At 41.2% G+C, this 121,896-nt stretch overlaps 3 protein-coding genes across 5 annotated transcripts; 2 read left to right on the top strand and 1 right to left on the bottom strand.

The window, feature by feature from the left end:
• The first annotated feature begins 923 nt into the window (after positions 1-923).
• Positions 924-62,573, top strand: slc6a8 (solute carrier family 6 member 8). Its single transcript, XM_085144527.1, has 13 exons — positions 924-2,564; positions 18,683-18,814; positions 21,697-21,967; positions 22,675-22,807; positions 31,552-31,686; positions 32,784-32,887; positions 33,038-33,162; positions 52,338-52,450; positions 52,771-52,908; positions 53,086-53,188; positions 53,503-53,603; positions 53,967-54,137; positions 55,409-62,573. The coding sequence occupies exons 1-13, from the start codon at positions 2,207-2,209 to the stop codon at positions 55,541-55,543; spliced, it is 2,019 nt and encodes a 672-aa protein (XP_085000653.1). The 5' UTR covers positions 924-2,206; the 3' UTR covers positions 55,544-62,573.
• Positions 33,302-51,277, top strand: LOC146494104 (uncharacterized). Of its 3 annotated transcripts, none has more exons than XM_085144531.1 (9): positions 33,302-34,310; positions 34,343-40,816; positions 42,758-42,806; positions 43,257-43,300; positions 44,207-44,350; positions 45,993-46,106; positions 47,418-48,453; positions 48,971-49,138; positions 49,883-51,277. In XM_085144531.1, the coding sequence occupies exons 2-9, from the start codon at positions 40,751-40,753 to the stop codon at positions 50,107-50,109; spliced, it is 1,848 nt and encodes a 615-aa protein (XP_085000657.1). In that variant the 5' UTR covers positions 33,302-34,310; positions 34,343-40,750; the 3' UTR covers positions 50,110-51,277. The 3 variants fall into 3 exon arrangements, with proteins under 3 accessions (XP_085000657.1, XP_085000656.1, XP_085000654.1); XM_085144530.1 differs by having other exon boundaries at positions 33,302-37,878; positions 37,913-40,816; XM_085144528.1 differs by having other exon boundaries at positions 33,302-40,816.
• A 6,749-nt stretch (positions 62,574-69,322) lies between the features above and the next one.
• bcap31 (B cell receptor associated protein 31) lies at positions 69,323-93,072 on the bottom strand. Its single transcript, XM_085146061.1, has 8 exons — positions 92,919-93,072; positions 89,200-89,299; positions 86,570-86,670; positions 85,541-85,685; positions 79,166-79,301; positions 71,294-71,420; positions 71,064-71,164; positions 69,323-70,164 (listed from the first exon to the last, which is right to left on the bottom strand). Exons 2-8 carry the CDS (start codon positions 89,289-89,291, stop codon positions 70,138-70,140), a joined length of 729 nt encoding a protein of 242 aa, XP_085002187.1. The 5' UTR covers positions 89,292-89,299; positions 92,919-93,072; the 3' UTR covers positions 69,323-70,137.
• Positions 93,073-121,896: the final 28,824 nt, after the last annotated feature.

Genomic DNA, 121,896 nt, shown 5'->3' with positions numbered 1-121,896 from the left:
ATGAATCTGAGAGACTCCTCCAGGAACACGGTTAAAATGATGCAAGACACAGAGGGTAAATAGTTACTTTTAATATTTAAAAGTAGAATGGGAGGCAGAGCCTTCAGTTTTCAGGCCCCTCTTCTGTGGAACCAGCTTCCAGTTTGGATTCAGGAGACAGACACTATCTCTACTTTTAAGATTAGGCTTCAAACTTTCCTTTTTGCTAAAGCATATAGTTAGGGCTGGACCAGGTGACCCTGAATCCTCCATTAGTTATGCTGCAATAGATGTAGGCTGCCGGGGGATTCCCATGATGCACTGAGTTTTTCCTTTCCAGTCACCTTTCTCACTCACTATGTATTAATAGACCTCTCTGCACTGAATCATATCTGTTATTAATCTCTGTCTCTCTTCCACAGCATGTCTTTATCCTGTTTTCTTCTCTCGCCCCAACCGGTCGCAGCAGATGGCCCCGCCCCTCCCTGAGCCTGGTTCTGCCGGAAGTTTCTTCCTGTTAAAAGGGAGTTTTTCCTTCCCACTGTCGCCAAAGTGCTGCTCATAGGGGGTCATATGATTGTTGGGTTTTTCTCTGTATCTATGAAGCGCCTTGAGGCGACTTTTGTTGTGATTTGGCGCTATATAAATAAAATTGAATTGAAAAAATAGAAGAGGGAGAAAATGCGAGGGGGAAGGAGAGAAGAGGTGAGAAAGATATGAAGGGAAGAAAGGAGTTAAAAAGAAGGAGAAGTGAAAGAGAAGGGGAGGATAAGAGGAAAGGAAGGAAGGAGGAAAGGAGAGAGGCCACAGGGGGAGAAGAGCGAGGGGACAAGGAGGAAAGTCAGAGAGAGAGGGAGGTAGAGATGGAGAGGGGAGGAATGGGGGCGTGGTGTTTGTCGTGACGTCACCCAGAGCGGCAGCTTCTCCTTTTAAAGCCGCTGGTCCCTGACGGACTGACAGACTTTAAATACCGACTCCGCCGGGATCTCTGACAGCTCTGCGCAGCGGGACGCACTCTCCTCGGTCCGGACGCGCTCTTCCTCCTCCTCGGATGGAGCTGCTGCTGCAATTCCTCCACAGTCTGCATCGCCGCCGGGACTGAAGTCGTGAGCAGCTCCGGTTCCTTTTTCTTTTTTGATTATTTTTTAGGGGAATAATAGGACTGTTCTCGGTTCCGCCGTCCTCTCTGTCTTCCAGCAGGCCGCCGTCTCCTCCGTGACTCTCTGTTCCCATGCGATTCTTCAGACTCACATTCAAGTGTTTCGTGGATTGTTTTTGAGGTCGCTGTCCGATCGTCGGTGTAATTCCCTTTCTTTTATTTCTATTTCTATTTTATTTTTCAAATTAAACCTCTGTAATTCGAGAAAAAAAATCCCCCCCCCCTTTTTTTTTAAATAATAGACTTTCTGGATTTGTGACCTCTTTTTAAAAAAATTAATAAAAATAAAAACATTATTAAATAATCTGAAAAAGAGCTGGCGTCATAAATAAAAGACCACAGTCTGGATCCTCGGCTGCACAGAGGAAGACTCACGTTTCTTCTGGTTGTGAGTGAGGAAGAGTGAGAGAGGGGCCGAGGATAAAGGTCCTGACCCGCTATCTCTGAGTGACTGTTGGTCTGTAACTGGCAGCTGGCTGGTTTAGTGGGAGTCTGAGAGGAGGTGAACACGAGGTGTGGAAAACTGGGACTGTGAGACTAAAAGGAGAAAAATAACTCAGTCTTTAAAGAGAAAAAACCTTCAAAATAAAAGCACGCTGAGGTGGACTGGTGTTTTACTGGTTTATGTGGTACCTGACTGGTTGCTTGGACTTGAGTTTTGGGGACTTCTAAAAATACAAAAAGCCAAATTAAATTGAAAACACCACCCAGCCTTTGTTGACTGATATCTGACTGCTTTTTTGGACTGAGAAACTGACTTTAAGGATTAGAATCTGCAGGAATTAAAACACGCTAAAGTGGGAATCACAGCTGATTATTCCTTCTGGTATCTAACTGGTGTCTGGGTTTAGGAGTGAATTAAAAAGATTGAAATCTGAAGAAAATAAGGGGATTCTAAGTGGGAACCATTGCTGACTCTTCCTACTGGTCTGACTGCTAACCTGAGTGGGAACTGTGGGGAAACACCTGAACAGAAATAAGAGATATTGCAGACATAACCTGCAGGAATTAAAGGGGATACAGAGGCTGAATATTTGGTGCACTTCCTGACTGGTTCCCATTCTGTGAATGATGGAGAAGCAGGCTCTTCCAGCCTCCTCCTGCTCTCTGGTTCTCCTGGAGGAGACCAAAAAGAGCCCCATAACTCTCTCTAATGGGGGCGGTGGCAGTGGCTATGCCCCTGCGGCCGCTAATGGCAGCCTCGTCCCGCTGACAGTGGCGGGGACAGGCGTCGCTGGTGGAGTGGTGGGCACTGCTTGTGTTGGACAGGACAAAAAAGGTGGTGTGGTCAACGGAGCGGGGCCTGGTTACCAGGAGCGGGAAACCTGGACGCGACAGATGGACTTCATCATGTCCTGCGTGGGCTTTGCTGTAGGACTCGGGAACGTGTGGAGGTTCCCCTACCTGTGCTACAAGAACGGAGGAGGTGAGATGCACCACACACACACATCCTCACTTTACCTAATGGTTTCTGCAAGATTGCTGTGAGACAACCAGTGAGACAGACACTTTTTTACTGGTATCCACGACCACAGATTCTTAGATTTGTGCTTGTGGATACAAACTGTCCAGTTTTTGTGCTCTTGGATGTGAACGGGAACGCTTATTTTAATTTTATAAGCAGATCTTTTCCACAACTTCACGTTTGTGTACATGGGTGTGAAGATTTTCCACTTTTAAAAGTTCACATTCGAAGGCTGGACACCACCAGACACATTTTTAGGGATTAAAACACACATGCTGCATGTTTGAAGCTGTAGATAAATAATAGCTTAGGAGAAAAATGAAAGCTTTAAAGTCTTTCCACTTTAGAAATGAGGTGGGCCAGCATTATCCAACTCCCCAAAATGACTCATGTCAGAGAACATCCAGAACTTTATCCCGCTCACAGGTCAGTGTAGGTTTCAGTTCACCTTCAGGTGAGTCCAGGACAGAACAGGAAGTTCAGTCTAACTGTGGCGTGGCGCTGGAGCTGAAAAACATCAAAAAATAAAAAAAATAAATCAGAACTTTTCCTTATGTCAGTCAAACCAGCTGTTTGAATCTCAGATTATTTTACTGAATAATTACATTTGTAGCTGATGGGGGAGGAGCTAAAATGCCAGGGGGCGTGGTTTGCTGTAGAGAGGCTTGGACTCAGTTTCTCAGTGACATAATTGGCTGCATGTGTGTGGATGGTGGCAGCGACATGTGTGTTATTGATCAGAGTGACAGCAGCAGGTTCAGCCGATCGGCTTCCAGCGCAGTAACGTGTGTGTGTGTGTGTGTGTGTGTGTGTGTGTGTGTGTGTGGCAGAGAAAAGAACCACAGCAGGCATAGAGAGGGAGATACTGTTACTACACTTGATGCCTTTTACCATATATAATACAACTGTGTGTGTGTGTGTGTGTGTGTGTGAGTGCCTCGAGTTAACTGACTTTTATTGAGCCTGATGCTCCTGCACGCTGCTGCAGGGTACATTGTAAACGTGAGGCTGGGCACGGACGCCTGCGTGCACGTTGTCACCTTCTCTCCAGTTTGAAGGGGCTCAGTGAAATGTAGGAAAGCAAGACTTATATTCAAAGGAACTTTATTTCAAAAGAAAGGAATTAACATCACAGGAAAAATGATTCAATTCAATTTTATTTATATAGCGCCAAATCACAACAAAAGTCGCCTCAAGACGCTTCATAGATACAGAGAAAAACCCAACAATCATATGACCCCCTATGAGCAGCACTTTGGCGACAGTGGGAAGGAAAAACTCCCTTTTAACAGGAAGAAACCTCCAGCAGAACCAGACTCAGGGAGGGGCGGGGCCATCTGCTGCGACCGGTTGGGGTGAGAGAAGGAAGACAGGATAAAGACATGCTGTGGAAGAGAGACAGAGGTTAATAACAGATATGATTCAACACAGAGAGGTCTGTTAATACATAGTGAGTGAGAAAGGTGACTGGAAAGGAAAAACTCAATGCATCATGGGAATCCCCGGCAGCCTACATCTATTGCAGCATAACTAAGGGAGGATTCAGGGTCACCTGGTCCAGCCCTAACTATATGCTTTAGCAAAAAGGAAAGTTTGAAGCCTAATCTTAAAAGTAGAGATAGTGTCTGTCTCCTGAATCCAAACTGGAAGCTGGTTCCACAGAAGAGGGGCCTGAAAACTGAAGGCTCTGCCTCCCATTCTACTTTTAAATACTCTAGGAACAACAAGTAGGCGGCAAAAACATGGATAAACCCAGGAATCTCCAAGCCTCACATCCAGTGGTGGTTACAGTTACACATCTGCACTGGTATTTAAATACCAGGACTGTCTGTCGATAATCTTAAAATAAATCTAGTTGCTTTGAGCTCAGGCGCTTTAAAATTCAGCAAATCCTCAAATTTTAGACGCATTAATCAATAATCTAAACGTATATCAATAAAGTCACAAAAACGTTTGTAAAGCTTCGCGTTCTGTTTTGTTTGATCATAGATTTATAAATGGATTACAATTGATTACTTTATTTTTAAGTCACTCCAAACTGAATTCTTTTGGGCTCGTTGGACACTTACAGACGTGGTTTTAGGCGTTTTTCTCCCAGTTTAATTAAAAACTATTTAATTCAAATTAAGTTTTTTGGGAGTAGAGGAGGTGTCAGCAGGTGGATTCATCACCTCTGTTTGTTCTGTCAAAGCTGAACTTTAGCAGCAGAGAAAGAAAGGAGAAAAAAGTTGGATCCTTTCACCTGCAAAGGTCTCGTTCACACAGTCGACCAGTCTGAGCTGGACGGAGAGGAGGAGAGACGGGAAAGGTCTGAATGTTCGCAGAGAGGAGGAGGAAGAGGAGGGGGTCAGACTTAAATCACAGAGAGCGAAGAGAAGAAGTTCAGCTCTCACATTGCAGACCGTCGTCTTGTGACTCTGTAAAGGTCACCTGCTTCACATCTGAAACCAAAGTTAAAGGATCATTCTGGCGCTTTTTCAGCCTTGTCAGCAGCCTCAGTTATTGCCTTCGTCTTTGAGAGACGACTGTGTGTTAACAACTGTTTAATGGAAGCCACAGGGCTCAACAGAAGACTGTAAAAGCTGTGTAATGATTAAAAAAACACCAGGTAGAACATCTCAGAGCTGATTAGGTTAATTAGTAACATGATCGTTAATGAAAAAAAGCATTCCAGAGACACTTTAAGCATTTTAAAATTTTAACTGCTAGAGTAGCTTTGTGTAACTCACTGCTCAAAATCATCCTTCTTTGCCTTATACTGGTCCTTGTCACACTGCCTGGTTTAGCTTCTCTCCCTTTTAGGCTAACTTTCTTTCTTCTGACTTTTGCAATCAGGAAACGGGAGGAAATGGCAAACTAGAGCTTAAAAAGGGAATGTGTGAGTCTAAGAAGACCATCAAAAAGACCACGAAACCAAATGTTGCTCAGCGAGTCAGCAGAGAAAGCTAAATTACATTCATTTGTCCTAAGAAAACACAAAAAGCCAAACCTGTCACCTCCATAAATGGTTTATTTTAAAATTTCAGATGACGTCTCCACATTTAGTTCGTTTCACTCTGTGTGTAAACCTGGTGACTTTGTGCACCTTCAGCTGATTGATGCAAATCACGGTGTAGCATTTCATATCAGTACACGAGGTAAACGCGCTGCACACACGCTCCATCGCGTTTGGTCTGAACAGGTCGTTCCTGTGTTTAGTCGCTGACTCTGCTTTAAGATGTGAAATCAGCACTTTATGCACATGTTGCACCTCTGAGACGTTCCCATCAGGCGGACACGTGATCAGTGTTGAAGCCAAATCTTGAAAACTGTAAAGACCTGATTTTCCTAAAGGTTGTTTTCTCCACAAGAAGGGAGGGGCCATGCAATCGCTTCTGTCTGTCTGCTCGTTTGTTCGTTCACAGTTTAACATCCACAGTTTTCAAGATATCACGGTCAAATTTTGTATGATGCTAGATATCAATAACAGCTCGAGCAGATTTAATTTAGGTGTAAATCTTGTCAAGGCCAACATAAAACTTTATATTACCCATAATGTTTTATGGATCATCTTCAAACTTCACAACAAGACCTCGGGAGGCGATTTCGCAAACATCCCACACTGCACGAACAGATAATAAAATCTCAAGTTTTTACAGTTTATAGAAGGATTTTACCCAATTCTGCTTCAATCATATAGGTAATAATAATAAAATAAAGTTTCATGGTTCACATGAATTATGAAACAGCTTTAGTTTCTATTGGATCATCTCGAAACTTTAAATCAATACATCAGCCATTGATCGGCATAAACGCTTTCTTTGATCGGATTATTTTTTAACCCTTGTAATGTCCTCGGGATTCCCATACACTTGTTTGCCATACACCCGGAGGACACACAAGGGTATACACCATTATAAGACACAAAAAGATTATCGTGCTACACTAGATTTCCATTTTACCAATGCTGGCATCGGCCCTCGCCATTCACGCTCTCTTGGTGCTCTTGTGTTGTTTCTGTAAACTGGACGGTCTTGTTATTGCATATTTACGATCAATCAGCCGAATCGCTTGTAACTTGTCTGTGGGGAAATGCGCACATGCAGTATTTTGTGTTAGTGCGTGACACTCCCTGCAAACATGTGCAGCTCTCCTTTTGTTTAAAATATTTGTTGCTGTTTATTCCTCCTGTTAATCTTTAACAGTATCTGGTTAAATTATTCATTCAGCTTTACAGTCTGGTCTGTAGTTGTTTTATCAATTTTTCCGCTTTATTCTTTCAAAGCTGTTCTGAGGAAGAAGGTTAAATATTCATAACTGATCTCGTCTCGATTTACTGTTGCATAGACTAAGCTGTAGACTAAGGCCAGGTCTTTCTAGCTACAGTATCCGGACGACCCATAAACGTGTCACATGCAGACAAACGCAAAGTTCCTGTTTCAAAAAGAGGTCGGCTAAAAAGACACTCGCTGATGTGCAGAACCTGCAGAATCGCTCATCCAGGAAGCTAACACGCACGTTATGAATTAAATATTCTCAAATATCTTTGTGAGATATGTGTTTGAGTTTTACATCAGACAGACAACATTTTATAAAACAATTGTTCGGCCAGCCTTTGGTTTTTTTAAACACTGCTTCAAGGTCTTGTTGTTGAGGGTTGAGGTCAGCTAGGGTTAGGTCAGTTTAAGACGACTGAAGGTAAAATGAGGTGAATCTTGGGTGTTAAGATGCTTGGCAAAGAATTAAATAGAATTTCTAGTACAGATAACAGTCACATGAGAAACTTTTAGCAAAAATGAGAAAACTCCTCATCCGAACGACCTCAAATATGGTAGTGAGCTCACTCTCGTCCCCAGAGATAAACCTGCCAAGTTTAAGGTGGATCAGATGAACGGTCATCGAGTTAGACAAAAAAGGACAAATGGCAGTTTCCTCCGTTATCAGTAAGGCAAAGTTTCTTTATGTTAAATAAAAATGTTTTGCAGGCTACTTTCTACTTTTATCTGAGTAAATGTTGACACAGATGTGTTTTACATCCTTCCTTTCACTCCTCCTTTGTTTCCTTCCCTCTGTCCTCTATCCTTTTCTGTCCTTTCTGTCTTCGTTGTCCAATAACTCCGAGTCACTTAGATTTATTATCCTGCAGAGTGTGTTCATGCTGCAGTCACCCTACCAAGGACACACACACACACACACACACACACACACACACACACACACACACTATCATTCTCTGCTTCAGTGATTATAAAATGACCTGCAGCTCAGTTTCATCTTCACAGATCAGTTCTGTCCTTCAGATCGCTCGTCCGTCTGTGTGCGCCTCTTCTGTCTTTGAGAGGACCGGCTGTAGTTTTAAATATTCCCAGCGAGGACATTTTGTCCAGTCCGTTGTTTGTGAACGTTTGTGTGCATGAGAAGTGGTTCATTTCAAGGTTCAGTTTGGTGATGAATATTATGAATTCCCTTTCTCTAATTCTTTCTGTAGAATTGAAAGGGTTAAGAAGAGGGTACCGGGATCCTTGAGGGCATTCTCCGAGTGCCTAAAGACTTACCAAAGGTCAGTGAAAATGTGCCAAGGGTCCTTGAAGGTGTTCCAGGGTAGCATTGGGATCTTTCAAAGGATGACTTCTAGCTTCCACAGATCATTGAGGAGGATGCTGCGGATGTTATACGAGACATTTCAGTGTTTTAATTTTAGAAGGACATTGAGTTGAAGGTAGAAGACTTGGAAAGGTCAGTGAAAATGTTGCAGGAGTTCTTGATGGTTTTCTAAGGGTGCTATTGATTTGAGACTCCATAAGTCCCAGAAATTTCCCCAGGGTTCAACCAAAGGCCTCCAATGGTGCTGCTGTGGTTTTTGGTGGTCCTGGGAGCATTTGCAAGGTTGGTTGAGATTATACTAGAACCTAAGAAAGATTCTTCTGGAACATTTAGGTTTTCCAAGGGTCCTGCAAAATGCTATTATTTGCTAATCATTTAAACTCTGTATATCTGATAAATAAATAAATAAATAAACAACATATCAAATGCTGGAAAAGACCCTGGAATAATAAACAAACTGCATAATTAAGCTTGTTTGGAAACAGGGAGGTCAGCTGTTTATTTGACCATTCTCCAGTTACTGCAGTATTGATCTGCTCTGTAATAATAATAATAATAATAATAATAATAAATTTTATTTATGAGCGCCTTTCAAGTCACCCAAGGACACTTTACAATAGGATAAAACACTTAGTAAAACAATGGCAGAATAAGAACAATAAAATAAAAGCACAAGATAAAATTAACAAACAGTGGATTCACAGTCAATATGCAGATTTGAACAGAAGAGTTTTGAGTTGGGATTTAAACTGTGGGAGAGAACCAATGTTTCTTATTTCTGGGGGCAAAAAGTTCCACAGCCTGGGAGCAGAGCAGCTGAAAGCTCTGCTTCCCATGGTGGTGAGGCGGAAGGAAGGTACAGCAAGCTGGATAGAAGAAGAAGAACGAAGTGAACGGGCAGAACAGGTGGTGGTTAACAGGTCAGAAAGGTAAGGAGGAGCGAGGTTATGAATGGCCTTGAAGGTGAGCAGAAGAAGTTTGAAAATTATCCGGAATTTCACAGGGAGCCAGTGAAGTTCTTGAAGAACAGGTGATGTGCTGGTAGGAGGGGTTCTGGTGATAATGCGAGCAGCAGAGTTCTGAACCAGTTGAAGCTTATGGAGGGATTTTTGGGGGAGACCATGCAAAAGAGAATTGCAGTAGTCAATACGGGAGGTAACACGACTGTGGACAAGAATGGACGTAGACTGGGTGGAAAGAGAAGGAAGCAATCTGTTAATGTTACGTAGATGGAAGTAGGCAGAACGGGTGAGATTATTGATGTGAGAGTAGTCAAGCAGTCTGATTGATCTGATCAGAAGTGATTGTTCCTGCTCTGCTTCATGTCTCCATGGGAACGTTTTTTGGTGAGGGGTCAGGGTCGGAAGTCAACGTTGGATACAGATTTTGTGTGCGGGTGTGTTTCCCTGCCAAATGTGACATCATCATCCCTCTCACCACGTGGACCTGAGATTAACAGGAGTGGCCTGTAATCTTTTAATCCTGTTGACAGAGCTCGCTCCTCCTCTCCTCGCCTCGCCTCTCCTCTCCTCTCCTCTCCTCTCCTGGATTCAGGAGACAGACACTATCTCTACTTTTAAGATTAGACTTCAAACTTTCCTTTTTGCTAAAGCATATAGTTAGGGCTGGACCAGGTGACCCTGAATCCTCCCTTAGTTATGCTGCTATAGGTGTAGGCAGCTGGGGGATTCCCATGATGCACTGGGTGTTTCTTCTTCAGTCTCTGTGTGTTTATACATTTATACACCTCTCTGCATTTAATCAATAGTTATTATGAATAATCTCTGGCTCTCTTCCACAATGTGTCCTTTGTCTCACCCCCACGGCAGATGACCGCCCCTCCCTCGTTCTGCCGGAGGTTTCTTCCTGTTAAAAGGGAGTTCTTCCTTCCTACTGTCACTAAGTGCTTGCTCATAGGGTGTCATATGATTGTTGATGATTTCTCCGTGCTATTGTAGGGTCTTTACAACTAAGCTTGATTAAGCTTTATAAACAAAACTGTATTGAATAGAATAGTTAAAATGTTCATGTTCACTTTTGAAGTGGTTGCAGATGGAGGGACTTTTAGGATGATGTTCTTTGAAGTCCTGAAACGTGCTTCGGCAAGTCAGAGTTTCCTGAAAGAAGTAGTAATCCTGAACATCCTGAACATTTCTTCAGGATGTTCCAAAGGCTCAACGTGGTCTTGATGGTCCAGTACAGAAATTACTTCCATCAGTGATGAGGACTTTTTATAATTTTTTTATGAAACTCATATAAACCTCGATTTAGACACAGAATTGTTTGGTATTTGATTTCTACAATGTTTTTCTTATTTTTTTTACGGCCTTCAGCTGTTCGTTGAGTCATGTTATGGATCTTTCTCTCTGCTCGGGTAATGTGGGCTAGCAGATCTGCAGCCAGACGAGTCTAATTTCAGCCGAGCTGAGGTTAGAATTTGGCAGCTAGTGTTTGTGTGATGTCACTGAGGCTCCTGGCAAGTAGACAGAAATCTGTTATCTCACTGTGTGTGTAGTTTTATGCAATCAAAGTGACTGATGAGTCAATTAGCTGGAGGTTTGTATGTTTGATATCAGCTATAGAGAATTCTGAGCTAATTAATGATACTTGGGACCAGGTACTGCAAGGATAAAATCTATATTCCTATTTTAATGAACTGTTTCCATGTGAGCATACTTTCACTAAGTCATGTGCAATTATTTAATAATAATCTATCTTTCCCTCTTTTTGTTTTAACTAGTTTAACCTCCAAACAAAATCTATAATAATAAGAAATGTCACAGTTGTGAAAGAGACCCAAAACATTTTTACCAGACGTTTTCAGAATGTTTCTGAAAACTTCTGGTAAATATTTGATCAGTTGGTGTTTGCAGTTTGGAAAATCAGTTGAATTTAGGCTTATCTGCTATAGTCACTCCCACCTCTCGTGTTACTGAGCCTTATTTAAGTAGCAAACATAATATCTGCACTCACACAATAATTGACCTTTTATCGGTGAGTTGGCAGATTGAATAACAGTTCATAAACCTGTAATGAGGCTGATTTGGATGATACGTAAACTGCTTTCACACAGTTGCCCTTTCTCATACATGGCAGATAAGAGGAGATTGTCCACATCACTAATGGAAATGTTACAGTGAGCTGCTTGAGCAGACCAAGCTGAAGACGAGGCTGCCTCCTGGGCGCCTCCTGGGTGAGGTTTTCTGGGCATATCCCACTGAGAGGAGGCCCCCGGGTAGACCCAGGACACACCGGAGTGATTATATCTCTCAGCTGTCCTGGGAAACCCTGGACAAGCTGGATGGATGGAAGTTTAAATGTTTGTCTAAAAGGTCAACATAGCAGCAGACAACCACAGATTAAAAGTGTTAGAGTGTTTTTCGTCAGGTGTGTTAGTGAACAGTAGAGACACCTGCACAATTCATTCAGATACGAATTGGAAGTTATCAGGGCAATGACGAATCTCCTGCTCTGTCATCAGCCCTGTTATCAGTCTGTCAGTCCCTCAGCACGTCAGTGCTTAGCCCACTGACTTACCTTGGATAAAATTGAATTGAATTGAATTGGATTAACCAGCTTAGCTAGCTAACTGTAGCGCTGCAGCTTAGCGAGGTAACTGCAGCTGTGGCTCTATTTGTTTCTGACTTACTTTCAACTCTGAACTGACCACGTGTGGGACACGTTAGGTGACGCTACCACAGCACAGGGTGATATTCTGCCCTTTTTCACGTCGGACCTTTTAACTGTCAGTCCTGGGATTACTCTTGTAATCATCCCGTCGTTTTCCCAACGACATAACTTAATGTCTGCCTCTAACATTTTGGTAATGTGTTTCCATGTGTAGCTACAGTTTTGTGCATGTGTGTGTCTGCTGTGGGTTATCATCAGTTTGGCTAAATGTCAAGGTAAAATAAGATTCTAGAATTATATTCTAGATACAGAAAGGTCAAAGGCAAGATTGTAGAATCTAATCAGTAGTCAAAAGCTGGACTCTTGAATTTTGTCATTAGCCAAAGATTAGACGACAGAATCTCATCAGTGGTAAAAGGCTGGACTGAAGAATCTCGTCAGATTGATTAGTTTATGCACTGCTGGCGACTTCCACCATCTCTGATGCTATCAGTCTGAAAAATCGACTCTCGCTGACTGGTGGTTCATTGTCAGCTAACTAAATGACCTGACAGACAAACTCGGCCCAGCTTACTTTGATCAGGATTTATCTGCGGCAGCTCTAACTCAATTTGAAAATCAGAATAGAAGATGATTTAAAATCGAACTCTTGTTTTAGAATAACTTCACTTTCGCTAGCTGGATCTACTAAACTGACCGAGCTGCTCAATGCTGATAATTGTTCAAATATTACATTTAATTTTCTTCTAATGGTATTTTGTCAAAAAGCTTTTTCGCTTTGATCTGACTGCACATCTCCTGCAAACTGTATTCAGTCTTCCTTCAAAATTATTTTTTTAATGCGTAATCTGAGTTTTGGCCAATAGAGTACAAACAATCTGTAAAAATGTTTTGGAGCCGTCAAACGCCTGGAACTTTAAAATTTAAATGAAGCATCTTATTATCACATTGCTTACTGCAGAGTTAACAGTTGGTGTGTTTCAGTTCAGCTGACTGTGATGAGGCTATAGTACTCTGTAATCCCATTAACACTGAGTTACTGATGAGCTAACAGCATTACACCACTTAGCTCTGACCGTGTGTGTGTGTGTGTGTGTGTGTGTGTGTGTGTGAGGGGAATTTTTATCGAGCTGCTGGCATAGCCGACCCTCCCCCTTCCTCTCTCTCTCTCTCTCTCTGCAGTCGTGACTCACTAGCAGCTTGTGTGTTTTCATGTTAAGCTAACCTTGGCTAACACAACAGAACAGTTATTGACTATGAGCGGCAGCAGGCCGTCGCTAACCCACATTGATTCACTCGGGCTTACGTCATTCATCAGGCTGGCGTCATTCGACCTGTCGTGCGTCTCATACGTCATCAGCGGTGATGTGAGCGGCATGTGAAGCAGCCTCACTCTGAGAGCTGGTGGTGTGCACCTGTTTGTGTGTCATTGTGAGGACCAGTGGAGGTTTTAGTTATTATGAGGACATTTGTGAAAAATGTGGACCGTTTTGGATAATGAAGATATTTGTCAGCACAGTGGACAGTTTTAGAAAGTGAGGGCATCTTTGGGAAAGGCCTTACATCAAAGGCCTTGTTGATATTTTTTAATAGTGGGGATCAAGTTTAAGCTATTGTGAGCATTTTTTTTTCCAATTATTGTGAGGACATATGTGAATATTAAAGGGCTGGACATGATGGACAGTGAGGACATTGGTGAAAATTGGACACATCTTGTAGACATGCAGTTTTAGATACTGCGATGACATTTGTCAACATTGTGAACAGCTTTTAAAAGTACAGACATTTTTAGGGAATGATGGATACTGTGACTTTTTTTTCCATTTGTGTGGACATCTGTGGATATACAGTTTTAAATATGTAAGCTCAACATTTAGTTGAGCTGTTTGAGGGTTCAAACCTATTTTTAGGTTATAGATTAGAATACTAGCAATGCATGGTGTAAGCCAGGGTCCTCACAGTGATAGAATAACACATATGTGTGTGTACGAAGAATACAGGCATTATTCTTTGAATGGACACAATGATTACATCTAGAGCATTATTATTATTTAAAGATGACCTCAACTTAAATATTTGTTGTTTTAATGAGCAGGTATTCAATCAGGCTAAATCCACAATTGCATTTTTATGATTTTTTTTTATAATGAAGGTTTTAATGTTGAAATATAATGACCTGAGGTGTGTTTATTCAGGCAGGGTTTTCTCATGTTTGCCTCACAGCTGTACAGGCAGGTTACATTTTAAGTGACATGACCTGGAATGATGTAACTGTAGCAGCACGGTGCAGTCAGCCCAGGTTAATTCCTCACTACCTCACATTACCTGCTCCTCTTCTGGCTTATAGCAAGCTCTACTGTAAAAACCGAATCAGTGGCCGTGCTTTGCTTTAAAAGATGGCTGGTCTGGTTAAAAGACCTGCACACCCTGGACAGAACAGTTGATCAAGGTCGTACAGTCAGGTGTCACTTCAGATCTCTTCATAGAGAGGCAAACTGAAAGAGTTTACTCTGAACTTGAATGTTCAATATTTCCTAATATTTTTTGTTTTATGAAGACGATTGAAGGATTGATGGGTGGAGAATCTGAAATCAATATGTTTTTGTGCAAAGCAGCTAGACAATGCGACATGTTTATTTAACTTGAACAACAAAACTGTTAAAATCCAAGATTAAGGATTAAAATTTAATCTTCATGAAATGAAAGTCCAGTCATTTTCTTTCCAAGCTCCTTAGACAACCATGACCCGGATGACTGAGAACCTTCACACATCCAAGATTAATATTTATATACTATCTAATTTCATTTTGTGTCTGTCTGAAAACTCGATATTGGACTTTTTTAAAGTACCTTTTTGTGATTGCACAATCATTGGAAGCATGGCAAACCAACGAGAGGGAGCAGAAGGAGAGGTTCTGTGGTAGGGTCAGTGGAGGTGTTAGCTGCTGGAATGAAGCAATATTGGTGAAATACTTGAAAATCATCAAGTCTGCTTGCAAAGCCTACATAAGGTACACTGCTGTAGGTCTATGGAAGGAGGAGGAGGAGGATTAGGGCCACTGGAAAAAAAAAGTAGGCGCGTTTTTGTTTTTTCTTTTCCAGAATTCTAAAATTAAAGTCAGAATTCCGGGGAAAAAAAACAAGAATTCTGGAAAAAAAGACATGTCCACCTTTCCCTTTCCAATGAGGATCAATGATCTGAGGAAAATCTCGTGGACAGTCAGTGGTGCTGACAGTTTAAATGTCATTAAGTCAAATATTTGCAAAGGTTTGAGGGACAACATAAAACCTCATTATGTCTCGAAAAGAACCAGAGGCCAAAAACTGAAGGGTAGCATTAAGTTTTGGTCCCGTTGCTCTTGCACGACCTCTTTCTAGTTGGAAGTTTTGTGTTTTCTTTATTTTATTAAACAAATTAAGAACAACATTCAGTCTGCTCTGATAAGGCTTCCCTCTAACGTTCCTGTAAATGAACACAACCCAGTGTTTTCTCCACACACTCTGTTCTCTTCTTAGCAGAAACGACTGCAGGCACATCAAGCCCAAACTTTGCTTTCATCATGAATAATGGTCCAGTCAGCAGTAAACAGACTACTGAAAGATGTAGTAAATCACATTAGGCTTATTCATTTAATGACTTTCACCAAGTGATTTCTCTGAAGGGAAAACTGCTATAAATAAATGATCAATAGTCATAGCTTTCCCTCACTGCTCTTTACTGTGTATTTTTATTAGGGATGGGTATCGTTTAGGTTTTATCCGATACCGGTGCCAAACCGGTACTTTTGAAACGGTGCCGGTGCTTAAACGGTGCTCAAACCGGTGCTTAAAGAATGGAGAACACAAAATTGGTCCAAAAACCTCTCATGTTCAGCTGTTGTTTTGTAAAAAGATAACAATGTTAGCCTTTTCTGCAGCTATAGGGCATATATGGCATCACTTTTGACTGGAAGCAGCTTAAACAATGGAAAAAACACAAACTTTGTCCAAAAACCTCTCATGTTTAACTGTTTTCCACTTTTTCTTTGGTCATTTTAGCCTTTTTGTCCAGGGTGAAGGGAGTATCTGCCATCAAACAAGAAGACAGCCGCATGTAGCTATGATGATGTTTGCTAGTTCACCTTACATGCATTAATGTAATAATGTGGTTAGCCTACTCAACGTAAATTACACACAAACAACATTAAGCTACTCACGCAGAGAAGAACGGCTGCTGCTGCATCATCATCATCATCATTTCTGCTACACTGGCAGGGCTAGGGGCCAGGACTCTCCTCTTCGGGTTTTTGGGGGATGTTGCTAACTCCGGGTCGATAACAGGCACCACACCCGCAGTAGATGTGCTCGGTGTGAGGTCTCGCAGCAAGCTATCAAATACGGCGCATTTCTCGGCTTTTAAAAAAAACGCTATGCGTCGCCAGGTGTTTCATCAGATTTGAGGTGTTACTTCCTTTGACAGTATCACAGTATCAGCTTAAAGCACTTGTTGCAGCTGCTGAGTTTGCTTATTTTGCTGTGAAGTACAGCCAGACTTTTGACCGCTTCGCCTTGGGCATTTTTAATCTGTAGCTCTGCTCTAAAAGAACGTACGTACCTGGACCCGCCTACTATCCTCGGAAACGTAAAACGATTGGCTAGAATTCAAAGTGTATGACAGCTCAGGAAAAAAAAGCACCGAAATGTGCGCTGCTTTTTCGGTCTGGTTACTACCGTTTATGTCAGAACCGGTGCCATCATGGCCATCCCTAATCTTTATTATTTCAGTCTGCAAGTAAAGTCAAAGCAAGATCAATATTTAAATCTCCCACACTTCCATGCACATTGATTACATAAGATGCAACATAACAGGCGTAGCTGGGGTGAAAGTGGGTTGCAAAGAAGCTTGCAGCTGTGCCTGATCTAGCTAAATCAGCTTAAGGTGCACGTGCTACTCGAGCTACTTTTGCACAGTACTAAAAACTCCACATAAAACTGATCTTGTGACTCACAGGGAGTTTATTTTACCCTCCTCTTTGTTTAAAACTCTAACCACATGAATATTGAACCCTGTTATGACAGGAAAAACAGAGAATCTGAATAACGTTTAATGTTGTGGGTTCAATTTCATGTGAAAAATAAAGAAAAAACTTAATGTTGTGGCTGCCATCAGAGTGCTGCTGTGGGAGAAACCATCTACACTGGCTGTAAACATAATAAAGTACCACTGAGCTGGTCCCCTAACATTGCAGTTATGATATGATGATAGTGGCCACCCCTCTTTCTCCTTGTGTAAGAGCTGAGAGCGTAATGGCAGCCGCTGTTATGTAACTGCTGGCACACAGCACCCCCTGCTCTCTCTCTCACCCCTCCAGTGTCATGCCAGTTTGATTCCATTCATACCAGTTCCTGGTGGCAGTGTGACCCAGTTACCCCTTGCTGTTTGTGTATGTATATATATTTGTGTGTGTGTGTGTGTGTGGATCCGCCATCACGCCAATTAAAATACCAAAGTCGGAGCGAGAGAGTGAAGAGGAAGCATAATTGTTCATTCATGTCTCTCGCTGCAGTTCAGAGTGAAGGAGAGGAAACTCATTCATTCACTGTTTCTTTAGATCCATTAATAATTCATCACAGCCAAAGCATTAAAATGCAATTCTAACATGTACGGTTCATGTTACACTTCATTCAGTCACGTTAAAACATCATACAGGAGACGATTTCTGCTCAAAAGAAAACAAATGAAAGATTTATTCGTTAAAATGTTTGAGAAGCAAAATAATTCATAAAATGTTTGATTTTATGATTATAGACATCATGCAGCTGAGGCTACGTCCACACGTACCCGGGTATTTTTGAAATCGCAGATTTTTCTATGCGTTTGCACCTTTCGTCCACACGTAAACGGCATTTTTGGTCACTGAAAACGGAGATTTTTAAAAAGTCCGGCCAGGGTGGATATTTTTGAAAACTCTGTTTTTGCATTTACGTGTCCCTCCACACATACGACTCGGTTCTGCTTCTATGCCCCAACTTTGTTTACTATTTCCCACCGAGGCTTCTAGACTTCTGATTGGCCAACATTTCTACACGGTTAGGAATATAGCGCCACCTGTTGCTTTGGCATGTTCCTAGCATTTTCTTTCATTTCTGCGTTTACGTGTGGACGAGATTATTTTTTAAAACGAAAATGGAAAATCTCCGTTTTCAAAAATACCCGTGTACGTGTGGACGTAGCCTGAGTCTAACATTCAGAAATGAAGATTTATTGATTGATTTAAAATAACTTTAAAGAAGATTATTGCCTTTTTTGTTAAAACATTAACATTTGGAGAATCTCAAGTAGAAACTAATTATTTATGACAGAATAGTTCTTTATTTTAGGTCAGAAACTTGTGAAATAATCAAACAAGATAGTTTATTTATCTCAACAGCTCTAAACACAAGTTATAACAAACTAAAACAAATTAGAATATCTCAGTTAAATAAAATCCAATCCAAAAATATAAATATAGAAGGGAAAAAGGTGATTATGACAAAACCGAATGGCTCAATAAAGCAAACATCACAAAAGGCTTTGAGCTATTAAAAAAATCATCCACTGTGCAAATGTAACGCAGGCTGTAAACATGTTTCCACTGTGAGGGTTTTAACAAGACTCGTACCGACTCGTTCTTGGAGCCCCAGGTGGCCGTTAGAAGAACTGCAGGTTTTTGCTAAAATTTCATGAACAGGAAAACTGAAACTATATAATAAGCAGCGCATCTACATGCTGTGAGAAAACTCTTGATTTTGAAGATTTTCTTGTGCAACAGTAACAGAACGGTTAGAGTTTTCAGATGTCTGAACGTCCCTGAACACGTCATCACCGATGACTCTGTCTCCCACAGGTGTGTTTCTCATCCCCTACCTGCTGATCGTGTTCGTTGGAGGAATCCCCATCTTCTTCCTAGAGATCTCTCTCGGTCAGTTCATGAAAGCGGGAAGCATCAACGTCTGGAACATCGCGCCGCTGTTTAAAGGTGCAGTACGTCACAAAGTGGGACTTTACATTTACCAAAACAAAACACTTTAGTAGGACTTTAACTACTTTTACATTATTTTTTAAGTGAAATTTTATAATTCCACCTCTGCAGCACAGCCTTTGGAATATTTGGCCCATTAATCTGATCATGGGAAGTTTTCTTGCTGGTTTTTTTTATTACCATTATAAGATTTGATCAGATTATAAATTCAGATATGCAGCTGCAGAAGCCTCGGGGCAGATGTTTAAAATCCAAACGAAGGAGATGAGTTTGAAATGTTTGAAAACCAGAATGTCTGTCATAGATCAAAGAGCATAAATACAGTCATGGCCAAAGGTTTTGTTCGATTGTTCACAATCACAAGCATCTCATAAGTTTTCCTTCCCTGTTTTTAATTTCTGAAGATTTCGTTATTCCTAAAATCATCTCACTGGAAAAACAAAAGTCCTGGGTGTGCCGCTGCAGACAGCGACCATCTGACTCAACGAGCTGTTGGCTTCAAGTGCAAACCTGTTGTCAGGCTTTACAAACAGACCAAAGATATTTAATAATTTTACATTCAAAGACTGAATAAAGGCGCCATGTCGTCAGATTTCGGTCAGTAGAAGTGTTGTTGGCCGATCCTTATGAGCGGGTGAGTCTGACACGTCGGTCTGTGAGCGCACGTTCAGCTTTCTGTGGAGGTTTATCTGCAGGTGCTAATCTGAGATCTGCTGTATGTGACTCCACACTCGTCTGGAAAACTGCACGTACGCACACACCCTCAAACACACACACAGACTGTGCATTTGTGAATGTGCTCAAACTAAACTTGACCTTCAACTTAACCATAAACATCTCTTTACCATAAAATTTAATCATTTACATCATGATGTCCTCAAAATGTGACTATTTAACTATATTTATGGCCCCACAACACGAGTATTACCTACACACACACACACACACACACAGACTAATAATGCACATCTTGTACCTCTTAATAACGCTTGCACACTGCACTTATCAGAGGGCTGATCTTTAGAGCGGACCACATGACTCTTCGGCTCTATCAGTAGCTAACTTTACTACACCGGCCTCCCTTTGACCTTTAGTGCAGTATTGACAAAGCTCCGCCTTCACATTCATTCAGTCTGATACAGTTACAGGGAGCAACACCAACAGTCAACAGCAACTGCTCATTCATCTGTTCTGAGAGTCTCAGCAGGAATGGAGCTAAATATGGAGCAGCAGGAGGAGCACGAGGATGCATGTAGCAGAGCAAAGAATGAGCCAATCACAGCAGATTTAGTTTTATATATTAGAAAATACAGGGATGGACCTAAAATAAAATAAATGCATGCAAATAGTAGCAGACAGATGTCCAAACATACATGGAAACACATGAAAAGTCAATATTTGGTATAAACATGTTTATTCTGCAGATCTGCCTGAAGCCCTTTTCTTCTAATTTCTTTATGTAGTCTTTAAATGAAAAGATGTGCACCGTCTGATCTGCCTAAAGGTTTAGTACTTCAGCCTTTTATGTCTTTGTGAGTTCATTTGGAAACATTTCTCTACTTTCAAACCTGTCATTTTATACATTAGCATTTGTTTTTCAATGTCCTCTATAACAAATTTTCTGTAGATTAAATTTCTTTACCGTTAACCCAGGGGCGAGGGAACTCCAGGCCTCAAGTTCTGATGTCCTGCAGGGTTTAGATGTGTCCTTGATCCAACACAGCTGATTTAAATGGCTAAACTACCTCCTCAACATGTCTTGAAGTTCTCCAGAGGCCTGTAATGAACTAATCATTTGAATGAGGTGTGTTAAACCTGCAGGACACCAGCCCTTGAGACCTGGAGTTCCCCACCTCTGGGTTAAGAGGCTATCATGGGATTAATTTTTGTATTTTTCCTCATATTTTCCTAAAAACTGACTAATGTCATGCTGTAAATTCGATTTCCCAAAATCCTTCACCACAGTTTGGCAGTAATTTTAGCAAAAATGGCAAAAACGTTGCTGTTGTTTGTCTGTAGTCACTGAAAAATCCCGTGTGATCAGCTTTTGTCCTCACACAGAAACTGTGGGTTTTTCAGGTTAGACCGTTACGTGTGTGTTGCATGTGGTTTAGTTTATTGTTGGTCGTCAGAAAGAAAACACGTGGTGCTGGGATGTGGGCCACCTTCAGCTTGTGTTCAGTTTAATTCACAGTGCAGTCTGGATTTTACTGACACGCATAAACTCAAATGTTTGTACAAACAGAAGCTCGAGTCTCTATGAAATAATTATTTATTGTGCAATGAAAGTCATCAAATGTACAAGAATAGAAACAAAAATGTTCTATTGTGTGCTTCAGTCTTTGTAGCAGCAGTCGGATGGTTTATACAGGCTGATGACCAACAGTGTTTAACAGTGTGTCAGAATAGTCACACAAAAACTACAAAGTATAAAAGATAAAAGGATTTAATAAGCCAGGCCTGCGTCAGATTGGCGACCTGCCCCTCAGTCTGTAGCTGGGCTAGCCTCCCACATGACCCTCATGAGGATAAGCAAAAGAGGATGGATGGATAGTTCAACATCATAGCACACGTTTCAGTGAAGTGCATGCATGCAGTTGCAGGCTAGCTCTCAGTGCCCCGCAGTGTCAGAGAAGATTAGGAAAATAACTTTGATGCATTTACAGAAGAAACAACAAAACAGTTTTGGGAGGATCTGTTGCTAAATGACACATTTTCTTTGATTAACCAGGAGAAAGTATGAGTGAGCATCTTTATGCATCATATACCAGCAAAAAAACAACAAAGAGCTTTAATGATCTTCTGCTTTCATCTCTTTCTGTTAATAAACGTGTTGTTTTCCACCTGCTAAACTCTCCCCGTGCTCTCGTCCTCTGCAGGTCTGGGTTATGCCTCCATGGTGATTGTGTTTTTCTGTAACACCTACTACATCATGGTGCTGGCCTGGGGCTTCTACTACCTGATCAAGTCCTTCACCGCCACGCTCCCGTGGTCCTCCTGCAACAACGAGTGGAACACGCCCAGCTGCATCGAGATCTTCCATCACCAAGACTGCAAAAACGCCAGCTTTGCCAACATCACCATCGGCAGCAGCAACATGACCTGCGCCGACCTGGCCGACGCGCGATCGCCCATCATCGAGTTCTGGGAGTGAGTTTTAAATCTGAATATCTCCAACTATTTCCTGTTACTGAGGTTTGTTTTATAGAATATTCACAGAAGTATTTGTGACGTGTTATAATGGCTGAATGCAGCTGAGAGCCGCAGACTAAGCAGGGAGGTAAGAATTAGAGATGGACTAACACAGTGTTGGTGTGAATGTGATGACAGAGAAAATAACAGCAGACGTGTCCTGTAGTTATAGGTGAGAATGAGGCGCTCACAGACGTGATGTGCAGCTTGTGAAGCTTGCAGCTCCTTTAATGGCCACTGGAGCTATTTTCAGCTCTTCGATCATGATGAAGGCTCACATGTGCTCCTGTTTGTGGTGAGGCTGTGTCGTCCTGGCACCTTATTAACACAACAGCGCAGCTAATGAGGTGAAGCGATGTTTGTCTGGTGACTGAGCTCGTTAGATTTTCAGTTTCGAGTCAGTCAGCAGCGCGCCGTCTCTGAGGAACGAGGTGGCGATGATGTTAAAAGACTGAATGTTGGAGGAAGCGCTGCTGTCTCAGCCAAATATGAGTGCTGTGTGTGTGTGTGTGTGTGTGAGGGAGAGAAAATAGGCCCCCTTTAGTCTTTTTTAACATCTGCACAGTGTTTCCAAAGTTTTCCGCCAGCTGTTTTTTGCTCCTGTGGAAAGCACCGATCTGCTCTGTGACTCTGACGCTGGGCTCTTTGTGATCTTCTCTGCGCAGAAACAAAGTGTTGAACATCTCGCCTGGTCTGGACGAACCGGGGAAGATGAACTGGGAGCTCATTTTGTGTCTGATGGCTGTCTGGGTTCTGGTTTACTTCTGCGTCTGGAAGGGAGTCAAATCCACCGGGAAGGTAAAACGTTGTTTTTTAAATGGAGTCCCAACCTGTGTCTAGCACTTAGTGTCACCTTCCCTGTTATATAACTTATTAATATTATTAACTGAGGATCAGATCAGAACATCTGCATGTGAATGAGTCTGTGTCCAGATTATTATAACGAACCAAAACCAATTAAAAATCACAACTAGATGTGAAAAAAAAAAACACACACATCCAGCCTGAAGAGGCTTTGGTGCATCTTTGGGATGTCTCACATCGATTGTTGCACCCATGAAACACACCCTACAATACTTTTCTATACTACCCAAAGAGACTAACACTAAACAAACTAAACGAGCAAACCCACTCTGGAAACTAACAGAACTGACAATCAATCAAAGTCAAAACGTCAGAATAAATTCACAATAGCAAATTTAAAAAACCCACAAAACTTAAACAACTCCGGTCGGTGTCCCAGGAAAAGTTTATACAGTTAAGAATAAACAGAAAAGTCCCACGAAGGACACACAAACTGAAACGTGTCGAACGAGTAAACGTTAAAAATGTGTTCCAGTTTAACCTTCGAGTGACTGAGTCAGCTGGTTGGGACATTTTTAATCATCAGAACGTTTCCTGCCACCAAGCTGGGAAGTTGGATTTGACTGAAAATGATGATTATTGATATTAGACGATGAAATGAAACAGTTATGATAAACATAAAGTAGAAAGTGCTGGAGGAAGAAAGGGAACATGTTTAATGTCATTTATTCAATTCAATTCAATTTTATTTATATAGCGCCAAATCACAACAAATGTCGCCTCAAGGCGCTTCATAGATACAGAGAAAAACCCAACAATCATATGACCCCCTATGAGCAGCACTTTGGCGACAGTGGGAAGGAAAAACTCCCTTTTAACAGGAAGAAACCTCCAGCAGAATCAGGCTCAGGGAGGGGCGGGGCCATCTGCTGTGATTGGTTGGGGTGAGAGAAGGAAGACAGGATAAAGACATGCTGTGGAAGAGAGACAGAGGTTAATAACAGATATGATTCAATGCAGAGAGGTCTGTTAACACATAGTGAGTGAGAAAGGTGACTGGAAAGGAAAAACTCAATGCATCATGGGAATCCCCCGGCAGCCTACGTCTATTGCAGCATAACTAAGGGAGGATTCAGGGTCACCTGGTCCAGCCCTAACTATATGCTTTAGCAAAAAGGAAAGTTTTAAGCCTAATCTTAAAAGTAGAGATAGTGTCTGTCTCCCGAATCCAAACTGGAAGCTGGTTCCACAGAAGAGGGGCCTGAAAACTGAAGGCTCTCCCTCCCATTCTACTTTTAAATACTCTAGGAACAACAAGTAGGCCTGCAGAGCGAGAGCAAAGTGCTCTAATAGGGTGATATGGTACTACAAGGTCATTAAGATAAGATGGGGCCTGATTATTTAAGACCTTGTATGTGAGGAGCAGGATTTTGAATTCTGGATTTAACAGGAAGCCAAAACAGGAGAAATCTGCTCTCTCTTTCTAGTCCCTGTCAGGACTCTTGCTGCAGCATTTATGAACCCTTTCAGTCATTTTAGTCGCTATGGTGATTTGTTTGCTTCACGATCAGGAAATAGACTCGATCTTGAGTGCTTGAAGAGAAAGTAGCTGGACTCTTTGGCTCGTGATGTTTGACTAACAGCTGATGGAGACTCCCAGTATTTATCCCTGTCACCGGGGAACAGTGCTCAGACTCGCTGTAGACGGCTAAAGGTTTGTTTAATAAGCCGCCATCTTTGCTCATCACTTGGCCTTCACAGTGGACATAGACGCAACTCTTTACTCCTCTCAAACCATCTTCCCAGTTTTAAATTAAAAAAATTTAGCATCTTCAAACGAGTGTCCTCTCTCCTTAAAGGTCAGATTGAGTCATTCTCTTAGATTATTTTTTAAAATTTGCAATAAAACTGAAGATACAGAGATCTTGTCTGACTTTAAAAAGCCACTGTTTGAATAATTCTTTACAAAAAGAAGTTGAACAGAGAAGACTTCCTGCTGTCATCCATGTCCCATAACTAAGAAAATATGTGTGAAACTTTGTTCCCTGAAACTAACTGAGTTAAAATGTCATTCCCACATCACACTGTGATGATCAGGAAGGTGGAAAAAATACGGGACTGTTCCTTTAAAACTACAGGCTTCAAACGGCGTGTGTGTGTCATCGGATTGTGATGACGAGACTGTACACAGTGCCGTCAGATGGCAGGCTAAGAGTTGCTATGACTACCCTAGAGGTAGTGGTGGTGGGGAGGAGAGTGTGGGGGTGTGTGAGGTGGCGGCATGTGATTGGTTGTCTGGTAGGAGGGCAGCTGACTGCAGTGGGACGTGACTGAGAGCCACTCGGAGAGCCAATGCCCCCCTTTCCTGTACTGTAGGAAAACTCCACTCGGGGACAAACGGGGACATAAAAAATCTGTCCTGGATTCGACCCAGATCTGCAGCGCAGGAGCACCAAGCTCTCTCTGCATCACTGATGATCATACAGATGATTTAGCTGTGAAATCACACAAACTTCATTTAAAAATTTTAAATGGTTCAAAAAACATTCGCACTAAAGTTCAACATACAGAACTCAGATAGTCAAAATGATCTAAACAATTAAATATTTCATTTTCTTGTTTTATTTTCCCTCAAAAGCAGAGTGTACTTTATGTAAACAAGGTCTGGTGGCCCTAAAATGTATAATGTAGGCTAAATTTTGTGTTAATGTGTTGGTCTTAAGTAAAACTCAGGTGTAACACTGAATTGATTGACAATTTATACTTTAAAAAACACTCAAATGAAGTGGGGACATTTTTGACCCCTGAGGACCACAGGTGTATGGAAATCGGGAGGACATGAGGGTTAAACAGCACCTTTAAAAACAGAGTAAGGTGGGGCCTTAGCCTTTAAGGTCTGGACAAAAATAAAGATGAGACAGGAACAGAAAGAGAGAAGGACAAACAAACTGTGCTGGAGTTGGTGAAGCCCCCAACCACGTATAAAGTTTTCTACATGAGGGAAAACTACTAAACGTGCATAAACACCTGACAGTAACACAGCTCACTGTTACCAGTTAGAGGCCCAGAGGATGCTTATTAGCCACGGCTGTGGTGGAACGCCCTTCAGAGTGGCCACGCCCCTAATCCAATTATCCAGGTTGATAAGTTAATGCAAATAAATGAACCTTTGAAAGAGCAGGCTGTAAACATGTTTATTTTTACTGTAAGGTTAGATATTTCAGCACTGCTGGAGTCTGCCTCAAGTGGCCATGAGAGGAACTGCATTTTTGGTGGCTTTGATTTTCTTTTGACCCTGGATCTGGTTGTTTGGTGAGCAGAGGGAAATGTTACCCAGCCTTCTGGTTTGCACTGAGATTCATGACTGTGGTTTCCTAAAGATCCATCCATTCGCTTCCGCTTATCCTTTTCAGGGTTGCGGGGGGCGCTGGAGCCTATCCCAGCTGTCATAGGGCGAGAGGCGGGGTACACCCTGGACAGGTCGCCAGTCTGTCGCAGGGCTAATTTCCTAAATATTACAGAGGTTATTCTATGACTGTGCACAATGTTTTGAACATGAGCAGAAATCCTTGTGAAAGACCTCTGGTGTATAAAAGTGCATTTCTCATCAAATAAAACTAAATGTAACGTTGAGGCAAACAGCTGCCAAACAGAAGCAGCCTGACATCAGAGCCTCTGACGCTGGACGCAGACAAACACAAATGAGCACAGAGGAGTGAGTCGCGCCTGTTCGTGTGCTGACTTGGCAGGAATAATATTAAATGAGAATAGATGAGAATAAATATTTGAAAGCCTGAGTGCATGACTGCCATTTATCCCAAAACACCAAAACACAGTATGTATCAAACAACTTTATGATACATACTCATAAAGTTTAGAAACAGAGCAGCCCTTTGAATGGCTGTTATCATTCCTGCATCACCAGCAGGCGGTCTCTTTCATAAACAAGGAGGCTAATGAGTTTTAATGACTTTAATTCATGCTGGACCTGATGGTAAACTAAACGGGAATAATGGGAATGAGAAATGAGTGTTTCTCCTTTGAAAGATGAACAAACGTCTCTCCAGGTAGGCAGGTGACATAGATTCGGTGACTTTTACCCAGGTGGCATCTTTGGCTGCCTGGTTACTGCATTTGGTTTGGGTTAAATTGGGCCCTTTTACAGCAATGACAACGTATTCCCAAGCACCAGCTTCAAGGTCATGATAGTGACGACTTCAAGTAGATGTTATATGCACTTGAGTACATCTCACCATTATCTGGACTGCTCTCCATTTATCATTAATTGGAAAGGATGATAAGACACTTTTTGAAGTACAAGCACAGGTACACCAAGTGTCTTCTCTTTATGGGACGGCAGATAAGAGGTATTCAAGGAGCTGATAACTTAGAGTACATAACAAACCATCCAAAATTTATTTTGAGCACCAAGGATCTGATTTTTAATGCACATAAGTTGAAGGAAGAACTTAAAGTCTTACAGAAGATATGCAAATGCTGTTTTTTGTTCGTCTCTTACAGTAAAATTGTGAATCTCTTGATGTCTGATGTTAACAGGAGAGATAACAGAAAAACCATCAGGATACAGGATGGATTTAACTGGAACCCACAAATAGAACTTTTTCACCTTAAAAGGTTTTTAATATTTTCTTTGTATGTTTTAAAATAAAACTTCATGGTGTTAAAAAGTCTGAGATCAACACTGAAAATTCTGCTGTTTTCTATTCGTTTCGCTTTAATCCCAAAATATTTACTTCCTGCTGAAAACGCCAGCTGACCATTAAGTCTTTGACAGATCTGGAAGAATTTCAGGATATCCCGCTGTTTGCTCCACCCCCTTTTTCCTTTAATGTCAGCAGTATTAGAGCTGCACGAACAGTACCAGCTCTAATCATGTTGTCCTTGCACGATCTGACAACAAAATAAAACGATTTCTGCAAGCGCAGAAAACCACAGGCGATATTCTACAGCTGACTCATTTGGTCTGTGTTGTGATTTAGAGGTAAAGTGTGTCTGATGTGCTAAAAACAGGAAGCTGGCTCCTGATATGATCCATCTCCACCTCCTGGCTTCTCCGATGTGTTTGTGCTGTTGGAGCCTTTTGAAGCATTTTTAATGGCATCATCTCTTGGCTGGCTGTGCAGCAAAAACACCTGTGCTTGCAGTTCAAATGCAGAATCCAGAACCAATGGGTGGTGTCACAGTGGCTATGCCCCCCCTTATATACAGTATCTGGCTCCAAGGAGCTTCTTGTGATGTCAGGAGTGTTTTTAGAGTTCAGGTGTGCAGGAAAGCCCAAACGAGCCAGCACGCTTTGGTTTTTCCGCAGTTCTCCGAAGCTTTTAGTTGTTACAGCTCTGCTTTGGATCCAGGGTTTGAGAACTTTGTGCACCACACTTTCACTAACTTTCAGTCCAACAAGAAAAGTTCCTCTTTTCTCTGAATAACAGTCAGACTTGTGACACTTTCTCTGAGTTCTGCTTTAAACGCAGGGCTCGGGTGTTATCTGAGCGCTGCGTCAGTGGAAGGGCTCAGACTTATTTCATTGATTACCTGGAAACAGAGATCAGGACTTCTTTTGTTTCTGGATATTTTCATTTATTTCTGTGTTTACCTAAAAATGTGACAGACCTTTTATCTGCTCGCAGACCTTTTGACCCAGAGAACAAAGGGAAGTGAATCGTGCTCTTTGAAAACTAACCAGCTGCTGTTAGGTGGTGTTAAAAGCGTGATTAATGTGAGGAACATCTAACAGTGTAGGAGTGTTTCTGAAAAGCTGGAAAACCATTGCTGTTAAAGGTCGTCATAACAAGCAAACACACATCAGTTTTGTTATTACTCCATTTTGAAAAGCAAGTCGCACTAAGCTGCTGCAAAACTAGAGCACGTAAACCGCATTAACCTCTGACACACATCTGTAAACACACACTCGCACACCCTCGACACACACGTTCCCAGGATCAGATAAATGGCTTTTTCTTCTCTTTTTTTTTCTTGTTTTCACTGCTTCGGTTTAGGGTGTTGCCAAAATGACCCAATCAAAAACAGCTTCACTTATCAGACTGAGCATGTGCAGTAGAAACCTCTGCGCTCACCTGAATAGAGACGAATCCAGCGGCTTGTTTCTGTGTTGCATTCATGAACACGGGTCCTCATATTATCTGGGTCAGCTGTGTCTTTACAGCAGTTTGATGAAGTGAATGTAGAAGATGTTCAGTGAAAGGGCTTTTAAGTCCGCAGGCTGGACTCTGCAGGAACTTCCTGTTGGTTTTTATTTAATTATAGATAGAAATGCTCTGCCGTGATCCGGGTCAGGTTGCAGCGATGCTCAGACCTCCTCCAACTCTTTAGGGTGGGGTTTCCAAACTAGCAGCGGCTCTGCTTTGAGCAAAGATCATCCACACAGGATGAGAGAAGTAGTGACGTAGCAACCGTGGGCCATGTGATGTGAGTAAAAATCTGAGGAAAGAAGAGCAGGCGGGTCCAAAGTTAACGTTTTCTCTATGTTGAGGTAGGCAGCTGCCAGCGAGACATGGTGATAGTGCTGATTCAGTTATGATGGGGGGTAAATACACTAAAGAGCTGCCTGCAGAACTAGAGCCTGGGACGTCTGCCAGCAAGGAGATACATGAAGAAGTAAGAGCGCCGATGCTTTTAGAGGAAGCTGTTTTCACGCTTGTACTCTGAGTCTTATTGTTCGGTCACGCTGCAACCAGGCTGTGACGGTTCATTTCTTACACGTGAAGAGAGGAAAGTTTGTTTTGGTCCCTTAAATGTGAAAAACACTCAAAACCAAATCCTGACTTGTTAGTTTTGGGACACAGGTTCACACGGTGCGACCTAAACGTCAGAGCTCCATTCATGGGGTAGTTTACACACATACGGTATCTCTTATGTAGGAGTCTGTGTGTGTTTGTGTTTTTAGTCTCATGGCAAGTCAAGCCGCGTTCGCAGGGCTCTCAGTACCACCAGACACATGATCTGCTGTTTGTCTTCAGCAGGAGGCTGAAAGCTGAGCATCAGGTCAGAGCAGGACAGCCTGAGACTCACAGAGGGAAAAGAGAGAGAGACAGACAGCCAGTCCAGTCACAAAGGAAAGATGTCTGCTCTCAAAGGAAACATTAGTTTGAATTATTTTTAAAAACCCACGTTTAATAATGTTCGACTTTTTCATTGTAGATATTAATCTTGTTTACAGTAAAGTAAACAGGCAGAGCAGACAGTCGAGACGAGTTCTGACAGGATTATGTACTTGACTGAAGTGTGACCTCGGAGTATTTGATGGTGAGAAATGCCCACAGTCGCCTTCGGCCCCAGAAAATAAGATCGCAGTGGGATTAAAGCTGAAGTGGAGACTTGGATATGTGGAGCCGCAAACAGACCCCTGGGTGATGGCGCGGTGGCTACATGCATGTTTTGTCTTTGTTACTATGAACATGTTTCTGTTACACCCTTGTCCTTACGCGGACACAAGCGGCAGAAATGAGTTTCCTCCAAAGGGTGGCTGGCCTCTCCCTTAGAGATAGGGTGAGAAGTTCGGCCATCCAGAAGGGGCTCGGAGTAGAGCCGCTGCTGCTCCACATCGAAAGGAGCATCTGACAAGGATGCCTCCTGGGTGAGGTTTTCCAGGCATGTCCCACCGGATGGAAGCCCCGGGGCAGACCCAGGATACGCTGGAGAGATTATATCTCTCGGCTGGCCTGGGAACGCCTTGGGGGTTCCCCCGGATAAGCTGGAGGAGGTGGCTGGGGAGAGGGAGGTCTGGGCTTCTCTGCTTAGGCTGCTGCCCCCGCGACCCGGCCTCAGATAAAGCGGATGAAGATGGATGGATGACCTTGTCCTTACATCCAGAGATTTCTCTCTTTAGTGTCACGTGACTGTCGGATGAACAGGCTTCTTTAAAAGACCCAAAGTGAGACGACTCGTCAGCAAACCGTCTACAAATTAATTAATCATGCTGCATATACAGAGATCTGTCGATTTATCAGTGAGATCAAATTTATATCAGTTTACATAAAAGTATCAGGATTAAAAGAACTCCCCGTGATGAACGAATGCAATGAAAATGAGAATAATATGCCAGAAATGGCTGAATAAGCAGAAGATCAAAAGGTCATGTGCAAGCTTTAAAAATATGAATCACTTTGAGAAACGTTTCAAACAGACGACTGAAATGTTTTTTCTGATTCCTTAACACACTGAACCGAACGACCCGAGCGTCACACTGTGAGCGTGCGTTAACCTGAGAAGGTGCTCCGCTGTGATTGCACCGACACTCGACCCTGACTGGGGCCCGACGCTCTCCGTGGTGCTGAAATGCCACATTCCTCCGTGTGTGTGTTCTGTCTCAGCAGGTCTCAGATCAGGTTCATTTTGCTTTCCTCTCATTTGTTTTCGTTACCTGATTCTCACGGATTTTTTTTTTTAATGGCAGAAACCCCCTGGAGATTTTTAGGTCAGGAAACAAAACCCCTTCTTCTTCATTCCCCTTGTGTAACACAAATTCACTCACCTGATTTTGATTAGGCAAATGAATTTGTGTTACTCCAATTCCGTCAAACACACAAACGTTCACTGTGCATTTACCTGCAGGTGAACAATGAGACAGTCTAATCTGCTTGTTTCACAGGCAGCTGATTAAAAACAAAGAGTTGGAGTTTCTAGTTGAAGCTTTGACAGACTGATGGATTCAGTGAAAGAAGTCTTCTGTGTTTTATGATAGTATGGTTGTGTTTCAGATTGTGTACTTCACGGCCACCTTTCCCTACGTGGTCCTCATCATCCTGCTGGTCAGAGGGGTGACCCTGCCCGGCGCCTACGATGGCATCATGTACTACATCAAACCCAACTGGTCCAAACTGGAGGAGGCTCAGGTCAGTTCATCATCCTGAAATCTCACTTACAGGCAGACTTTGTCATTGCATGGGGCAGTTTCTGATATTAAAGGGTCTTCATTATAAAATTATGAATTTTAGTGTTTGTCATGTGCGTTCATGGTGAATACACCAGCAGGATTGTCTTTAGGTTGTTTAGGTGGAAGTTTTAAACCTAATGTAAGGAGTAGAAAGCCGAAATATTTGTGTTAAAACATAAAAGTAACAAAGTGGCGAAAAAAAGAAATACTCAAGTAAAGTACAGACACTAGAGGTGGGAATCACCATACATCCCACGATACGATATTATTGCAATTTTTAAAAATATTTTGCGATATTCAGATTCTGTACATAAAGGTAAACTTTATCAATATTCGTTTTCTCTAATATCAAAGTCTCACACTCAGTCTTTCTCTCATTTCAGTTTGATTGTTGACAAACTGAACGGTTTGTATCACAGTCTAGTCCAACTTAACTGAATCAACCATCTGGTACAATTATAGCTATTCTGAACTATGCAGTTTATGAAAACTATGCAGCCCCTTCAGCAACTGAAGAATTTGAAAGTAAATTAAAACAAAATATAATTTTACATTAAATAAAAAAGTTTTAAACTTAATTAAAATAAAACATGTCTTAAATTAAAATAAGTAAACTGTCATGTTTATTGCTGCCAAAAACAAGTTAAACACATTTGGACAGTGAAGGAATGTCAGGATTCTTGCTCAGAAAAAGGATCAACATGCTCTGAAGTCAGAGCACAAAAACCTTTTTGTAACAAAGTATCGATTTCTGCTGTCCCTGTATCCATACATTATTAGAAACAAAATATCACCATACTACACAGTATCGATTTTTCCCCCCACCCCTAACAGATACCTGCAGTATTTGTACTTCGTTACTTCGCTCCTCTGTTTGGTGGGTGAAGCACCTGAAAGTGCACGAGTGGGAGGTTTAAATCCAGTTTTAGGCTGTCGGGGTGGCTGTTGTTTTTTATGGCTTGAGCATCCAAGATGCTGCAGCGTTTGTCATCAATTATTGATCAGTTATTGTCATTAAATGTTTGCATCAAACATCAAACCCATGTGACTCCACAGGTGTGGATAGATGCTGGCACTCAGATCTTCTTCTCCTACGCCATCGGCCTTGGTGCTCTGACTGCTTTAGGCAGCTACAACCGCTTTAACAACGACTGCTACAAGTACGACATACACACACACACACACACACACACTTCACCAACTCCTTTAACCTCAGTCATCATATCTAAACCCTGTAAATCTTTAAATTTACTCCACCTTAAACCTGATTGTGACCTTAAACGCCTTGTTTCCTCTCCTCTTCCTCACAGAGATGCCTTCATCTTGGCGCTCATAAACAGCGGGACGAGCTTCTTCGCTGGCTTTGTCGTGTTTTCTATTCTTGGCTTCATGGCTGCGGAGCAGGGAGTCGACATATCGCAGGTTGCTGAATCAGGTAAATACTCACACCGGACCTGTTCTGATAATTTCCTGCTATGCACTTTTTATTCTTGGGCTCTATTTTACACGATTTACAGTGTAAATGATTATTTTAATACGCTACCCTTCAGTAGACCTTCAGTTCATCTGCTGTTTTAGCTCCTCCCTATAAACGCTGGGAGGTTTTCCTCCCAAAAAGCTAACATCCATCTGATTGGCAAACTTCCAGAAGCCTACAGAGGGGCAGCACTGAGTACTGGTGTCCCTGCTGCGCAGAAAGAAATAAGATCAGGCTGAAGCCTGAGCTTTGAGCTCATGGGGATTACTTTTACATAAGTGCACAGGGCTATTTGAACCTTGAACCATGTTCAATATAAACAGAGAACATAGTAACATTATACACGAAACATGAGATAAAAAAATCAGATCATCTAAACAAACGGTGTCGTTGGTGGTGCTCTCCTATTTCGACCCCAAAGCCTCTGAGGCTGGTTTAACAAAAAAGCATCATACTGAGCTTTAAATATATTCACTCACATTCACACTCCGATGGAGTGCATCAGAGAGCAACATGGGGTTGGTATCTTGCCCAAGGATATTTGGGCAGACTCCATTAGACTGGAGGAGCCGGGGATCGAACCACCAACCTTCCAGTGAGCAGGTGACCAGCTCTACCACCTGAGCTGCTGCCATCCCGCTGTGCTTCGGTTTTCTAGCATAACGAGGGTAACTGTGACAGCAAGATAGATGAGAAACACAGTGAATCTGAAAGTATTAGAAGTCAGGTTGTTAGTTGTAAAGACGGAGGATGAGCAGCATCTCTGTATCTCTGAGAGTTTCACTGTAAAGATGCATTAAATGCATTAAAATACAAAAAAAACATCCAAATCTTTACTCTCTGTCTCACACTTTTGGATGTGCGATACATGCATATAGAAGCAGCGCTTCCATCCACTGTGGTGCATGTTCCAGCTTTGATAATCCTTGTTTTAAGAGCCAATCAAAATCCAGATTCTAGGAAAAACAGGAAGGGGAAAAAGCGTCAGGTCACATGAGGTCAGCTGATCATTGTGTAGCCTCAACGATTTCAAATGGTGGTTATAAAAATAATGATTACAGAAGGATTCACTTCACTGTAATGAAGACCTGAATGAACCTTTGTGTGTGTTTGTGTGTGTGTGTCAGACTCCAGCCAGCAGTGTGTGTGTGTATTAATAGCCAAGCATCACGTGACGTGACATCACAAACACACCGTTATATTTAGCTTGTCCACAGAAGGCTGCAGCTCTGAGCGGCTGTTCGGATCAAAGCTTTTCATTCAAACTTAATGAAGACTTTATGTAACCACAGAGATAATGTTTACAGCCAGGTGAGAATAGTCACATGACAGTTCTCTGGCTATTTACACCTGGCCTCCTCAGCCCCCAGATAAAGAGCAACAGTCCTGGTGGAGGCGTGGTTGTGATAAATATACAGTTTATGATAAAGGGCCAAATGCAGGTTTCATGCAATTTGATACTAAAGGTGCATCTACTAAAAATCTGACGAATTCGAATCTGTGTGACCTCGACCTCAAGGTCAGAGTAAGAGTTCTGAAAACTGCAAGAACTCGAGAACGAAGCGACGAGGATTTTCAGTTTGATGCTGTTGATGTGTTCAGGAGGCTGAGCTGTGACACTGTTGAACTAAAACTGATCATTTTTCCATCCATCTTCTGATGCCCGGATCTCCAGCTCTTCTGGAGGGATACTGAAGTGTTCCCGAGCCATGATAGACACGCTGTCAGCCTGCCTAACTCCACCCTTTTCTGACAATCCTACTCTGAGACTTGGAGGTGCTCAATCTTTCAGTCCGCTTCATTTCTGTTGTTCAGATTTATGAGCAGTTGAGAATATTTAGGTTCATTTAAGGTTCAATAACATCAGTGTTGCTGACTCATTGATTTATGGTTGTTATCGACCCTCTTATGACTTTGGTCAGGTGAAAGCAGCGTGATCGATATTATTATGGAGATTTTTAAAAATCTGGGCTGGTAATAATCAAAATGAGTTTTATTGTATTTCAATTTCTCATTCATAAATTTTCAAGCCTCAGAGGTTAAACCGACAACACTACAACAAAGCCTCATCCAAGCTGTGGCATTAAAAGCATCTTATTTAATCTAGTTGCTCTAACGGTAAAGTACAAGTTAAGATTATATATACACTTTATCCCAAATTATCCTGCACTGTTTATCAGAAAAACTGGGATACCAAATCAGTCAACACACCCTGTATGAAACTAGCTTCAATAAGCTATAATAGCTCAATAAAAGTAATCTAATAACGTTTAATAAAAAGGCTCAATAAGGTGGAACTTGTAGAACAGAAAGGAGCTCGTTCATACAGAAATAAAACTGCTTTATAAGTAAAAGATTAAATAACGTTCAGTAGAACAACATTCAAACCAGTCAATCGAATAAAGTTATTCTTTAACGTAAAACAAACAAATAAACTAAAACAAAACAGATAATGGATCGCTGTGTTCCTCTCATGTGTGACTATAACGAAATGTGCATTAATGAGTTACTAAAGTCTTCATCACGTTCTCATTTCATCTGCCTAAAAATATTTTGGTGTACTCAGGAATGGTGCGTGTGTGTGTCTGTGTTTGTGTGTGTGTGTGTGTGTGTGCGTCTGTGTGTGTCTGTGTGTGTGTGTGTGTGTGTGTGTGTGCGTCTGTGTGTGCGTCTGTGTGTGTGTGTGTGTGCGTGTGCGTGTGCGTCTGTGTGTGTGTGTGTGTGTGTGTGCGTCTGTGTGTGCGTCTGTGTGTGTGTGCGTCTGTGTGTGTGTGTGCGTGTGTGTGTGTGTGTGTGTGTGTGTGTGTGTGTGTGCGTCTGTGTGTGTGTGTGTGTGCGTCTGTGTGTGTGTGTGTGTGTGTGTGTGCGTCTGTGTGTGCGTCTGTGTGTGTGTGTGTGTGCGTCTGTGTGTGTGTGTGTGTGCGTCTGTGTGTGTGTGTGTGTGTGTGTGTGTGTGTGTGTGCGTCTGTGTGTGTGTGTGTGTGTGTCTGTGTGTGTGTGTGTGTGTGTGTGTGTGTGCGTCTGTGTGTGTGTGTGTGTGTGTGTGTGTGCGTCTGTGTGTGCGTCTGTGTGTGTGTGTGTGTGCGTCTGTGTGTGTGTGTGTGTGCGTCTGTGTGTGTGTGTGTGTGTGTGTGCGTCTGTGTGTGTGTGTGTGTGTGTGTGTGTGTGTGTGCGTTCTTGTTTTTCCTACCGGGTGGGGACTTGACCCTAACTACACACCGACCCGTGGGGACTCATTTCACCGTGGGGACCTCACTTGAGGTCCCCACGGGCACAGGCCTACCAATAGCTCTAAAACAGTATTTAAAGATGGCTGGTGAAGTTTTCTAAGAAGGTCCCCATGTGGTCAATTTCCAGACAAAATGTGTGTGTGTGTGAATTCAAGTGACCCTAATGGTCACACAGCGGTATTGCAGTCCCCATTAGGTTTGGTGTTCTGGAACTGTGCGTAGTCATTTGTTCACTCTATAGCGCCCCCTATTGAACAAGACCAGTATTATACTTTGAAAATGTATTGTAAAAAGTGTTTCTTTTTTTAGCAAAGATAGACATTATTATATAAATATGTATATATAAAGTAATTGCAAACATGCTCTGTTATTAATTAATGTAAATTTTAATATTAAAATATATTTGCAGTTCACTTATATATGAACAGAAATAAATATTTTAAATATTTTCAAGTCAAATTAATTATGGTAAGTAACTCAGTGAATAATTATATTGTTGCAGTGAAACTATTAAAACACAATTTTTGAAAAAGGAAATAAAGTAATGATGATAAATAGGGTATTAAAAAACATTAACAATAAAAATAAAGTAAAATACAGAAGTAGCAGTAAAATACATACAGTATGCAGATGAAGGTATGGGGGTATTTGATACACTGCTCATAAATTAGAGGAACTCTTTGTAAACATCAGATCTCATTTGGAAATAAACATCATGCTGGATATCCATACTGATATGGAACGGGTAATGAGTTAGGAACAAAAGGATTCTACATCAGTTGATGGTAATTAAAATAATCAACCTAATCCAGAGTCACCAAGAAATTAAACTGAAAAGCTGATGCAGCAGGCTAGATCAATTTGCTGAAATTGGTCATTGCAGCAACTCAAAATGGTACTCAGTAGTTTGTATGGCCCCCACATGTTTGTATGCATGCCTGATCATTTTGGGGCATGATCCTTATGACATGACACATGGCATCAAGGATTGTCTCCTCCCAGATCCTGACCAGAGCTTCACTGAACTCCTGAAAATTTTGAGGGGCAACCCTGCTGATGTAAGATGGAGCAAAACATGATGTCTCAGAGGTTTTCTATTGGATTTAGGTCAGGCGGGCGTGGATTCCAGTCAGTGGTATCAATTACTTCATCCTCTAGGAACTGCCTCCATACTCTTGCCAGGAGACATTATCATGCACCACCTAACCACAAATGTCTGCATAAACCTTCATCTCACTGCCAATGTTAAGCTACACTACCAATACAGTTATTCTGTACACATCTTGCTTGCAAGAAGCATGTAAGCATACAGTCGCATTCAAACACTAACAATGCGCTGCTCATTGTGATCACTGTGTACAGTGATTATTCTGCCCTCGCACTTAACCAGGCAGATAGATAACCATCATCTCATGAAGAAAAAACACTCTGTTCTTCCTTTCTGGTTGTTTATTTCCAACTGGATGCAAGGCATCCAGTTGGAAATATTTATACAGTTTAAACATTGATACAATTACAAGATGCTATTGTAACCAATACGTCTACTCACCAAAGAATGAGTGAAGCAATATGGATAACAGCAGAGGAGAAATTTATTTAGGGTCTGATGGCAATTTACCATCTGTGTCCAGCACTTTAAAGGATTGATGGACTGGAGCACATACGTCCGAATGGATGGCAGCCGCCAGTCCTTTAATGGCACCAGCGAGACAGCACAGTATTAAGGCAGCACAGTAGCGAGGCGTCTGGCAGGAGAACGAACAATAGTCTTTTTTTAAGGCTACTGCAGAAGGAGATATTCCCCGCTAGCTCACCCAAGCTTGCTCTCTGGCACAGCTACAAGCCATGTGAGCTCGTAGCCCCTCAGTGACATATGAACTTGGCTACCAACGTCCGCTTAGCATGGCGGCTAATTGTCTAGCTTGCTAGCTTATCCCCAATTAGCAATTAGCACCTTAATAACCATTACTACACATCACATCATAGCAAACACATGATAACACATGGAATAGTATAATATACATACGAAAAAGATTTTTACCTGACAGGAGAACGAACAATAGTCTTTTTTTAAGGCTACTGCAGAAGGAGATATTCCCCGCTAGCTCACCCAAGCTTGCTCTCTGGCACAGCTACAAGCCATGTGAGCTAGAAACGGGGTAACTATGTGAGAATGCTGCTTGTAGACTACAGTTCAGCATTTGACACAATAGTGCCCCATAGACTGTTCACAAAGCTGAGGGATCTTGGACTTAACAACAGTTTGTGTGCATAGGTGCTGGACTTCCTTACTGGTAGATCGCAGGTGGTGAAGGTGGGTAAGTGTGTCTCTGACAGCATCACTACCAACACAGGAGTGCCACAGGAGTGCGTACCCTTTTCCACTACATACTCCCTCTACACCTCTTGATTGTGTGGCCACTCAAGGCTCAAACACCATCGTGACGTTCGCTGATGATGCTGTGGTGTTGGGCCTCATCTCCAACAACGATGAGACAGCCTAATGGACGAGGTGAAGAACCTGGCATCTTGGTGCAGAGAAAACCACCTCCAACTGAACGTCTGCAAGACCAAGGAGCTGGTGGTGGATTTTAGTAGGAGAAAGCAGCAAGACTACAAGCCCCTGGCCATCAACGTGGAGAGGGTGCTGTCCTTCAAGTACCTTGGGGTTGACATCTCCTTAGACCTGACATAGACTGTTCACAGTCCAAAAGGGCTAGGCAGCGCCAGTATCACCTGAGACAACTGAGAAAGTTTGGAGTCTCTCCAGGGATCCTTAGGACTTTTTATTCGGGTGCTGTGGAGAGCATCCTCACACAGAACTTTACATCCTGGTATGGGAACAGCTGTGTTCAGGACGAAAAGCCCTTCAGAGAGTGATCTGTGTGGCAGAACACTGCTACAGGTCTGCTCTCCCTTCCCTACAGGACATCTACAACAGGAGATGTAGGTCCAGAGCAGCTCAGATTTTTAAGGACTTGTCCAGGACTCCTACAAATAATCCAGCACATTACACCATGGTGTAAGATGCTAGCAGGCAGGGTGTACATTTGAATTTTTTTAACCAAGTAACTCATGAGATGCCAACATCAGGCAGAATGAGCATAAGCTTCAGAAATACCAAGGGCTATGAGAAGAGCTAGGAAAAAGTGTGGAGGGAAAAGGCAACGGTGGTCCCTGTGGTAATCAGAACCCAGTGACCCCCAAACTGGGGTAATTGCTCCAGATTTCAGGAACAACATCCAAGACACCTAAGATACCACATAGGACCCTGATTCTCACAGACCTCTGGTAAAGGCCCCAACTTTGAAGGAAAAAAGACTATATATATGTGTATATACAGGCCAGCCGACAGATCTGGGTAGGCCCGGGACAACGCTGTCAGCTCAGTTTCTATTAATCTCTTTGGTTTTTGCAATTGCTGCAGATCACTGAGGTAAGGAGTTGCCTTGTCATATAAGGCTTTAAAAACAATTACAATCACATTTGCATTATCCTCTATTCACCTGTTGTGTCATCCACTATTGTTTTTGGTTTTTACAATAAACTTAGTTTACCATTTATTGAAACCTGCCTGGCATAACTTTTGAGTCCACACAATTCTGTCCTTCACAATAATACCTCTCTAGTGATCACAATGGTTGGTAGTAGTTGATTGGTTTACATTTTTGCATTTTTTCTATTATTTATTCATTCCTGCATTTAATTAATTTTGCTACTGCTTATATTTTGTGTACATTTCAACTCAACAAATATCAGTTAGGAAATTGCATTTCTAATTAAGCAAGTAATGTGTGGATTCATCTCTTCTCAGCAATCATTAATATATTACACAGATCCTGACATTTGAGGTCCCCACTTTGACCATGCCCATACCCCACCCACCTACTGTCTACTGCAGCACGTCAAGATGGCGGAGTGACAGTGCAGTTTGTTTTAAAACATAAACAATAATTTCATACATCTACAGTCTGACATTTTTATTTCAGTTATTTTTTAACGTACATATTAAACCAATTTCAGTTCAGAAATTGTATTTCTCACTTAGCAGGTAATGTGTAGAGTCATTTACTTCGTTCTCAGCAATTTACACACATCTTGACATTTGAGGTCCCCACCTTGACCATGCCCATCCCCCCACATAGATGGCCGAGTGACGTTGTACTTTGTTTTAAGACACCAATGACCCGTCAGTGTCCGGTGCGGTATGTGTAAGAATCAGCGGAGTTAATCTGGTGTGCGCCTCGTCCCAAATCAAGCGCTCCTTTTGTGATCACCACACCTGCTCTCCTTTGGCGCAAAGACAGACGACAGACATGCTTCAGACAGCAAGCACGTGCGATATGCGGAGTACAGCTAGCGGTGCAGCATTAACCAGAATGGTAAGTTTTGACTTATGTCACATTATAATATTGTGCTTTTGGGTTAATTTGAGTCGCGTTTGCACATTATATTAACACACAAAGTGTCGTGTGCAGCTGTAACTTAATGGTATGGCTTGATGGTTAGCTAATGTTAGCTAACAACGATGCTAACTGAGTTGCTGTTAAATCTTGGTCTGCCTATGCTTTTGTCAAGTAAAATAAGTTTTAAAACGGTGTAACAATTGGCTGTAAAAATACTACGGACTGTGGTGATTTTTATTTTAATGCATATATAGTATTTTCAAAATGAATTTCTGTTATTGGTACTTAGTTGCTACGAAATACTTTGCTTCAACACAGTGTTACATTACACAAACTACACCGTTACAGTAAACTGTTCAAACCAAACCATCAAAATATACTGTTTTATTGTCTTGATAGATATTTCAATTTATACTAAAACTGCAGTGGTGTTATGGCTGTAGTTGATCCGCGATCCCTTTATATCACTCTGCACAGATGCGCGTATATGCACGGATTAATTCAAAATTGTAAAGCTTCAGCATCATACATCGTGTTTTAGTGGAACGACTACTATTTAAAGTAGATTTAATGTTTCTCTACCTCGTCTTAGAGCTGCAGTGAAAAGATACCATGTAGAAGGGTTATCACGTGAACGGCGCATAACCGTGACCGTCATGGTCAGCGGAGGAACGTGAGCTGCCTCGCGCATTATTTGATAGTATGTGATCGGTGATCGGTGCACAGGTGATGAGGGACAAACCAGCTTGTATTTAATTAGCACATGAAAAGAGCAGTGAGTGAAATTAGCGGATGTGAGAATATAGTTGAGATTTCTGCTCTGTCCTCTGTCTGTGACCGAGGGCAGGGTTCAGCACGCGCACGCAGAGCGGGCAGCAGGCACAGAGAGAGCGTAGGTGAGCTGAGACTTTAGTTTGTGGGACCTGACGTGTTACTGCACACACGACAAAGGTTAAAAAAATTAAAAAGGTATTTAATAAAACGCTTCTTAAGGAGACATGCTGTCAGAATAATGATAACGCTGCGTCTGCATTCACCTACGTCACCAAGCTCGTTAACCACAACAAGCTTGTTTGTAAATTGTTAGGAACACGCTAAAACGAAAACAGACTGTATGTACATCTGTACTGCATCTATAATTTACTACACACTTTAAAATTGAGCTGGTTCTGGTCACTGTGTCTGACAACAGCTCTTAGACCAGGGGTGGGCAATTCCAGGCCTCGAGGGCCGGTGTCCTGCAGGTTTTAGATCTCACCTTGGGTCAACACACCTGAATCACATGATTAGTTTGTTACCAGGCCTCTGGAGAACTACAGGACATGTTGAGGAGCTAATTAGCCATTTAAATCAGCTGTGTTGGTTCAAGGACACATCTAAAACCTGCAGGGACACCGGCCCTTGAGGCCTGGAGTTGCCCACCCCTGTCTTAGACAATGAGAGCAGTCCCTCCCTCTGCCAGGTGTAGCATCCCTGCTCAGCCATATAAGAATGGTAATATATCACAGGACCACCTGTTCAAAACATCAACCTTGTATGTAAGGGAAAGAAGACGAAGCTATTGCTGTAGTTTTTGATGATCTGTTACATCCCTCAAAATTCTAATAAATCACCATAGAAATTGTAGTGAAATATTTTCTGTCATTGTCCTGCTTTAATCATACATCAGAATTTAAGTTAGTAGCTTTGTCACTTGACTGTATATTGGCAATGACTGTACTTTCATAAAGATTTCACAGACAGGGAAATATTAGGAAATGTTGTGGGTAATGATAACCACCATGACAGGCTATGATGTCACAAAGTAACATACATCAATATACTGCCAAATTGTACAACTGGAGCTCACTGAAATACAGTGAATTTTGATTATGTTGGTCCTTAAAGTTTGACTAACTGTTTCACTTGTGCTGATAGGAGGATGGCCCAAGCTTTGCATCTACCAATGGCAGTGCTGAATGCACAGGTAAGAAAGCTCTGTGTTACCCTACATTTTTCTTCATTGTTGGTAAAACTGTAAATTGGCTTCTGTCATTTTTAAATTGCAAATTGTACAATTGGTTCCAAACCTGAATAGATCAAATAAATGCTGTTAAAATTCTCATTGGGGTAGAACTGCAAATCACCAGAGAAATGAAAAGCTATAATTCAGATGTGTCTTCAGCAGATACTCTGCTGTCACTGTAGGTAAATAACATGAAATAATCATAATTGTTTTTTGTTAGAAATAATTTTATTTGGTGTAAGTAGAGGTTGTGCAACAACTATTCTTTTCCAATAAATTCAGCCTTTCAAGTGTTTAGGCTATTTTAAGGCAAAACTCAATATATTGTAAATTAAACACATTGCTCAAAGACCGTCTCAACTTGCTATTGTTATTTCATCTTGAACCAAGTCAACATTTTTAATTTTGCAGTTGCTGATGGGACAGATGCCTTTAACCCTGCACACAAGAAAGAGGTAGGATATGCCATCTTCTTTTGGTTCTTAAATGGACCAGTAAACCAGCTGTGCACTTAAACAGCTGTGATAGACATTGCACATTGTTAACGCTGACATACTCACTTTACATTATCATTTAAGGAGCAGTTTAGGGTTGTTTGAGTTCTCATCTACACCTTACACATTATATAGCTGTCAAGCCAATATTGCAATTAATAATCCATTAATGTTGAAATTTCCACTATTCATTCAGTGTACATCATGCTAGAATGACTCTAAGAATGATTGCTGAAAATATCACATGCACACATTAGGTTTTTGCCGTTGAAAATAAACATTCTGGGATTGTTTGAGGTGTAATATGTTCAGTTCGTTCAGCTTAAAGTAAAGGTTAGACTGCAGTGTGTTCAGACAGTTAAATTGGTAGAAGGATTTTAAGTAGGCAAACTCCTCCAGTTTGGACCTCAATATAAAAGGTAGTAAATTAGTTTATGCACTGCAGATACATATTCATGATTTCTGATGTGATAAATATTCTTAGTATTTGTTTTAATGATTGTTTCCATATATTTTTTCTTTATGTCAATATATGTACATCTTGTGATGTGAGAGCTAAGTGGAATCAAATCAAATTGTCGCCTTGATTTTTATGTTTTTTCTTAATTTTAATAAAAAAAATTACAAATGTCAGCCACATTAAAATGTTTGAGGACACCGTAAAAACAAATCATTCGTTGTAATACAGTTGTTTATAATTAAATACAAGGTATGATTAGGCCTTGTCTCAGCAGTAAGGCTTCTTTTCGCACCTAGGCTGTTTGCTGTTTGTCATTCCCTCTTTGTTCTGTCTTTTGTCTCTCCACTACTATCTAATAAAGCAAAAAACAATAAAACAAAGGTTTTGATTTATTTCTTTGTTTGCAGGTTAAAAGTCGTGGCTTGCTTCGCCTCGAGAAACTCAGGAGACATCATAGTGTATGTGAGCAACGCTACGAGAGGGCACAAAGTAAAAGGTTAAACGACCAGAGGGAGAGGACCTTGTTTCTACACCGTAGCCTCAATACGAAGGTTACTTCTTCTTTTGGATCCTCCTTTAAGGGGTCGCCACAGCGGATCATCTGCCTCCATCTCACTCTATCCCTAACATCCTGCTGTCACACGCTCTCTTGACTTGTTAGCACATCTCCATTTCTGTCTTTAATCACCCGAACCTGCTGCGCATCCTTTCCAGCTCAATCTCTGTCTAGCCAATCAGTACAAGTCCTTCCTTCAATCCTCACATACAACTCACTATAAGCCTTTTTCTTTGTCTTTGCCACCTCTCTCTTGGCTGTACTCCCAATGCTCATGTCTACTTCCTTAATCTCTCTGACTATCACACTTTTTCTTTGCTAACCTCTTCATTTGGACATTTTCCTGTACTTCACAATACCATCAGGTTTCCTGTCATCTTTTCTCTGTCTAGAGGATACCCCAAGCGCTTTCTTGGCCGTTGCCCTCCCACTTCAGCTGTACTTTCCAAGTCATCTGGTAACTCTTCCATACTGCCCAACGCCTGTCTCAGCTCCGTCATGAACAACCGTCTTCCTTCCTCATTTTCCACCATTTAATTTTTGCCTCTGCCTTCACTTGCTTCTTTGTTGTTACGTCCAACTTCATCCTACAGACTGCCATATGATGCCGCTTAGCTACATTCTCCCCTGACACCACCTTACAGTCTCTCTTTTGGCAAAATCCACCAACATTTGTCTTTCTGTATTTCTATCCTTAACACAATACCTAACCAACAACTCCTCATCACCTCTGTTTTCTTCAACTACATGTCCATTGAAATCTACTCCAATCACCAGTCTCTCATTCCTAGTAAAACTCTCTACCACTTCATCTCACTCACTCCAGAACTCCTCTTTCTCATCTACCTGACTTCCAACCTGTGGGACATACACACTGACAACATTCAGCATAGCCTCTCTCTTCAGCTCTACCACACTATCCGCATACTCTTCCTTCAGGATTATCCCTACTCCATTTCTCTTCCTATGAACACCCTAGTAGAACTGCTTGAATCCACCTTCAATGCTCCTGGCCTTGCTTCTCTTGCACCTGGTCTCCTGCACACACAATTAATCTACCTTCCTTCTTTCCATCATGACTGCCAGCTCTCTGATATGTGTACTTATTGATTTAGGTATATTACATCTTGCAGTAGTATAGCTTAGATGTGCTACACTGAGTCACACAGAAGATGATTTTCATACGCTACAGTATGATTTTATTGCTTCACTTGCTTAGGTTGAGAAAGGTGATCATAGCAGTGTATTGTGGTGACAGCTTGTCAGACTGCTGATAATAAAATCTGCAGTTAAGTGCTTTATGTACAGTGCAGAAGCACAACGAGAAAGTAGTATTATGATAACTCAACATGCTAAACAGTGTAATACTCAGAAAGGTTTTTCACCCTGCCGGAAAGTGTGAGCCTTTCACAATGACAAAAACAAACAAACCCTTGTTTAGAGTTTATATTTTGCTGGCCAAATCAAAACTGTGGCCCATCTTATCTGAAATTGACAACAATTGTGATATTGCTAGAGCAACTGCTGCAAAAATGCATTAAGACACATATTTACAAATCTGTGTTGTAGCAATAATTATTCTGTAATTTATATTAATCTGTAATTGTTATTTGTATCTTTTTCTGTTTACTTTTCAGATGGAACAGCAGTTGTCCAGTGACAGCGACAGTACCATTATCATTAAACCCACTTCAGCTGATTCTGACATGGATACAAGTGTACCTGAGCTCAGAAGGACAGACAGTGTTATTGTAAGTTTATTTGTACAACTCCACTACAGATCTCAGATTTTTGTGCACAGAGCACAAAGTGAATAGACGGTAACAGTCAAATTTAAAACTAACAACTAAGTCTTGTGAAAAAATATAATAATAATAATAACTACCTCCTGTACAATCATGTCACCTTCTTGGATTACGAGCACGCCTTGATAGAACGACTGTAAGCTTGAGACAAGGGGTTTCTCATTTATCAATATTGTCAGGGACACTGATGTTTAATGTCTTTTCTGGTGTCTGAAGTTCAGAGGTTTTAGTGCTTCAAGTTCACAAAGGTTTTCAAGGTGTTACAGTAATAACAGTAGCTTAAATTCAATTAGCATTGCATTTGCATAGGTAGTAATGTATGATTGCATTTAGTTAGCAATAAAAGATTTTAAGGAATAGCTTAAAGTACATAATGACTTTTGTGATCAACTTTATATTCTGTATGTTCTCATAAAAGGTGATACATGTTATTTTTAAGCCTACGTATATTTTATCTGTGACACATTTTAAGTCTCTTTTGTGTAGTGAGGCAACAGGATTCTTCATTGTGATAGGATCATTTGGATCATTATTTCTTGTGAGGTGGTTCCAAAATGCCCATTTTATTGTTTATGCGCTATGACTAAAATTTATTTCTTTGAATTTGACAAAAGGAGCTCAACAAATGACTGTCATGCTTTTGTCGCCTACTAATTAAGCATTTGTCAGTCTCATCCCCTGATAATCCTAAAATGCAATGCACTGCTAAAATCTTCAGTTTACCTGGAACACAGTTGATACTTGAGTAGATACTGTTCTACCTTACAAACATAAAAAATGTTCTTCAAAGGTAATTGATCCAGGTAAAAATTATATCATATATTTAAATAAAGAAAATCAATTTCTATAAACATTAGTGTATTTTTACAAAAAGAAAACGAAGTTCAGCAATTTCCTAGAAACAGTGTTAGCTTAGAGATTACATTGTCCCAGATGTTTAAAACTAACCTAAGTGACTGTTAATGAGTGTGACATCACAGCTGTATTGACAGTCTTTGGGTAATGACAGCATATCCAGACAAAGCCACCCAGGGTTGTTTGGTAAATGTGATGCAGCAGAGGAAAGATTACTTAATATGACTAGTTCAAATTAAGTTGTGACATGTGTGGTACTGTAAATGGTATTAATACAACTGTCAATACCAGTACAGCTGTTATAACTACTACTGTACTACCTCTGGTCTTTAAATGCTTGTGTGAGTGGAAAAATTAAACTATTTTCTTTCTTTCTTTCTTTCTTTCTTTTTTTTTTTTAAGCTTACCAGACAAATGCTTGGATGCCCATCTATATCAAGTACTGACATCAGTGAGGAAGAATATGCTCCTCAAACTGCTGAAGAAAGTGACAGTTCTGCAGAAAGTCTCATACAACACAAAAGAAAGAAGAAAAAAGCACGGAAAACTACTTCAGGTAACTCTCAGGAAGATGTCCGACAACTGAAGAGAAGGTGTACCCGAACTCAATGCAATTCCTCAAATTCAAATGCTAAAGATCTATCTTCAAAGGCTCTCCGAAATCTGAGTGAGGCAAAATGGAATACTCCACAACTTCTTCCCTTTACTGAAGATGTGAAGAAGATGCACCAGTATCTCAACATACAACGGACGGAGTGTCATACAAAGCTCAAGGAAGAACCAAATAAGAAGCACTGGGCAGAACTTGCAAAAATCACATTGTGTGAAGTGATTATCTTCAACCGTAGAAGAGAAGGAGAGGTTTCCAAAATGATTCTTAATGCGTTCACATTGAGAGACACTTCATTGACTCATCCAGATGTTGAATTGGCTTTAACTGACCTGGAAAAGAAGCTTTGTAGGCACTTCCAACGAATAGAGATAAAAGGCAAACGTGGAAGAAAAGTCCCCATACTCCTTACACCTGATATGATGACATCAATGGATTTGCTCGTTAACACTCGCCGAAATTGTGAAGTATTAGATGAAAATCCTTTCATGTTTGCGAGACCGAAAGCACTTACTCACATCAGAGGGTCAGATGTTGTTCGACAGATCGCGCAGAGCTGTGGAGCAAAACAACCAGAAGCGTTGTCCTCTACTAAATTAAGGAAGCACATGGCCACCATGTCCAAGATCCTTAACTTAAAAGACAATGAAATGGATAATCTGGCAGACTTCCTTGGCCATGATATTCGAGTGCATCGCGAATATTACAGACTGCCTGAAGGGACGTTACAGCTGGCCAAGATAAGCAAAGTCCTTATGGCCATGGAACGAGGAGAGCTGTCAGATTTCAAAGGAAGAAATCTTGACGAAATAAACATTGATCCACAAGGTAAAAAATGTGTTAATAAATTGTGTATTTAAAATCGAAGTATTTCAAAAATCATGCAGCATTATGCTGATGTAGTAGTAGCAGTAGCTAAGACTGTGTGTCCGTAAGCACGGTGGATGATAAGTTCTGTTCTTCCACACGGTCTACAAATGTTTTATTACTCATGAAAGCCTCAAATAGGAGACTGAAAAGGGCTCATTTGTAAAAAGCCTGTTCAGGTCATGTGTGAAATGAAACCCACCTGGTGGATACATTTGTGTTCTACCAACTTTCTGCAGACTGAAGAAACTCTCTGGCAGAGTAATAAAACACTTTAACCTAACAAGAAGTCCAATTGATGCAGTTTCTAGAAAACTTTATCTGGATGACTGACAACCTTCAGACAAATACGTATACATGTATACAGAGCTTTAACTACAGCTATCCTCCTCTCCCTATCCCCTATTGTGTGATACTTCTTAACATTGCTTAGGAGCAGTCTTAATGTTTTTTTCCAAATGGTTGCTGTGTTTCCCAGAGAACGTAGCTGTTGACAGTGATGCATCAAGCAGTGAAGATGAGGATAACACAAATGTGACAGATGCTGCGTCATCCGCTGCGTCATCTGCTGAGTCATCTGCTGCGTCATCTGCTGCGTCATCCGCGGAGGCATCCGCTGCTTCACTCTTATCGACAAAATCTTCAGGTATGTTGCTAACTTGTGGATTACTCTGCTGTTGCTAAAGTATTACCATTAACATAAGGGCTATTACAGGTTAAGAACAAGAAAAAGATACCAGATGTAGGTTGCAGTCATATCATGGATTCACGCTATAACTTGTCAGTCTCTGTCACAAATGCAGCTGTGGAGGTAATGTCAGAGTCACATCATCACACCGGTGATGTCGGAACAGAGAACACATTATTGCAGTGTAGAACTGGATGACCAGCCCTTGTCCCATTAGTAATAGAAGATGTTGTGTTTTATCTTTAGTGTTTTCACACAGTCACAACACCCAGAGTGCTTCATTTACAGCAACTATGTTCATAGTTAATCTTCCAGTTGTGTTCTTTAAGTAATTGAGAGGGAAGTTTTATTGACTGTCTCTTCTCACTGATAGTTTTATTTTTTTAAATTTATTTCCCACACTCTGTTCAAAAACGTAAAACATGTTACAACAATGTTTGACAAATTATTTATTTAAACATCAATTAATTCTTTCATAGGTTGTTTACAGTTAAATCGCTGCAATGCATTATGGGCATTTCTTGTACTTATACTTGAGGAATACCAACAAATACAAAGTATAGACCAAATGTACCTATAGCTTTTGATATACTTGTCGACATACTCCAAGTATCACATCTGGTCATAAGGGGAGTCATGTGATTACACACCAACTTGATGCTCTTCTTTTTGAATAACACGGTTACTGTCTACTTTATTCAGGGGCATCACAAACCACAAGAAGGAAGTGGACTGAAGCAGAAATAAAGGCTGTGGAGAAGACTCTAATGGAGTACATCAGCTCTGGAAAGGTTCCTGGGAAGGCAGAGTGTCTCAAATGTATTGAGACTTCACCATTAGCATTGAAAGAGAGACGTTGGGAGGGAGTTAAGTTTTACGTGAAAAACCGAATTGATGCTTTAAAGCGAGAGTCAGTGAAAAGAAGGTAAGAAGCTAATGTCAAACAAATGGAACATAAACGGCTTCAGTTACCGTTTAAAATTTTCTCATGTTTAGAGAAAAAAAAGACAATTGTTACGGTGCTGGGTCGGGGACCCAGTGTTTTTTGTTATTATTGTGGGCTCATGTTTTGGTCCTTTTGCTCCTTGTGTTATGCTGTGACCCCTCTGTTCTGTGTCCTGTCATCCCTGCCTGTGGGCTCCCTCTGTTCCAGTTTAGTCATGTCCCTGTGTTAAGCCCATGTCTCTCAGTCTGTGTCTTCGCATTTGTGTGTTTTTTGTTTTACTTTGAAGTTCTGTGCCTCATGTGGATGTGTATTATGTCGGCGTCTCCCTCAGTTCCGTGTCGCATCGTACCCTCACCCTGCTGTGTTTCCACCCGTGTATCCTGCCTGCTTTTTCCTCAGTTTGTATTCTCAGTTTAAGTTAGTTTGTGTTCAGCAATAAAGCTGCTTTTTCGGCTCACTTTCGTCTCCGTGAGTCTGCATTTTGGGTCCACCATTTCCTGCCCGTCTACACACAGCCATGACAGCAATGGTACATTAGTATTGAAAAGATTGTTTTCTTTGCTGTTCAGGTTAACTTTGAGCAGGGAGAGTTCTTTTTTAATACTGTATATCTAAAAGATGAGTTGGGAAGGTAAGCTCTTTAGTTGAAACATTTTTTTTTTTATTGAAAGCAGAGGCCAGTGCACAAATTTTCCAGTGAACAAATACAAGGGGTAATGACAAAATAACAAAAACAATATAAAACTCAATAAATAAAAATATGTAGCAGAAACCATTCTCTGAAATCCAACCAGCACTTGAAAGCTTTTTCATTATACCAGCTTTGAATACTCTGGTTGTAAATTCCTATAAATAGACCCTCTAACTGTAAACGTGCAATAGTGTCACCTGGTGGTGGTTTGTGAAAAGACATAAAAGCTGTGTCCCCACCAGGTAGAAAAACCTGACAAAAATTGGATTTTGTAAATTTAACAAATTGTGGTACCAAAATAGATGTTTGATCCCTAAAAAAATTAAGAGTTCAAATAATGCCTTAATAATGCCTCTATTACATTTAGAAATGTTGTGTCCCCACGCGTAACCTCCTAGATGGAAGTCCCCACGTGGCTGGAAAAACGTGTATGTCTGTCTGTGTGTGTGTGTGTGTGCGTCTGTGTGTGTGTGTGTGTGCGTGCGTCTGTGTGTGCGTCTGTGTGTGTGTGTGTGTGCGTCTGTGTGTGTGTGTGTGTGCGTCTGTGTGTGTGTGTGTGTGTGTGTGCGTCTGTGTGTGTGTGCGTCTGTGTGTGTGTGTGTGTGTGTGTGTGTGTGTGTGCGTCTGTGTGTGTGTGTGTGTGTGTGCGTCTGTGTGTGTGTGCGTCTGTGTGTGTGTGTGTGTGTGTGTGTGTGTGTGTGCGTCTGTGTGTGTGTGTGTGTGTGTGTGTGTGAGGACAGGAATCTTTTTATTTAATCTTGCTGTAAAAAGAACAAAAGTAAATCCAATTTACTGAATCCAATCTGACACGTCTATACTGGTTTAAAGTATTAGCATCACTGTGTGTGTGTGTGTGTGTGTGTGTGTGTGTGTGTGTGTGCGTGCAGTATTAACTGTCGGATTATTTAAGCGAGGCCTTTCACCTCTCCGGTGCATATTTCTGTGTTTGCGTCACAGCCTGATGAAACAAGCCGTGATTTGTCCTGCTGTAAATATTTGTCCTGCACCTTTAATCTTTCTGCATGTCAGCAAATTTATTTTGTGGAACGTGAAGCTGAGCAGATGAGACTTTTCATAATCAGGACAAACAAGCATTTAAAGTAGAACAACCTGCTTTCAAACCTGGATGTTTTATGATGTTTCTGTTGCAGCATGATGACATCAGCCTGTTATTGCTTCATTGTGACATCACAGTGTTGTGTTGAAAAACTAAAATGGGTGTTGTACAGCTCTCTCCGCGCCCTTTCATGTGATATAGTACTTGATATGGTCAAGTCAACCTTGATCGTGGCATCATGACATCATAGTCAAACGCTTGGCCAACCAATTTCATATTTATGACTCTTTTCTTTTCCTATTTATACGTTAGAGCCAGAAAATGAGCTGGTGGCACTGCAGCTTTAAATTCTGCACACGTTACATCTTCTGGCCACGTTGGAAAAACATATATGCTGTATGAGCCAAACCTTGAGCCGCATGTTAAAATCCTGTGAAGTCTCTGATGTCTGTGTGTGTTGCAGGTCCAGGTCTGGCCTTCATTGCATATCCGAAGGCAGTCAGTCTGATGCCGGTGGCCCCGCTGTGGGCGGCGCTCTTCTTCTTCATGCTGCTGCTGCTCGGACTGGACAGTCAGGTGACCAACACACTCTGTATCATACCTTTAATCAGCTGTGCATTTTCTCAATGAGTTTGCAGGAGTAACATGGAAATATAAATATATAAATATGGGTGTCATGTGGTTATAAACTGAATTTATGATATTTCGCGCAGGTAAATGTTTAATAGATCAGTGGTCCTAATGCAGAGCCTTGGGGGACACCACAGAAGCAAATGATTGGAGAGAAATTTTAACTGGTTTTCAATATTTTACTTGTATTCAGCTTCATTCCTCCACTTCTGTTCAGCAAAGAGACACTGAAGACGCTGTTTCTTTCTCCATGTTTGTCCCTGCAGTTTGTCGGGGTGGAGGGTTTTGTTACCGGGATTCTGGATCTGTTTCCTGGAAAGCATTATCATCGCTACAAAAGGGAGATCGCTGTGGCGATATGCTGTTTACTCTGCTTCATTATTGACCTCTCCATGGTGACACAGGTTGGATGAACAAAGACGTTTCCCTCCAAAATTTAAATTTTTGATGATCTTAGTAGCTCGTAGTAACAAAAATGAAAACGCATAACGTGTGAAGGAGCTTATGAGAGAACGAAACACTTCATCTTGAACTGGTTTACTAAATCGACACTGTTCACTGAGCCGTCTGTTCCTCTGCAGGGAGGGATGTACGTCTTCCAATTGTTTGACTACTACTCGGCCAGTGGGATGACTCTGCTGTGGCAAGCATTCTGGGAATGCATAGTAGTTGCCTGGGTCTACGGTATGTAATAAACACAAACACACACGGGCAGTGTAGTGCTTCATAGCAACGTGATCGTAAATAGAGCCATTGTGAAGTTTGTCAGTGAGATAACGCATCTCAAAATAGGTCAGATGATGTGACATTAGAGGTCACAGGTCAACGTGTTTTTGTCACAAGCTAATATAAAATACAATATCACAGAATAATGTCAACAAAAGCCTATTAAGCTATGTCATAGTGTGAATACAATCATGGAGAATTTCTAGTGTTTTATGACGTGAGTGGGGAAGAATCTGCTTCCTGTCTTTGACTTGCTGATTAATGAACTGCAGGTGCTGACCGCTTCATGGATGATGTGGCTCGTATGATCGGCTACCGGCCCTTCCCCTGGATGAAGTGGTGCTGGTCTTTTATAACTCCATGTGTCTGCATCGTAAGACTGAACAACACTATCCCATCCAGAAATAGAAACCCACAACCACACACACCAGTTTTCCTCCAGGCTATCAGGCGCTAACACCAGTTTATTAAGAGCAGAGCGCATACGTACATTTTTGATTATTGTAGAGGAACAAATTCAGAAAAGATTTCTTTTGATTATACACTTATATTTACCTTTGGCTGTCTCTTGAGCATCCAGCAGAATCGTATTAAAACTAACAGGCATAGACCAACATTATTCATCAGTTCTGCTGTGACAACATAATGAAATCTCACAGTATCAACACCACAAATCATGTAAATGATGCCAAATCTGTGCCAATCTTCCCCTTTAATCTCCCCTTTCTTCTCGTAGGGTATCTTTCTGTTCCACCTGGTGAACTATAAGCCCCTGACCTACAACAATGTGTACGTGTACCCATGGTGGGGCGAGGTGATCGGCTGGTGTCTGGCTCTGTCCTCCATGCTGTGCATTCCTGTCAGCGTTCTCTACAAACTCTTTAGAGCCAAGGGAACCTTCAAAGAGGTAAGCGCCAGCTCACACTGGACGTGCACGCTGAAACAAAGGGTTATGAATGTATTTAAAAAGCATAGTTACAGACTTACCTCACATGCAGAATTTAAATTGACCTAAAACTGATGTAGTTACTATCCAGATAACAAAATTAGCCATTTTTCTCTCACGAGACAACAAAAAGTTTCCATTTAGATTTTATAAGGTAAAAATGTAAAAGGCAAACAGTCTACCTGAAATTTGGTTTAAAATAAGGTTTTATGTAACTGTAATGTATGTCCCAGCGCTCGTAGCTTGGTGTAAAGAGCAGAACATGTGGCTGGACTTAAACTAATGCAAACACTCCTATTGAGTGACAGCAGAGGTCATTTCTAAGATATCACATCACTCTGTCCAACTTTATAGAGTCGTTGTTGTAACATAAGCACACGTGGTGACACATGAATAATAAAACACATGCAACATTACAGATGAATTCATTAAACTTTTCTTCTCTGAACTTTCTGGTTTCTAAGCTTGTTGAACCAACTTTATTTTACAGTTAATCACCTGCTACAGTTTTGCAGAACAATTCACTTTAACGCCGCTGTATTAAATACAAATAAGTCAATAAACATGCACCATGATAAGCTCAAGGATCTGGAAGTGACCGGTTCGATGGAGAGGGGAGAGCGAGTCCGGTTGGACTGGTGCTGTTGTAGAAAGTCTGGAAACATCGAGCTTTCTAGCTAGCACCTACACCTCTGCTGAAATGGGTTAACTTGACTTATGAGTGTAATAGAGTGGGGCACATAGAAGGTTAGGTGGTGGACTGGTTGGAGAAAATCACCAAACTACCGGTTGCTCCCCTGAGGTGCTGGCTGCCACTAGTTCTCCTTGCGATTGCTTTTATTGTCAGCAGATCACTTAGCGAGTAGCTAGTGAGCATTTGCAGATAAGTTGTCATCTTCCATGCTAATTTTAGTTGACCATGGCCATCAGCTAGTTATCAAAGCAATCACAAGGATGTTTTAGGAACAGTATCGTCTTTGCGACCTAGTGACAGACTGCAACCTCTTACCAACCAGTTGGAGGATAGCAAGACATATTTTTGTGACTGAGGCCTTACTAAGGAAATTTTGTTGGGTATACGTCTAGAGACACAAAAAGTATTTGCTTTGAAATGGAGATAATTTAGTTTGCACAGTCCAACTTCTAAACAGGAAAAGCTTTAATCAAACCAAGCGATTCCTCCAGATCACATGACTCATCTGTGTGACCACGCGTTTGTTGATGTCTTGCAGCGTTGGGCCCACCTGACCACTCCGGTGTGGGGAGCCCATCACTTGGAGTACATGGCCCCGGATATCAAGTCCTTGAGCTCCATGTCGCCCGGCACCGATGACAACAAAGTCATCATCTTCGAGAGTGTCATGTAGGCAGGACTCCATCCCTGTCCATCCATCCACCTCCGACCAGACAACCGACAGCACCACACTCGACCTTCAGCTTTACCTCCAACCCATACAGAGGCCTCAGGAAGGACTCAAAGTGATTGATTAGATTTGTGGACTGATTGATTGCCTTTGCCCTTCGATTAATTGATTGATGGGTCTCCTTGGACCTATTGATCAGTTGGTCTCTTCATGTCACCAAAATGACCAATGCTAAAGATTTTTTTAATACCTAGAAAAGAACAAAGCAGAAGAGGAGGGACACAGCTCCTTCAGAAAGCTTCATAATTCCAACAACCTCGAACGACCAGGAAAAAGAAATACTCTCCGTGAATGTGGATAAAATAAGGGTAATCTAAAGTTTTCACTAAAGGCAGAATCATTTTGTGTTCTCTAAAAAAAAACAAGAGTGTCTGCTGTCGAGGTCGAAGTCGGAGGTCAGGTTTCCTCCATCACCGATGATCGGTAGTATCAATGCTCTTCTCTCTGGGTGGGTGGGATGAAACGTTAACTAATAAACTGCCATTACATACAATCATCTCATTATTAAATGTTAAAGGGACTTGTGCTCACTGATTTTTATTTTAAAAAATGGCCGTTTATTCATACAGACAGAGTTGTAGACAGACAGACTGACTGACCCCCAGAACATTAACAGAGGTCATTTGCTTTGGAACAGGATTTAATAAATGACAGGAAATAGTCTGAGACGCAGTCCCGTCGTCAAACATAAAAATGGAAGAAAACTGAGAACCAGAACTATCGGGTTGAACGATCTCCAGGACTGGAGAGTAAAAAGTTCAACCTCCTGTTATCAAGCAAACCAGCGGTCCAGGAAGCCAGACTGTGCTCAGAGTCCTGAAAACACCCTCAGACACCCTTTGAGCACTTTGATTGTTGAGGCCCAAATCCTAAAACTCAAACTGCTGCCCTGATTCCTTTTGAACGTTTCAATATATCGGTGCAGCTCTGCTGAAGCTAAATACTACAAATCACCAGCTTTTTACTACTGATCCCAGAACAGTCCTGGCTCCTGAGCAGTGTCGTGCTTCTCTGACCGCTGACCTCTGATCTGCAACAACAGATCTGATCTCAGAGGGAAATGTCCAGAGAGACTTCAGTCAGTTATAACAAGGGCTTTAAATTGATCAAAAATAGTTAATAAGATCAGTAAAATCTCCTCAGAGCTTTTAACCCCAATCAGATGCAAACACACAGATGCCGTCAGCTGCTGAAACTGATTTGAACCTAGACTGAAATCTCCCTGTATCTGACCTTTAACCCCTCCCTGTCATGTGTCTGACCTCCCTGTGAGGAGGTTCAGGCCTGCGTGTAAATCAGGTCAGAGGTCGGGCTTCGTTCGGTGTCCCCCAGGTCGACTGAAGTGCCAAATGGGGCGCTGCCCGCCCTGCAGGGCTGATCCTAGACCAGGGCTCCAGGCTGCCAAAATCAACCTGTTAGCTCTTCTCTCTGCCTTGTCTCTCAGTCTCATCGACGCTGCAGTCCTCCATCCAAACCTCACTTCTTCCTACTGAACCACTGATGGTGGCACCTTCCATCTCACATTCTCAGTTTCATACACCTAAACTTTTCCTGTGTGAGTTCATATCATTCTAGCCATTTGTTTTAAGGGGCTCCCTTTGGGTGTAGCTCCTCAAACAAGCAGCGCTGCCTCTGTATGTGGTTAACCTCGTCTCCACACAGTAATGGAAATTAGACATTCGCACTCTAGTGACTGCTCTGTACGTAAAACCACCAAGAGGTCCAATATTAGAATCTATCACAAAACATTTAACAGGTTTCAAAGATTCCTCACAGAAAAAGAAAAATAAATATCGATGTGAGATTGGTTTGAATAGAATACTTTCTGAATTGAAATAAGAAAACTAGCATCAATAAAATGGTAATATAAGTACATCGGCGCTCTTCCTTAACACTAACTCACATTTATGAAGTTAGACTGCAATATATGCACAAAAGTATTGTAATTAATTGATACTTAAAACACTTAAACACATTTTTAAATGACAAAAATAAACTAAAACAAGAAATCACACTCACACACTGTCAGTCATAGACAAATTTATGTAACTGGACACAATTAAATATTATTATTTGTATAAAATTAACAGCAGAAAATGACAGGAAGGGGTCATTTGTATTGCTTAACCTGATAAATATGATTTAGCTGGGTGCTTTTTTTTTTTTCTTTGACTGAAAAATAGCACGGGGCTAACTTCTAGTGTTAATGATTTTATAACGTTGGAAATGTGTGAACCCTGTGCAAATCGTCTGCACAAAAAAGCCCCATACAGATGAGCAGACACTAAAGTACTGAAATACACTTCAAAAAGTGTTTAAATTTAAGAAAACTTGCTGAAGTGAAATATGAACCTTTAAAAATTAGCTACAAAAACTATCAACAGGACTTCCACTGATTTGCTTAGTGGACCCAAAATGCACCTTTAGTCTGGAGACCACAAAAAGACCTGATTTGACTTTAAAACCGAGTCCGTGTTCACCTGCCGCCCGGTCAGCTGGTGGAGAGATGAGAGCCGGAGGACTCAGTGTGGTGCCAAGCATTGCCTTATATTGTTGTCTTAACTCTAGAGCCTGAACGGTTGACTAGCCAAACCCAGAGCCCTACAGGACGTCCTGTGTACGGCTCTGGTTTATATCAAACCAATCAGCAGTCTGCGGGGGCGTGTCTATAACTCTGTCTCCTAGCAACCCCTCACCATCCACCCATCATGGGGAACTATAACAATTAGAATGTCAAATATGCGAAAATTACCTACATTTGCACATTACTGTAAAAAACAGAAATAATGTTGCTAGCACTTTTAAAAAAGAATCGTGTTAGAAATCGCGTTTTGTTTTACATATTGTAAGATGAATCAGAGATTTATTTTATGGAGGCTTTTATTTTGCTGATACATACAATATGACAAATATATATATATTGAATATCTTTGTGTGTTATCTATATTTGATGCAGTATATAATTGCGATAATGATGATGATTTCTGGCTGATTGTTCACGTTTAGCTGGCGAGCACAAGCAAAGCGGCGCCTCGAGCTTCAGGCTACCTCACTCCTCATTCAGACTTTCAAAGCAAATTTCTTTTGGCTTTTTATGCAAAGTTTTGTCAGCAGTACCGGCTGGTAGCAGGAGGGGATTGTGGGAACCTTGACAGTTCTCCGACACCAATGAAAACAAAAAGTGATGCTTTAAAACAACTTAAACTGGGGATTTTTATGTTGATTTTTTTTTTTTAATTGAATGTTGCTGATACACACTGATGCTGCGAGGCCTTTGACCAGGTGTCTGACTAGCTAACGTGAACAACCAGCGTAGGGCGGGGCTATTATTCCGGCGGGCTTGCTGCGATGCAGTGATATGAAGACTGTCGAGGTTTCGTGTGGATCTGAGCAAACTTCAAAAGGGAATCTGTTGGGTTCTCTCTTTTACTTTTACTGACTTCTAATGTTCAAAGTGCTCAAGTGTTTGAAGAGTTTTAGCTTTAGATAATTTTTATTCTTTGTGTTTTAATCAATATCAGTGTTCTCTCAACGACCCCCCCACGGCTCTCACGTCATTACTTGAGTTTGATAGAAAAGTATGACAAACAATCCTTTAAAGTAAATGCCATTGTAACTGCCATTTGAGGTAATTAGGAAGCTCCTGCCACTCGCCATCTCAGTAGAGTGAGGTGGTCAGACCTGGAGTGACAATGCCAACATGCGTGCAGCTGAAAATATAATCAAAACAAACACTAAGATACTCCACGGTTAGTTTAAGACCTTAATTACAGCCAGATACCCAAGAACTTAAAGAACAGCATTAGCAGAATCAGCAAAACAGACACAAATGTGGTTTCTGTATTTAATCTCTGGCTTCAAGCCCTGTTCAGTCAGAACGGATGGAGCTTTTTAATCCAGTCAAATAAACGAGTCGGATGAAATGGTTGAGTTCAAAAACCTGCATCCTTTACAACAATGATAACAGTCGCCCTCTATCATGTTTGGTTTATGCAAAGTAAGAAGTCAACATAGCATAATAGACACAAACAAGGCAAACTCAGTCATTTTCAGACCAAATGGAAACCTAATTATGAAGACCAACCAAAAAAACAGTGTTTGGGCTGTAAAGTCAAACATCATCTGCATAAAAAATGCTTCAAAAAACACAATTCTTTGGATTTGCTATGACTTCTACTTTTCAATTATATCAATACCTCTGATGTAAATCTATATTAAAAGTTTGATGTTTTAAGAAAAAGCCCATAGTTAGCCTGAGAATCTTCCCGTTTTCTTCTAAATCAGTGACCTGAAAATAATTGTGCTTCTTGCTGAGAAAAACGTGAACAAATCAAAAATAAGGGAACAAAAAATAATGTATAAGAGAAAAATAAAGAAGGGTTTTAAATTAGAGAAAGAAGAGGAACCCTGCTTATGAGGAGCTTGTTGTGGTTGGAACTTTTACAGTTACTACCCAAATACACAAAAGACTGTCTTACAATTCTCAAAGAGCAAACCACCTTAAATGGGGTTTAAGGGAAAGAGTGCAGAGCTCAGATGAGGCCGTTCCCAGCATGTTTAGGATTCCTCTGTCGATCAAACTTTTCATATTTAAATGAGAAGCGAGGATGCTTTTTGTGCAGCGTTCTGCTGCAGTGTGCTGGGACGTCTTCTAGGAGCCAAAACAAAAGTCGTCAGCTCAAAAATACGTCAATACAAACCCTTCTTTCAGTTATTGTACACAACTAATTCAAGAACGGATCAAAGACAAAGTTTCTAATTTTTAAAATGTACAGATGACTCACTAAGTTATCAGTAACTAATGCCACTGATAACTGCTATTTCATTAATAAAACTAAACTTGCAGCAATAACCAATCAAACTCACAGTTTAATGTTCAATGTTTGATTTTTTTAAAAGTTGTATTGTAGTGTTCTCGTCTTGTTTCCGGACTGGAGCCTGGGTGGGTCAGAGTGTGAAAAAACAAAAAGAATCTACAGCCATTTAAGAAAATGAACATGTATGTTACAAAATCAATGTTGTTTCATGTCAGTTTGTGTGTGTGTGCTCTTCTGCCAAAACACATGTTGTGACAGAGTCATTAATCCAAAACTGTGACTGGAAACAGCCAGGCTGGATGCTGCAAAACACACCTGCACAGGTGCAGGGAGGCAGCTCTTTTTAGTTTTCCTCACTCAGGATGAAGTGAGTGATGTCACAGATGATGGTGTGAACTGAACATGCTATGCAAACGGTTGTGCTTCAGCCTGCGTGTTTCTGGACAAACAATCAGACATTCAGACAACAAAAATGACCCAATGCAGCATCTGGATTCTCACAGTTCTCACATCTGGACTGAAGCCACACTTTACTATTTTTTTAAATAAACAATAACTGATGCAACTGACCTTTTACATATCAAACTTTTTAATGCCCGCATTGCCTGTTATTTTCATTTTCAGACAGGTATTTAAGAGTAAGAACTAAAATAAAGTAAAAATAAGTTCATGTCAAACATCGATGTGTTGTACTCAGAATGTGAAAATCTTTAGCAAATTACTTTTATGCAGCATTTTGAAATGCACATCCAGAATGTATCCATAATTACATTTTTTTGAGATTTTTTTTGTGCCGAAAATTTTAATGCTAATTTGCAGTTGTAAAAATTAAATCAGAAATGTAGCATTAAGGACAACAAAATCACACCTGAAACTTGGTGATGGAACAACTAGCAGAGCAGAAAAGGCTTTTATGTTCAGTTTTTAAGTTTTATATTTTAATTCAATAAAGTTAAAACATTGCTTTTAAAATCTTATGAAAGAGAACAGAACCGATGCTTTTTTTTTTACATTTAAATTTTAAAAATCCCTGAACTTGTCCATGTTGCTCTGACTGTCCGATTGTTCACTTCAGGTTTTTGATAAATGATACTTCGCTCAGCTGGTTTCCTTCAGTGGAGAGCGTTTATTTCCCAGAATCCTCCTGCTGTTCTCAGACCCGTGTAAAGTAGATAACACTCACAGCAGAGATGTTAGCAGAATGTTTAGCGGTTATTTTACAGCCGATAAGTTGCCAAAATATTTAACATCCAAATAAACCAGAACTACGGAAGCCTAAAAGGGAACACGCAAAGAAACGAGATGATGCATTAAGGTTTCGTTTCTTGACAGAACAGGAAGGTTTTCTGGGAAAAGCAAATAACTGGTGCTGTGGAAAAACAACCAAAAATATCACTGTGTGAAATATTTTTTTGGGAAGCTGACCTCAGGTGGGATTTTTGCAGCAGTGGAACCAGCAGGAGGCGCTCTCCTCCCCTGGGAAATGTCATCAAGTTTGGGCTGGAAACAGAGACAGAGACCCCTGACAATTAAAACCTGCTGAAATCAATTAAGGGTTCAATAAAAACACTGACGTGTACACAAGATCAAGCTAAAATTGGAAGTCAAGTGAGTGAAATGACTCTCACAGTAGCTTCCACTGAAGGCAAAGTACAAAACAACCATCCAATCACAGTCAGGCAAAAGTACCGTAGCTAAACATCATCTCATTAATTGAATCCATTCACTGTAACAGATTCTGAGTGAACGTGTACACGCAACAGACAGGAAAGACTTCAGCCAACAGGTCCTGTCTCTGTCCCAGCTCAGACACAGCTACATGGTGCCCTCAGTGTTGTAACTGTGTCTTTGTGATTTGTGTAAACCACAGTCTTCCATACATAACTGTAGAGCAGACTCTTGATTAAGTAGCTTAACGAAGTAACTAGTAGTCTTACTAATGATAATAACGTAACTCGGGGGCTTCAGTTAAAGAGTCACCAGCCAAAAATTTTGCAGAGTCAATGTTAAAGAGTTAACTTTGAGCCCTGTCGGTGTCACCTGTGTTTCATCGACCTTTGACCCCTGCGAGGGTCTCCATGCTGCCAGCTGCTGTGATCACTGTGCTCATTAACCACCCAATAAACTAACAGCAATAAAACTAATGTCACAACAAACAGCTGATCTATCTGTGTCGTTATTGGAGTATATAAGGTCCACTGAAGGACAGTTATTAACTGGTTACATCCCACTGGTTTTACGCTCACATTAATAAAACTTCACTTCTTTTATTCACACTTTTTTATTTTGTCAATTACATTCTCAGATTTTCAGGAACCTAAAGCAAAAAACAGACCGATTCAGTCAATGGACTTCTCTCTGTGACCAAGAGGAGAACATTTCATTTGTTTACATAAAGACAAACAAAAGTTCTATGAAGTATCTATGAAGCGCCTTGAGGCGACATTTGTTGTGATTTGGCGCTATATAAATAAAATTGAATTGAATTGAATTGAATTGAAGTTAATGATGGAGTTCCACAAGGTTCTTTGCTGGGGCCAATACTTTTTCACCATCACACTCCCTCACACAACACTGCTCTACAGCCAGAATGCTTCTGCCACTTATGTAGTCAAACATTGGTGACTGTGGTACTGAAACTGATGCTTTAATCTATTACTTGGCTCCAGTTTTAATGGGATGCTGCTATTTCAGTGCTGAAAGCGAAAGTTCTTAACTTAAAGTGGGAAAATGTCTTCATATTAGGGCTGCCACAAACGATTATTTTGCGATTAGTCGACTAATCAGATCATCATTCATTGGACTTAAAACGTACAGCTTATTGCACCAGCAGCATCTGCTCTTATATAACTATCATTAGCTTACAGCTTTAAGTGTTTAAGGTATGTGCCAACTAAAAATAAAGACAAGATGATAGTTTATTAAATTTTAATGAAATTTGCAGATTGTTTCGGTGAAGTTTAATAAACTCCTTGCTAAAATATAACGGGACACCAGAGTATATTCTCGAGCATCTCACACTTCTGATAATCAGCTGTCTTCTTGAGGTTTATTCAGCTGTGTAAAAACTACAACTTTAATCTCAGCCAAACAGATTTACTCAGGAACAAATAAAATACTAAAAAAAGGCAAACAATAACATTTTGAAGTTATCTAAGTGACTTATGTATCATGTTTAACCTGAGTAGCGAAAGACGGCGGGGGTTTGAAAACAATTTGCCGGGAGTCCGGTGTTCTCACGGCTCTAGTGAGCCTTGCCCCCGGCTAGCTATCGAGCTAGTGGCTAACAGACGTCTCCGAAAACGTTGGAGCGCTTTTGAAAATATGTGGTGTCTTGATAAACTGAGCAGATATTTGAGGTTTACACAGCTACATTCTCGCCTGAAAATATGTTAAACGTTTATTTTGTGACCCAGAAAGAATAATAAGAGTAATATTAAAACTAACTAGCTGCCACCATTGTTGACAACTGAGCTGGGCCACGCTATGAATTCTGGGACACAGCTTCTTCTTCTTCGGGGTTTAACGGCAGCTGGCATCCTTGTACATGCAGTGCTGCCATCTTCTGTTTCAGTCCGTTATTACACTCTTAAATCCTACTACTTATTCCTGCGTCTTTTGGGATCTTACAAAGCTTCAAACGACGTGTCGACTATTAAATCAGTCGTCGACGATTTTGATAGTCGACGTAATCGTGACTAGTCGACTAATCGTGGCAGCTCTACTTCATATACATCATAACGCCTGAATTTTAGAAAAGCTTAGATGCTAATTTTAAATGGCCAGTCCTCTTAAACAACTCATTCAATTTTAATGAAATTATGATTGTATTAATTTTTACTATAACAATTGAAAAATGATAACTTTTCAACCTTCTGACATACATATTATGCATATTATATTATATATATAATTATTATATATATATATTATTATTATTATTATATTATCATATTATACATATTATGTATGTATGAACAAAACAGGAGGCAGGGGGCGGAGCTGGACCAAACCATCTGCTGTCACCACATGGAGGAGGGGAGATGTGGTTTTATGTCAGGGGTGAGGGAACTCCAGGCCTCAAGGGCCAGTACCCTGCAGGTTTTAGATGTGTCCTTGATCCAACACAGCTGATTTAAAGGCTAAATTACCTCCTCAACATGTCTTGAAGTTCTCCAGAGGCCCGCTAATGGACTGGACATTTGATTCAGATGTGTTGACCCAGGGTGAGATCTAAAACCTGCAGGACACCGGCACTTGAGGCCTGGAGTTGGACACCCCTGCTTTATGTACTGAGTTTGGTCATTGGCCCATTTCAGTGCTGAACAGCTCACCTGTAAGTCTCCTTCTTCTCCCATTGTGCTCCATAGTCTCTCACTTTCTGGTAGAGCAATTCATGTTGTGAAATCTTCCATTTTCGACAATTTCCCACATAAAATAGGTTTTATTTATTACACTAGTGGTCTTTAAACTGAGGGTCTGAGAGTAAATATAGAATTAAGAATGAATGAAGTTCAATGAATCCGACTTCTGTGGGAAAATAAACGTTTGCAGAATGACTTGTTTTGGCTGCTCTTCTTCACTACATCCATGCATAATGTTTGCGGTTGTTGCGGAATCAGTTTTACCCCTGTTCTTTTATTCGTCGAAACCTCCAGAGACGGCACCGGAACTCAGTAGTTATTTTCACAAAACTTTTATTTATTTTTATTCATCTTCATTTAAGCATGCACTTCTAGAAGGGAAGACGAGGCCGGTGTGTCCCTCTGCAAAATCTTCACCTCTTTGTTAGTTACAGCCAGCTTTATAGAGGCGTCCTCATCATAAAACCCCCCTACGGTGTGCTGCAAACTCTGTGTCTGTGTCTATGTGAGTGCTCGTGTGTGACTGTGTACGCATACCTGTATGTATGTGTGTGCGCGTAAGTGAGTGTGCGTGACAGTTAAAACACTGTGGGTGTAGGTGACTCCCTAGAGGTCATAAAAAACCCATTTCCCTTCCAGACCACAGTTATCCAGGTCAAATGTTGAGACCCCCACCCAAACATTCTCTGGGGAATTTCCTCTCAGGATTAACTCCTCTCTGTTTTACTTTCACAGTTCAACTGGGGAGGGTCTCCTACCATCTACTCCTAAATTCAGGACACCATCAGGCCTTTATTACATTGAGGGCAGTGTCAATGTCTCTACAATAATTCTAGATTCTATGTTAACACATTTCTAAACTCTAAATCAGCTAAACATTTCTACACGGTCTTCCTCTTTTCCTCCTGCCCTGTCCCTCCTCTTGCTCGAGGTCCTGTCTTTTCGTCAGTGTCACTATGTCCAAACCATTTATCACAGCAGGTCTCTCTACCACCTTGTAAACCTCTGCTCCACTCTTGCTGCCACCCTTCTGTAACAAATTGCTCCAGACACTTGTCTCCACCTACTCCACCCTGTCTGTGCTCTCTTCTTCCCCACTCTCATGCACTGTCAATTGTTTTGGATGTTTGATATATTTTAAACTATCTCGAGCCGATCCATGATGGCCACTCCAATCATGAATGAGTTTGAGAAGCAGACCTTTAAATTTCAGAAGAAAGAAAAACTGCTTAGTTAAGGTAATGAAATATTAAAACTCTGGGTGTACGTACGCTTGCCTCAGTGATCCATTAAAATCAATCATGGTCGACTTCTAATGACTTCAGTGATCACTGATTTGTCTGATTTGAAGATTTTTTTGTGTGTAATTATTTTATTTAAAGAGAAGACTGTTATGAACAGTGATGAAGGTGAACAAAACTGGGAAACGTCTGCGTCCTCTGAAGCTGATTGCTTCAGTAAATTGCAGCCAAACTCTGTCATCCATTTACTCTCACGAGGGACACGGCGTTAAACTGGTTGGACTTTGACTTGGGGGTGACAAACATCACTCGGACAAACTTTGATCTATTTTCCTTTTGTTATCCAAATTTATTCCAGATCATCACAGAGCTCTTCTCACTCAGATATTGTGCGCCATGTCTGTAATTCAATCTGCCAACAGAGTGCAACTTGTGACCTGTGTGGATATAAAATGACACTTTGCATCTGTCGAGCTTCAAGTGTCAAATCAAATATCTGAAAACGCTTTTAGAAGCTCAGCCTGACTGTAACTGATCACACACGAGTCGAGCAGCTGCTAACTATACCTTTAAGTCGGTGTGTCCTCCACTCAGTGTATCCTGGAGACTAAATGTTTTATTCAGTTCAGTTAAGTTGGTGTCTGAGGTCATAAACTGCGCTTCATTCAAAGTTTTAAGAGTTTCCTGGACTGACTGAACTTCAGTTCTTGAATTCTAACAGTTGCTGTCAGCTGTCTGCCAACCGGACTTTTGCACAACACAACCGATGGTCTCAACCTCATTAAGAAGGCAAGAAATGCCACAAATGAGGCACAAAGCACAGATGTGAAGTGAAACCATCTCAGGTGACTTCATCATGAAGCTGACTGAGAGACGTTCAAGGGTTTGCAGCGCTGGTAACAAAACAAAGGGCGGCTACTTTCAGGAATCTTAAAATATAAAACATATTAAGACTAATTTAGTAGGATTTTTTTTGTTTGCTCCGTACGTTTGCATGTGTTCGTTCATAGTTTTGATGCCTTCAGTAAGAATCTACAATTTAAATGATTGTTTGTGTCCAAACCTTTGGTAGTATATTTGTTTGTATTCGGGTCCCGGTACTCAGGTTTCACCTCTCAGTCCAAAATACACACTTATTAGGTTAATTTAGGTTCTCGAACTTTTTCACAGAGACCCCACAACGTTTCTCAGTCCATTACAAAAAAAAAGGTTTCAAGTAGACACTGAGCGGTTAAGAAGACGGATGGTCAGAGGCTCGACCCAAAAAGTCCAGTATTCCACTCGTATTTAACAGATCACCGTGTGGCCATCTGTCAGTTGTTGTCAGTGTTATGAGGCAAAATCCTGTGTCCGAGGAGGAGCCCAAATCTTTGAGGACATTTGTTCACATTAAGTTTCTTAACTCTACTTTCAACCACAACTGCGTGCCAAGTCCTGTACGCCGAACCTAATTCTATCCCATCAAACCTAAACCCTGAAACAGACAAACTTTTAAGAAAATGTTTTTACTCTGATCAGTTTTTCACTTATGGCAGAATATCCTCATAGCTGTCCTCGTTTCCAAACTGTAACTTCATGAGTCTTGTTGTCCTCCTGTGGTCATGTGATGTGATCTAAGAAAAGTAAAGCAGGCTACAGTCCATGTTAAAGGAGATTCAATCAGACGATATTTAACTGCTGTACTGCATGCACTGTGGCCGTGAAAGCAGCAGGTCTGTTGATCATTATAAATATTCACTGAGGCCTGAACGGCTCAAACAGTCTGAACTTCCAGGAAGCAGCTGACAAGAAATACTGGAGGCTTAAAAAAAGTCGGCGCTTGGGTCTATGGAGAAAGCTGAGCCAGCGGGACGGTGGGAAGGCTCGGCCGTGCGGCTCAAACCAGTTTCTAATGCCAAACGCCCATTTAGACCAACAGCTGCCTTTTTAAGTGTGAAGAGGAGGTGAAGATGCGACACCAAGTTTAGCCACGAGAAAGAAAAAGAATCGACACAAAGTTTGATCTGAAGATAATCGTCCTGATGAAGGGCTCTGTCCGAGTTTCTGTCAGTTTATTGAAGGTTGTGACTGAAACGGAAACACATGCAGCAGATCTTAAACCACTGATTGAGGTGGTAACACTTTAACCTACAGGGTCTGCTTTCAGATCACTTCCAGGAAACAGTCCTCAAATTTTATTTGAAAAATTATCTGCAGTTTTATTTGAAAAATGAAATGTATGCTTCTGAAAAACCTCAGACTCCTTTAGAATCAGAGGAAGTTTTGACGTTTTCCATTTTTACTAAGATCCTGAATTTGATTTTTTCCATTGGGAGAAACAATTTATTCTATTTTTTTTTACAGGAAAGATCGAGTGAAACGTTTCACTGCATCAAAAAACCCACGAGTGATTCTATATTAATGATATTAAAGTATATATAGTTCAAATTCTTCTTCAAATGGAGGAAAAAAAAGTTAGCCTCACTCATAAAATAGACGCAGAAGCTTTCATAAGAACTTAAAGAACATTTAGTTCATTGTGGGTTTAACAGAAGAAAAAAAAATTACTGTAAAAAAGAAAAACTCCAGATAAATTGTAGGTGATTAAATAAAACACTTTCATCCATCACCACAAACTGTTTGTTTTACATATTAATATTTAGGGGGTCGCTCCTTAACCCATGTCAACAGAGCGGTCACAATATGGTTGAATTCAAACTCAAACAGAAAATATTTTCCTTCTGTGACGTCACGCAGACACGCAGCCTTTGAGATTTGGAGACTAACCGCAATTAAAGTGCGTTTAAAGGAGAAAAGGCTTCAAAATAGTCCAAGTGGAAATGTGGCAAAATGAGATGTTTATTTTTTTTTAAAGAAAGAACAAAATAATGCATTAAAATATCAAAATCGTGATTTAAAAAAGTGCCATTAATTGCAGAATAAACCTCATGAGAATTAAAATGAAAACAAAACGTGACGTGAAGCGACGCTCGTAGAAATCGACCCGCAGCCAAACGGTAAACTGAGGTGAAAGCTGCGTCCACTTTCCCCCAACAAGAACCAAGAAAGCAGAAGTTCCACATAAACAAGAAAAATAATGATTAAACCTTTTCAGAAAAAACCTGCTCGTGGTTTTATAGAGGGATGAGATGGTGACTTTGATCCATCCTCAAAGATAAAAAGTACTTTTTCCTTCAAGCAAAGAAAAAAAATGGTTTCATGATCAGCTGATCATCAGCCCTCCTCCTATCACTAATTTCCTTTTTTAAGCCTATAAAAACCTCACATATCAAACCCTTTTGCACCACACGGGGTCTTACCGTTGTTGAAATCATCCATGTTTATTGTGACACGTCATTAAAGACACAACAAAAATCTGATGACGCCACACAAGCAGAACAGACACGGGTGCCTTTTCTTTACTTAACATTTTGTAATGAATAACCGAGAGTGGAGCATCAAACAGCTCCAAAATCTAAAGTGTGTTCAGCACACGGCTAACAGTGACGAAGAGTTCAGGCAAACCAGAAGAAGAAACCAGAGGAGACGCCGGAGTCTTGTGATCTTTGCTGCAGCTCCAAACATTCATATTCACAAGAGTCTCGATGGAAATTACAGTTTAAGAAAGAAGGAAATCTGACGGCACAGCCATCCTTTGGACTTTTTTTAACCCTGATTTAAACCCAGAATGTGCAGAGAGGACAAAATGCTTTTATTTTGGAATGAAGATGGTCTTTTCCTGCAGGGAACAGGATTCATTATTTGGATTTACTTTGCTCCAAAAATGTTAATCAGGGAATGTCCTCAGAAGAAAACAGTTTATGAAAAGTGAAGGAAAAGGTCAGCTGTTTAAAGGACAACAAAACCCCAAAGCTGGCCTTTAAACAGCAAAGTGGACAGAAGAGAGAAAACAGAAACACTTCAGAGGCGTAAACAGTGACACAGGAAGTCTGACAGTAAACCGACATTCTTATGTTGGAGCTCAGACAGTCTGATTAACCAATCACAGCCATCGGTGATGTCAGCTGGCCCAAAAGTCGGTGACATCACATCGCAGGGGTGGAAGCAGAGGCAGCAGACAGTTTGCTGAGGACGGTGATGAAGATGAAAGAAGCCGGGAACCGTCGATGTCCTCCTCAGTCTGATTTCTTGTCGCTCTTCGCCTGCAGATAAAAAACATAAAAACAGCTGATCGCCATGACAACATGCAGCCAAACCATGTTGTCCGTGTCGGGTAAAGACAGACATCACAAACAAATTCATGACGAGCATCATCACAGAGCGTCAGCTCTTTAAGCCGATACGCCGTGTTTCAGATTAAATCCGAGTGTAATTTGTGACTAAATTTAACGTGAAAATATGAAAACAATGTTGCAGGAGTCTGATCCTTTATTTAAAACTGTCTCTTATTAGGACGTATAAATATAACGTCATGTTAGGTCGTCAGCTCAGCCTGAACTGGATCCAGAACACGAGCAGCTGAGACCGAAACTCGAGACTAAGTCACGTGATTTTACATGTATGTTACTCAAACCTGCTGTCAGAGTTTGTGCTGTATATGATTCAAGCTGGACGAGCTGCTGTAACTGATCTCACACACACGCTAAATATATCTTTAACTCGCTGTGCCCTCCGCTCAGTGTATCCTGGATAATCCTCGTCTTCACACTTAGAAAGACCAGCGTTAAAGAAAAGTGGACTAAGTATTTTATTTATGGCCTCCATTGAGTGACTGAGCTCATCAACTCATCAGTAAATGCTTACAGAGGTCAGGGCGGAGCGCCATCTCTCCCATTAACCTCTACAGGACCAGAAACCTCTTTTGCAACCTCAGGTATCGCCCCCTGGTGGATAATAGAAGTGAATGCATGTTTAAGCAATGACTCTAAACGAGGGCCGTCAGGGGGCTCTGTGCCTTGGTTCCTGCGTGCTTTTCCCTGTTTTTTAAATTCTTGTTTTGGAGATTTTAGTGTGTGTGTGTGTGTGTGTGTGTGTGTGTGTGTGTGTGTGTGTGTGTGTGTGTGTGTGTGTGTGTGTGTGTGTGTGTGTGTGTGTGTGTTACCAGGAGTTTGCTGTGCTCGTCCAGCAGTCTGTCGTACTCCACCGTCAGGTTCGCGGACTGTGTCTTCATGGCACGAACGTCGTTGTCCGACTTCTGCAGAGCTGTGAAACAAACAGATTTCTCATTTTCACTCAGATCTCATCTTCTGTGTCTCAGTCTTCCTCCTTTAACTTCTTCTCCTCATAATCTCTTGTGGATTTTACCTACTGACTGCGTTTCCTCCACCTTACCTTTCTTGGTGGCTTCCAGCTCCTCCTTCAGGCTCTTCACCTCCTCCTTCAGGGTCTTGTTCTCCTCCTGTGGTCCTGGTCCTTTCTTCCCAGCCTCCGGCAGATCAAGACCAGCCTCACGCAGTTTCTAGAAAAACAAACAAATATTTTTTTTTTAAAAAAAGGAGCCATTTAACATCTGCCAGATGTTTGCTCTAATTCACAAAACTATTTAAATTCTGGTGCAGATCTGAACGTCTCCAGAGAGCTGAAAGAAGCCTGATGCATATTTGAAATCTTTCCGTTTGACACAGATAACTCCAAACTTTTGACCCAGTTTGAGTCCAGAGAATCGTTACAGCAACACACCGGCTGTGCACCGCTGCTGCATACCACAACTGTGCTCATTGGTCCATACCTGATCTTTTCATTCATCAGGAGCTCGGTCATGGCTGAAGGTTTTGGCGGTGACACATATAAGCAGTTCTGGAATATGGGGAAAGCAAAAACTGCGCTTCCTCCACTTCCGTAACATTGATTCATTAATGTTGAATTCTCTTGCAGCTGCTCTGTTCCCATGTTGTTGCAGCATATTAATGTCTAACCTCGTACTGTGGATGAATAATCTCAGTTGTTCTCCTGACTGCAGTTTGGCCCATGTATAGCATCCTGCCATGTGATGGCATTTGTCCCTGACCACCAGAATCCCTCACGTTAACTTTTATCGCGTGGGAAAAAAGTTGGCGTTCATCCTCCAGCTTCACTGTGCTAATGTTATGCTAACGTAGCTGTTTTGCTAGCGATCACGTAGCACAACATTATATACCAGCTAGTCCAACTTCAGTAACCCTACAAACGTCACGTCTTCATTTGTGTTGGAAGTGATAGCAGAGCTGTACGTTTAAATTTTTTCAGAAATCTCTCAGTCAGAACATGGTATGTCATGTTTAGCTGGAAGCTAGCGAGCTAACTTCCTGCTAACTTCTAACGCCGTTAAATTTAATAAATTCTGTTTTCATGGATGCCTGGATGTTAAACTTAATTGTTACACCTGGTAAAGCAGCAACGCTGATGATTTTATTACAGATGAAAGAATTTAGACAGTTTTTAACTCTCAGTGACGCTGCAGAGTTCGTTTGACTTTGGGACCTGAAATTGACGGAGTTTAGGACCCAGTTTTGGATTACTCCGCAAGCCTCCTGACTATGGTAGCCGCAATCCATCAAGCGGTGCGCCTTCATAGCTTACCAAAGTCGTGCTAAATATTTTTTGTGTACCACATAAAATCGGTTCGAGGTCAGTAAGCACAACCAGAATTCCTACATAAGGCACACTGTCGATTTTTGAGAAAATTAAAGGATTTTAAGTGCGCCTTATAGTGTGGAAAATATGTTATACAGAAGAAAAGAATATATTGCGATATATATCGTTACTGCGCATGCTTCAAACTGTGATATGCATTTTAGGGCATATCGCCCAGCCCTACTCCAAACTACTCAAGAACAATAATTCATGCAGGGTGACGTGAGGAAAATCAGCGTTCGTGCTCGTTTAAACATTTTCAAATTTGATTCACGCTGCATTACTAAACCATAACGGTGTGTAGGACTGTGTGTGTGTGTGTGTGTGTGTGTGTGTGTGTGTGTGTGTGTGTGTGACCAAAGTGGTGGTGACATCTTCAGTTTCCATTTCTGCTGAGGAAGGATCTGGAGTCCTGAGGATTACTGCATTTATTTCATTTCATAATTCATTCGATCAGTTTTGTAATTTTTTTAAAAGCAGAATTTAAAAAAAATTTTAAAAGCAGAAATGGGGAGGTTAGCCACCTCCCCATTTCTTTATAATCTGCTGCAAAGGAGACAGATGATCTTGTAATATTTTAAAGTGCTATTAGGCAAAGCTCTCCTGGCTTTCTCAAGACCTTTCACATTATGGTCTCAGGAAATTGGCTTTTTTCATTCATTTGTGTCCTTACAATAAATAAATAAATATCAATGTGAAAATCGGAAAAAAGTAGACGGTGGAAAATCTTCTGTGACTCGCTGTAAGCTGGAAACAGACAGAACCTAATTGAGAAATATTCAGAGCATCAATAAGTTTGTCAGACCGATGCGTTGGCGTGTTCGCTCAGTGTGACGGAGTTAAACAGCTGCTGAGCTTTAGTCCTTTAACTGACGAGGCCATAAAACCTGGTTTCACTGCTCTGAACTGAACCCGACGGCACGAGGTCATCAGACCGACGCACCGAAGATCACAGAGCAGCGAGCGGTCGAGTCACAAAAATTTACAGTAAAAGTGAAACAGCTTTTTTTAAAATGTAGAAACAGATGTAAAAACAAAAAGGCAAGCATCATAGGAGGTTAACAAGGTTATTACAGTGAACTAAACTAGCTGTGACAAAACATTTTAGTTTTAAAAATACACTTTTGAAAAAATTCTAACTGTATCATCATCATTATTATTATTATTATTATTATTATTGTAGGGTGTTGACCTTACAGTATAAAGCGCTTTGAGGCAACTGATTTGATGCCATTATAAATCTAATTGAACTGATTTAGTTCTGTGCCCTTCAATTAAATTTATTTCCTCTCTTGTAATTTTGCTAGTAAGTATTTTTGAGTCATTGACACACAGCTTGAGTAAGTTTAGGGTCAAACAGTGCAGAGCAGAGCTTTATGTCACAACATCACTGTAAGGAAATACAGTGTTTTCCAGAAGTCTTGAGCCACTTCCCCATTTCTTTATACTCTGCTGCAAAGGAGACAGACGATCTTGTAATATTTTAAAGTGCTATTAGGCAAAGCTCTCCTGGCTTTCTCAAGACCTTTCACATTATGGTCTCAGGAAATTGGCTTTTTTCATTCATTTGTGTCCTTACAATAAATAAATATCAATGTGAAAATCGGAAAAAAGTAGAGGACAAAATAAGAAGTGACAATCCTAAAAGACACTGAACTATACAGAGCAGCACCCCAACCGGTCACAGCAGATGGCCCCGCCCCTCCCTGAGCCTGGTTCTGCCGGAGGTTTCTTCCTGTTAAAAGGGAGTTTTTCCTTCCCACTGTCGCCAAAGTGCTGCTCATAGGGGGTCATATGATTGTTGGGTTTTTCTCTGTATCTATGAAGCGCCTTGAGGCGACTTTTGTTGTGATTTGGTGCTATATAAATAAAATTGAATATAATTGAATAGATGGAGAGGAGCTGGAAGTCTTACAGAAACAGAAAAAAAAAGCCTCATCTGAAACCGTCTCAGTAGATGGACGCTTTCAGGAGCCGTTCTTAGGAAAGGGGAAACCAGGAGAAAAGGGAGAGGTACTCCAAATTACACAAGCACTGAACTGAGAGTCAGCAAAAACACATCTTATGGAGTGATGAGTCACATTTTAGCTCATCAATATGTACAGACGAGAGCGGTGCAACAGTGAGCGTCTGCAAGTCTGAATGGCAAATCTTCATTTTTCAGCCTCACAACGATCCCAAACAAAGCACAGGGATATTAAAAACACACAATAAACACCATCAGGCAGGGACTGGCCTCCCCAGAGCCTGAACTTCAACATTATTGAAGCAGCGTGGGATCACTCTGACAGCGAACACAGCAGCCACCAGCGCCCAAAGAAGCGCTTTGAATGTTTTTCGGGGCGGCTGTGACACATCGACAGCTACATTTATTGGCAGCTAATCAGCTTGTTGCTTATTCTTTCACTCGCTGCCTGTGGGAACAGCCCTTTCTCTCCTGTGTTCGGGTACAGCACATTAACACTGAGGCTGCTGGCAGGAGTGTGTTACAGCCCTCTGTGTCTCTGTGCCAGGCTTTGCCCTCATAGATTATCTCTACAAGAATGTGACCTCCTGCAGCTCCTATCAGCTCAGGACTCCCTCTAAAAAAGTCTGTCAGTGGGAAAGGATAAAAGCTTTTAATCTGCTGCTACAAACAAAAGCAGGAATGCAACGCTCTGAGGACTTTTGGCAATTTCTTCCTCTCGTGTTTGATAAACACCGACCTTGAACTCTTTGCTGAGTTAATTCTTTGTCTACACCAAACCAAAGACAAAATAACTCAAAATAGGTTTCTTTTTTTTAAAGAAAATCCTGCCTGCTTCGTGGACCCACAGGAAAAAAAAAGATCTTACAGAGCAAATAAATGATCTCAGATCTGCAATTTTGACATTAGAAGTTAGAAGTCCCTCTGCGGAGCAGAGCAGGTGCCCAGGATCATCTTACTGGCCTTTACAGTAACACACACACACTCTTGTTTTGATATCTTAGTGAGGACATCTCACTGATGCTTTCCTTAGTCGCTTACCCTAACCACCAACCTAACCCTAACCCTTAGCCTGACCTACCTGACCATAACCTAATTGTAACCCTGTCACTAAAACCACATTGAGTTTCAAAAATGCTGGGCACTTTTGTCCTCATAAGAACGTTGGTCCCCACAAGTAACACAACATTACAGTTTTCAGTCCTCACAAAGACATCTAAACAGGCGCACACACACACACACCCTCAGTGTAACCTGTGACCTGTGTAACTGTTTTGCAGTAAGTGACTCCATCCTGACAAATCAGTGAGTGCTGCATGACCACTTGCGACTTCCTGTAACTCCTCGTGTACGTTTGACCTTTGGGGCTGCACACACACACGTTTCATACATAAAGTTACACAAACGCTGGGTCTTAAGAGAAGACTCCTCGGAGCAAAACATCCTAACAAAAAAAAAAAAAAAAAAAAAAGACGGCCACAGCTCGTTATGAAATCTGAGAATCTCCTGTGGCCTCAAACTCAACCCTGTGAACACATCAGCATAACATCAAGTTTTTACTTATTAGTGTTGTCACCAATTCATTTAAACTTTTTTTGTATTACTGACTCTTAGATGAGTTGAAGATTTAAAAAAAAGGCCAGAATCAAAGTATAACATATCATTTTTAAATATCATGGCTGTTTTATTGTTTTTAACATTATAAATGACTTCCCTAAGCCCATTACAACAGTACACTTTGGAAATGAAAATGAGAGGAATTCGTTTTCACTCCGACGAGCATCTGACACTTTCTGATCACAGTCACTGAGAAAGAAGGCATAAAAGACAAAAGGCGGGACCACTTCAACATCAACACTCCAAGTGAGGCTTACAGCTGCTTGTGTCAATCACAGCAGTTTCACCACTTCCAACATGACGGTTTATTTAAAACAAACAAACAAACAAACAAGAGTTATGAAGGAAGAAACCTGTCCCCTTTGGCCAAAACTGCGTCTGTAGCCGACTGCAGCACGTCTCTAATATAGGGCTGTATGGGGAGGACTGACTTACTTCTACAGCCTGCCTCGAGTGGTCATTTACGGAACTGCAGCCTTTGCCACTTGTAAAGAACATTTATGCTCAATGAGGGCAATTCTCAGCCCATGTCATATATTTAAAAACTCAATAATTTACATTGGAATACTTTTTTTTAAAAAAAATCTTAAAATATGTATTTTCTCTTATTTTACTATTACCTATTGCACAGCTGCCAGAGAGCTGAACTTTGCCTCTCTGGTTGATGAGATCAATCAGCGTGTTGTTGGGAAACATTCAAAGGAGTTTATAAAATCCTTGTTGAGTCACTGAGAAAAATTCCCGCTGCCGCCAAATATTCCTGAAATGTCGAACGTGTAAACACATTCATGGAACAGAGCTGAAGTGGGGTTCAATGTCAAACATGGATCCTGTGTGTGTGCGTGGGAGGGGGGGGATACAAAGCACAACACAGTATGAGCACGAACAGCCACCTGATAAACTCTTATTATCAATCATCGAGGTTTCTGCCAGAAAACCTATTAGAACCGGCTGCTGTGATAGCGAACCAGGATGGGATTCAATTTAATAATGCACAAAGTGAGGTAGCACCACTATCTGTCCAGAACTAACAAACTCCTGTCTAAACCTAACCCTGCACCACTGCACTATTTCAAAACTCAGATTTAGTCTTTCAAAGACTTTTCAAGAATGAAAACAATATTAAAACGATGTAAATATACTACTTTAACCAGACAGCTGGTTTACCCTTTGCTTTAAATGCTTAACAGCTACAAGTTTAACTTGGTTACATCTTATTAAACTAACACAAGAGTCAAATTCAATGTTAGCGAGTAACAATTTTTGTTATTAGTCAGCTCTACTGTGTATCATCATGACTCGAGCAGGACACTCAGTGAGCGGCACATTTCTCTTTAACAAACAACATCTACAGCGTCTGTGCTGCAGACCTACTACATGCTAGTTAATCTGCAAGTGAAGCTGCTAACTCAGGGGTGGGGGAAGTCCAGGCCTCAAGGTTTTAGATCTCACCCCAGGTCAACACACCAGAATCAAATGATTAGTTCATTACAGGCTTCTGGAGAACTTCAAGACATGTTGAGGAGGTCATTTAGCCTTTAAATCAGCTGTGCTGGATCAAGGACACATCTAAAACCTGCAGGACATCAGAACTTGAGGCCTGGAGTCCCCCCACCCCTGCACTAACTGAACAGTAGAAGGTGACCACAGTTACTGTTAGCTGAGCACCCTCTAGTGTTCCTGTCTTGTAACTACATCTCAAACTAAACGTGTGATCAAAAATAAACGTCTGATAGAAAAGAGAAAAATGCTAAAAACATTTCAGGGTCAACATTTCTGTCTTAGCAGCAGTTTTAGCAAAGACTTCGATAACCTCAGCTGTTCTGGGGTCGGGGCACAGAGCCTTCCAGCTTGTCCTGGGCCACCTCCCGGCTGAACAAGCCTAAAATGCCTTACTTAGTGGGCATCCTTGTCAGGTGACCAAGGAGCAGCAGATCTACTCTGAGCTCTTTACACTTTCTCTAGAGAGGAAACTAAAGGCCAGCAGCTGATGTTTTACTGAGAGAACCTGTATCCTGGGGCGATCGTGGCTCAAGAGTTGGGAGTTCGTCTTGTAATGTTACATCCACTGAGAGAGGCCTAAGGACACACTAGCAGGAAATAAATTCCACAATGCCTGCAGGGATACGTGTTGCCTTATTGTGAAGCAGGAAGGAGAAAACAAAAAATTCAGGTCTCATTTCTGAGATTTACAGCAGAAAATCTGCCATGTTGGTGCAGAAAAGCAAAGAGATTCGGTGCCTTGTACAAATCGGTGTGATGACTCAACAAACTGAACTCTGAATGTGCTGAATCAATTTCCAGATGAAGGATGACGCTTCCCGTCATGAGCATGTGGTGTTTGCATCAAACAGGAGTGCAACTATAGAAATCAGCACAAAGAGGATGCACTAGAGCAAGAACACGTTAAAACTAACATGCAGGATAAAATCGAACTGTCAGGGCCGGGATGGAAAATGGAAAAGCAGCTGGGATGAGCCAAACTGCAGCTTCTCAGCCGTATAAAACAATAACTGGCTCACAAGACAAAGTTTAAACTCCAAAGAAGAGAAGCGAACAGTCTCCTGCACAAAAATGCTCCACCGCAACCACTTCAAGAAACCCGGGAGTCGTTTTTATTAAGTTATGGCTCCTGTGGGGTCTGCCTCTCAATCACACCGACCTAAAAATACTTCCTTTTCCCCTCTCTGAGCGGCACCCAAAATTTTTTAATTGTTGTAGTTGCTTTTAGAGTATCTTGCTCTTTAAAATGTGCCTGACATGCTGCGTCTGTTCTTCCAAAACTCAGGACTGAAACTCGGGAATCCGCTTCTTCCAGTCTGGAGTTTCTGCAGAACAGTGAAGCTGGATGTAGTTTTATTATGAAAAATATCTTTTCCAGAAACAGCCAATCCTCATTTTTACCAAATATCACCATGACGGCAGTGTGACCCATGACCTCTGACGACTGGTTTTCTACCAGCAGAACTTGAAAAGCTCAAAACTCTGTGTGCGTGTTTTTTTTTCACCTCTTGCAACATCTCGTTGTCCTCCATGTATTTCTTGGCGGCATTGCTGGCGCCCTCCGCCTGCTTCTTGAAGGCTTCGTTGGAGGCCATGAGTGAAGCCTGCTGGGAGAGCAGAGTGGCCAGGCGACGCAGCAACCTGCAACAGACAAAACATCAGTGTGTGATCACACTAAACAGACTGCTTATCAGCCTCCTTTAACTTGATCAACGTTTCAGCATCACCTGAAACTCATCAGTAAACATCCTGGAGAGTGGGCAGTACCCACAGGAGAACCATTAAATATCTTCCAAATGAACGAGCTTTGAATTTTGTGAATTCCAGCAATCGAGTATTCAAAACTAGTGGTCAGTTATACAAAACATCACAAGATATTCCTGCTAAAGAGGGGCAGCAGATTCCAGGGGTTCATTGATATTTTCCACAGAAAAATTGCATAAATGTTGAATTACTTAAAAACAGAGTTGTCTAGTATATCTGCAGGTATCTTTTAAAGAGGACTGAATGTTAGTAAACCATGCACGAGGTCATCTGACCGCAGCTTCTGAACAGAAACAAAAACGCAGTAAAGAGATTTTGACATCATCAGATCAGGATCAGAGGTAGATCCATGTTCCCAGTAAAGAGGTCCGGGATTGTGACATTACAAAGTCAGGAGTCGCTTCACGCATGGATACATGCATAGTAACACACTGTGACCCCTGACATTTCCCCGCGTGCTGTGTGAGGCGTTCGTGCTGTGCGTGGCGTCGACAGGCGGTGATGTAATTGTAGCTCACTGTGGGTGGAGGGCGGGGCAGGTACACTGAATATCTGCCCCCATTCATGTAAGTTGTGGGAGAGAATCACTGAGCTGCAGCTTTGGATTAAAGGAGCAGTCCAGAGTTTATTCTGAGCGGGCTGGAAAGTTTCAGAGCACTTCTGCCAACATAGTTATCAGACAGAAAAATAAAAGGAAAGTATGAACCGTGCGTTTCCTCTCAGCTCACGTCAGACTCCAGACTCGGAGACTTTTGATGTGAAAAGATCCCCACCTGCTCCATCTTTGGTTGTGGACAAAATGACACGTATTGAGATGCTTTTAGTGCACATACAGTAGGTTAACAAGCAGACAGTTTAGCATTTGATTTTAATTGAAATAGTATTTTCTACTTTTGCTTTTAATTCATTTTTTTTTTTAAAGTCTTCACAACAGTTTTCCTAGTTTCAGTGTTTTTGTTCTGAATAACCTATTTGAATGAAACATTAAACAAAGGAATGTAAAATCAGGCTTCTCCTGCAGAGATGAGTAACAGGACGCTGAAACAGAAGCTGACTTCACTCTGTAAAAAACCTGCAGATGTGAAGCTTGCTCGGGGTAAATTTACCACCTCGGTGAGCAGTTACCTCATGGCTGCTGGTTCACCATCATGTGAGGCTGAAGCCATGTGCCAGTTGTAAATATCTCATTGGTGATGCATTCAGGAACATTCTGACAAACAGCAGAAACCAGCAGGTTCTGTCTGTGCAGTTTGACTCACACTCAACCTGCAGCTATTTTCAGGGTGTAAAACTTCCCCAGCAACACACCGCGCTGACAACATGTCAAATACACACTGACCAGTTTCTGTGAGCTGCGAAAGTGACCCAATACACATTCACTCTGATCGATTATGCCCAAAAAACAGTCTCACTATTATTTAGGGCTGCCACAAACGATTATTTTGATAGTCGACTAGTCACCGATTATTTTTGCGATTAGTCGACTAATCAGATCATCATCCACTGTACATAAAACTACAGCTTATTGCACCAGCATGCATCTATATAACTATCATTAGCTTACAGCTTTAAGTGTTTAAGGTATGTGCTAACTAAAAACAAAGACAAGATGATAGTTTATTAAATTTTAATTAAATGTGCAGATTGTTTCGGTGAAGTTTAATAAACTCAGCCGATTTACTCAGGAACAAATAAAATACTGAAAAAACCAAACAATAACATTTTTAAGTTATCTTAGTGACTTATATATCATGTTTAACCCGAGTAGCGAAAGACGGCGGTGGGTTTGAAAATGATTTGCCGGTTGTCCGGTGTTCTCTTCGGCTCTAGTGAGGCTTGAACCCCGGCTAGCTATCGAGCTAGTGGGTAACGACGTCTCCGAAAACGTTGGAGCGTTTTTGAAAATATGTGGTGTCTTGATAAACTGAGCAGATATTTGAGGTTTACACAGCTACATTCTCACCTGAAAATATGTTAAACGTTTATTTTGTGACCCAGAAAGAATAATAAGAGTAATATTAAAACTAACTAGCTGCCGCCATTGTTGGAAACTGAGCTGGGCCACTTCTTCTTCGGGGTTTAACGGCAGCTGGCATCCTTGTACATGCAGTGCTGCCATCTTCTGTTTCAGTCCGGTATTACACTATTAAATCCTACTACTTATTCCTGAGTCTTTTGGGATCTTAAAAAGCTTCAAACGACGTGTCGACTATTAAATTAGTCGTCGACGTAATCGTGGCAGCCCTACTATTATTATTGTGCTAAATTGTAATTTCAGTTATTAATCTAACACACTGGGGCTTAATGATCTTTTAAATCCGCAGTATTTACAACAAGAATTTGCTTGACTTTTCAACAGAATTCAAATGAAATATAAATAACTGGGGACAGAACAGCTGGAAGAGGAGCTGGAGAGGTCATCTGGTAGAGAATTACACTCAAAACTAGCAGGTGATTTAAACCACAAAGGCTGTCTCTGCAAGGGCAACAGTTGGTTTCTGACAGATTCATAGAGGAGATCTGCAAAGTAGCCAAATGGAGACCAACAGCCTGATCACATGGTGCTGAAAGGGGACCGAGGTGAGAGACTCAGCGGGACACATTCACTTAGACCAACGAGTCTTTGTTTTGCTCAAGATGAATCACACTGGGTGACTCTGGGCATTTATGGTGAGGCAAATGTGCACTACTGTAACAACGAGAGAAAACAAAATTTGCCTGAAAAGCCACACCTAGAAGTATGTTCTCCTTATTGATCTGTGCTGCTGTGTTAGCATAAGTAAGGCTGAAAAATATATTGTTAACTGTTAATAACACCACAACACAGCTCAGCGGATGGTGCAGAGTATTGTAAAGGTATCGGGACACGCAGAACGATACATTACTTCTTAAGTAGTTAATAAGCAATGTTTTACTTCTGCAAAGGCACCTGGTCATTGTTTTAGCAACATCACTGTTCATGGTTTAAAATTCCCTCACTGCTTTTTCCCCAGCCGTGAATGTTTACCATAGCAACACGGAAAATGTTGAAAAAACAGTGCATTAGTCAGGAACAGCGGTGGATTATTCCACACATGTCGCTGGATGCCATATTTGTTGCAGCAGGAGGGTGTGCATGTGTGTGTGTGTGTAGCTAGGTTTAAGTTTGGTGTCTTTGGCGGTTTAATAGATACATCAGGTTGTAAGTCTGATTTATCTTCTGCAACACCACAGCAGCCTGTTTGGATCGGTGTGTAAACTGCTTCAAGGTGACCAAAAGTGGAGTAGTTTACACGAGGAATAAAAGAGATTTCTGCATCTCAAGTGTCTCCAGGAGGAGCGACTGTCTGTTCCAAATATGGCCGTAAGTTACTTCACAGGCTTGAAATAATCTGACCAGGCAGCTGCCAGAGCTTCAGCCTTTCCACAGTCTTCTTCTTGGCTCAGGCTGGAAATTCTTGAGCTGGAGTTCCCGATCGCAGCGGCCTGGCAGCGGAGGGCACAGTCTAAACGCTGGAGCACTTCCTCCTGGCATCTGAGTTATAGCAGCTGTCGCATCACATGCTGCGCTGCCACGGTGAGTCACAGAGCAGCAGCTGCTGCACACCAAAAAGTACCCCAGAAGAGCAGCAACAAGAAGGACGTGCTGCTGCCCCCTGCAGGCGACCGGGGGGCACAGAACAACTCTGCAATCAAAACTGCACCAAACTGATCTGTCCTGATTTATTGTCCCTTAGACCCACCAGCTGCAGGTCAACCAGGATCCGTCAGGGTCACATGACCACTGACTGCTCAACTAAACATTTAGAAAGATTCAAAATAAAATCTCACACAACACTCACGAGAAGCCAGCTGACTGTAGCAGCAGCAACTCAAGTAAACTGAACCGTCAGCAAATAATTGTTATCAATAAAAGCCCCCAAAATACGCATGCAAATGTCATCAATTTCACAAACTGCTGCGTCGTAAGTAAGACCCTCTAAGGTTCAAGTAAAGCTGCAAAACTAATATAAATCTCTCAAATTATCTACAGGGTGTTGATTTGAGAGCTTGCTGTATTTTACCCTCCCGTAAAAAGACGCAGTCTTCGTGTAAGATCAGTGCATTCAGATCAGGCTTTTTATGCATTCAAATACTGTGAAAACTCAGGATTCAGACATTCAGAGGCTGGTCAAAGTCACACTTTGTTTTGCAACTTCCTGATGAACACAGCAGACAAATTTCAGGTATTGACAATAACTGTGATTCATACAAAAAGTAAATACTACTTCCAGCTGTTCCTTTTAGGGGTCACAGCAGATCATACACCTCCCTCCTCACCCTGTCCCAAATAAGACACGATATCAGAAATGATCTCAGACAATGGATCTGAGGATTTCACCTCAGGAATGAAGGAATGGGTCATTTCAGTTTTTCCTGCTGTAAAAAGGGAAATCTATTTATAGATTTCGCCATCCTCACATACTCACTTAAGAAGTCAGTATGTGAGGATGGCGAATGAAACAAGCCTTCTTCTTTGACAGATTTTCAGCCCAACAACAGGCCGTCAGACCAGTAACAACATGCCATGTTGCTGAAGTCTGAGGTTCGTTGTACTCAGTCACGCCTGACTCTGAGTGGGTCAGCCAATCAGGCTGCTTCGCACCTGTGAGGTCTCTGTCCAATCTGGATGGGGATTTGCACTGTACAGTGGAAATGCACACTGACAGACACACACACGGTCAGCTGCTCATTCTTTCCGCCAGACTTTAAATTCCTCTGAGTTTAGATCAGTCGGCCTGTTGGGTCTATTCTGGTGCGACTGAGTATCCCACTGCAAGCTCGCTTTAGGACAGAAGTTCAGAGAGAAGTTGAGCTGCACGCTGGTCCTAACTCCCATATGTGGTCGTCTCTTCACTCCTCAGTGCACTGACGACCCTTTCGCTCTGTTTGCATGCTCCTGTGGAGGCTTCAGCTGATTCAGCACTCCCAAGCAATCAGCCTTAAGGGAAAGTCGGCTATAAAGTTGTCCCAACACTGATGAAGGCTTATTAATAACACTCTTACAGTGCAGCATCCGCTCTGTGTCAAAAATGGAGGAAACTCAACAAGAGTCTGTGGAATCTTCATGGCATTAAGTCTCTTAATTTGCAGTTCTTTTCGGAGTTTGTGGTGAATGATTTCACCGCTCACACAGCTGGAAACAATTTTACACTTCAGCTCCTGATTTTAATTGTGTTGAAACTGTTAGATTTAGGTATTAAAAACCACTAGTTTCACCCCCATGTGACACTTAATTAGATAAATGGTTAACAGGATGGTGACGAGGTGTAGAAAAAGCTCCTGGTTTCACTGCTCTGTTTTCTTTTGCAGCAGGATGACAGACTTTGGTGGAGAATGTGGACAACATACATGCTGCAGACACGAAAACTATTACTGCTGAATTACAACAGAGTCGACGTCTGTAACAAAAAAGTGACCATGTGTCCAACAACACAAACAGACTTCTGTATTGTGACACTTTTAGCACAGGATCAGGCAGCTCTTTCCCTCTTTTAAAACTTAGTACGTTTATTTGCATTGTTTGTTTTATTTTGGATCTATTTTTGAAATATGTTTTAATTTAATTAATACTTTTTTAATGATCTAACAAAAAACAAGGAATAAGAAGACCGTGTCTTTAATTTTAAAAATTGCAGCAGTTCAGAAATGTTGCACCTTCTGTAAAAACCCTGAACACAGCTGATCTTTTGTGATCTCTGAGTCTAAGCAGAGCTCGGCCTGGTTACTACCTGGATGGGACACTGCCTAGGAACTAGTTTATAGCTCCTTATCTTACCCTTCCCTTTATAAAGAGACTCTTAAGTGGGAGTGGGGGGGCAAAGAAGATGAAACCAGGTCGAGTATTCCAGATGCACGAGGCAGCATCATGTATCGTTCCCATCCTGATCCAGAAAGTTCGATCAGATATTAGTGGCGATGATCTATGAAGCCGATCTAGTTCGACCGTTTAGGTCATTCTCTGAGCAACTATCCGATTGCTAGCACGAAAGCTAACAGCTGTATCCTTGGTTTAAAGTCTTTCCAGTGAAGTGAGGCTACTGTGGCTGATCCTAAAACTTAAACAGCTTGAGGTGAGGGGTGTGTGTGTGTCTTACAGGCAGAGCAGCAGGGCGAAGCCAGCAATGTACTCGTTCCTCTGTGCTCTGAACAGCTTCATGTGGATGTGCTCAATGGCCGTCGGGTGGTTCGCCAGATCCACCTTCTCCGTCACACTGTACTTCCTCACCTCACGGAAAGCATCTGTACAGGAAACACACGGAAACGTCACCTTTCTGCATCTTTAATTCACAGTAAACTTATTTTGCAGCTGCACTGTAGCTCTGCTGCTTCCCTGCTGGCTGAGGTACAAAGTCGGTGCTTACTGGGAGCAAACTGTCCCACCACACACGCACACAACAGAAGTGATTTCTGGCACAGGTACTGAACTGTTAATGGTTGATATTTTTAAAACCCGAACTTAAACAACTGCTTAAAATAATTATTATTAGTAGAAAACCTCTTGCTCTAAGTAAACTCTCTGTGAGGCCGTTGGCAGGAAAAACCTGGTTTATGTTAGAAGCTTGTTCAAATCACGATGTGTGGTAAACCTGGGCGGATAAATGTGGCTACTGAGCAGAGAAGTACTGGATACACTGTCACAATACAACATGTAATTACAGTTGTACTTCCTAAACAACATTTAAGCATATGAAAAAATAAAGCTGTCTTTCTGCACAGCCAAATGAGTAGCTTCTATGTTTAGATGGAAACATCTCGAATCCCTGTGATCCGACTACGACAGATGTTATGTATCTGGGAAAATTTTGCAGTTACTTTGATGCTTTACAAAATCACAGACTGATGCCGAACTTTCATTTAGTTTTAAATGTTATAAAAGCCACACATTATTTCTGCCTAACACTCCTTTGATAAAGAGTTTGGCAACATTTCATCCGCTGGACTCTGAACATGCCGTTATTACAAAGTAAGGAGCTGATGGTGCCGTTGTTTACCCAGGCTTCATCAAACTTGATTGAAATGGAGCTACAGCAGCGTCCTCCACAGACTGGAAGAATGCAGACAATCGACTACACTTTGGCTAAAGGCCACCTCCCAACCAATCAACAAAAGCACTGCAGACGTACCGATGAGCAGAAAGACGAGGATGGCGATGGCCACCATGAAGGCGGTGTTTCCATAGAGAGTGATGGCCTTTATGATGCGAGATTTGAAAATGCAGTTCCACCTAAAAAAAACAACAACCAGGAGAATAAAACACAAATCAGTCGGCAACAAGAAGAAGAAGACAGGTTCACTTTTATACGTTTTTACATTATAGAGACATTAGAGTCGCTTTTCTTTATTTTTTTACTCTTTGTTTGGAGAAATCTGAATGAGCTTTTTGTTACTTTATGAAGCCATTATTTAATTTTTAAATGTTGTGTTGGACACTACTGGTGCTGCAGGACAGGAACTGAACTTCTGGGATAATTAAAATCCATCTTATCGCATCTTTTGGGAGCCAAAGGTGATCCAAGCGTGCTTGAAGTGATGGAAAAGAGAAAGGATGGGCGAATGAATGGTGATCTTAATGTTTTACAACACAGCAACTAAACCTGGAGCTCTAGCCCCCTCTAGGGGCCAAACAAAAACAGGCATGAGCTCAACTGTGCAGTGACCTCTGCAGGAAGCTGGTTATTAAGAATATAGTTAGTACAGTTTTATATTTATTTTTATTTAGTTTATATTATATAGAATGTTTTTTTAATTTGCTTTAGTTTGAGCCATTTTCTAGAGTCAGTTCTTAGTACTTTTAGAACTTTTAACAGTTTCAGTTTTGGGGGTTTTTTCCATATGAGGAAGTGGGAAACACCAAAGTTTCAGTCTGAATAACCACATTGTTATTATATAAAATTGCACATTTTCATTTTACACAGTTTAAGTACAATTTCATTTTATTTTATTTTTATTTCTGTTGTCTAAAAAACAAACAAACAAAAAACATGTCGACACCTTGTTTTATTAAATTGTAATTATGGTTAGCAACAAAACTGTTAAGTAAGTTTAGTTTTTGTTTTCCTGCTTCCATCTGTGGAGTCATGAATCAAGAACAATGATATTGCGGTGTGAAACTGACTAAAAGGAACAACAATATTACTTATCCTTATTGTTTCTGGGTTAATGTACCATCCAACAAACGCAACTGTTGCTCAAAGCCTACATAAGCAGAGGTCATGTTATTGCATTTATCTATGTTAGGTTACAGCATTGCTAAAAACAGTCAATCAGATAAAAATGATAAACTTTCTTTCACAGATGAAAATAACAAAACAAAAGCTATTTTTAATTCTTGATATCTAGTCAGATAAAATAATTTTAAAAATCCTTTGAGGTCTAGCGCTAAAACTTCTCTACTTTTATTGACTTTTTCTTTGTTGGATTTCAGCTCCTATCAGCGCTGTGCCGTGTGTGCGGAGTTAATCAGAGCTCATCAGTCGGCAGTCAGGAGGTCTTTTAATGTGATCACAGTCACACAGAGCTGCTCTGTTTGAGGACAAACTGAACTCTGCTGCTTCCATCAGCGAGCTTCACGCTTCTCCAGCTAAAAATTAACGGCCAAAGCTTCCTCTCATGGAGCCAACAGCACACGGACACAATGTTGTAAATGCTTTGCATTGGCTGCTTTAAACCCAGATGGGCCAAGATTTATCTCGCCGTCTGTTTGTCGTGTGACAGTATCAAAAATCCATGATCGGGGAAGTTTTCAGCAAGGCAGAGAAAACATTCAATATCCAGAATTGTCTAATTGTCTGTAATTTTTCCCATGAAAGACACGTCCATCAGCAGGGTTGTTAAAATGTCTGCAGAGATTTCTATAGAGGTACTTTCTTGTGATTGTGATACTTTGTTTTGTTTTCAAGGTGTACTAAACTACAAAAGGATCGGTATAGGGATGCATGCATCAAAACTGGTCCCCTACCAGCCCAAAAGCTTGGCAACAATGAGCCGACATTACTGGTTGTGTCATGTGCATCTGTGAAATCACCACAGCCTTATCACCTTTCCCTCTCTGTAAAGTGGCGCTCTGAGCTCCAGCTGATACATCAACTCAAACAACGGCAAGCATAAACTGGGTGGAACAAAAAAGTGCCAGCAGTTTGGAGATATTCCACACTGGTGCGCCAACACCTTGTTTGTATGTTTGCAAATGTTTTTATTGACTGTAAACTGCGGTCAAACCCAGCTGACTGACAGCTTAGACCATAGGTGTCAAACTCTGGCCCGTGGGCCAAATTTGGCCCTCAGCCTAATTACATTTGGCCCGCGAAGCCATACCAAACTACTATCAGAGCTGGCCTACTGGTATTATACAGCTAATATATATATATTGTTTAGTATTAAGGTTTGCTTGTTCCATATTCAGTTTTTCAGCAAAACTTGTTTGAGTCCATAAGAAAAGATTCATTCTTATATCTAGAGGAATATTTTTTTTCCAATAAATATTAACGTTAGCCCGCGACTTTGTTCCAGTTTTGAATTTTGGCCCACTGTGTATTTGAGTTTGACACCCCTGGCTTAGACAATAATCTCTCTCATTTAAAAGTGAAATGGACTGAAAGTCATTTCTTTCCAGCTGCTAGTTTACTACAAACTACTGACCTTTCCAGGCAGTAGTTTGTACTGGCAGATATCTTAAGCCAAGGTAACGCTATCAGATTTGAGCTGGAAAAAGCTTGATACCAAGACAGGTGTGTGTGAGTCAGGTGTTACCCACCTCTTGGGTGAGATGAAGGGAATGCAGAGCAGCAGAACTAAGAAGATCTCAGCGTAGAGGAAGGTGGCCACCGCAGTCCACTGCAGACTCATCCTGACTTCTGAACAGGAAACACAGAGCAGGTTCACATGTCAAAAACGCCATCACATGGCACTTGATCATGACATCTACAGTTAATCGTTCTCAATAAGCAACAGAATAACTACTTTATTGCCATTCAGAACGTACAGCAGTTAGTGCACATTAGAACAAACTGTATGACTTTAATCCACCCAGTTATCAGACACGTTCATCCATCAGTGCTCTGGCTGCCTCTGGCTGATGTGCTGCTCTGATGTTTAATATATTCATTTCATCAGATTGAGAATTAATGTGATAACATACCAGTCACACAAACTACCCAACTGACCGAGGCAGGAACAGTGTGCACGTAAAACACGTAAAACTCAGACCCTAACAAAACTTTAAATACAACAGTTAAACTGAAAGTGGCAGCTTCACAGCACCTATGCTTAGCACCAATTGCATTTTAGCTCCTCCTGGTTTGTAGCAGTACCAAAAAGTGTGAAGCCAACCGTCTTTCTTTATAATTTGCTAGGGAAATTGGAAATACTATAGATACAAAACACATGCAAACATAAGTATATTAAGGCAAAAACATATTTGTATTAGCTTGAAAGTCAATATTTGCTGTAACTGCCTTTATTATTGAACACAGCCTCTTTTAGTCAGCTTTCTTGTCATTCAGGTCTCCAGGAATGACTCTCCAGGAAATTCAAAGCTCTGTTCTGGATGTTAGCTGGTTTCTGGGAACAAACTCCCAGAAAGCCTCAGATCAGCTGAAACACTCAGTTTATTTAAATCCAGGTTGAAGACTCACCTGTTCTCAGCTGCATTTGAATAAAGCACCAAATCCACAGTGTTTTACTTTTAAGCTTAAATTTCAAAACTTACATTTAACTACTGATTTTATCTACTGTTCCTTCCTGTTTCTCCATTTTAAATCATGCTTTTTATTTGTTTCTGTTTTTTAATGTCTCTGTAAAGCACTTTGAATCACATTGCTGTTGAATTGTGCTATACAAATAAACTTGCCTTGCCTTTTGTTCCACTCTCTATAAAGATGATCTCACACTTCAAGAATGTTGAAGTTTGCTTTTCAGGGAGGCCAATCAGAATCCAAATCATTTTATTGTCATTAAACATCAGACATTCAACAAATACAGAAGCAACTTCCTGTGAGCAGCATTTAGAATAGATCCGTCCATCGCAAACACACAGAGACAGACAACCACTCGCACTCACATTCACACCTGTGGGCAATTTAGAGTCAATCATTAAATTCAGAACAAATAACAATAGAAACAAATATAAAAATACAAACAACATAAATGCAAAACGTTTATACAGATGTGCAAGGGTGCTAATATGTATGTTGTTGTGTGTATGCATGAGAGAGATGTGTGTTTTGAGGTGGGGCATGTGTGTGTATCTGTGCTCAGTATGATGGCTTGCGGAAAGAAACTGTTCCTGAGTCTGGATAGACCTGTAGCGTCACCCTGAGGGCAGCAGGCCAAACAGGTGAGACGCAGGACGGGTGGAGTCTCTTGTGATTGCCTGTGTAGATGTCAGTAACTGACATCTATTTTATTTTTACTTTTAGATGCATTTTATTGCATTGACGGTGTGTTTGAGATCTTTGTCTTACTGAAAAATGAATCCAGTGGTGAACCACACACTGCTGGCTGAAACGCTCCAAACTATGACAGTCTCCACTGTGTCTAACAGATGGCTGTAGACACTCACTGTTGTACTGCTCTCCCAACCTCCAGACAAAAAAAATCATATCTGGATCCATTGCTCCATAAGAGTTCTTGTGTAATCTGCCTCTGACCTTTCTCCCAGTTTCCCTTCCTGAAAAATGGCTTCTTGACAACCAGCCTTTCATTGAGACCATTTCTGAATTCACCTGGTAGACATTTTGCCCAGTTTCCTCACATTTTTTAAGGACACACTGCACCTTGTCATTTGATTTTTGGGGTTTCCTCTGTTTTCTTGTATTATTGTAGGGTCTGTATTTTACAATATAAAGCACCTTGAGGCAACAGTTTTTGTTATTTGGCACTATATAAATAATAAATTGAACTGTCAGCCACGTGTAGCCACAACACTGGCTCGTCCCTTGAATTAGGTGCCTTTTTATAATGAATAGTTCACAGGTTAGAAAACCAAAATAAAATTCTTTGAAAATGGAACATGAACTGGACTGAAAAGGAGTGAAAAGGCAGAACAAACATCCAAAGAAAAACATTTGAAAGATTGTCTGTGAAGGTTCTCAGTCATCCAGGTCATCGTAGTCAAAGGAGCTTGCAAAGAAAAGCGTCTGGACTTCTTTAAGTTGCTTGAAGACATTTCACCTCTCATCCAAGAAGCTTCTTCAGTTCTAAGGTCTTCAACTAACTTAAAGAAGTCCAGACGCTTTTCTTTGCAAGCTCCTTTGACATTTGAAAGATTGGAAAACTATTACTTTAACACCACTTTGAAAAAGTCTGACTCTTTGGAAACTACAGAACAAGAAGCGAGGAGTGGCTCAAGACTTTCACATAGTTCTGCATGACATTTTAAAAAAGAAAAAATGTAAATGGGTAACTGTCATGTTGCTGATGTTGTGGAAGCCAGATTTTCACAGATCATACTTTATAAAAATGTTACAACCCCATGAAAATGGATTTTCAGTGTATGGCTTCTTTCAGCGAAGCTTAATGACATTTTTCTAAAAATGCACACCTAATCCTGTTCTAAGATTAAATCTAATAAACTCATTTACTTCTTCAATATAACTGAAAAGCAACACAGCCCACTTTAGAGCAACCCGATGGGTGGAGGCCGGAGGCTTCTCCTTATTCTGAGATTGACGTCTTTGTAGACGATCCCTGACAACAATAAGTGAAAAAGACAAAAGCTAAAACAAAAACTGAATAAAGCATTTGAGTGTTTTCTTTTTTTTTTCTTTGGCTGTGTGCAGTGTGAGCACTCGTGAGGGGTTTGTTTTGCTTCAGATATGGCAGCTCAGAACAGCTGTGTCATTGCGGCTCCGCAGAAACAGCGGAGCATCACGCCTCCTTACACATTAAAAACACCGATAACGCCCCTCATCGATCCCACAACACTGTGCTCCCTGTTACAGCTCACTTCAGCCCACAAACCACAAAGATTCATTGGCAGTACATTTTTACCAGCTGCGACACACAGATTAAGTCCTGAAAACTCTCAGCTGTCTGACCTAAAAACTTTACTCTCCTACCACCACTCATCTCACATCTTCCCAATTTGCACTCTCCAGTGAGCTGATAAATTTGCAGGTTTGTGTATCTGCTGGAACTAAAGTCCATAAAATGAACTATGTGCTGGGAAGTAATTAAACTTGTTTGTTTTTTGTTTTTTTTACATTAGCTAACTAGCATGCTAGCTAGTTTCCCCTTTCTAGTTACGTTTTCTTTTAGAATTACCCAGGTTATTACTGAAGGTTCAGTCTATTTTCTGGAAAACCGAGCATTCTGTTTCAAACTTACATCTATTCCAAGCGCTTGTTTCCAAAAACAAGTCACTTATTTCGCGCCACTCGCTGAAGCTAACTGTTGGTTGCTGCTAGGAGCAGTTAGCCTCGGTAAGCTGGAAAGAATCGGGGTGCTGATTGTTAGTGAACAGGTGGAACTCACCTTAACAAGCACCGCACACAGGGGAGGAGATGTGTCCGCACTGCACTTCCAGGAGCTTCAATTCTCCACTGACTCTGCTGTTAGCTGCTAGTTTAGCCTCCTGCTGTAAACACTTCCGGGTATTTTAGTGCCAGCTCATCTTGAAATATGATTGGAAACGGAGCCGGAAGGGCGGAGGCACGTGACCTATCGTTGCGTCACTTTATTGTGCTATAGTAATCATTTAATGAATTTATAATTATTATCTTTTTGTACCTCACGTGATATTACATCTTTTGTTGAATGAAAAATACCATGCGATAATTCCAGTAAATTCCTTTAGTAGCTTACATTGCTTTTTAACGTGATAATTAATTGCATTTCAATTAATTTGAATGTTTTTTAAATTCACCATTTATTGTGTAAATTTGTATTTTATTTTTTGGTACACATGACCCTCATAACAACATATTGTTGGAGGTGTATGCACATAAGCCACGAATTAATGAAATACTACGATCTGTGTGTAGTCTCTGCACATTATATTTTAATCTCTGAAAAAAAATTTAACTTAAATTTAGACCACCATGTTTTGCAGCATGTTACATTTTATTTGTATCAGATACGATATACATATAAAATATGTAGTATACAGATTAAACGCTCATTTAATTAGTAGTTCCTTAGTCTATCCAACAGAGGGAGACACTGTCCATAAAAATCAGGCCTGCTTCAAAACAAGGACAAGAGCCTGCTCTCTGTTGTTCTATTTCCACAGGTAATTATTTACATGTGGAACTTGTATTTAAAAAAAAAAAATTATTTAAATAATATAAACGCAAACAACTATGTCTGAAGTATATCAGATTCACATTAATTGTATTGGTTTTTTTTTTGTTTTCATTGGCCTGTGACTGGATAAAGACCTGCATGAACCGAGGGTCCCATGGCAAAAATGTCTTCTCATAATCCTTACTGATCATGACATGAAGTACTTTCATGTCATGAGGCCTAAATTACAGCTGACTTAAAAAAACTAAAAAAAAAACTAAAAGTAGAATGGAATAATTTAGAAATCATTAAAAGACAATATTACACCTTTGAAATTATTGTTTTGTTTTGGGGTTTTTGTTTTTATTCTAACATGATCTTTAGGTCATCACAATGGTTTAAATGGTTGGGATATTACAGCTGCTTAACATTTTGTCATATTTCATAATGTAATAAATGTCTTCATTGGGTCTGGAGGACAGTTGGGCCAGTTTAGAATACGCATTTTTGTTTTTTTGTTATTTTACTAACATTCAGCATTAATGGTGCCTTCACAGAGGTGCATATTACCCATACCAAAGGAAAAAATGGACTCTAATAGGCTATGTGGTCCCTCTCCTCTTTAACCTGGAGGACGCTGTATCCGTGATTATCAAAAGGATTTTAAAATATTGATTAGTCAGACCACAGGCCATGTTTTTAACTTCAGTCAATTAAAAGATCAGTCCCAGAAAAGGAAGGAATTTTTCTTAATTTTGTTTATATATTACAGTTTTTCACCTTTGCACTTCAGAGGGTCATTAATATGGCCCAAAAAATCACTGGACATCCTCTTCCCTCTTTGAAGGACCTGTACAACACTCGCTGTCTCAAGAGGGCACGCAGCATTGTACGGGACTGTACACACCCAGGACACTAAGTTAAGTTACGGTGTCATGTTGTGTCATGTCATGTTGTGTTGTACGTATTGCCGACGTGGGACAGTTTTCCAATTTCATTGTACCATTGTACTATGTATGACTGTGCAATGACAATAAAGAGTTATCTTATCTTGTCTTAACAAATAATAAATAAAATAAAAAAACAACAACACATAAACCTTGCTAGACATTTTTTGTACATGTTTCTGGATATGCTGCACTAAGATTTGACGTAATTATGTAGTTTTTGTAATTTTACTAGTGGATGTGTGACTTGTTTGAGCAGCTTTGTCTTTGCCAGGTCCACATTATAAATGAAGATGTGCTCATAATAAATTCACTAATTAAATAATGCTTACATTGACTTGCTGCGCCCTCTTGTGGTACACATTGGTATTGCATGAAAGCTAGCATGGGCCTGTTTTTAATTCATATTCAGATCTATTGAAACTATACTAGACATTTGGGACATGAAATGATATTAACTGGTTGTTACATTCTGTTGATATTTTTACTTGTTTTTGGAAAGTTTTAAATTAGTATTTATTTTTAAACAGCAATTTACAAAAAGTACCTCTGCTGCTGTACCAGCCAGTAGCTGTTGAGGGCAGCAGACACACACACACACACACACACACACACACACACACACACACACACACACACACACACACACACACAATCTCAGACTCCATAAAAACAGAAAAACAAGACCACATACACACACACTCACTCTGCTTCATAAAAATGTCAGCGCTCATAAAGACTGTTTATCTCCCTCTCTGTCTGTTTTTAGAATTTTCCACCACTCTCTCTTCTTCTTCTTCTCGCTCTGGTTTTCTTCCCCCTCCCTACTTCTACTCCTCAGCCCAGCTCAGACATCCTAAATCACACATTAAACTCTTTAAAAGGTTTCCTTCAGTCGTCGGGTGGAGCAGAAACACACAGAGGCAGCAGCATGCTTCATTGGATGATGGCTTTTTCTAAACAGCCAATTGAAACCCGACTGAAAGTGCAGTATTTTAAAAGTGGCTAAAGCGAGCGGATGAGCGATGGACAGATTAATAAGTCATTATAGTGAACACACACACACAAAGGTTTGTGCTTATATCTTTGTGAGGACCTTTGCTGAACTCATGCACCATAGGAGTGCGGGGTATTGATCATTCAGCCATCCATATCAGCCCCCTTTTACCCCTTTATAGTGAATTTTAGCAGTTTATGTTGTAACTGTGGTGTTAATCAATGAATATCATTAAAATATGGGATCTAATGGTTGTATTGATGTAAAGCAATTTGAAATGCTCCAAAAATGGCACCATATTATGTAAAAATGTAAAGGGCATAACTTTTAGATAGAGGTAAGAGTCTTGTCCTGTTTTGAACACGAAATGGAAAAATGAAAGATGGCTTCTTCTTCTTCTTCTTCTTTAATTGAAAGGTTATTAGCCTGTTTAGCATGTTGCTAAAGCAAAAGCAAAGCCTAACCTTAAACCCTGTTAGGGTTGTTACCAGGTGAACTGCACAAACTATAAATTGCAATAAAGTCTCCGGCCTGATGATGGAGATCGCTGAGAGCGCCAGTCTCCGCATGGTGCTGTGCAATTCATTGATACACATCTGCCGATCACCTGCAGCACTAGTCGTCTCCAGCTTTACCTGATCATACAGCCTCAGCGGTTACATCAGGCTCACTCGGTTCTTCCTCTTGGTTCCAAGAAGCTATTGGTGTGCTCTCTCACAGCTCAGTTGACTTGTCTCAGCACCTGTTTGGAATTAATTGGACTTTCATTCAAAACCAGATCACTTACCTGCTTCCTGCTCACTCACCTGTTAAATTTGCAGCCCTCTCTTCTCCACTTCTGAGAGGAGCCCTGAAATGATCTTTACAGCAAAATCTCTGTGTTGTTAATAAACCTTTTAGCTCTTCCTGTGGTCTGTGTCTGCACAACCGTGGCTGCAGGAGCTGAACAGGTACTCCGGTATTTAAGTCCTGCAAGGTGCAAAGCTCTTACTGTCTCCTCTCAGTCAAACTATAGCAACAACCAATCCAAACTGTTAACCCTGCATGACCGCTGACAGGATTTACTGTTTCAGATACTAATGTTGCCTCAACTTTAACAGATTTAGGACCATGCTACTTATAGATTTTATAGAACAACACAAACACCTGTGAACAGCTGTTTTTTGCAGACTGTAGGGGAGCTTACACCATTTTTTCTCTTTGTAACTCTCAGCATGATGCATGAAATGGAAACAATATTAAGAAAGCAGTTGAAGATAATCTGGAACAATGTTTATATGAAAAAAAGCAGAGTGAGGTTCAGCTGAAGGGACTGAGATGTGTCCAGTTTCAGATGAGCTGAAGCCTTCAGCCTGCAGGGGGCGCTGGCAGCACTTCCCACGATGCTGGATTGTGTTTGATAAACTGACACCAGCAGACGTGAAGCAGACTCTGATGCTCTGAGGTCTTTCAGGCTTCGGCCTCCGTCTCGTCACACATCACGTCTAACTGCCGCGCATGCTTCATCGTATTCGCCGTCTCATTGTTGGTTCTGTCTTTAAGTCTTCCTGCGTTCTGACAGAAATATTCTTCAGACTCATCGATCGGCCGCAACATGAAACCAGAGACGGCTGAAGTCTCCAGAGAGAGAGAGTGTTATCAGCACTGTGCAGCCCCCCTGATCCTGGCAGAGCTGAGTCGGTTCATACAGGGGGTAATGTGTCCTTCTGCTGTGTGCATGTGTGTGTGCATGAGAGAGAGAGAGAGTCATGCTGCATGGATAAAACGATTAGTGAAATATAGGCAAGAGGAGGAAGAAAAAATGGACTCTGGACAGGAGAGAAGGATGAAGGAAAAGGAAAGTAGCAAATAAGACGAGAGGGCGTGAAAGGATGAAAGGAGGAGAAGATATTCTAGAAAATGATCCGAAAGATAAAGATGGAGATAATGATGTAACCACACATGATGGCCTCACTGCTTTCTGGGCTCCACATTTTGAAGCCTCAACATTCGCCTTCTGGCCTCAGCCATGTTGGTCTGTTGGAGCCAGAGCAAAGTCCTGCTGGAAGCAAGTCTCACAGCTAGGCAGCCATCTTGGAACAAATCCAGGCATTTATTTGGAAGCCATAGTGAAATGAGAGGGACAAAGAAATAACTTCATTTTCAGAGGCCAGTGATACAAAAAATATAAAAGTTTTGCCCCAAATTATGATTTGAACACAACTTTACAACTCCAATAACGGCTCGGTCCACAGTGCTGACACAAGCGGTACCTCTGCTCGTCTTTGCTATCAGAGCACTGAACAGACTCCATGATCATTCATGTTACGGACACAGCGAGCCAAGTTTCAGATGCTCTTTAGGCTTTTTTAGATTCTCAGAAATCCCCCTCAGATTTCTCTGTATTGGTTTATATTGTGTTCGGTTGGACTGACAGGTGAAACATACAAACATCCTGACGACAAGCAACTTTGGGGAAACGAGGATGAAGAACGGAGCCAAATTGTCCGTGGTGGAAATAATGATCAGGTGGAGCTCCACCACCAGAGCTGGCTCCTAAACACACAGCCACACAATTGGAAACAACCTGCAGGTGTGTGGGGGGGTGAACGCAGAGCTGACCCACTCAAAGCTGGTGCCAGACATGAAAGTGCCCAGAGCTACACAGAGAGAGAAACAACAGCCTACCTCCCCAAGACCATGGCTCAATGTGTGGCACAGCAGCTACCACACATTCTTTATTTCTTTATTTTGCAGAAGCATTTTTACACATGGGCACAACAGCCTGCTCAGACTGCAACCAGCTTTCAGCAAAAAGATTCCAGATTTTTGTTTAATCAGATAATATATCATATAACCTTATATGTGTCCTCTGCTTATAGAATTCAGCCTTGCTTTGCACATAGGAGCAAGAAAAAACAGCAAGAATATTTGGCCTACAGCCATATGCAAATCAAATACATAAATAAGTAAATAGTTTGGCTCTGCAACTGAGAGCAGCTTCCATAAACTAAACTGTATAGATATCTGCCAATCAGGGCTGAGCAACAGACTAATAAAATACAAGAATTTTATCACCAAAACTGAAGCACAGACTTCCCGAACCCTACATCAAGTCACATAATTTGTCAGATAATTTGATAAAAAAATTCTCCAATAGGGAGAAACAGCACAAAGAGGAAAGGTTCAGTGACTCAAGTCAGTGGAGGTACACCTGTCAACGACACCGGAAACATTAAGCCTTAAAAACTCAGATACTTATTAAAGGAAATCCCTGCAAATTTGTTAGTAGTAAGAGATCAAAAGTGATTTCTACAGCAGGTAGTTTCATGGCTGATTCACTTTCCAGAGAGCCTCTAGTGGCCATTAGAGGAGCTGCAGGTTTTAGGGCATTCAAATCAAATCAAATCAAATCACTTTTATTGTCACATCACATGTGCAGGTACGCTGGTACAGTACATGTGAGTGAAATTCTTGTGTGCGAGCTTCACAAGCAACAGAGTTGTGCAAAAATACAATAACATAAAACAAGCAAAATGTAAGAATGGCTAAATCTGAGACGAATAAATATATGTACAATATATAATAGTATATGCATTACTGGATGTGTATACTAAATATGTTTTTCTACGTGTGTGTGTGTATACATATTTTACAAATTAAATAGAGTAAGCAATAAAATAAAATATATAAAAATATACAGAGGTTGGCAGTTGGACACGTGCAAAACAGTGGCATTAATGTACAGTATGGAGTGCATAACGTTGAAGTTCCAGTAGTGGAGGTGAGGTATCTATGAAGTGTTCAGCAGTCTGATTGCCTGGTGGAAAAAGCTGTCTCTCAGTTTGCTGGTTCGGGACCGGATGCTGCAGAACCTCCTTCCTGATGGAAGTAGCCTGAACAGTTTATCATTGTTTAGCATTGAGGCTTTGGCTTCATTTTTCAGTCGTTTGCTTACCACAAACTCGCAAAACAAAATATAATTCAACATGCCACAAAAGCACGAAACAACCACAAACAGCACGTCAGCAACGGTTAGCTCTCACTGTGCGAATCCTGCTGCTCTGCAGAAGGACTACGGGGAAATAATCCATCCCTATTAGAAAGAGTTACTGTACATGTGGAGATGCAGACCAACTGCTGACAGGAAGACAAGAGAAGCAGGTGGGTTTCATCAGGGAAAACATGTCAGTCCAAACCAGCATCTCCCAAATAATTTTGTGATCATTTTCTGAAAGCCTGACGGTTTGTTACTTTCAGTACTCTGAGACGAGATAAAGGAAATGGAGACGCACAGAAATGAGGGGTATAAAAATACAGAAGACGAAAGAAGCCAACGCAGAGCGAGGAGAGAGAGAGAGAATATGGCGATGTGAGCGGAGCGAGAAGCAGATTAAGGATCCAGCAGAAAAGGAATAAATGATGAAAACTGGAAATAAAGGAAGATGGAGAAGAGCGGAGAAGACAGGGATTAGTAACAGCGAGGGATTACAGGATGAAGAAAAGTCTTTGATGGTCTCGGTTATGAATGAGATGCTGTGAGTCACAGATTAACTCCTTATGTTCCAGATTAACAGGAGAAGACGGATGATTATACTGCTGTGACAGGTGAAGCAACAGCACTGACTGGCTGAGTATGACCTTTGACCCTATTCCATCTATTCCTTTATATGCAAAATGTTTTACAATTCTCATTCCTGGTTTTCCTGGACAGGACTTTGGCTTATGGATAATGGATAATGGATCTTATAACCAGACCGGAGACCTCACGGAGAATCCTGCTGTTGTCCTGCTGGCTTCATAAAAAAACTAAATTAAGTAAAAATCAAATGTCCAAATGTTACACTTTTATTTATAAATTAAAAGAGCTCTTTGTGATCTTTAAAATAAAAGTAACTTATACTTGTACTACATACATGAATGCGATTAGGTGGAAGCCCGTTTCAGCCACTGTATTCAAGATGGCGGCTCAGCATGGCGACTTCCACAAACTGGTGCCAACGCCTAAGTTTATAAGAACATATCAGTTTTTTGGAAGATGTAGCTACACTCTAATCAATGTACATTAATGAGAGCAACATTTTTTCCTATATAATAACTGACGGTACCTTTGAGGGTTTTAAAGACTTTTCTTGGTACATTTTGTTTAATCTTCCCGACATTGTTAGAAATCATTTTGTGAACTTTTCATCAAATGCCAGATAATCTTTGTTTTCAAGCTATAAGAAGGAAAAAGGCAAACCTGAGCATCTTTGTGGTGCTCAGGTGTTAAGGCCTTTCATTTATATTTCAAAAGAAGAAGTGGTCACGAGACAGCTGGCCATAGAAAAACACTTTAGACTGAGTTCCTTCTGCTGTAAACGTGAAGATTTAATATGATGGCCAGACTTCATTCATTAAATATGACACGTAGCATCATGTGACCAGCTCAGAACCTATCATAAATGATGCAAAAGCTTCCCGGCTGTTGCTAGGTGGTTTAACCTCTGCGGCTCATTAGGACTATTTGCAGCCTCTCTGGGATTTCACAATAAAAGTCACAACACATCAGACACAGAGAAGGGCGTTCACTTATAACACAGCAAAATAAAAAACAAAACAAACAATAAATGACCTCAACATCACTAGAGACATCTGAGAAATATCACTGCTGGCTGTTATGGATGACTTCACTCACATTATTAGCTTCCATAACGGAATTAAATCGGGTCTGTGGTTAACTGACGCTCTGTTCAGCCATTCGCTGTAAACCCGATTAGACTCAAGTCTGTTTTTGATTTACAGGAGCAAAATCTGACAGGAAAGATTCTCTGTAAGCTGACAGGTGGCTCCGGGGCAACACAAAGAGACGAATGATCTTGTTTTCCTGTGAACTAGCTGCTCCTGTCCGGAGCCTCAACAAGCCCCGAGTGACCAGGCCCCATCGTACCTTAAAGACCTCACAGTACAATCACAACACAGCACTTCCCACTCAGGCTGCAGGCTTAAAAGTACAGGGTGGGCCATTTATATGGATACACCGTAATAACATGGGAATGGTTGGTGATATTAAAGTCCTGTTTGTGCCACATTAGTATATGTGAGGGGGCAAACTCCTCAAGATGGGTGGTGACCATGGTGGCCATTTAGAAGTCGGCCATCTTGGATACAACTTTTGTTTTTTCAATAGGAAGAGGGTCATGTGACACATCAAACTTATTGGTAATGTCACAAGAAAAACAATGGTGTGCTTGGTTTCAACGTAACTTTATTCTTTCATGAGTTATTTACAAGTTTCTGACCACTTATAAAATGTGTTCAATGTGCTGCCCATTGTGTTGGATTGTCAATGCAACCCTCTTCTCCCACTCTTCACACACTGAGAGCAACACCGCAGGAGAAATGCCAGCACAGGCATCCAGTATCCGTAGTTTCAGGTGCTGCACATCTCGTATCTTCACACCATAGACAATTGCCTTTAGATGACCCCAAAGATAAAAGTCTAAGGGGGTCAGATCGGGAGACCTTGGGGGCCATTCAACTGGCCCACGACCACCAATCCACTTTCCAGGAAACTGTTCATCTAGGAATGCTCAGACCTGGCACCCATAATGTGGTGGTGCACCATCTTGCTGGAAAAACTCAGGGAACGTGCCAGCTTCAGTGCATAAAGAGGGAAACACATCATCATGTAGCAATTTCAAATATCCAGTGGCCTTGAGGTTCCCATTGATGAAGAATGGACCCACTATCGTTGTGCCCCATATACCACACCAAACCATCACTTTTGTTGTTCCAAGCTGTGCAGAAGCAGCCGAGGAACCCAGAAAGTCAGACACAGGAACAAAACACAGACTCCAGCAAATCTTCAAAATAAAAGCCCACATACAGTTAATCCTCTGAGAATTATGCTACCATGTCTTTGATGAAGCTTTTAGGGGAACCCTACGCAGACACACAGAGAACGTGAAGGTAACGATATCGAACCCTCGAACCTTTTACTGTACGGCAACAGTGCTGAGGAAGAAGCTCGTGTTTGAATGACTCATATTCAGTTAACTAAAACCAAATGAGAAATGGCGTCAACATTCCCTGTGAAAGCTTCAGGATCACAGAACTGAACAACAAACACAATAATCCTCAGAGATGTTTTTAAATTTCACGAAAGCAGCGTTTCAGGTTAGAGTCCTCAGATGTGTCTGATGGAGGCGAGACGGCAGGAACTCTTCGAGTGGAAGAGATGGCATCTATTAAAGATGAGAGAGCTGAGTGGACACGCACACACCCTGTAATAGAATATTCTATGTTGGCACAGTGACTGCCGCCATCAGTAATATCTACTGTATGACCTCACCACCACCATGATGTCACCTCTCAAGCTCAGACACAACATGAGCTCAGTCATACGTGTCCAGATTGGACTGAAGCATCAGAGGGTTCAGTGTTGGTGACACCTGCTGGAACTCACAGATTTAGAAAGATTCTTCTTTTTTAAAACAAGGACGGCTGAATATATTTCAGGTTGTGGCCACATCCATTGGCAGGTATCCCGTCACAGCATAGCTGATAAAGCTGTCCAACATGTTTATGGTGCCTTTTGGAGCATTTTTAATGGAATTATCTCATTAATATTAAAGCTCGTTAGGTACAGGCAGTGTTGGGAAGGTTACTTTCAAAATGTATTCCAGTACAGATTACAGAATACATGCCCCAAAATGTATTCTGTAACGTATTCTGTTAAGTTACTCTCATTGAGTAACGTAACGGAATACGTATTCTGAATACTTTGGATTACTTAATATATTATCATGCTGTTTACAACTACATGAATGTACTATTGCTGTGATTTATTACTGTTACTGAAGGTCCGCGGCTCCGAACCGTAGTAAAGGGACCTCTGGCTAATAGTGTTGGGCTCGTAGCTTAAAATAGCTTTACTTTGTTGTCTGGGTCAAGTTTGAGACAGAGAGAGGCGTTGAAAGGCTGCTCCAACAGAACTTATTGTTTCAGAGGAAAACACGAACACGGTGTACAGTCGAGTCTTAATAGCTTACTTACAACTGGGCTCGTCAGGCTCTCTTCTTGGCTGCAGTGGTTATTATTATATTTACATGCTTCCAGCTCCCGTTTTTGCTCGATGACAGCTCGTACTTTTCCTTTTTCTCCCTCCCTCGCTCACAGACACATAACGGGTATGGCGGTCCATTCTCCCTGCAGCACGGACTACACTGCCCATGAAGCTACATCCTTTAGGGCTATGCCTGTAGCATTCTGCCTATTAGCTTAGCACAACAACAACAAAAAGGCCTCTCTCACCCAGGAAACACACAGTAGCAGAGAGAGCGTCACCCTGTAACCATGGCAACCATAACGCTGCCGCCTGGAACAACAGAACGTAGCTGTCAAACAAAACCCAAACAGTCCTGACCCGCCACAATATGAAACAGGGAAGTACCGCCGTGTAATCCATTTATTTCAACAAAGTAACTGTATTCTAAATACCACCTTTTTAAACGGTAACTGTAACGGAATACAGTTACTCATATTTTGTATTTTAAATACGTAACGGCGGTACATGTATTCCGTTACTCCCCAACACTGGGTACAGGAAGGTTGTGCTTCAGTTTTGGTGAGTGGAAGAATGTCCAAGTAGAACAATTTTTGAATAATCTGGAATCTTCTTCCCCACCAGTAAGACATTGCTAATAAGTTGGCTTTTAACTGAGAGGTTTTGGACAGAATGGAGTCATACACTGGAGGAGCTCAAACCAACCAATCAAATCAGTTTCATATTTCTTACTACAGAGATGACCTGAAAACATCCTGGTTTAATTTGTATAGCATACTTACAAAAAGTACCTTCATAACATATGTTTGTGGCGTTTTTTTTTTCATTGTTGTTTTTATGGTGGGTGATTTTTTTTCAGTCATTCATCTGGATATATCTGGACATGCAGACACAGACAGCTGGTGTTGTTTGCACAATTTAATTAAATTAATTGGCAAATAAAATGATTTGCTGTGTGGTTTGATTGCCTAAGACGTCCATGTTCCAGTTTTGGTGAGTGAAATTAATGTATTTTATTAGTCTGCTATTAGCATCGTTTATTAGCAGGTCTGCCCTTTTTACCCCTGCATTTTAAGGCTTGTTACGATTTTGTGGCTGGTGTCACATTACTTAGTCCTTGGCGCAGTCATGGCTCAGTGATAACTTTGAAGTGTGAATTATGACGTAAAATGAAACACACAGTTGAAGACCCTGGAGTAACCAACTCTACAAAATACTCGGATTCGCTTTTTTCTCCTTATATTCTCATTGGATTTCCATTAGAGTAGCTTTTCATGATTTGCAGATGTTGGGCCTTGGTGCAGCGCCTCAGTCTGAAAAAACTATTTTAGTTCCTCCCCTTTTAAGCCAGTTTTCTTTTGATTGGCTGCTGCTTGCAAACAAAGACTTCTGCGCTCACAGCTACAGCTGTGTGCCTGAGATGATCTTATTATAGCCACTGCAACTTTGTTCATGTTTCATATTAATATCCAGCACTGCAACAGTTTATATATGACAGAAAATAAAGCAAAAACAAACAATGATACCAATTTTGCAGCAGCATGTGCACATTTTTGACAGGTCTGGTTTCACTTTGAGAAAATTTTAGACATGTTCTTGAATCACTTCTGTGTGCTCCTAAAAATCTATTGTGATGTTCTTTGGTTGGTGCCCAGTTTGGCTCTGAACACGGGATTTGTGTATAGAAAAAAGAAAAAAAAGAAGACTCAAAAAAATGATGGCTGGGGGAAAAACTGGTGTAAAACAGGTCCTCACAAAAACCAACAAACACCGTGGAAGCAGCCAGCACCAGAGAAGCACAGTGGAACAGTTTTGTCTGCTGGTGTTTGAACACAGCTTCATCGGCAGAAGGTTTAGCTCTCTGTCTGTAGTCCAGTGGGCCTGTTGCCATGAAATTAATGAGACTTCATGGGCAGCAGTCCCAGAGTCAAAGCACACGTACACACAAACCCGTCCTCCACATGTGGTTGCGCTCATTGTGTGGCTGTGTTGTATTGTTGTATTGTTGCTGTCCGTGCTGATAAAACTACAGCTCACTGATGCTGAAAACAGCATACTGCCACTGTGAAGATATCTGGGGTCCAGGCTTCAGTGTGACGGGGCAGAATGCTAAAGTAAAGCGCTATCCAAACTATGTTGTCCTGTTCAGACCCTGTAGACACTGTCTGTTTATATCTGTTTACACTAATGTTCTCTCACTTTGTAGAAACTTTAAAAACAACTAACTTTTCCTACTAATTTGCTGTCTCTTTGTGGAAAGTTTGTGTATTTGTAGTAATTTTCTCTCTTTATGGCACATTTTTTTAACCTTTTTATTCTAATTTTGTGTCCCTTTCTTTTCAGGAACTTTAAAAAATATATTTTCTGAGTAATTTTGTGTCTGTTTTTGACTTGTTGGAGTAATTTTGGACATCCATTCTCTTCCACTTATCCTTGTCAGGGTCACAGGGACTGGAGCCCATCCCAGCTACCGCAGGGTGAGAGGCCCGGTGCACCCTGGACAGGTCACCAATCTTTTTTTCTTTTTTTTTTGCCTGTCCCGTTTGGCTCTTTTGCCATCAGAATTATTGTCTAAAGGCAAAGAAAGATGCCCAACGGATTTACTTTACCAAATGGACCATCCCAGCCTTGCCGTAATGGTCCATTTGATTCACCTTTTATTGTTTATTTTATTTTCACTTGCTGAATACGGGACAGACTTGACTGGGGGAAAGAAAACCAGCTGAGAAGAGGGACGGGGGAGAAGGGCAAAAAACAAAAACCAACAGAATAAGCAGAAAAAAAAATACATATATCGATCACCTGGATCACCTGTTGAGAAAGAAAAAAGAAAACAAGCAGAAGAAAATGAGAATAATACAATAAACAACATCACGATGATATATGTGAATGTAACAGTAAATACTAAATATTAAACATTATTGTGCAGCACGTAAGATCGACAGCACAGTGTGCTTTGAGGTAGGAGCCAAAAAGGGTGTAGTTTGTGTGTGTGAGCACCCGTGTGTACACCTGTGAGCATGGACGCGCTTGTTTTTTAAAAGGTTCCTTCATGTAATGATCTGCTAATAATAATAATGGATTGGAGTTATATAGCGCTTTTCAAGGCACCCAAAGCGCTTTACAATGCCACTATTCATTCACTCTCACATTCACACACTGGTGGAGGCAAGCTACGGTTGTAGCCACAGAAGCGAGGCTGCCATATCACGCCATCGGCCCCTCTGGCCAACACCAGTAGGCGGTAGGGTAAAGTGTCTTGCCCAAGGACACAACAACCAGGACAGAGAGCCCGGGGATCGAACCGGCGACCTTCCGGTTACAGGTACGCTTCCCAAACCCCTGAGCCACGGTCACCCAGGGTATGAAGCAGGTATGGAGGAGATCAAAACTGAGGGGTGAGGGGGATGAGGGGTTATCATCCTAACCCCACTAACACTAATGTGTTTGGACTGTGGGAGGAAGCCAGAGTACCCGGTGAGAACCCAGGAAACAGGGGAGAACACACAAACTGTGTTTTTGGAGGAAGTTTGAATCTCTTTATAGAAACATTTTTCCATTTTGTAGTAATTTTATGTCTCCTTGTAGCATCTTTTAGTCTTTTTTGGAGTAATTTCATGCCTGTAGTAATTTTATATTGCTTTGTAGTAATTTTCTGTGTCTATGAAGTAATTGTATTAATTTTGTGTCACTCTGCTGAATTTCTTGCTATAAATGTTTTTATGGCAATTTTTCTGTTTTTGAACCAATTTTGTGTTTCTTTGTGGCAACCTTTTGTCTTTTTGGAGCAGTTTAATAAATCTTTGTAGTAAATGTGTGTTTCTTTGTAGTAACTTCCTCTCTTCTTCAATGGTACTCATGGCCATTGATCAGTGTGCTTTGATCAGTGGTTGTTGATCAATAGTCATGACAATTTGCATATTAATGATCAAGGACCTGACCTCACAGCCCATTGTTCATTCAGTGGTGCTAGTGTCAGTTATTGTGCAAATGTACTGTTTATAAGGTTGGGAAACCTGCAGTCAGCTGAGACTGAAGAAGTCACTTGGACGAGTGATGAAATTCCTCCCACTGAAAACGTCCAGATGAACAGAATCAACCTTCTGGGATTTCCTTACCTGGATGATTGAGCGTGCATCAAGACTTTCCCTCTTCAAAGCAACATTTTCACTTGTTTCTGTTTTAGTAATTTTGCATTTTGAACTGTTTATAATTTTGTGGCATTTGTGCAGCTATTTTTCAAGTGATTTCTCTGTTTCATGGGTATTTATGGTCACATTTAGCGTTTGTTTTTGCAGCATAGCTCATAAATTCCTATCCAGTGTTAAACTAAAACTAGAAACAGACCGAATGCCCCCAAACTCCTGGACCAGTGTCTACTAAAGCCTTTTAGTGGTCCTTTCATGTCTCCATTAAACAAAGTGAACCTGTCCTGGAAAAGAGACATTAACCTGTCCTCAACAGTTAATATCTACACATAATTTATATAACAAAGCGTGTGTTACATGCACACACTCACACAGTCGTGCTGACTCAGCCTCATTATCATTTTTGTCCCATGTGGTTGCCGTGGCGACTGCATCATGTGGTCAGGAAAGTTGAAGCAGATCAATTAAATCCTCATCTGTTCTGCTTAACTGATTGATTAGTAGCTCTAATGGACGCCATCTTTAACGAGCCATTAGCTAATTGGCTGGAGCTTTAAAGACCGGACTCTGTGTGTGTGTGTGTGTGTGTGTGTGTGTGTGTGTGTTTGACTGAACTGACACAAGACTGTGTGTGTGTGTGTGTTTCTTTTACTCCCTTTATTACAGATATCAATAATAATAAGTCAATTGATTAGTAGAAAGTGGAAAATGAAAGGAGATAGAGAGGGTGAAGAGTTGAGCAGATAGAAGGTACTTCACTTCCCATCATACACCTGTCAGACATAATGAATAGGACCTTTTTAAAACTTGGATTAGATATTTATGCTGTTTATTAGGTATGGATTTGTGAAAGGTCATTAATACTAAAGAATCCAGGATTATAATAGCTAGGTTCTGGATTAACCCTGCTTTCCTGGGTTTGGGTATTAAGAGTATTCAGACTTTGAGTGATTTATCTTTCAACTAGTTCAAGACTAGAGAACTATTAGAGTCCTGGGGACGAAGATAATCCTGGATCAGAGCGATTATGCTGTAAATTTGTTATATGTTTCAGCATTTTAATTCTGCAGGCGTTCTGGATTAGAGCAAATCCTTTATTAGAGAATTTAGTTCTCGGATTTAGCACTTAGGCTGGGAATTAGTCCTGGATTACAGTATTCAGGCAGTAAGTAAGATGGAAGTTTAAATACACTGAACATAAGCTGATTTACAGTATTACAAATATATATATATATATATATATATATATATATATGAGTATATATTTAAAATAGATTATTATTGGATCAGAGTATTTATATTATATAATAATCATGTATTGTAGCATTTCAGATAAAAATGACTCCTGAGTTAAGGCCTTTACACACCAGATGTGCAAATATTTCATGCATTAAAAATATTTTTCGGACCAAGCTATTCTTAATACACCATTGGATCAATCATTGGATGAATTTGTGGTATTTACTTTTTTTTTAAAACCAAGCTCAATTTTTCTGAACCAAAAAACCAGATCTGACCAATCAGATCACTGCATTTGGCAACAGGCACACTCGTTACACAAATCGCGTAAATAATACTATTTTACCTCAGACACTCAGCTAGAGGCTGCCGTGGGTCAGTCAGCAGTCTGAAATGGTTTCTCTGCCTTCTCACATGTGGGCCCTACTCTGCAACAAGAGCCCAAACTGCCCCACTGACATCCTGAAAGATCCACAAAAGCAGCTATTTAAACTCGTGGATCAAACCATGAAATTCTCCCTGCTGCTGTCGTCTCCTGGGAATTGTTGGAAACATCCGGACCAGCTCGTCATGGCCTGATGGCAACATTTTTTTAGAGTATTTTTTGAAGATTGATTTTCCACAAAAACGCGTTGGATGTGCATGCCAGTAACATGGCAAGCTTGAGTTTGAACTCTATTATTGCAGAAATATTTAAGTAGTTCTGGATTTAGCTGTAAAACTAACCATTTAAACCCTGATTAAATCCTGGTTAAATCTAGATTAGAGAATGCACCCCTGTTTTAGCTCTACGTCAAACTTTAGAGCACAGATTAAGACAGATTTATTATTTCTTAAACAACATGTTAGCGCTGACATCATGAAGCTAAGTGATCAAACTCTGTCTGCCCAGGGATTAGTCTGTAACTAAACAATATTCACTGGTGGACTCAGGCTTCCTCAGGGAGGTGTGCATATTTTGGTCTGGCTTTGTCTCTGGAGAGCAGACACTTTTGATTCGCTGCTCCATGGCAACGGTTGCCAGTTCCTATTAGAGACATCAACTGTAAATAAACTGGGCCAGTGGGACATGCCTATCACCTGGAAACAGGCTAAATTAAATATGCACTCCAAAGACGTTTCAGAGGAATTGATAATTCTGGTTAGTGCCTAATGTCTGGATGACTATTATTCATTATTTGAGTTCTTTAGGGATATGTGGATTCCGACCTAAAAAAATCAGTGATGAACAACACATCTCGATTTGGTCTATTCTCTGGAGAGGGCATATTATTAGTTTTTGAGAAGCTCGGAGAGTAGTCCAGTCCACGTGGGATTCGTCTGCGTCTGTTCCATTCAAACAAAAATCAAAAAATGTAAATAAGAAAGTAATAAAGTCATTAAATGATGAGGATAATAATTAAAAATGACATTCTTCTGCAGTGAACGGCTTCCCACAGCTTTTTTTTTTTTTTGGTTGAATCTCTGAAGGGAGGTGGTTAATTTTCTCCTGAGGGATTGTGGGTATTTTCATCTCAACAACAAACACTCAGAGCCTCATTAACGTCAGCTCAGGGGGGGAGAGAAGGTTCAGTGCAGTATAATCCCTGGCCAACTCTCTTTCCTGCTATATGGACGTCAGATCAGCTCATCCAAAGTGAGTAAACATCAACAGTTACCTTTAAAATGTGCAGACGATGCAAAGAGTGTAACCATGCATCCAAATTCAGATATGAGTCACAACGTGACTGGACGAAGGTATAAGTGGGAGCAAACTTTCCATGTGTGATCTAAATTTGAACTGTGCACAGGTGTGTACAATTGCACGTCTTTAATGTGTTGATGCCAAATAATGCGCGGTGGTCATGGGTACTCTCAGTTCATCGACGTGTGAACTAATGTCTGAAACACACATCAGGGATGTGTTTCAGTTTGACCTACAAAGATTGAGGTGTCTTTCCCAACATGTAAATGTTCAGCACTAAGTATTACGGTGCTTCAAGACAGGAAATAGCAACGTGGCAACCAGAGACCATAAAGGGTTGATGACCTTTTGTGACTTCAAGTAGTTGTCATTGAAATAACTTGAACGAGTGACTCCCAAGTTAAACTTCTCTTAACTTTAAGCCAAGTCATTGAAGCAATTACCAATGAGAGTGAGTTGACTGACATATGGTATGACTGACATAGTGCTTAGTCACACTATGGTAAAACCAATGTGGCAACCTGGTTGCAATTAGGAAAAATTGGTTAAAATACGAAGATCACATTTTTAAAGCTTTATTTTCTGCAGAAGCTTCCCTGCTTTCTCTGGATGAAATATGCACTTCTGGTTAATACACTTCCCAATTCCTAATGAAATCACAAATTCATGCTTGACATGGAATAAATGTCACAACTCCTGTTCATGGACTTGAGTAAATAGATTTTTTGTTACTATTTTATAAGAACGGTTTGAATTCATAGTAATTTTCATTTTTTCCTGATCCTGTGTTTTGGTTCTATTTAGGGTTTTATCATTTAAGTTCCTGCACTTTATATTTTGGATTCCTGTTTTGTTTTCTTCTAGTTCTGCACAAGTTGTTCGAGGTGTTTCTTCCATAGCGGCCTCAGTTAGATTTGTTTGGTAGGACTGTAACGCGCTCTGAAACCTGCTTTAGTGGTATCTTTAGCGTTACCTTAACTTGGCTGACTAATCAGACTGATGGTAGGACAGTTTTCCAGAGGTGTAAGTTACCTTTCTTGGGTAGAATGATGATTAGGGATTGTGCCCATGGTGTTGGTTATTCTCTAATCTCCTCCTTCATTTATTAATCCTGCGGGTATATTTTCCACTCCTACTGATTTCCCCAATCGGTTTAACTGTTTCCTCTACGTCCAAGGATGGAGAGATTATTCTAGTCTGTTACTGGGGGGACAATCAGTACCTCTGATAATACCACTGATTGGTAACAGTAAATTCAATACCAAGAGTACTGTTACTAACACAGTATTATTATACAACACTTACACTGATGTCATATCTTGAGATGACTCAACGGGCCTGTCAGTATTGTCATAAAATTGGTTTCTAAGCCAAATGTTAGGTTGTTATCGGTCTGGGAACCTGTTGGCAAGTTGCTTAACTTATTTTCTTGGACTGATATTTCGGGGCATGTGGGGTAGCCAGGGCAGACCTCCTTGCCCACAGCATTTCTTTTATCCTGTCTTCCTTCTCTCACCCCAACCGGTTGCAGCAGATGGCCCCGCCCCTCCCTGAGCCTGGTTCTGACGAAGGTTTCTTCCTGTTAAAAGGGAGTTCTTCCTTCCCACTGTTGCCAAAGTGCTTGCTCATAGGGGGTCATATGATTGTTGGGTTTTTCTTTGTATGTATTATTGTAGGGTCTAACTTACAATATAAAGATTGTGTTGTGATTTGGCGCTGTATAAATACATTTGAATTGAAATACAAATGTAGATATATTTTAAAAAGCTTATCAGACATCTATCAATAGTTGATTCGTAATAATCAGCGCCTTTAACATTACATTATGCCTAAGAATATTACTCTGAGACTCTTCACTGTTTACCTGCATTTAAACAAGGAGTGCTCAGATGTGATTGGTCAATAGAATTCACACTAGACACCAGAAACTTTCTGCTACCGAAAATCTTGTCATGCAGATTCTGAATATTTATGTGCAGATGTCTGTTTATAGTGATAAGGAAGGGACTGACAGAAAAACAGAGAGATTTATTTAAATCTTGTACTGCCTATAAATTCTCCTCCAAATCCAAGGAACAATAGAAGTAACCGAGAAAGAAGAGTCTTAAGAAGTTTCCTAATCAGACACAAAGTTTGAAACCAGAAGTTTTATCAACAGGAAAACACACAGACCCAAAACACACAGCAAAGAAACTTAGATAGAAGAATTCATTAGAGACAGAGAGAGTGAGCGTTATCTGTCTGAATACTGTGTGTGTTTTTCTTCCGTCCCTCTAAAATGTGCTGTTAATGGGCCCTCCCATGACGACCATCATTTATCAATAATTCACACAGACCACTCCCTTCACTCTGACTGGGTCCCGTCGCTTTCAGAGGTTCTCATGGGTCCAAACATTGCAGATGGACTCGCTTTGCAAACCGACTTATTTTGCAGTTTTGGTCCAGAAGTATTTGAATATTTTGACTGATATCGATCATAATGAACTCAGACCCACTCAGATTGAATGTGCAGGAATACACACAAACACACACACACACAAAAGTCAGAGCCGGTCAGAAAGTGCATCAGTTTTGGTCAGCACATTTTGCACCTCAACATAAAGCAACGGCTTTTAGATCAATTTACTGTTAGCACTAAATGTCTTTTTATATCAAACACTGACTTTATATATTATAAGGGAAGTTTCTTAAACCTGAATTTTTATTACAACAAGGCGGCTCTTCTGACTGCAAGAAGAAATCAATCAGATAGACATAAAGGTCGTCCAAATACTGAAGAACTTCATGATTCATGGGAGGTTTTTGTGTGATGGCTCAGATTGAATAGGACTCTAAAGCGCTCTAGCTTAAACAGTATAGTTCTATTTTTAGATTGTTAAATGTCTTGATAGCATCTGTGCAGCGTTGTTAAGGATTAAAAACTTGTTTATGTGTTTGTTACCTCTGGCTGGACTGGACTTTGAGTCCTTATTATCATTATTGTTCTTAAAGGTTTCCCTAAAGACTTCAGCTGATCCACAACAGCGATCATATTTCTCCCATATCACCTTCTCTAACTGGCTTCCTGTTAAATCAAGAACTGAATTTTAAAAATCCTCTTTTTCACATACAAGGTTTTTAATTAAACGGTCCCCATCATACTTTAAAGACCTCACAGTGTTATATTAACCCATATCTATTTCATATGAAACCCTTGGCTCTCAGACTGCAGGTTTACTTGTTGTTCCTATTTAAAAGTAGAATGGGAGGCAGAGCCTTCAGCTTTCAAACTGGGAACCAGCTCCCAGTTTGGATTCAGGAGACAGACACTATCTCTACTTTTAAGATTATAGATAAGATAAGATTGCACTTCACGTAGTCCTGTGTTGGTCTGTTATATGTGATATGTAGCACCAGGGCCTCGGAGGAACGTTGTCTCCTGCAGATGGCTGAAATGACGATAAATGCCACCTGACTTGACTTGAGATTTTTCATTCGTTCAGCTCTTTTCGCTCTCGATCTCTTTACATGGTGCTCCTGCAAATCATCAGCATTTACCGCATTTTCTGCTGTTTTTTGATCATGGTCTCTTCAAGCTCCCCCTTTTTTCTCTCTTCCGTCTCCTCCTCCAACTGGTCGCAGCAGATGGCTCCCCCTCCCGAGCCACGTTCTGTTGGAGATCTCCCCACGATTGCCAAGTGCTGCTCACAGGAGATCATCTGATTGTTAGGGTCTATGGTTTTATCCTACAATGTCATGTGCCTTGACAACATAAGACAGCCTGAACAGAAATAAACTAAATTACACTGCATGTGCTCAAATATCGCGTTGAGCTATAAAAAAAGGAAGGTGATGTTTTTTGATTAAAAAAATGAGCAAACTGATGCTCGTCAGTCGATTAGCAATAAAGTAAATGTTTATTCCAACAATAGGTTTAACCCCCTCGGTGCATACTTGGAATTTCTGAGATTAGCCTAAATAAATCCGTATTGACGTGACCTGACTTTAATCTTTGTTCGCTGTCAGTTTGCAGCAGCTGTTCAATGTTTTTATGCTTTGAGTCATCGATTATATTGATGTCTGGTAGTGAAGGGACCCTGCTCCAGTGAAAGGCCCGAATGACTCCTGTGACCTGGATCGGCCATTAGAGATACCATGTGCGTATGAGTGTGGGAAACAAACATCTTAGATCTGAGAAATCAAAGTATTGATTTAGTGATGACCGTGTGATTCTTGTATTTAAGTTGTGAGGTGGCCAAATGAGAATCAGCTGAGGTAATACTGTTGCACCATTGTGTCGAGGATGCCCCGCAGCACGTCAAATAAAGCTGTTAACTTAATTTTTCATATTGTTACATTAAAGCTTGTTTTAACCACATGTCTTATTCCAGGCATCAAACCAAAGCCCCATTTAAAAAACTAAACCCTGCTGAATTCAAGCTCAAAAATTCTAATTTTAGGACTTGATCCTGCATTTTTTTTTAAGTTTTACGGTGACGGTTAAATTGTCTTTGCTAAAGTGACACAAAACATACCAACAGGCTGCGAACACTACTCAGGGTCTCTTGACTGTTAACCCTGAGACGTATGCTGCCACCTCTCCCTGCACTTCAGGAGCTTTATGGACAACCATTGAACCTGTCAGTGGTCTCAGAACACCGACACTAAAGCACACCTCACGTGCAATGAAGAGCTGCAGCAGACAAAGCAGTATTATATGTATTTGGATACGAACGCACTGCCCTTCCAAATATGAGGCTGGTAATGCTGCACGCTTTGAATTATTTTGCCAACCAGATCAACAGAGCGTAATCTCCCCCTGGACCATCTTCAGGCCAACAGCGATTCATCTAAATATTGATGTTCAGGAAACCGTTAAGAAAAACCCCTAAAAAGCTCAGCTTAGCAGTGAGCTATCCAGAAATAGAGCTAATGAAAATCTGTGGAGTGTGTCAAAGACAACTGATTAGTGTTTTGGCCGTTTTTGGAGAGTCATCACAACAAACAGATAAATCAGATGTCAGATCAGGTTGAAAAGGGTTCTCACTTCTACATAAACTTACTGAAATATGTACAATTTTAGTGATTTCAATTGCTAAAATCTTCTTTGAGCCCTTTTTCAAACACGAACTAGTTACACTCATATATTATACAGCTTCTTAAGTCAGTTTACTTCTGCATGCTTATGAAAAGTTGACCTGCTTCGTTGCTGCTGGAAGAAGAAAGTAGAGGAGGAGGAGGAGGAGGTGCAAACAAGAGGAGAAAAAACAGCCCGAAGAGTTTCAGCTCAGCTCATAAAGTTCATCATCAGGTTGGAAAATAAGAATCGAGCCACAAGCAACAATTCCTGCTGATACCGTTAAATCCGTTTCTAAATGTTGGACCTAATTAAAGCTGCTGGGGGAGAAAATCTTCAGTGTAATTAACAGAAACAGATCTGACCTGCTGACATCAGACACACTCACGATGAAACAATTATGTTATGAAGATTCTCAGCAGAGGACGGCGCTGTGACTTCAGTCGTTAAGAGTTAATGAGCCACTGTGATTGTTAACATTAACATGATCTGTGAGATCAAACGGAGCACATGAACCAGGAATTTCCCTCAACTGTGACAGACAGACGAACCAATGACGCTCGTTAGGTTCTGACAAAGATGCAGACAATACAGCCTGGATGGGAAATTATCAGGTTTATGAAAACTCTCGCATTTATTAGAGTTATCCAATCGTAGATATATTCATTCATTCATTCATTCATTCATTCATTCATTCAAGATCTTCAGACAACAGATATTTCATGGGTGCCCTGGAGTGTGTCTGCTGCCAGTGTTAGGTAAGCTACTTTGAAATAGTAACTTAGTTACATTACTAGTTACTTCTATCAAAAGTAACTCAGTTACTTCAAGTTACTCGTTACTTCAAAGTAACTAGTTACTAGGGAAAGTAACTTTGGTTTTACTCAGAATTCTCTTGTTAATGTGTTGCTTCCATAACTTTGCCAGTCTTCTAGCTTGCTTACTTACCACAGTGCACGGTGCCACCTACCAATAGAAAGGAAAATATAATGTGCATATTTCCACGAGAGAAATCCCACGCCTGGACCGTCGTTGACCGCCGCCATGATTCTAGCCTACGTCACAGCGTCATGTGCACTTTTTACATCCAACACGAAAACTGCAGTCGTGGTGCTTTGATTGTACTCAGAACTCAGAAATTCTGCCTTCTGAATAGGAAGATGTAGGTAACAGCAGACTGCAGATGAGCTGCATACAGGGCTGGACTGGGACAAAAGAAATCGGCCCAGGCGTTTTGACTGACCGGCCCACCATTATAGGAAAAATCATAAAGCCTTTGAATGAAAACAAACACTGTTGTAACAGTGATGTATATATGTATCAATCTATCAATCGTTTATTGTAAGATTCAGATAATTATTTATTAAAAGCTAGATATTTTAAATGAGAATAAGAAGAAAAGTACTTCTTTGTGCCCCCCCACCCCCCACAAAGCTTCAACTCTCGAGGCCCAGTACCAAACGTCTCACGGACCAGTACCGGTCCATGGCCCAGGGGTTGGGGACCGCTGCCCTAAGGTGTCACCAGCCACCAGGCAGGGTTCCAACTAGTGGCAGCTGCCAGTCTGTTGGTGGGGACTGGAGCCTAAACCATCTACGATAAGGCGAAAGGCGGGGTACACCCTGGGCAGGTCGCCAGCCCAGCCTAACACAGAGAGACAATAATTTATGCTAACATTCACACTTATGAAAATTTTATAATTTTACAGTGGGAGGAAGCCAGAGTACCTGGAGTGAACCGAAGCAGGCACAGGGAAAACACAGAAAGTTCCCAGACAAATGGTGGATTTGAACCCAGCTAACCAACGAAGCTAACCACTGCTCCACTGTGCTGTATACAGCACCTGGTATTCCCAGATGGTCTCCATTCAAGTAATAACCAGGCGAGATCAGGCGTGGAGATGGTACGGTCATAAGCTCCAATTCAATTTCATTTAATTATCTGTTATTTATATAGCACTAAATCATAACAACTGTCAAGGTGATTATTTCTTGTTGAGCCTTGTTTTTCTTGTTTTGCTTTTCCTTTTAACAGAAAGAACCTCCTGGCAGAATGAGGCTCAGAGACCAGCAGACATCTGCCATGACCGTTTGGGGTGAAGAGAGGAAGATATGACAAAACACACATATCTGCACCTACGTATCTCGTCTAACAGTTGCACACCGAGGGGCCCGTCCAGCCGCCTGCCTCTGCTGGAGGGTCCGAGGGACCGCTTCAGCCGCCTGTTCCCGCTGGAGGGTCCGAGGGGCCCGTCCAGCCGCCTGTTCCCGCTGGGGGGTCCAAGGGGCCCGTCCAGCGACCTGTGTCGCCTGCAGCGCCACCACCTGCGGCTCCCACGCTGTTCCCTGCAGCGCCGCCCTCATCAGGTCCAGCCTCCGAGTCTTCGCCCTCGTCTGGTCCAGCTTCAGCTTCAGCCTCTGCGTCGCCTGGTCCAGCCTCCGTGTCTTCGCCCTCGTCTGGTCCAGCTTCCGAGTCTTCGCCCTCGTCTGGTCCAGCTTCAGCTTCAGCCTCTGCGTCGCCTGGTCCGGCCTCCGTGTCTTCGCCTTCGGCGTCGCCTGGTCCTGCCTCGCTCCGTCTATCTTCGGCGCCGCCTGGTCCTGCCTCGCTCCATCTATCTTCGTCTGCGCCTGAGGTCCCCATGCCGTCTGGTCCTGTCCGGCCTGCACGTCCTGTCCGGCCCACACGGCCTGCTCGTCCTGTCCGGCCTGCTCGTCCTGTCCGGCCACTTTCCGGGCCGATGACTGGACGTCATTGCCGTCACGGACGGCCCCCTGACCTACGTCGCCGCCGGTGCCTCGCGCCCGGCCGGCCTCCTGACCTGCTCCGTCGCCGCCGGTGCCTCCCGCCTGCCCGGCCCCCTGAACTGTCCTCTTGGCTCTTGGGCCGCCTGCCTCCGGGCCGCCCCCCTGAACTGCCCGGGTTTGGACTGTTGTGCCGTCAGCCTCCGGGCCGGCCTCCTGAACCTTTTCGAGACTGGTACCTGGGCCTCTGCGCCTTTCATGGGCTTTTTGTCTGTTTTCTTTTGGACTGTTGCTGGGCCGCAGTGCTGTTGTTTTGGGCTATTTTGGGCTTTTGCTCCCTGTATTTTTTGTCACTGGCTCCGTGTGTTTGTTTCATTTCGGCATGTGAGTCTGTGTCTTTTGTTCAGTCTGTGTTATGTGTTTCCTGTTTTACTTTGAAGGTCTCTGTCGTATCTCAGTGTGTTTAGTTTACGCTTCCTTGTCTCGTCAGTTCTGATTTGCCCCAGCTGTGTTTCCCTCCTGTTGTCCATTCCCTGATTGCTCCCTCTATGTATTTAAGCCCTGTGTTTCAGTTTGTCATTGTCGCGATCTACCGTTTACCTAGCTGTGTGTTCTGTCAGTCTGTCCGTGTAAGTTATTTTTGGATACTCAGTTTTGTTGTTCTTTTGAGTTTAACATTAAAGCTGTATTTAAGTTCACCTTTGATTTCCTGAGTCTGCATTTTGGGTCCTTCATGTCACCACCCCTGCGTGCACACAGCCTTCACATAACAACCCTAGTAATAAGCAATTACACGAGATTGAGATTACACATGCATCAGATAAAAAAAAACCCAAAAAACATTTTAAATACCCTGTTGTTATTTCATTAGGTTTTTCAGTTTTTTGTAGCTAATAATTTAAGAAAATTTTCAACACAATTATGAATGATGTCTCTCAATCCCACCTGGAGCACCTTCACTTCCCAGTCTGTAAACACTTTGGTCATTCTAAGTATCAGAAAGCAGGAACATCAACGATTTGCTGAGTGAGGGTGCAGTTTACCACTCAGACCCGCCCCTTTCTTATTGTGCCCATTTTCAAAACACATTGATGGCGATGGCGAAAACATGCATCTTAAGGCTTCAAAAAAGGATTTCACAAACTAATATGTAATGTGATGATAGCTATGTTCGTCTTTAATTTGGTGTACACCAATGATCAGATGGTACTGTAATGTCCGAGTAAGCGCTTCACTTTAAATGGAAGAACTTCCTTTCAAACATCTGGCAGAATGAGTCCACTTTCTTACTGTTAAATGGTTTGTGGATTGTGCATTATGAATATAAGCGTGTTGATTTTAGCCTATTTGAAATAAACTTTGAGCTGCTTCATGTTAAACATGAACATCCGCAGTAGTGGATCAGACGTCTTACCCAGCACTGCATACAACAAGCACAATCCGTGTGGTCCTTCTGTGGAAAGAAAAAGAAACGAGTATTGGAATGTTACATAGACGGGAAGAAATAAAAAATAAATACAACAATTTAATCACACGATATATCAGGGAAAAAAGCTGCACAATACAACTTTTTGATCTAAACGTCTGCGGACTCCCACAAACATCAGCAGAAAAAGAAAACACACTGACGGAAGAAATGATTACTTAGACCACCAAAGCTGTGTGTGTGTGTGTGTGTGTGTGTGTGCAAGGCTTGGAGCAGCAGAAGAAGAGGGGAAACTCATGACTCAGCACGTTTTTTTACCATTTATGATTAACGGTTAATTTGGGAGAGTGGCTCCCTGTGGGTGTGTATGAGCTTGTGCAACTATCTTTCTGAGGACCAATGGGAGTTTACGACATTGTGGGGACATATGTGGTTACAGGAGACGTCTGTAAAACGAGAGGACATTTTTAAAAAGGGGAACATTTGTTTAAAAAAAGAAAAAAGTAAGGACAGTTTTCAAAGTTAACAGACTTGAACGTGAGTTGTTTTGTGTGTGTGTGTGTGTGTGTGTGTGTGTTTTTAAGATGTGGTTAGGAAAAAGTTGACATGCATGGATATTGTCAGACAACAGTTTTTAATGTAAAGACACTTTTATTTTGGAATACCAGGGGACCCAAGAATGCATTATGTCAACAAGGGTCCTCACAAAGACATATGCACCAACGTGTGTGTGTATGTGTGTGTGTGTGACACCTGTAGATGCTGACTGAGCAGCTGCTTAACTGGCAGCACAATCTGACTCAGGGCTTTACAAACACACACACACAGAGACACACACACACTGAGCTTTAATCAAATCAAAGCTTTATTGAAGCTCATTTGTTTCTCCACTGCAGCTTGTCATGATAACGAGCCTGAAGTCCTGACAGAGGCCGACATTTGGCCCCGCCTACCTCGTATGAAAACACTGGAGCGATCAGTCTCACAGTCACTGGCAGAGAGGCAAGTGATTGATGTAAGTTTGCAGTTTACAAAAAGACTTAATTGTAAAAATCAGGGTCAAAGGAGGGGCTATGCGCTTACCTGCTGCTCTCTGGCAGGTAGCTCCATGCCCTCCTGGGTTTTAAATGCACCTTAGAACACACATGCATCAACACTACATATGAGCGGGTGGAGGGAGGTTTGGAGTCTTCACACACCCCCGTTCTCTGTTGCCTGGTGGGGCAGGGGGGCTGGGAGGAGGAGTTGGCCGTCCGATTGGGGTCTGGAATGTGGGGCCTCCCTGCTGCTGCGGCGTCGGGTAGGTCTGCTTCTCCCCACCGCAGGGAAAAGGGTAACACCACCTGGGTCCTCGATTTAAACTCGAATTAAACTTTTTGTTGCTAATGCACAACCAAGTCCTGCAGTGGTACTTCTGAGTAAAAAAAACTCATAAAATATGTATGTGGGGTAATCAGGTTGTTAGTTTTTAACTGTTGCAAATGAGAGGGTTAAGAGATTTAAGACTTTTTTGACCCCATATTCTGTCATGGCCTAAGATTTTGGCAGTGATACAAATTGTATGGCCTTCTGCTTGTTTACCCACTACAAAAAAAACCCTTAAAAAAGCAACTAAAACAAATATTAGATATAATAATAATCTTGTTACTGAGTCTAGATTTATGGGGACAAAAATAGTGAGTTTTATTTATCTGTCAACAAGTACAGAGTATTTCTTTTAAAGCAAGTATTTCCTGTTTTCATATAGAAGAATCTGTCCACATGACAGTGGAAAAGCAAATGAGATTATCAGGGATTAACAGATGGGATTATGACCCTAACCTTCACCGTATACGAAGTCTATAAAGGTCAAAACACAGAAAAAGTTACGTTTCCAAAATTAGAAGTGTATGTATCAGCAGGACCTAAAATGAACTCCAAGAATAAATAAAATAAATATGAATAAAGTGTTGAACTGGAATCAC

The sequence above is a fragment of the Neolamprologus multifasciatus genome, chromosome 20, assembly GCF_963576455.1.
Source record: "Neolamprologus multifasciatus chromosome 20, fNeoMul1.2, whole genome shotgun sequence".
Classification (NCBI taxonomy): domain Eukaryota; kingdom Metazoa; phylum Chordata; class Actinopteri; order Cichliformes; family Cichlidae; genus Neolamprologus; species Neolamprologus multifasciatus.
Note: the sequence above shows the minus strand (reverse complement) of the source record. Positions and strands in the feature narration are given on the sequence as shown.

Excerpts from the sequence above, each read along its gene's own strand:
- bcap31 (XM_085146061.1), bottom strand. The coding sequence starts at position 89,291 with ATGAGTCTGCAGTGGACTGCGGTGGCCACCTTCCTCTACGCTGAGATC. Across the intron at positions 79,302-85,540 it reads TTCGCCCTGCTGCTCTGCCT|GTTGCTGCGTCGCCTGGCCA; the intron begins GTAAGACACACA and ends TGTCTGTTGCAG. Across the intron at positions 70,165-71,063 it reads ACGAGCACAGCAAACTCCTG|GCGAAGAGCGACAAGAAATC; the intron begins GTAACACACACA and ends TTTTATCTGCAG.
- slc6a8 (XM_085144527.1), top strand. The coding sequence starts at position 2,207 with ATGATGGAGAAGCAGGCTCTTCCAGCCTCCTCCTGCTCTCTGGTTCTC. Across the intron at positions 22,808-31,551 it reads GAGTCAAATCCACCGGGAAG|ATTGTGTACTTCACGGCCAC; the intron begins GTAAAACGTTGT and ends GTTGTGTTTCAG. Across the intron at positions 53,189-53,502 it reads AGTAGTTGCCTGGGTCTACG|GTGCTGACCGCTTCATGGAT; the intron begins GTATGTAATAAA and ends AATGAACTGCAG.
- LOC146494104 (XM_085144531.1), top strand. The coding sequence starts at position 40,751 with ATGCTTCAGACAGCAAGCACGTGCGATATGCGGAGTACAGCTAGCGGT. Across the intron at positions 40,817-42,757 it reads GTGCAGCATTAACCAGAATG|GAGGATGGCCCAAGCTTTGC; the intron begins GTAAGTTTTGAC and ends TTGTGCTGATAG. Across the intron at positions 46,107-47,417 it reads GAAGGACAGACAGTGTTATT|CTTACCAGACAAATGCTTGG; the intron begins GTAAGTTTATTT and ends TTTTTTTTTAAG.